Raw genomic sequence first — 107,981 nt, 5'->3', positions numbered from 1 at the left:
AGGAATAATAGTTCAAAGCCAATTCTATGTTTAGACCACAGATTAGATATTCCACTCTGCAGCCAGTGGACGTATCCAATTTTGTGTGCTTTGACCCTAATGAATCTGCCAGTTTCAGATTCATTGAAATGTTTGTGGTGATCTCCCAGCAATGTCTCTGATTGCACATTTCAGGATGAATACAGGATAAGAAAAAGCAGTGCAAGCAATTTGGCCGGTTGCGAGCGGCTGAAATAAAATTTTCCTCTCAATTTATTTTTAAATTTCCCATATTGCATTGTTAACGTCACTGTTCTGCAATGCATTGGCTTAATGAGCAAAAAGGTCAGATCATGTGTTTTGATCATTAACGTTTATATGTATATATTTGTCCAAATGCTGAGGTGTGAGTCAACTTTTGCGTCTCAGAGTGGTTCCCTTCCACATTTCCCATGCCTACCTGTCCAAAATTCCCAAAGAATGGGCATTAAATTATTAGAAAATTGAAATTTATGAGTTGAAATGTTCTGCAAATTTTACAATGCACTGAAGAAAGAAATATGGAAAAACTTACGGTTTATCACATACAAAGGGTCATATCACAAGTCCACGTTGCCATCAAGAAAATTTAGATGAGCGCTACCCACAATTACTGATACAAACATCATGTATCAGCAGCGCAGACCTATAAAATTACCCCTGCAGACTTAAGCACCAAATCATTTAATATATTTATATATATATCTATATAATATATGGATTGTATTAGTTATTTTGGAAATATACACATAGCCTAAACTCTATATATAAACATTAGTTTATATTGATAAATTAATATAAATATAAACTAATAGAAATGGATTGCAATTTTGTTTATTAGATTTGTCTATTAAATAACAAAGGAATTTGAACATTATAAATAAATAACCAATTTGATTAATCAATGTGCAATCCAATACTACGAACTTACTACCAATATTTTTATTCTAGATAAAAAGCGTAGCAATTGTTTTTGACACCTTGTACCCCATAATCATTCACTTTATAAAAAACATAAACAGTAAAGTCAAATAGAGCAGGATATAGTAACAAAGCAATATTAAATAGCCATATAATCCTTTGTGCTAAATGATTGTGTCTAGCATGTCTTCAGTTTCAACTCAGTTACAAGGATTGGCTTTTATCTGCCACATACACAGCTTTATTCTTGGGCCTGTTTTTGAACCCATAACATTAGGCAATATAACAAACTTTAGAGCCACTGGTAGATAGTGTTATCTTAGGTTAACCCATCATTTTCCATTTATGATGCCCAAAGGCTGATGCAACGCTCCTCCAGACTACAGTCGCTTTACCTTTATATTGGCTTCCATTTTGCAGCTTGAAGCTTCTAGACTGAACCTCCTTTTTTGCTGCTTGGTAATATATTTTTCCTTTTCATTTTGCTATTGCTCTTTAAAGTTGCAGGACATTGTGACGTTATTTGATCAGCAGTCTTTGCTCCCGCCATCTCCTTGTCTTTTATAGAAAGCTCTGAAGTTCTTTCTTTGGGTTTTCTTCCTCTCTTCTTCCCAGTTGTGCTTTTCTTCCTCTCAGATTTTGTAACCTTCAGCTCCCTTTTGTTTCTTGCAGGTATTTCTGCAGAGGCCCTAAACCAGTTCTGTTAAAGGACATTTTAATCTTTAAGAGTTGATTGTGTTTTGAAGTTTGGGAAAACTGCACAGCATAATTGTCACTATTTTTAAGATAAAACATGAAGTATTAGCGTAGAATGTGCATTTCTATTGCATATTTTTGTTTTATATAAAGTAAAATTGTGAAAATTCAAATTCCTCTACTTTCTTCCCAACATTCCTTATCTTCCTCCGACTTAGACTAACTACAAATGGGAGCAGGAAGGCAGTCCCCTCTCAAATATTCACTAGTATCCTTCTGGAAAAAGGAAACATGTAGCATTATTCCAGCACCACATTCTCCCCAATTTTCCTGTCTTTTGACGTAAAGTGCTGGGTCTTTACTCAGCATCTCTCCACATGTGCACAATTCAAACTGATACCTCCACACTGTTAGTGCATATGTTGATGCTGCAACAGATTATTTCAGATACTTTAAATCAACCTTTTCAAATGGTATAATACACCTCTAGAGCAGGTGGGACTTGAAAACTATTACTTTGCCTAGTTAAATGCTAAGAAGATAGACATTTTAAATCAATTTCAACAGTGCAGCATGCCTAGAGTAGATGGGATCACAGCATGGACCTACAGAGAGGTACATGGACTCCGACTGCATCACAAGACCACTCAAAGTCCAATTCAAGAATGGAAGATTAATTAGCAAGAACTGCACCAACAATCCATACACAAACAACTCAGAGACTCTACCAAACAAATTTTCATGTATGGAAAATAATAAAATAATAATTTCTCTTTTCAAAGTATTTACCTATCAGTTGGGGTTGGCATGAAAAATTATTTTGCCACGTCCCATTAATTAGAATGGAACATTTCAAGTGTCCGATTATAGCAAACAAACCAGTTGGGTTTTCTGCCTAGAATTATATAGGATTATTTTTAAAATTATATAGCAGTACTTTGGTTGTTTTGGACATTCATCTTCCTAATATTCTGTATGTACTAGCCTATAATTAACTGTTTGGTCAACTTCAAAACCACAGTATTAGAGTGGATAAAAGCAACCGCAGTTGGGTAATTATTCCAACCCATGAGGCTGCACTTTTCCCTTCTCTCTCATATAATTGGATGTACTTTGCAGAATGCCAAAAAAAAAGTCAAGTGTGCTGCAGATTAGCAGCAAATGTGCTGTTGTTTTTACTGTCATACACTTTCATTCAAAATCCTTTTCCTGTAATGGTGACTTTGATATTTTGAAAAGCATACAAAAAAAGCAGGGGCAATTGTTACACCAATAACGAAAGTAATTTAAGACCTTTTGTGAAATGATGTTAGCTTACCTCAGAGTGAGAGTTGTTGATGTGGTATTTAACTCCACTTTCCGAGCTAAATTCCTTCTGACAAATCAAACATCTGTATTTCCCAACTAGATGCTCACCCTGTCATAAAACAGTATATCATTAAATCTCATGAATTCACAACTCAGGAGTGGCTGCATTTATGAGGCAATTTCCTAACTTTGCATTGTTGGCAAATATTGTACATTCAAATTTCTAATCTGTTCTCTCTATTGGCAAGATTCACCACTAGCAACACGAATTAAGAAAATTAACTCCATGTAATTTGCATACAAAACAGCAATATCATATGTTATGCTTCTTTGAGCATTTCAACACAAATTTTTTGTATTGTCTGCTTACACAGGAAATGTTCCAAAGTGACTCAGAGGTGAAAACAGATCCCATAGTAAAAGGCAACAGACAGTTCAGCATTACAATGGCGCAAAAGGACACAGAATTCAGCTCCCAAACTGGCAAGTTTTATTTTCAGTGGTCACCACATAAAAAGCACAATAAAAGTATGCATGTCTCAAACACTGTCACATTAATATGGAATTACCTAATGTAGAATATGTAATTAAATGTACATTCTTTGAAAGGCAAATGATGTAATTGTTTGAAAAAGAGTAATATTAAGAAATGTGGACATGAGTAGACCAGTAAATTTAAACTAGGTGTAGATCATGCACAGAAAATTACTGGTATAGGTTTCTTGGACTAAATGGCCTGTTTCTGTACAATGATACATTGCACAATTTTATGAGTGGCCCGAGACTTTAGGAGCACCAGCTGATCTTAAAGCTAAAAGGTTAACAAGCTATATGAATACTGCCCATGTGTTTGTCAGGGAGATATGACCAGAATGGAACATAGTGCTCACATTATTTGTGAGCAAAAGTTGAAGAAGCTGCTCAGGTTGCACATCACTGCCATCTATTGATTGTCTGCAGAGTGACATGCGGGGATTGATCAGCCAACTAATATTCAGCATGTGAAGTGAGGACGTGAATTAGGGAACAATGGGAAAATAATAGTTTAAATAAATAAGAATACTAATGTCCTTAATAATTGTTAATTTATTTTGAATTCAATTAGATTCAGGATTAGCTACTGAGTTCATAAAATACTGCCATGAGCGGGCGGCACGATGGCACAGTGGTTAGCACTGCTGCCTCACAGCTCAAGAGACCCGGGTTCAATTCCTGACTCAGGCGACTGACTGTGTGGAGTTTGCACATTCTCCCCATGTCGGCGTGGGTTTCCTCCCACAGTCCAAAGATGTGCAGGTGAGGTGAATTGGCCATGCTAAATTGCCCGTAGTGTTAGGTATGGGTGGGTTGCGCTCCGGCAGGTCAGTGTGGACTTGTTGGGCCGAAGGGCCTGTTTCCACACTGTAAGTAATCTAATAACCCTATTGGAAACATTTGCTTTTGGTTAAACCAAGACCCCATATTTCTTCTTAAGAAGAGGTTTGCAATCCGTTGCACTATTCTGAAGAAGTGCTGGTGAATACCAATGATGTCCTGGTCAATATTTATTCCTCGATCATTTGTCTGAACACATATTATTTGATCACTTACACTTTGCTGTTAGAGTGGTGGTTGGGGTATGCATATTAGCTGCCACATATCCTATGCTGTAAGAGTGACTACATTTCACGGAGTACTTCAATAGCTGTGAAGCACTTTGAGATGTCCAGTAGTCATAAAAAGAGCTGTATAAATGGAAATATTTCCGTTTTTATTACAAAACTATAGACAAGAGTTGGAAACTTTGTAAGAGTCAGATCATGCCAGGAGGTGATGGCCTAGTAGTATTATCGCTATTATCTCCTGTTGGTAGAAATCATCACCAATGGAAAGCAACTGGAAACTGTTAAGTTCTCTGCTTATGATATTAGATCAATAGCCTGTAGCTATTAGTAGATTAGATTCCCTACAGTGTGGAAACAGGCCCTTCAGTCCAACTAGTCCACACCAACCGTCCAAAGAATAACTCAACCAGATTAATTTCCCCCTGACGAATGTACCTAACACTACGGGCAATTTTTTAGCATGGCCAATTCACCTGACCTGCACATCTTTTGGAATGTGGGAGAAAAACCAGAGCACCCAGAAGAAATCCATGCAGACACAGGGAGAATGTGCAAACCCCACACAGAATCACCCAAGGCTGGAATTGAACCCAGATCCCTGGCGCTGTGAGGCAGCAGTGCTAACCACTGTGCCACCCCATAGCAGTGGTAATGTAGAATTACAGGAGAACTTCCTTTCCAACAGTACATAGGTTAGATTGATTCCATGATACTGCATATGGCACCCAAGTCTGCAAGAAGGCATGGACAGACTGCAACTTGAAAATACTCCTTGATGTTCTTTGAAATTTTTAAAGTTTTAACTGTAATTTTCCAATTTCTCCAATTTTAAAAGAATCAAAATATGAAAAATAATAAATCAACATGATGCTCTGAAAACAGAAAATGCTGGAAAGAGCAGGTCTGCTAGCAGAAGACAAGAACTAATGTTTCTCATGGGCACCTCGATTGAACTTACCAGCTCTAATCCAGGGCACCCAGTTGCAACAGAACTGCAAAGTATTTTCAACTTTTTCTGGTTTAATTACAGCTATACAGCATTGTCAGCATTTTGCCTTTTTGTCAGTCTGGGAGCTCCCTCACACATAGCCATTTGAACACACGATAATGTGAACTGCCTCTGGAGATTGGCAAGAGTCTCCGAAGTTTAATGAGCGGGAGGGATACTTGTTAAAATTAACTGGAAACTGTATTTTATTCTAAAAGTTCAAAAGTTTATATGGGGAAGTGAAAACAACTTTCCTGAGGTTGACTTCTGCAGAGGTGCTGAAGTAGATGGAATGGCAACTTTGTGCTGAGGGATTGCCAGCCTATTTCCCTCCTCGTGGCTGTTTTGGGGTAGGAAGGGTAGATGGGCCAATTAAAGTGCCCTCTGAAGGCCTTCTGCGACACTATTTAAATATTCTACTGAGATCAAAGCTTGGTTGATATGTGGAGGCAGCTTCATGGCAGCAGAGCAGGGACCCAGCGATTTTTCATTTAACTTTCACACCCTTGTGACCACGATTGCCACACTGTCACAGTGGTTTCTTTCTACAATGCTGACCTAGCAACTGTGGCCACACCTTATTTTTAAAAACTGAAATATTCAAAGGGTGCCTCAGTGTTGAGGTGCTCTCCTGGTTACCCGTCTAGTACAGAGTGCCCACCTCTAAAGGTGAGGTTGCAAATATTCCAGCACTGGTCAACATCCTATTGGTTCACTGCTCTTAAAGGGGGAGGACTACTTAACTGGTTGCCTCCTCCAAAACCACCTTCTTTATTCTGTCAGTGATTTTGTGGTTTCCAATGCACATTTCATCCTGTCAAAGGATCAGAACTGGGGACAAATGTGTATTGAATTGTCAGTCTTTGGGGACCATTCAATAATTTTTGCCACTGTTAGTCTCTTTTGTTTTTTAGGCTAGAAAGTATACAAGTGTATGTGTATGAATATGCTTAAACAACTTGGTTATACAGTAGCCATTGGGTATTTTTGTGGGGGTAAGTTAGCTCAGTTGATTGTCCGACTTGTTTGCAATGCTATGTAACACGAACTGCAATGCAAGACTCAATCTTTTCCCTCACCAGAGGCATGGTGACCCTCAGGTTAAACCTCTACCAGTCATCTCTGTCTAGTGAGAGAGCAGCTCTATGATCCAGTACAACTATGCCAATGTTATTTAACTTTCCAACTTACCTTAGTACATGTTGCTAGATGCGCTTTTAATCCAGAAAAACTTGAGTAGATTGCTTCACAACGCTGTAAGACAAAATATACAAGTGAAAGACATTTATTCACAACACAGCAAGTAGAGGCAAAACACAGGATAGCAGAGTGAAGCAGTAAGTAGGTGAGGCAGTAGGCAAAAGGACTGATTAGGGATAGTCTACATGGCTTTGTGCATGGGAAATCATGTCTCACAAACTTGATTGAGTTTTTTGAAGAAATAACAAAGAGGCTTGATGAGGACAGAGCAGTAGTCATGATCTATGCGGACTTCAGTAAGGCATTTGACTAAGTTCCTCATGGGAGACTGGTTGGCAAGGTTAGATCTCACTGTATACAGAGAGAATTAATTGGATTTGGATGCAGAACTGTCTCAAAGGTAGAAGACAGAGGGTGCTTTTCAGACTGCAGGGCTGGGACCAGTGTTGTGTGGCAAGGATTGGTGCTGGATCCACTAATTTTCGTCATTTATATAAATGATTTGGATGTGAGCATAAGAGGTATAGTGAGTAAGTTTGCAGATGACCCCAAAATAGTGGACAGCAAAGGAGGTTACCTCAGAGTACAACGGGATCTTGATCACATAAGCCAATGGGCTGAGATGTGCCAGATGTAGTTTAATTTAGATAAATGTGAGGTGCTGCATTTTGGGAAAGCTAATCTTAGCAGGACTTATACACTTAATGGTAAGGTGCTAGGGAGTGTTGCTGAACAAAGGGACCTTGAAGTGCAGGTTCATAGCTCCTTGAAAGTGGAGTCACAGGTAGATAGGATAGTGAAGAAGGCGTTTGGCATGCTTTCCTTTATTGGTCAGAGCATTGAGTATAGGGGTTGGGAGGTCATGTTGCGATTCTACAGGACATTGGTTCAGCTACTTTTGGAATATTGCGTGCAGTTCCAATCTCTTTCCTATCTGAAGGATGTTGTGAAACTTTTAAGGGTTCAGAAAACATTTACAATGATGTTGCTTAGGATGGAGAGTTTGAGCTATAGGGAGAGTCTGAATAGGCTGGGGCTGTTTTCCCTGGAGCATCGGAGTCTGAGGACTGACCTTATAGAGGTTTAGAAAATCATGAGCAGCATGGATAGGATGAATAGCTATGGTTATTTCCCCAAGGTAGGGGATTCCAAACTAAAGGGCATAGGTTTAAGGTGAAAGGGGAAAGATTTAAAAGGGACCTAAGGGGCAACTTTTTCAGAGGGTGGTGCGTGTATGGGGTGAGTTTCCAGAAGAAGTAGTGAAGGCTGGTACAATTACAGGCATCTGGACGGGTTTATGAATAGGAAGGGTTTAGAGAGATATGGGCCAAGGAATGGTAAATGATACTAAATTAGGTTAGGATATCTGGTCGGCATGAACAAGTTGGACCGAAGGGTCTGCTTACATGCTGTATATCTCTATGACTCTCTGACTGCAAAATCATTTCTAATAGGGAAGGAGAAAATGTTTTTTTCCTATCTGGTAGTACAATATCCCTCATAATTTTGTACACTTCAATCAGGTGCCCCTTCAGCCACCTTTGGTCCAAGGGGAAAAAAACACAGTCAATCTACCTTCTCTTCATAGCTGATTCACTCCAGCTCAGGCAGCATCCTGCTGAATCTCCTCTGCACTGACTCTAGTACAAACCCATCCTTTAGTGATCAGAACTGCACACAGTACCTCAGCTGTGTTCTAACTAATGTCATGTACAGCTCCATCATAAACTCTGCACTCTCATATTCAAAGTATGGCCAATCCACCCTAACCTGCACATCTTTGGACTGTCAGAGGAAACCGGAGCACCCGTAGGAAACCCCACACAAGTAAAGGCAAGTATTCTAAACACTTTCGTAACCTCCTTATCCGCCTGTCCTGTTGCCTTCAAGGATCTGTGAATTTGCATACCAATGTCCCTCTGATCCTCCATACTTCCTAAGGTCCACCTTTCATTATGTACTCATTCACCTTGTTAGTCCCTCAAAATGTATCACCTCACAATTTACAAGATTTCATTCCATGAAATTCCTTAGCTCTGCCCACAACTACACTTGGAACCCTGCCAGCCAGACCTTTGATCAGCCCTGATTTATGCTGCCTGTTACCCCCCAACCTGACTCTGCCAGAAATAATTCGCCCCTCACAACCCCAGCTGCCATCTGACTGCTCCCAAGCACAAAACCCTTCAGAAGCCAGCCTGACAAGTGTGTGTGTGTGTGTGTGTGTGTGTGTGTGTGTGTTGTGGGAGGGGGGTAAGGAAAACAGGATGATCATGTTAGTGGTATTGGAATGAGTAATGGGTCATTATTATTGGGGGCATGAGGATGTGTGAGGGTTATGACATTTATGTGGTGGTGAGGTGGCTGTTCATATTGAACAAAAAAATGCCGGCAATGGGATAATGAATAATCATAGAATATGGAACAAAGGTGTGGTTTGATTCCCCTGATTATCCTGCACCATGAAGGAAGTGATGGATCTCAGGTGGGCTCTGTATTTGGGAATCAATTGGGATTGAACCAGCGGTTGAGATATATGGAGCTCAATCCTCACATAAAAAAACAGGGAGGAACTAAGAGTCAACTTGACAATGACAGTCTGACAGTGATTGCCACTCCTCAAACCTAACATTTTCATAATTATGAAAGATTTTTGGAGACTAACGCTGTGAAAGATTGTTTGAATTGGTTAGCAAATCATTAAGAATATGGAGCTCAAGATCATTAAGAGAAAAATTAAAGTTGAAGAGTTGTTAGAAACGAACACGATTTAATGTGATGTGTGGCATGCATCTTTTAAGAAGCACATCTCAAACTTCTGTTAATCATTACAACCACTGACATCACAATTATGTCATGACTTGCTGTCAGTCTATGAACAGCTGGACTTGGAGTAAGATGGACATGTTTGTTCTGATATAATGCGATAATTGCACTCCCGTGCGATCCTGCGTTATAAGAAAATTGCGTAATAGAAGCACCATTTAAATCAATGTATTATTGAGTGCACCAAGGGGTGTTTGCTGGGTTTGGGAGATGTGACTGTCAAGAAAGCTTTACGCTGTGGTAGCTCAGTGGTTAGCACTGCTGCTTCACAGATCCACCGACCCGGGTTCAATTCCAGCCTCGGACGACTGTCTGTGTGGAGTTTGCACATTCTCCCCGTGTCTGTGTGGGGTTTCCTACGGGTGCTCCGGTTTCCTCCGACAGTCCAAAGATGTGCAGGTTAGGGTGGATTGGCCATGCTAAATTGCCCGTAGTGTTAGGTGCATTAGTCAGAGGGAAATGGGTCTGGGTAGGTTAAAAGGTTTGGAGAGATATGGGCCAGTTACTGGCAGGTGGGACTAGATTGGGTTGGGATATCTGGTCAGTATGGACTTGTTGGGCCGAAGGCCCTGTTCCACACTGTAAGGAATCAAATCTAATCTAATCTAATCAATGGGACCGGAATCACATTAATGCCAATACAGGTAAGAAAGTTTGCATTCTAGAAATAATGATCTAAATTCTTGATTTGTGTTATAGCCAATTCATATTGAAGAAATACACGTTAAAGTAGAACTGACTGTAATAGTCTCCTGGTGAATAATGTACTTACCTTCTATACTTAATATATTGTTTCACCAATTCTTGCATATGATTGGTGTGTTTATGTTGAATGAAGAAGAACGTAGCACAAGTGACTAATAAGGTCGCAGCTATTGGAGAATTTTAATCTTCTAAGTGAATGTGAACGGTACAGGCAGGGAGTTCCAATTTCAGTTGAGGGATTTGCATCAAATTGTCAAAATATTCAAATGCACATCCATTTTAACTAGTTTGAAATCAGGCATGGCAAGTCCAAATAACAAAGAGAAATAGGGGCTTAATTTAAATGGCAAAATCTTGTCCCTGCTCTGTACTGAAGTTAAACCTGTCATTTTGACTCCGGCTAATTAAAGTTGTCCAGTCTCAGACATGGAAAAGAGAGGGTGTTGAATCTTACCAGAAATCAGCCAAGTGTAATTTTTGGTAAGTTTCGTGGAGGCTTTCTTTCTAGTTGTGGTTCTGTTCGCCGAGTTGGGAATTTGTGTTGCAGACATTTCGTCCCCTGTCTAGGTGACATCCTCAGTGCTTGGGTGCTTCCTGTGAAGCGCTTCTGTGATGTTTCCTCCGGCATTTATAGTGATTTGTATCTGCCGCTTCCGGTTGTCAGTTCCAGCTGTCCGCTGCAGTGGCCGGTCCAGGTCGATGTGCTTGTTGATTGAATCGGTGGATGAGTACCATGCCTCTAGGAATTCCCTGGCTGTTCTCTGTTTGGCTTGTCCTATAATAGTAGTGTTGTCCCAGTCGAACTCATGTTGCTTGTCATCTGCGTGTGTGGCTACTAAGGATAGCTGGTATTGTCATTTCGTGGCTAGTTGGTGTTCATGGATACGGATCGTTAGCTGATTTCCTGTTTGTCCTATCTGCAACACAAATTCCCAGCTCGGCGAACAGAACCACAACAACGAGCACCCAAGCTACAAATCTTCTCCCAAACTTTGGGCTTTCTTTCTGTGAGTTCTGACAGGGTTTCTCATGCTAACTTTACTAACCCAACTCATTTCCTACACACACAATCATGTGTGGCCCACTCATCACATTTTCCCATTCACCATAGGAAAAAATACTGGCCATTGTTCGGATCTCCCAGTTGTCTGGGTGCAGGTACCCTTCTTTAAGGCTCAATCATGCATGTGGTCAAACACTGGCAGTAAACTGTTCATTTTATTTGCTCAAAAATTTCAGACAGAGAGCAATTGGCACTTGCTTTATGCTGGAGACCTGGATGCCCTCTTGGACAGAGCTGTATACAGTCACTACCCACAGAGTCGAGAATATGGTGCTGGGAAAGTACAGCAGGTCGGGCAGCATCTAAGGAGCAGGAGAATTGGCGTTTCAGGCATAAGCCCTTCATCAGGATGCCCGAAATGTCGATTCTCCTGCTCCTTGGATGCTGCCTGACCTGCTTTGCTTATCCAGCACCACACTCTCAACTCTGATCTCCAGCATCTGCAGTCCACACTTTTTGCCCACAGAGTGTATGCTGCTGAGATGTTGGTGACTGGTGGAGATCCAAAGAGGCAAGCTGGAGTTGCCAGTTTACTATTCTGACTTCCATGTTGGGAATGTTACTGTCAAGTATCTATCCAATATGGGGGACAGTGGGAAACTGCACATAAATGAGGTGAGATGATATAATATATCAAGATGTTAATACATGCTAATAGACTCCTCGCCATTCACAAGTGAGAATCTCATCTTCCAGTTAAACACCTGTTGTAAAATGAAACATTATGCTCTCGACAATAGCAAGATCTTCAATGCTGATCTCAAGTCATCTTCCCAACTTTTTTCACCAATGCTCACATTATTGAGTGCTTAGGAAAACTGAGTGCCTGGAGTCAGCAGTTTAGCTCAGGATTAAGTACAATGTATATGCTGAACATAGGTTGTTGAAGCCTCAGAAAGTGTTCATGGAAGAAGCTGAAGATTGTGATAATGACACAGAGTTTCCAGTACTGTTAAGCTACAGGAAATTGATGATTATCCAAGACTGGATATCAGAGAAGCTGTCTAAAAGAACAAATCAATGGAGGAGTCAAGGGAGGTGATGGAGTGATATCGCTGATGTCACTGGTATTCATGACATGATTTGAACAACTTGCTCATACAGAGGGTATATGTGACATGGATAATTTGAGCCAAGGTTTCATGTGTAACTTCAACATATTTCAATGTATTGTTGGGGACACTGACCCTATGCTCACTAATGATTCAACTAAGTGTCAACATTTTTGTAAGGCAGAGCCATGGAAGACTATTGAGATGATTATTGTGAAGTGGAGGGATGCTGTGTTAGTAATAGTCAAATAAGATTGTAACAAAGTGAAGGCAATCTCAGCAAGAAAATAATGTAGTCACATGCTGCTTGACTGAGGTTGATGAGGCAGGATAATAGAGTCATAGAGTCATAGAGATGTACAGCATGGAAACATCCAACCTGTCCATGTCGACCAGATATCCCAAACCAATCTAGTCCCACCTGCCAGCACCTGGCCCATATCCCTCCAAACCCTTCCTATTCATATACCCATCCAAAAGCCTCTTAAATGTTCCAATTGTATCAGCCACCACCACATCCTCTGGCAGCTCATTCCATACACATACCACCCTCTGCATGAAAAAGTTGCCCCCTAGGTCTTTTTTATATCTTTCCCCTCTTGCGCTAAACATACGCCCTCTAGGTCTGGACTCCCTGATCCCAGGGAAAAGACTTTGTGTATTTATCCTATCCATGCCCCTTATAATTTTGTAAACCTCTATAAGGTCACCCCTCAGTGATTTTGGTTAGGATCATTTTACAAATTCAGAAAGTATAGGAAGTCAAAGAAAGATTTGTACTGGCAGGTTCAAGAGAACTGGACAAGTATCTGGGAAGTGACAGTGCAGACAAGTGCATTAGGACAGGAAATGAGATTTGGTAGTTTTTTACAGGCATGGAGTGGGGGTCAGGGTGTGTATTTTGAGCAGTAGGTTCACGTGAACAGTATTGAAAGGGAGGAGATGAGTGCCTGGGAAAAGAAAACTATTCACATTGTCAACCAGCATGCAAGTCAGGGTTGGGTGGTCAGAAGTTTAACAAAAAGGAATCAAGGCAGAAGGACATGGGCCCTTGTTAGAAGTCAAGCTTGGAAATAGCATGAGTTTGGACAAGAATTTAATCTTTCACAATACTACATAAAATAAGTACTTTGGTGAAGATCTAAAACAAAATTCACAGCTGTGTTAACTTACATTGTTAGGACAGCAAATCTGACCATTTTCTTTGACTTCATTTTTCCAGCTTTCAAGCTGTTTAGGGTTGAATGATGGTAGCCCAGGACGAGTGTATTTAAGCTACAAGAGAGAGACCTAGTAAGAGTCAGCTTCATAATTGGGTTCGCAAACAAACATGTCTTGCCTATTTACTATACACATAAATTGTGACACTGTGATTAGGATTGTACCAATTCTTAGCTGTTATTCTCTTGGATACCTTGCCAATGATACTTTATGTTCAATATTCTGATGTCACTTTTATTTGAAATGGGGAAATCAAAACCGCACAAAGCAGAGCTCAGTCTATGAATTAAAACATTTTGTACAAAGGACAGTTTAAACTGTGTATAATCAGATAGCCCTCTATGTAAGAACTATTTCTTTAAATATTTTCATTGCATGATAACTTTCATACAAGGTTAAAGACTTCTGCAGGAGTTACTGTAAAATTACTGAGAAATCCTGCCCTCCAGATCACAATTTAAAATGACAAAAACAAATGTCAACACAATTTCAGCAAAATATCTTCAATTTTCTTCAAGTCACTTACATTGAAATAAATATTCCCTCACCCTCTTAATATCAGGGACTAAATCATCTTTATTTCTTCTTCTGGTCCAAAGTTTTGAAAGCTCATCCTCTGCAATTTCCTGGAGATGGAAAACTGCTACTTGTGCAGATCTTCGACGGATGCGGCCACTCGGAGTTTTCTCAAACAAATTCTCAAAGTCTTCTTCAGGTGATTTCTGATCAGAATCTTCAGTTGCCTAAACAATATTTTGTTGGAATTGTTATTATCAAAATGATGGTTAAAATATGTAAATTGTCCTTTTTTCCTTTCTGACAACCCATGAATTGGTGCATTACAACAAATGTTAATGAGTTCAATGTAATATTTAGAAACATGATTATTCCTTTGAATCAGGCAGTTGGGAATGAAGAAAAATGATGCAAATAATATCTTCAGAAAACTTTCTGATGTGTCATCAGGGACTGAAGTGAGAAATAATTTATAAATGAAAGAAGTGGAATTAAAACTGTGTTACCATACAAATAGTACTTTTTCAATTGATTTTGTTGATTTTGTTAATCTGCATATGTAGCTTTTTATGAGTTAAAGGGTTCCTACTCTTGCTTGCTTAGATTTTGGAGAAGAGGCTTAAATGATAGAACTATTTATAGATAGTCAGGTTATTAATAAAAAAACTTCACAATAATTTATGACTGAAATTTTTTGTCAAGTTAGATGTTCAAATTCACTCTTTTGCAGCCAAAGCTAGAATGTTAACATAAATGATATAATCGTATCCTGAGGTGTGGTTAGAGCCAATATATTCCTGATTCAAAAACAAGTGTATTACTAATTCAGTTAAGATGTAATAAACATGCATTGATGATTCTGACACAAGAACAAGACTTTAACAATGTAAATTTAATACTGCCAACTTGATTGAGATTTTTGAAGAAATGACGAAGAAGATTAATCAAAGCAGAGCGGTGAACGTTGTCTATATGGACTTTAGTTCAGGCATTTGGCAAGGTTCCATATCATGGACCATATGGAATACAGGGAGAGCTAGCCACTTGGATACAAAATTTGCTTGAAGGTGGGGGACAAAGGGATGGCGGTGAAGGGTTGCTCTTTGGACTGGAAGCCTGTGACTAGTGGTGTGCCACAAGGGTAAGTGCTGGGTCCCCTGGTTTTAATAATTTATATAAATGATTTGGATGTGAATATAGGAAGTATTGTTAGTAAGTTTGTAGTTGACACCAAAATTGATAGCGAAGAAGGTTACCTCAGAATAAAAAAGCACATTGATCAGATGGGCAAATCAGCTGAGTAGTGACAGATGGAGTTTAATTTAGATACATGCGAGGTGCTGCATTTTAATAGGACAGGTACTAGAGAGTGTTGCCAAGTGTTGGGGTGCAGGTTCATAGTTCCTTGAAAATGGAGTTTCAGGTAAACAGGGTGGTGAAGAAGGCGTTTAGTATGCTTGCCTTTATTGGTCAGTGCATTGAGTGTGGGATTTGGGAGGTCATGCTGTGGCCGTACACAACAATTGTTAGGCCGCTTTTGGAATACTGCATTCAATTCTGGTCAATTCCGGTCTCGCTGCTATTGGAAAGATGTTGTGAAACTTGTACGGGTTCAGAAAACATTTACAGTGATGTTGCTTAGCTTGGAGGGTTTGAGCTATAGGGAGAGTTTAATAGGCTGGGGTCGTTTTCCCTGGAGCATCGGAGGCTGAGGACTGACCTTGTAGAGGTTTAGAAAATCATGAGCAGCATGGATAGGATGAATAGCTATGGTTATTTCCCCAAGGTAGAGGATTCCAAAACTAGAGGGCATAGGTTTAAGGTGAAAGAGGATAGATTTAAAAGGGACCTAAAGGGCAATGTTTTCATGCTGAGAGTGATGTGTGTATGAAATGAGCTGCCAGAGGAAGTGGTGGAGAATGATACAATTACAACATTTAAAAGGCATCTGGATGTGTATATGAATAGAAGGGGTTTAGAGGGATATGGGCCAAGTGCTGACAAATGGAACTAGATTAATTTATGTTATCTGGTCAGCATGGATCAGTTGGACAGAAGGGTCTGTTTCTGTGCTGTACATTTCTATGATTCTATGATAAATATAAAAGCTCCTTCATATTCTCGACATTGTTAGCTATAGTTGTGATAGTATCCTACTCCCTGAATGAAAAGATGGCATGTTCAAGCCCTTCTTAAGCACATCTAGACCTGCCTAATTTCAGCTTACACTCCACTGTAGCACCGAAGGAGTGCCATATTATTGAGAATACCACCTTTTAGATAAATTTTTAATTTTTGCAATTCACGGTGCACTATTCAAAAAAGAGCAGGCAAGTTGACCAGCATTTATTACTTAAGTAAATCAATAAAACAGATTATTCAGTTATTTATTTTATTCCTGTTTGTAATACCATATTGTGAGTAAATTGGCTAATGTAATTCCTGACAATACTTACAGAGTATTTAATTGACTGTGATCCACTTGAGCATATCTTAAATATCACATAAATGCAAATTTTTATTCCTGTGATGAAGTAGCCTTAATCATAATCACGTTATTCACAAGAAACAGCTCATAAACACTTTGGTATACTAAGAATACATTTAAAGAAATGTTTGCACACTTCCCATAAAACAGCAAGAGAGAAATTAAATGTTTTAAAATTACACTTGAAAATCAAGAAATCTTACCACTGAGTGTTCAGATTTTACATGATAGTCATGACCAGCCTTTGATTTATACTCCTTTTCACAATGCTCACAAATGAAAACAGCTTTTTCAATATCTGTAGGCTCTTTCCCACATCTTTTTAAATGATACTGGTAGCCCATTAGGCTAGCAAATGTAGCTGTGCAGTCCTAGGAAAATAATAATTACAGATGTAATGCACCAATCAAGCAATAGGGAGATTTCCAGTTTTGAAAATCACTCTGACATACAGCTGCACAATATGTTTCCATAGCTATCTAATTGGGAGCTACCAAATGCTGAAAGACTGCACAACTCTATCTGGTAAAAATTATCCATGTAGATTCTTAGCACAGACTGCATGCACATTGAGAAATCATGCATGAACTTCATAATTTTCTGTTATATATTTCCACAAGCAAAACACTGTTCCAGGAATGCATAGTTGTAAAACTGATCCTAATAACTTTAAAAACAAGTAAGTAAAATTCAGCTTTAACCTTCTGATATTAATATTTAGAATGTATTTAACCTCATTGGGACACCTCAATTTTCCCATTTGTTTAAGTACTCTTCGCAGTCTTTCACGCTCCTGCTGTTCATCCAGCAGCTTCTCTGCATTCATCAAAGGCTGTAAGATACGAGGCAAGAAAATACTGTTACTTAAGAAGGTCAGAAACATCATGAGATAACATATGTATGCATAACAACTGGCCTTGTCTACTAGAAGCTCATGTTTGGAAAATTCCACACAGTTTTAATTTCCTAATATGCATTCCCAGCAGGTAATATTTCTCATTAGATGCCAACGTTCATGAAATTAAATCTCAGCTGTCAAACTGGGTGGAAGCTTTAATTAGTGTAATCAAAAGTTGAGGTTATTCACTAACCTTATTATTGTGCTCTGCCATAGTGTGATACTTTAGGCCAGCTTTAGATTTAAACTGCTTAGCACAATGTTGACACTTCAAAGCATTCTGCAGCTGTAAGTATTAGAGAGGAGTAAATCTTTCTGGATTGATAACACAGCCTTTTGCCACATAATCTTAGCTAGTCATCTCAAAGGTTTAAATTTTATGTAAATAAAGTTTTGGAGAAAAAACATTGCTTTAAAATAACAAACAACTAATGTATCAAGTTATTTATAAAAACATTTTGTTCTGATATATTGAGAAAAGATTAGTGAAATTCTTATGTATAAAGTAATGCAGAAATCCCTGATGGCTCAGTGGCATTATACCACTGAATAGGTGAACCATGATTAATTATTTTGATCATTATCCTCCTCAGTTTCCACAGAGGAAATGGATTTTTAGATCAGAAAATCACAGAAGATGGATGCATACAATTATTGATTGCTTTCTGTGGTGAGTAAAATAGTAAAAGGACAACACAAATTGATGATAATCTCAAAAAGGAGATATTGAAAAAAAGTGTATTCATGCAGTTGGCTTTTGAGAACCAGATAGTTAAAAACAAAAATATTCAAGGATATGGTAGCAAAGAGGAGATAAGGGTTGGATAAGGAAATGTATGTAGAAAAAGCACCTGAACAGACCTAATAAATCCAAGACCTCGACTGGTGTAAAACTTATACTAGGCTCATAAGCATGCAAGAGTGAACATCAGCTGAGGGGAACAGTGAGAACTGCTGAAATAATTTATTAGATAAACACAAACCTAAGTGCCCCTGACTGGCACAAGAGAACTGGCATTTCAGTGAAGTAAAGAAATTCTCTGGTGTTGAATAGAAGGCATTGTCAAAGCTTACAAAAGCAATTGAATATGGGACCAGAGGATCAGGGGATGACAAAAACCTCTGATATCCCATCTCAATGAGGAATGAAAACTCTCAGGGAAGGAGAAGGTGGGAATATGTGACAAATAATAAGTGTGACAAATATATAATGTTGTAAACTTGAAGAAACATTTTCAAAAGTGGCTGAGATAACTGGAATCTTTTTTGAGGACATCATCTAGCTTTGTAAATTGTGCCAGCTTAAGTAACCATAAATAATCTTAGTGTTGCAGCACTATGAAAAGTTTAAAAATGTACAAATAGGCACTGGGATGAAGATATTAGTAGAAAGAATCATTTATCATAACTATGTAAAAGCAAAATAAAGTCACTTTGTGATTTGATGTCCAGTGACCAAGATATGCCTGTTCCTTGTTCCTCGTTTTTATGCTTTGAGGATGTTTGCAATGAGACAAATAGCTCCTTTTACTCAAAATAACATATGCCTCCTTAAGAAGATTACTTAAAGGGAGTTGCATGATATACATAAAAACTCCTTTTCTTTTAGAATAAAGAAAACAGAAATTGTTGGAGAAACTCAACAGGTCTGATAGCATCTGTGTAGACAGAAATGAATGTAACTGTTTGAAGTCTAATAATTCTTTTTCGGAAGCATCTTTTGCCTTTAGTTAACTCTGTTCTCTTACAGCGTTATCCACTTTTCCTCTGATTTCTTCCTTCTCTTGTCCTGTGTACATGAATATCCATAATGGACTCCATGAAAAGGACTTCATAACAGAGGAATGAAAATAAAAGATTTCCCTGTTGAAACTACAGCAATATACCTTGCAAGTCCGCTTCTTAGTTTGCCAGCTGAGAAAAAAAGTTTTGCAATCACTTGAGTGAAAGTTGAATGTTTCAAAGTTTATCAACAGTGAGCTCGGCCACTTTCTGCTTTGACAAAACAAATGGGTAACTTTATCCCTCATCTACATATTTAATTCAAATCAGGTGTAATTCTTGTGTCAATTTCTGAGCTTGGAAATTTTACCTTCATTATTATACCATTTACAGACATGCACCATGTGGAAAGGTATGTTTTGGCTGACATTGAATTCAACTGGAAAGTGATATCCCTCTTGAAACTGGTGTAAATGGTGTAAAAGACCTGTACTAGAAGTGACAGAACAATTAGCTTTCTGCATTCTTCCACTACCATGCACATCTGCTTTAAAATTACCGAATTTCAAGTTCCATGTTTTTTTTAATATTAGCAGAATTAAATCTTACATACCTCTTTGCAGATTTCTAGGTGTTTCTTCAAGCCTGCTATAGTCTTCCGGTGTACAGTTATACAGTTTGGACAGACAACTTCTCCTCTATCTGAAATCTCCTGCTGCCACTTTTCTTCTTGGCTTCCTGTTGTCAATGGTATATAAGTATAACATTAAAAGCAACAGTTTGTGATCTATTTCCACAATATTAATTGTTTAACACATACTTAATGTCACACTATTTATACAATGCAATATTGTTTGGTAATTCACATGATGTTGGGGTTGGGGGGGGGTGCTCTACTCTAGTGCATTACTATTTTTGCCACAAACACTCTTTACTGTCTCTGTTGCAACTGTTTAAAGCTGTTTATTTCTCTGGCCTTTGGGAAATCAGTCTGTAAATTGCCAATAAAAAAACAGTTCTTCTCAGCAGCCAGACTTAGCAAGGTTGTAATGTCACTGCTGTTGATTGAGTTCAGACTATTAGGGAGCAGTGACATTAAGCCCTGTGCAAAAGCATTATTACATTGCGAAAATACAAACTATATCCAGATTTATAAATCCAATAAATGACAGCATCCCTTTTGTAATATCTGGTAGCATACCTAATTTTGGAAGGATGACTTTAAACTGATTTGCTCAGTAGAATCCAGGAATATAGTTAAAATAGGTGACTTCATATTGGTTGCAAATTTAATCTATAGTTTTGGCCAGGCAAATGATAGGAGACTCAGCAATGGGGAATCGATTCCTTCTTTAAACACAGAAATATTTTTTCATTGGGATCATTAAGGCTTGGCAGCAATTCTGATGCCACTGTAAGGTCGTCATTGTGGCCTCAGAGCCAGATCGATCTGGTGACAACAGCTCTGGGGCTTGAAGAGTCCCAGAAAGGCAGATTATTTCAACTTTTTGTTTCCTGCCACATTGTGTCATAGAGTCATGCAGTACGGAAATAGACCCTTCAGTCCAACATGTTTGAACCAATGAAATTTCCCAAATTCAACTAGTCCTACTTGCCTGCGGTTGGCCCATATCCCTCTAAACCTTTCCTATTCATTTACCTATCCAAATGTCTTTTAAATGTTGCATGTTTACTTGCATTAACCACTTCCTCTGGCAGTTCATTCCACATATGAACCACCCTCTGGGTGAAAATGTTGCACTTCAGATTCCTTTTAATCTTACTCCTCTCACCTTAAAAACATGCACCCTAGTTTTGAACTCATCCACCTAGGGAAAAGACCTTTGCTATTCACCTTATCTAGGCCCATTGTGGTTTTGTAAACTTCTATAAGGTCACCCATCAACCTATGCTCCACATCTGTTTTCCTGAATCTTTACAGCAGGATCTCCAGAGAGAACCTGGAGCTTTGCCTTTCACTCAGGCTGATTTCTTGCTCCAACACTCCAACAGTGAAAATTTACAGAAGAAAATACATTCTTGCTTCAAATTGACCTCTGCTTGAGCCACTTGAAAATGCACTCCAAAAATAAAATATACTCTGGGTGTTTTTGGGCTACAGTCCTAAATTTAACTCTTGTCTGTAGTTTTACGACTGCTGATTAATGTTTTGGTTTTCAAGCTGAAAAGTTATAAAGCAACCCAGCTATTTTTCTCTTGTCCTCCCTACAGATGAAGGCACAATATTGACATTGCATAGCATCAGCAAATAATGATTAACACAGACTAATTCCTCTGTAATGAGCTGTGGATTTTCACTGGTCTCTAATGAAGTTGCTGGAACGTTGGGCTGGATTTTATTAGTAGCTAAGAAGTCACATTGTTAGGACTGAAAGCAGAATTTGACCTTACAATATAATGAGTTAAATTTAGTTGTGCCATACACTAATGAAACAGCTGACATCATCACAGGAAGCGATGTAATATCACACTATCTTGCCATCCCTCACAGTCTTGGGGCAAGATTAAGCCACATGTTTCTGAATAAAGTTAATGATTTCCTTTTTAAAGCAGACTCCTTGAATATTCTCTATTAGCACAATGAGATTCCACTCCATGAGGCAGTGGAATCTGAGGATGGCATTTTGACAGCAGTGGAATGACCAATTCTCCAAGGCTTTCTCCAAGAGCTGCCAACTAAATTAATTAATCAGAGTGCCCACCTAAAGCTTCATTTATGGGATGGCCATCCACAAACTTCCCTGCCTGGAACTTAATTCGTCAAAGCCAGGAAGGTGTAAAGGTGTCTACCCAGCATCATCCTTTCTGATTAAATGCCTTCTTACCTCTAAATTTGTAATGGGGAAAGCATTAAGTTCCACATACAGTTGTTTACTGCAACATCATAGAATTTTAATAATTAAGTTTCACAATGTGACTCAAAATTTTGGGGGTGGATTATAGATTAAACTTTGAAATGTTTTCTTACCTGGTAGATATGTGACTGCTTCTTTTTTAATATGAACTCCCAAAGGTTTTTTTTGCAATTCTTCATTGTATGTGCTGTTATTTTTCTTCTTGCCTTTACCCCTTCCTTTATCATCTGGTTTTGACAGGCCTTTAATTAATCATCACAATGATAATGAATTAGTCCTTTTACTACTTTAAAGGTATTTTAGTCTTTTCTACATCCAATTTTAACTTTGCCACAGATATATTTTGTTACTTTTTTCACAATGAATCTTGCAGAATTATTTGATAATGTAACATTTAATTTCACAGCACATTACTGACACATTTCAACTCAAGGTTGATTGCCTAACCACCAACAAGTGGAGAGGAAAGAAACCATTGGACTAAACTCTCCTTGCTATAAGTTAATGCATCTAAAATATCCCACAACAGGACAGAAATCAAGGAGGCAAGAAGTAATTCTAACTTGATGGTGAAAGTGTCAAGAAAAACTTCCACTTGTTAAAAATAATGAAGAAAGATTTATTTTCATACGGCTTCTTAAATGTAAGGATTCTGAACTGGATTTTAATTACCTGATTGTTGTGTTGGTTTGCCTTTTAATCCAAAGGTTCCTGATATAGATGGCTGCTCCCCTGTAAATTTCTTAGGTGTCTTCTGTTTCCTTCCTGGCTCAAACAAAATATTACATAATATTAGTCTGAATAACTTAATTTTTAGACATAATCTGCATTTGCCCTTAGAAGCATGGAAATGTGATTTGTGAATTAATTATCAAAATACTTTTAAAAATTAGAGCTTGTCAGCAATACATTCTATTTCACTAGATGTGTTAAGTTATTGAAAATAAGTTATATTAAAATACCAGACAAGGGAAAGTCAAATGAATGCCTTGAGTATTTATTTTCTAATATCACCAATTTTCACTGTAGTATTTTATCTTTGGAATTGGTTTTGCAGAATAGTAATTCTTACATACACTCATTTTTCCAGCATGGGTCCTGTTGATTCAAAAACAACAGGACATGATTTCCTGGCATTCTCAACTGAAGAAATTGTGGTCAACTTAATTAGTAGCAGGATTCGTGGGAGAAGAAACTAGGTTAAGTTGCTGGCTTTCTGTCAATGTGGAGAATGAAAAGGCAAGGACAAATATGTTATTTGTATAAGACTCAATAGGACCATAGAAAGAATGAACAGATCATTAATTCAAACAACATTGATCAGGTTGAACCAAAACAATGGACCAGAAAAAAAATATTGAATGTATTTGTACTAACCTATTATTTTATTTCTTACATGGAATCCTACTAGATTAAATCAAAACATAGTGGGGTTTATTATAAATTAAGACTATAAGAAATAAGAGTGGAAGCAAGGCCATTCAGCCCATTGAGTCCACTCCACCATTCAATCATGCTGATGGGCATTTCAATGCCACTTACCCGCACTCTCCCCATATCCCTTAATTCCTTGCGAGATTAAGAATTTATCAATCTCTGCCATGAAGACATTTAATGTCCCGGTCTCGACTGAGCTCCGTGACAATGAATTCCACAGGCTCACCACTCTCTGTCTGAAGAAATGTCTCCTCATTTCCATTCTAAATTGACCCCCTCTAATTCTAAGGCTGTGCCCACAGGTCCTAGTATCCCTGCCTGATGGAAACAATTTCCCAGCATTCACCCTTTCTAAGCCATGGGTTATCTTGTAAGTTTCTATTAGATCTCCCCTCAATCTTCTAAACTCTCATGGACACCATCCCAGGATCCTCAGCCGTTCATTGTATGTTAGGCCTACCGTTCCAGGGATCACCCATGTGAATCTCCACTGGACATGCTCCAGTGCCAGTATGTCCTTCCTGAGGTTTGGGGCCCAAAACTGGACATAGTATTCTAAATGGGACCTAACCAGAGCTTTATAAAGTCTCACCAGCGCATCACTGCTTTTACATTCCAACCCTCTTGAGATAACTGACATTACATTTGCTTTCTTAATCACTGACTCAACCTGCAAGTCAACCTTTAGAGAATCCTGTACTAGCACTCCCAGATCCCTTTATACATTGGTTTTATGAATTTTCTCACCATTTACAAAATAGTCCATGCCTGTGTTCTTGCAGGTAAATTGTACTTTGCTTGTCCACTTATCATTTGTAAAATAAACTTATTATTGGTTTGCACTGAGCTACATTTTTCTGCAATGTTAATCACTTCATTATTTGGGAGACTAGAAGTACACTTGTGCGATTACCGAGGTTGGTTGGTTGGTTGGTTTGCTTTAATTGTTGTTGACCCAAAACATGGTCTCTCACAACTAACTATCAGGCAGCAAAGATAAAATCAAGATAATCAAGAACATAAGTTCTACTTACAAGGAACACAACTTAAATCGAGGTATTATTTTTAACTATATTTTGTAAAGCAAATGTACAGTGTTGTAACAATAATTACATTTCTAAAGTAAATAGAACACATAGGAACTGAAATATCAATTTTGGCTTGAATGTACTTGTCCTCAAAAATGCCATGCTTAAGCTGTACATCAAATACTATAAATGTTGTCATTATCTGTACTTTAGTATGGTGTTTATTACATGCATAATATTTTAAAAATGCCTTTGACATAAAACATACAGGGACTTATTTTTCTGTGGCTTGTACCTCAGGAATACTTATGTTCCAGGATATAAAGCAGCGGCAATAGCAGGAAAGGCTATTATATCAGGACTTTGCCTCCTTGATACTGAACTAAGACTTTCCTCAAATAAAAGGTGGAGAGCATGTTCAGGCACTGGGTAAAGCTGGCCTTTAAATAACCAGGGAGAAACTTTCTCTGCCTTTTTTGACCCCATTTTTGTCAAAGCCTTCCAAGAATATTGTTTAAGCTCCTATTGAGAATGTAGTGCTGGAAAAGCACAGCAGGTCAGGCATTCCTGATGAAGAGCGAATGCCCAAATTGTCGATTCTCCTGCTGTTCTGATGCTGCCTGACCTGCTGTGCTTTTCCAGCATTACACTCTTGACTCTGAGCTCCAGCATCTGCAGTCCTCATTTTCTCCCCCTTTAAGCTCCTATGGAATGCTTCAGAATATTTTACTTCAATAAAGGTGCTAATTAAACAATAAATTGTTGTTGTTGTAGTAAAGCAGCATGCAGTCCATTCCAATGGAGTAAACCATGCTTGCCATCGTGGAAGCATTATGATTGAGTTGACAGAGCTGAAGCTGTCAAACTGCTGACATCCTCATACCTAATTCTCCTTCTCATATCTAACTTCCTTCTCATTCCAAAATAATTTCTAATTTACAAACTACAGACACTCTAAGTATGTACTGCTAGCATTCTCCCCCTCCCTCACACAACTCTACTTTGTGCTTTGCTCCTTTCAGGTGCCGAAAGTGGTAACCTTGCAATGGCAGTGGAATATGAAGTGCAAGGAGAAGAAAAGACTGATGGTCATGAAAACACACCATCACTTGTTCTCACAATCGTATGTATTAATTCAGACAGTGATGCCGCAGAAAATTTAGAGATTGGTTCAGAGGCAGGATCGTATCTGGTGAGTCATCAGGCACAACTGGAATGCAGTCAGGCCAGAGAGAAGAGGTAGCATTGTTGCCAGGACACTGGTGAGTTCGCAAACAAGTTCTGCTGCACAGGACTCGGATAAAGTGATGGGTCCTTAGTTGAAGGCTATGCACAATAACTTTGATTGGCAAGCAAAGCAGAGAGCCTGTCAATATCAAAGAGCATGGTTAAATCCAGCAACAACCTTGTACACAGCTTCACGCAGAACATGAGAGGCCTTGTCAGGATGGAAGTGATGGTCAATTCCACTAGTAGACTTTCAGAAATAACAATGATGCAGATTCAGGTGGTTTTTGCATCAGAAAGTTGCAAGAATGGTATGGCCATCACTTTGGACATGAAACAGTGCCCTTAGTGCTGAAAATATGGGCTATCTGAATTCTGTGGCTGCATTTTCTGAAATACCTGAAAACCTTTCTGGTGTAATAGAACAACCAAGTGTATTAATTTTCATGAAAAGTCTAGGACAACAGGAAACCTTTTTGCCTTTCAAATTGTTACAGTAGAAGAATAGGGACAACATAACTCATATAAATCAATAATTGTTGTAAATTGGTCTATTGGTGCCATGTGAACAAATAAAGGTAATCTGTAAAATTGCCATAGTACTATTGGATCATACAGCTACTCACTTATTATAGAGAAATCAATGACTGAGGTTTTATATACGGATCACCATACCTCAGCCAAGGGGAAATGTTGAAAAAGAGAGTCCTTTGTGGTAACCTCAGCCAGTGTAGGAATTGAACCCACACTGTTAGCGTTACTCTGCAGCTGACTAAGCTAACCAAATCCCTGTCAACAAGCATGCATATGTTGGCAGTTGTGGCAAATTCCTTGCTGAAAATAAAGTATGGAGCTAATTTATGTTTTGGAACATAGACTCCTAAGAAAACTTTGAAATATTTGAATAGAATTTTAGCCAGCCTATTTATCATAATAAAGTCTTAATAGTGATAATGGGTGGCACAGTGGCACAGTGGTTAGCACTGCTGCCTCACAGCACCAGAGACGTGTGTTCAATCCCCGCCTCAGGCGACTGACTGTGTGAAGTATGCACATTCTCCCCGTGTCTGCGCGGGTTCCCTCAGGGTGCTCTGGTTTCCTCCCACAGTCCAAAAAAGGAACGTGCAGGTTAGGTGAATTGGCCATGCTAAATTGCCCGTAGTGTTAGGTGTAGGGGAATGGGTGGGTTGCACTTTGGTGGGTCGGTGTGGACTTGTTTCCACACTGTAAGTAATCTAATCTAAATCAGAGAACATACTCCCAAAGTCAGGAGTAGCATAGATACCAATAACCTTGATAATATTTTAATAATCACTGAGGTAAACATGATGTCATCTTTAATCCACAAAACAAAATATTTAATGTCAAAGATTTTAAGCCAACACTTCATTAATCTTCACGATAATGAATAGATCCAAAACTGAACATAAGTATTTGTGGCTAAAACAGGACCAATGAAAATTTCAAATTCACGTCAATACTATCAAATCTGAGGGCATCAATCCTACCAGAGATACACACACACAAATTATTGTATAAAATCTGCTTGATAAACTGATTAACATTCTTTTTCACTTACTAGGTTAGTTTCAGATCATATTAATTCTTTAAAAATACATATTTTAAATATTTTAGCAAGGACCCTGGAAAATGTCTAAAAAAATCAAATAAAGGAGATTTCACCAGACAAGTAATAGCCATTTATATTCTGATTGTCATTACATGGTTGTCTTAAATGGTAAGTTTGGATTACATAAAATTGCTTCAAACAGAAGCAATATTTTTGCACTTTTATACTGATGGCTGCTTAGATTCGACGCTCTTATCCTAGCAACAAAATTACTGTTAGTACATGTTTTTATAATACAAGTTAACGAGCTTGAAAAACATACAGCATAAATAATTCATTGATATTTTGGTCGTCATGAGGTAAAGTCACTAGAATGAAGGCTTAATAAGAAAAGTTGGGTGAAGGCAAATGAGGATTGGAAATCATGGAAGTGTTGTGGGTCAGGTAATAGTTTGTAATATAGGAAGCAAATATAATTGTTGAGGTACCACAGCATACTTTGTTTTAAACACCACCTTACAAACCGGCATTCCTGATAAGCTTGTAAATATTATACTACTGAAGTACCAGAAGTTTACAGTGTTATTGTGATGTCCAAGTAGTCAGTTGAGGATGGAAACGAGAAGGCTCTCTGCCACTAATCATTATTTAAGGCAAAGATGCATTATTATTTTAATTGATTTACCCTGTAAATAAAGTATAACAGTGATGCACATACGCCTGCATTACATTTCTAGTGTGTGCTTTTACATTGATTGTGTGGAACTCAATCAACTGGAATATTTGATCAATCAATACACTCCTGATCCCATAGGTACCCGTTAATGAACAGTTCGATTTATCTTCAAAGCTAGAACTATACTATTAATCAAAACATTCAGAATGGGCAAAGACAAAGAAGCTACACCTGAGCCCTAAAAGAGGTAATCTTAACTGTTTAATAAACTAACATATTTACTTGGTTAAAAACCTAACATATTACTTCTCTATTTCTGTTAAACAGTGAAATGTTTAATTATTGTATAATTAAAACATAAACTTTTTCACATTTAACTGCAGTGTGACTAAATATAGGTCTATCATTTTGAACTGCTGCAAGCTTACTGTGTTTTGTTCGCTCGGGGTCTTCCTCAGGGAATGATATCTGTTTCTTGCCTTTGCTCAATTCATTAGATGTTGGAGACGCTTGAGCTTCTGGAGTGTTAGTTAATTTGTTTTCTCTGTTCTGTGTTGCACATTCCCCATTCTCAGAATGTCTACTTAATTCTCTCTTTTGTTGCTTAGACTTTTTAGGTGAAGTTTCTGCATTTTCAGCAGCCCTGAAACAGAAGTAAAAATTACAGCTATCGGTCACTGAGTATGCTAATAACAGAGAGCACAAAAAACAATTCTGCCATCCCAATACTTACAAGACATAATATGTTTTATTAAAAAATGGAATCTTTTGTACTACTGCATAAAAGCATCATGACTCAGAAAATTATTCAGGCATGACTCAGAAAAGTATTCAGTTAGAGGGTGGAGGAAATTTGAACCTAGACAAGGGAAAATGAGTAGGTAGATAGGAGAAAAAGAGGATGTCAAATGAAATGAGTGGTAAGGAGAGGGTGAAAGGACAAAAGTGGGCAGTTGCTTGAGAATCATCATCTACGTCTGTCCAAAACTTGCTAGTTCACTAGTGCAAAGAGCTATCAACAACTAAATGTTGTAGTGTGCCACATCTCAAGGTCCAGGACAATGTGATGAGGAATCGATCACAGCTTGGAGCAGCCTATATGAGACTAAATACCACAAGTCCACTGTCTAAGGTTCTCCTGCTATTGTATTCTGAGGAATAGGACAAAAGCTATCCCCTTGAGCTATATGCACCATGAAATATTTGACATGAAATATCATTGTATAGACAGTCCCCAGGATGAAAATGGGTTCCACTCTCAAATTCATTTGCAAGACGATTATTCACAAGTCAAAACACAATTTAAGATAACATAAAATAGCAATTTGTAAGAAAGGAAACGTTTGTATGTCGGATCTTTAAAATTACACCCTTGTACTTTGGTGAGCATTGTGAAGTTCCTTATGTACTATACTAAAACAAACAAAATTAATTTCCATGTGACATTATATAATACACTGCTACAATTTATATGATTGAAGCATATTTCAGCAGGGCCTGAGAGACAGTGGAAAACACAATGTGGAACGAGAGAAGAGGGAGGAATGGGGAGAGGAAAGGGAGACAGTGATGGAACTGAAAAGGGTGAGTCCTCAGGTGAAGGGGATAAGGAGTAGCAAGAGCAAGATGGGAGAAATGGACATGGAGGAGGTAGCAGGAAGGAAAAACAGTTGCTGCAACTAAACTATTTCCCACTGGAGAGGTGGGGATGCAATAAGGTCCAAAATGGTCGTCAGTGAAGGTAGTTTTAAGAAATGTGAGGCCAATCAATATGGAAGTGAGTAAAGACAGGTGGTGTAGAGTAATAGATGGACTGAAATACTCCCCCAGTGCTGGATCACCGAGGCAAGAGTAGAGACCTAATTATTAATTTATGCTACCTGGTTAAGAGTTTTGATGATAACTTATTTCTTAGTAAGGGTGGAATATCTGTTGTGCTAGATATGGCCAGAGTTGGGTTGGGTTTGGGTGTGTGTGCATTGGATGAATTGACCGATAATCGGCAGTGTGGATGGTGTCAGGTCTCAAAACGTTGATTGGTCGGAGAGGCTAGTGACTAGATCTTAGCACCAGTAGCCAACAGAACCTAGAAGTGTCTGAAAGACAACCGTGAAGGTTAAAATATATACATGCAGCAGCTGATTGGGTTAGGGTGGAGAGAGAATTGCCTGAAGTCAAATCATAAAATGAGCTAATGAGCTTCTAATAGGCAATTAGCTGTTGTGGCTGGCTTTTTTTTAGATTAGATTCGTTTTGAAAAAATATTGAGCCAAAGAAAAGGTAGGCATCTTTTATTACCTTTATCAAGATGGCTGCTGTTTCAGATATCCAGGGCTCAAACAGTTAAGAATACTCTACTTGACACTTGATGGTCAGAAGCACCAGTCATGTGCAGATTCGACTTTATTGGTCTTAGCTTTCAACACATTATGTAGGTACTCTGGGGTAACTTTAAATTTAGGTTAAGGTATAAAACTGCAAATATCAACCAACCCACTTATCATATACCCAATGCAATGTTACTTTGACTTCAAGAGAAGTTGATCTGTATCTCCTGTTTTACACAGTCCCATTGTTTTAACTGCTGACATAATGCAACATTTAGCACTGAACAGTTCCATAACAAATATTTTAATTAACTGCTTACAGTTTTATTCTAAGTTTTGCACTGTTAGATGTTTAAGGATATATTGAAATGGAATGTGGTACCCCAGTTAGTTTAACACAATGTATGTCACAATATCACAATACTAAGTCAAAAATATTTTTGTGAAATACATAAAACAGAAATAATGCTATTTCAGGTTGTACAATAGTTCTGTGGTTAGCACTGCTGCCTTATAGCGCTAGGGATCTAGATTTGATTCCAGCCTTGGGTAACTGGCTGTGAGGAGCTTGAACATTCTCTGTGTGTGTGCGAGAGTTTCCACTGGGTGCTCCAGTTACTTTCCACAGTCCAAAGGTGTGCAGGTTAGGTGAATGGCCATGGTAAAAGGCAGTTACTAGGGTAGGGTCACGGGCAGTGCCTTGGCTGTATGCTCTTCACAGGTCAGTGCATGCTAGGTGGGTTGAATGACCTCTTCCCACACTGGAGGGATCCAATTATTCTACTTAAATATACACTTAAATATGTAAATAGAGGTTCAAGATAAAAGTTGTAATTCAGATCATATATTATTAATCACTTTAACCATGAAATGTTTTTCACAATATGTGCTGCCCCTTAAAGTAAGCCCAATGGGTCATTAGGCTACAATTACATTATGCATGATAATCTTAAAGCAAGATAAATATTAAACAAAAAAAAATAATTTCTAAACTACTGAAACATCATGGAAGGCAATGAGTATATTACTCTATTTTCACCAAAACGAACATACCTTTTTCTACCTCTACCTCGACCAATTGCTTTTTTAACTTTTTCATCCACCTCTGTTGTTTGGGTTCTTTTTTCTTCATGTTTCCATTGTTTATGCTTTTCCAGTTGGGACTTAGATGCAAAAGAAGCTTCACATAGAAGACACTGATGATTATACTTCTTCGAATCAATGCCCTACAGTAAAACAATCTTGTTATAAATTCTGCGGGTATTATAAATCCTTATCAAACAGGTCACTACCAACGGGAATATTCCTTAAATAGAGCAGTTACATTATTATAAATGCAAATTATACTGATCAAGAACATGAAATACTGAGTAGTTATGCAGATATGTACATCTATATGTTAACATTAAATTCTCCCAACCATTTCAACAATGCAAAAATAAGTTCCTTTCAAATTTACTTACATTAAATGAAATTATGTTTAGCAATGAAAAAGCTTGCCTCTTGGAGCCTGAATCTATCTAGGTTTTGCCAGTGAAAATAATAGTGGCACACAATTTACCTCCCACAGAATCATTTCAGGAGCAACAGACAAAGTGGCTGCAATTTTAAGTGACAGGATTCTGTGGGTGCAGAGGGTTAATAGACAAGACACAAAGTTTCACACTTGCACTCTTCCAGAATCCAGCAAACTGTGGGAACAGAGGACAGTTGCACCCTTAAGCTTAAAAATCACACTCCTTTGTCAGGCGGTTGTGAAGGAGCATCGCTCCGAAAGCTAGTGTGCTTCCAATTAAACCTTTTGGACTTTAACCTGGCGTTGTGTGATTTTTAACTTTGTACACCCCAGTCCAACACCAGCTTCTCATGCCCCTTAAGCTTCACTTTGTAGGCAATACTCTGTATGACATGAAGCGTGTGAATGCTTGGAGCCAAGGATGCTGTTATGAATTGAATTGAATTGAACTTATGGTCACATGTACCGAGGCACAGTGAAAAGCTTTGTCTTGTGAGCAATACAGGCAAATCACAGAGTTAAGTACCACAGATAAGTAAATAATAGGTAAACAGTAACAAAAACAAAAAAACACAGGTACAGGCGAATGTTAAGAGATTGAGTCCATTCAGTATTCTATCAACAGTAGGGTAGAAAATGTTTTGAAACCAGCTGATGTGTGTGTTCAGGCTTCTGTACCTTCTCCCCGATGGTAAAGGTTGTAGAAAAACATTGCCAGGGTGGGATGGATCTTTGAGAATGCTGGCAGCCTTTCCTTGACAGCGGGCCTGGTAGATGGATTCTATAGATGAGAGGTTGGCCTTTGTGATTGTCCTGGCCAAGTTCACCACGCTCTGTAACCATCTCCAATCTTGAATGGTACAGTTGCCAATCAGGTAGTGATACATCCAGACAGAATGCTCTTGATGGCACACCTATAAAAGTTGGCAAGGGTATTCGCTGTCATGTCAAATTTACTCAGCTGTCTGAGGAAGAAAAGACGTTCTTGGGCCTTTGTAACCAGTGTATTCACATGAAGAGTCCAAGAAAGCTTGTTGTGGATGATCTCTCCCAGGACCTTGACACTCTCCACTCACTCCACCTCTGTGCTGTTAATGTGTAGGGGGTCAGGAGTAACATTCTGCTGAAAGTCAATAATGAGTTCCTTGGTTTTGGTTGTTCTCAATGCACCATTTTTCCAGGTCTTCCACCTCCCATCTGTAGTCTGTTTTGTCGCCATCTGAGATTTGACCGACTATGGTGGTGTCATCAGCGAACTTGTAAATGGAACTAGTCTGGTATTTGGTGACGCAGTCATGGGTATACAGTGAGTACAGTCGGGGGCTGAGTACACACCCCTGGGGGGCTCCAATGTGGAGTGTTAGTGAGGATGAAATATTGTCCCTAATCTTCACTGATTGTGGCCTGTGGGTCAGGAAACTGAGGATCCATTTGCAGAGAGTGGGACTTAGTCTGAGATCACTAAGTTTAGTAATCGGTCTCGAGGGGATAATAATATTGAAAGTTGAGCTGTAGTCAATGAGTAGGATTCTTACGTTGCTTTCAAGATGTTCTCAGGAGGCATGAAGGGTAAGTGATATGATTCATTCATTTTTAAATAATCAAGAACCACAACACAATTCAACCGCACTGTGTTGGATGTCCAGTTGTCTCTACTGTGACAGGAGCTATTTGTGTGATCGGACACACAAAGGAAATATCAGCAGATGAGAGAACGGTGGGAAAGCATCCTGACACCCTTCTGCCTGCAGAAAAACTAAATGTTGGGCGGGAGGGTTCATGTTAGCTTCCAATCCCACTGTCAACTGATACTCTTAAATTGGTAATCAACTACCACTAAGAGCCTCTCCTCTGCTGCTTGTATTGAACACGCGGGAGCAAGCCAAGCAAAACTAGAAAGGATTCTGGGAACGAGGGGGGCAGATAATGGGGGACACTTATTCAAAAACACTCAGTGCCTTATAAGTGGTCCAGCATCATATACAGGGGAGATGATTACTGCCAGCCCCTACCTTTGCTGCTGACCCTCTGGCACATCCTTAGGCAGAATCACAGAATTGGTACAATGTAGAAGAACTTCCTTCAGCCCACTAATCTACAAATCCCTCCTGTAACCACCCCCTAACCTGGGCATTCCACTATCCTGGGCCTCCATTGGTTGACACCATGGCAGCAGCCATCACCTCTCCCAATTGACAACAGCTGCTGGCTTTTGGTTGGTCAGCAGTTCTTGGTAAGCACAACTTTCTGCCACAGTGTTCCTGATACTGGAAATGGTCTCTTCACTGCTGAATGGCTTGTGGTTCAGCAGTCCTACCCCAGAAAAGCAGGCATCTGGCAGGAAGGCAAAACAGCTATTGCTTCCACAAGGTTTGACCTGTCTAAATATGCAGATTGTACTCTTAAACAGGTAAGTATGTCAGTACTGTCTTATTGATCTAAGATACTGTTACCCAGGTATGTAATAATACAAATCTATTGTGATCCTAATTGGATATAGGTTTGCATTTTTCTATTACATGAACACCCAGGCTAATATTACTTGCTATTACAGGGTAAATTGGTGAGTAACTTCTAGAATTCATCACACAGAACAAAATAAATGTGGAATGCAGGCATTGCTGTCAGAGATACCCTGCACCTCCACAGGGTGTGCTGTTGTAGTGTTTACTGATAGACGTGGCACTGAAATCACAACAGTGTAAACTTAGTATTACAACCAGCTGAGGAAGGAAAACAGATTCCTTCTTTGGGTCGTTACGATAAACCTTTTATATACATTTTTTTCCTTTCAGCATGCAGATATCCAACTTCAATTAAAATAAAGGAGCCAAGCACAAAGGTTTTATTGAGTGAAAGAAAGAGGAATTTTTGTATCTAGTAATCCCAATAAACAAAACCAAAAGTAAAATATCGAACACACACACACACACACACACACGTAAAATTTTAAAAGGAACAGTATCTGGTGTAGATAATGAATATAAAGGTTGCAGAGTTAAATAGTCATTATAGTTCTTTAGGTATTAAATTATTAATAAAGATGAGCATTGTTTAATTTTTGGCTTGTATTCTCAGTGTAGTGGAATCTATGGATAGCTTTAAGTTCTTGGTGAATATTTGTTTTCCCATTTTGTTTTCATTGGGTGCTGTATTCTAAAATGATGAGAGAAACAGGACAGAAAAAGATAGCGTTCCGGTTCTTCTTGTCACAAATTTATTTTCCTTTCCTCTGCTTGTCTGCTCAAAAACAGCTGTGGAAATAAAGTTCAGTATATATTTCAGAGTTTAACCCCATTGTCTTTCCAAGATGGCTAATTGGCAGGTGAGCCTTTCATCTCTGAATACGTGAAATTATCAAACAGATGAGAGGTAAATAGGAGATGCAAATCTTTTGATGCTGACTGCCATTGCCTGACCTTAATATGTTTAGATAAAAATAAAAATGTCAATGCAGATGTCTTAATTTATTTCACATGTATGTTGGGGGCTTGCCTCAAGCTGTGGTCAGGTGCACTGCAGCCATTTTCAGTCGATGCTTCTTTCTTTTCAAAAACTATTTCAGTTAAGTCAAAGAAAGGTCTCAGGTCTAACGATCAGATGATAGAAGTTAACGTTTATTTTAATAGTAACACAAGAGTAAAATTCACTAGTCTCACATGAAATACTGATGACAAAAATGGGTCTAATAGATTTTTAAGAGCGTGATAGATAATTACAATTTGATAATTTTGCTTGTGCTGAAAATATATTTTTACAGGTGGAATTTCATTACTTCTGGTATAAAGTAGTGATGCAGACCTTTCTAAAAAATGAAAATTTCAATTTTTACTTTTTCTGTTTTCACTTTTATTCACTTCATTAATCCCATGTGCATACAAGAATCATTATTTTGCTTTCTGTATATTAATTTAAATGCAACATTTATTTCTTGATGTGTAACTTCCATATTTGCAGTCTGCAGCTGTCAGTGAGGTTTCTTCAATCTGATTGGCTTAAGAACCTTCCTGCTGCTTTTCCTACTTGTGGACACTGCAGATCTCCTATAGAAGATGCTGCACCTGATTTGGTTTAGGTGGAATTTGGTAGAAATTATCCCTGACAAGCTCATGCAAAGTGTTTGGCAACTGTACAAGAGGTATAAACTCTTCCAAAATCTGGAACACCCATCTACCTTTTGCACATGCCCTTAAATGCATAGTCAGGAGAATAATTATGGAGTCACAAAAACGTACAACATGTAAACAGATCCTTCAGTCCAACTCATCCACACTGACCAGATAGCCTAAATTAATCTAGTCCCACTTGGCCCATATCCCTGTAAACCCTTCCGTTTCATGTACCTATTCACATGCTTTTTAAATGTTGTAATTGTACCACTTCCTCAGCACCTCATTCCATACACCCACCACCCTCTGCATGAAAAAGTTGCCCCTTAGGTCCATTTTAATTTTTCCCCTCTCACCCTAAACCTATGCCCTCTCATTCCCTACTCCAGGGAAAATACCTTGTTTATTTACCCTATTCATGCCCCTCATGATTTTATAAACCTCAATAAGGTCACCCCTCAGCCTCTGACACTCCAGGGTAAACAGCCCCAGCCTATTCAGCCTCTCCCTAAAGCTCAAACCTTCCAAGCCTGGCAACATCCTTGTAAATCTTTTCTGAACCCTTTCAAATTTCACAACATCTTTCCGATTGGAGGGAGACCAGAACTGCACAAAGTATTCCATAAGTTAATAACCTCCAGCATATTGGATACTGGTAGATAAAATACAATTTTAGCATTGATGCAAATGATCTGGGTGCGGTTATCACAATTTCAGCCAGGTAAAATCTCACTTTCTGCAACTTTCTGCAGTGGAAGGCCATCGAGAGTGTAGAGGCTGGCAGTGGACTAATACATATTATTGATGTATGAGACATGACATAATTATGATGTGGAAAAACATGAATTGTGCAATTTTGGAACCACCACAGAAGTTAGTGCCAAGCAGGATCAGGTCAGCAGAGGCCTATGTCAGCGTTTATTTTTTAATTCTGGCATGGTTTCTTGAAGCTCTGATTCAGAAAGCTAGATGCTCCCTGATCATCTATCTACCCCATCCACCTCCCCAGAATGATTTGCTCTGCCGATATTATTTCTGCAGCTGACTTGATTTCGCGCCCTGACTCTACGTTGGGCCTGCTGGGTTTGCTGGGAATCCCTGAGGTTTACTTTAAAATGAGGCTGTGAGCTAAAATTGTTCAGCTGTCACACTCAAGCACTGAATGGATTGTTTCCAGCTTCTGCCCTACATCAGTGCCATGTTAGATTGAGACTGTAGGATCCCCTCTGTAGTATTGTCTATACATCGAGAAACTAAAGATTGAGGGAGCATGCAAAGTAAGATGGCTACCATCAATCAGACTGCGGAGTTTGAGCAGGCCTATAAAACAAGATTGCCATACCTTGCTGCAATACTAAAGGTGGTGGATTCCCCAGCTTTTTTGTGAAATGCATCAGTCTTCTGGTAAATACATGCCTACACTACAGCATGGCTGATTGCTTACATCTGGCTAAATTGGACTTTGGCTGTGCTTTGCTTCATCAGGTGCTGCTCATTTTTCTCATCCATGACAGCATCAGATAAGGGTATGCCCAAAGGGATGTCAAAACTGCTCCTGACTCTAATTAGGAAAACAGACACTCAAAGATCTGCCAATAGTCTGACTCCTTCAGAAGCAAATCCAAGTCTGTACAGGCAGAATACAGTGTTTACAGGAATTCTGGGGTCACAGATGCTTCTGGAATTTTTAATACTTCAGAATTGTTGACAATTCAGGTTTAGGAAGTTCTCACTTCTATTTTACTTAGGTAATCCCAGCAGCAAGCATCTGTATTGTTTAATCATCAATTTTAATTAAGCTGAATTTATTGCACGTGTAAAATTATAATGTAGAAGTGCAGCAACACTGCTTTGCATGTCAACACAGAAATACAGAGATTGCACAGTACAGAACTAAGCCAGCCAGCTCAACCAGTTCATAGCACATTTCTGCTCCCTTCTTACCTCACATATTAATCTGAGCAACCATCTATTCACTTCTTTCTCAGTGGTTATCTAACTGTCCTTGAATCGATTTATTATGGTAGTTTTATTTTTTACACTCTGTAGTTTGCAACATAATGATTAAAACATAGAACAAAGGAAAGTACAGCACAGCAAGAGGCCTTTCAGCCCACCATGTCTGTGCCAACCATGATGCCATTCTAAACTAATCCTATCTGCCTGCCAATGATCCAGTTTCCTCTATTCGCTGGCCTTCTGTTAGGCATTTCCATGTTTTAGTTAGAGTTTTACATGAAGACATCTGGTCAGTTTCAAAAATCTCAGCTCTGCCTGGATACTTTTTATCATTCAATGATTAACACTTACATCTGCTTATTCTGAATATGTGCAGATTGCAAAATATTTTATATTTCAAACTGTGCATTAACATGAGAGTTCAAAAATAAAAAGGTATAACTTCTTATTCTGTCCAGATTTGCGAATTTCTTCACTTTATTTAGAAAATCTTGAAAGGAAGTCAAGGTTAGATTATCATTCATTCACTTCGGACATATTACATGGAATAACATATGTAGCACAGAAATAAGCCATTTGCCCAACTAGTCTATGTTAATATTTATGATCCATTCAAACCTTTTTCCCATCTAATTCTATCAACAAGCTTCTCTCTATTCAGATTCCTCTCATTTGCTTATCCAGCTCCTCCCTTGAAATGGATCAATACTATTAACTGTAACCACTCCCAGTGGCAGAAACTTCCACCTTCTGACTTGTCTTTGGTTAAAAAGGTTTCTTTTGAATTCTCAATTTAATTTCTTATTGATTATCTTTCACTGATTGCTAGTTTTGTTCTTTCACTCAAGTGGAAATCACTCTTTTTTTACTTTATCAAAACCCTTCATAATTTTTAATATTTCCATTATATCATTCCTGAGCCTTCTGTTTTCAGGAGAATAGAGACCCATCCAGTTCATGCTGTCCTGGCTGCCTTAAGTAAACGGGAACAGTCAGGACTTGCTGATTGGATTGCTGCAAAGACCAACTTGCACAAATAGCCTAGGTGAATGACTGTATGGCAGAAAACAAAAAGCAATATTCCTATCAGAAAAGATTTACTTGGTGCAATGCCATGCCACAAAAGCAATGGACAATTCTTTTTACCCACCTCTGTCGGGAGAAAAGAAACGTTTCCTTGAGTTCAGTTAATGAGCAGTAAAAAGCTTCCATTCACAAAAAGCATCCTGCCCATATGGCTATCCTGCTTAGTTCTACGAGGTCCTACTTCTGCCCTACTTTCTGGGTTGGAGAACTACAAACATACTAAGAGAGCAGCTGGAGGGTCAACACCTAAAAACAGATGTTTGGGGTTAAGACTGATATTAAATTTTTTAAAAATTCAAACCAGATCCCAAATTGCTGTAAAACCACCATCACACTTCCCATCTGGGTTTAACAGAAGCAGCACAAAGAGCAGGTAGCCAATTCATTCCTAGGAAATAGATTCGTAATTTAAATATTTGAGTTAGGCTGACAATCTTTGATTTGTTCTGTTTTACTTGCATACCAGGAGCCTACCAAATTCCTGAGGCCTCAGGAAACCGAACAGCGGACAATTAGAGATGAGGAGAAAGTGAGGATTGCAGATGCTGGAGATCAGAGTTGAAAATGTGTTGCTGGAAAAGCGCAGCAGGTCAGGCAGCATCCAAGGAACAGGAGATTCGACGTTTCGGGCATAAGCCCTGAAGAAGGGCTTATGCCCTAAACGTCGAATCTCCTGTTCCTTGGATGCTGCCTGACCTGCTGCGCTTTTCCAGCAACACATTTTCAGTGAATAAGAGATGAGAGCAGCTTTGAGGAAATATTTGTTTTTAAGCACTTCTGTGGACCAGGAGTGGAAGGAAGTCTTTCAGTTATCCAATCTTCATCACACAAGGAATGTTACCAAAACCTTCTCATATCAAACTCCTAGAATTGTACATGTCCCTCCTGGATCAGGGATTGGATCACCACAACAGGATTAATCCCTCTTTCATTTTGGTGAGATTCAGATGTCCCCAATGAGGATTGGAACCCATCTTAAGGAAACACATTAGACCATCCACCTTAAATTCCTCTGCTCCGCCCGTATGCATCATGTTCAGACACTCCAGTCCCCCGACAGCACTGAGGTTCCAACTCACTCCTCCTACCTCAAGGCTGAGCAATCTTCCTGATGATTTAGTTATGATTTGGGCTGAACTAGTCCCACAGGATTCACCAGGGTCAGGCTGAATTCCAGGCAGAAAGTTTTCAAGAAAAAAATGGCACAAAAAGTTTCTATCTGAAATTTCACCCACCTCGCCCCGTGCATGCACCCACAAAAATTGCTGATATAACCTGTCCCTGTACTTTCTAAGTCAATGACTCTGACATAACTGAAAAGAAAGTACCACACACAGAACTCATAATAAAGACCTCCATCCCATTTCAATATATGCTCACTATAAATTGCTGCTAAAAAAGAAATAAGTCATTTCTGGGCTAGCCCATGCCCATTAAACACAATGGCAATGCCTTGAAGCAAACACAAGGTGTTTCTTCATGCAAAACCAATATGCTGTCTAATGAAGAAAAGGCAGTTGATCGACTTGAAATCAAATTCCTCTTGGCAACAGTAAAGTCTTTGTTCAACATTAAGGAGGTCAATAACTATTCACACTTTGCATCCAGGGTCACACAACACTGGGGAACCAGGTAAGAATGCTCTTTTTCATTGTCCTAACTACATATTCTTCAGATATGTGCATCAGAGTGAACATGGATATCCAGAAAACACAGGCAGGAAGAATAAAAACAAAATATGCTGATGACATAACGCAACAGATGTAATTGTACGACAATACTGTGTGTGTGTTAAGTGCCAAGCATTACCCACTTTTAAAATAAATGCTGCTTTGGAATAAAAATGAAAGGAATGTGATATCAATGCATGAAGTATTCCATGGCTAAGTGTGAAGATTTGAAGGTTGCTGGGTCTTTTTTTCTGAATCTCCTACAATCCAACCTATATACTATTCAATACAGACAATATACAATTCATACACATTCAACCTATATGCGACTATGGATGAACTGGATGATCCATACACTACTGAAGTCTAGGTCTGAGGCATTCAAGTGGGTGAAACTGACCTATACAGGAAATCTAGGTACAATCTTTGCAAAACAGCCCAAATAATCAAGAGACAATACCAGTCTAAACTAGAGTCTGAGACAAACCACATGAACACTCATTGACTATGGCAAGGCTTTCATGTTGTCACTGGCTACAAAACAAAGTTGAATAGAATCACTGACAACAATGCATCCCTCCCCAATGCATTCCACTTTGGTTTTGAACAAAAGGTCAGGGAAATGATGTCACCTGCCTCGACAGCCTTGGGTGCACCTGTATCCAAATTCACCACTGCAGACATCAGATCGGGCTTCTTAAGCATGTGTCCACAGTTCCTCAGAGTAAATATCACCACCTATTTATCCTGGTCCATCCACATTGATGCTACAGTCAAGAAAGCACACCAACGCCTCTACTTCCTCAGAAGGAAATTCAGCAAGTCCACAATGACTCTTACCAATTTTTATAGGTGCACTATGGAAAGCATCCTGTCCAGTTGCATCACAGCATAGTATGACAACTGCTGTGCCCAAGAACGCAAGTAATTACAGAGTTATGAACACAATCCAGTCCATTAAGAAAATCAGCCTTTCTTCCATTGATTCTGTCTACATTTCCTGCTGTCTCAAGAAAGTAGTCAACATAATCAAAGACCCCTCCCACACTAGTTATATTTTCTTCCACCCTCTTCCTTCGGACAGAAGATACAAAAGTTTGAAAACACGAATGAACAGATTTAAGAACAGCTTTTTTTCTGCCATTGTCAGACTTATGAATGGACCTCTCATATATTACTATTGGATCATTCTCTGCACCTTTTCTGTAGCTGTAACACTATATTCTGCATTCTGTTCTATTATCCTGATGTACTTAAGGTATGGTTTGTCCAGTTAGCATGCAAAATAATACTTCTCACTGTATCTCGGTACATGTGACAGTAACAAATCAAATCAAGACTGTACATTTCTGGTTCATTATTGTCTAAACACAGAGTAAATTTGTTTTATACAAATTATCTATCATAAGAAAATAGTTCTTACACTCTGACAACGCTGATAATGGTACTTCAATCCGTAAATACTAGGAAATTCCAGCCAGCAACCAGAGCGAGGGCATTTAACACGAGAATGATTCTTGAACTCTTCCTTCCATTTTGCCATCACGCTTCCCTAGAAGTAGAATTGTATCAACAACTCTAAATTTTGTGTGAAATAATCACAGATACAAAAGAGGCCAGCTGAACAGAACTGTTTGAAAACTCGATGATGATAAGGTCAACTTTGGCAAAATATTAGATGGTTTAATTATTATTTTTAATGTAGTCAGCAGTTTTGTATAACTTTTAGATTTATCGGTCTTGAAATTCTATTTTTGTTTTGAGAGGTCTGCAGTATTAAGTCAAGGAAAATGTTTTAATGGACAGCGAAATTAGGCAAAATTTATTTCTATCAGTTTTCCAACTGTGACAAAAGGTGAAATATAAATATAAATATAATTTTTGGAATTTGTATTTCAAAATTTAGCAGGTGGGTGTTGGTTAAGCAGGTGGGTCTATGAAGAATCTGGCATAATAAACTTTTTTAAAAAGTCAGTTCAGAAGTTACTGGTGTTGGGTTTAGAAATACTATAGAAAGATTGAAGGCAGTTCATAAAACAACTCACCTCAGCAAAGGGATTAGTTCATGAAATACAGGTATTTCATAGCTGTACATGTCAAATCACTGTGAAACATTAGGTCTGGACATCTTTTGCCAATTTGTCTGCCCAGCCATCTTTTCAATGAGCAAATATCTTTCAACTTTACAAACACAAATCTCACACAGGAATCATGATTATTCTCTAAGTTATTACCTCTGTTTTGTTTTCTTCACTCTCAGCTTTTCTCTGGCTAAGTCATACTGGCTAATTTCAGAGTTCAAGCTTTCTTTAAAATTATATTTCCTTATTTTGTTCTCTTTCTCTTCCAATTCTCTTTGTCCAAGCCAAATCTTTTCATTTCTTGTCCTCTCTCCTTTGCTTCTAATTCAAATTGTTTTCATTTCCCCTTCTCCCTCTATGTTGTTTTTAGTTGTTGTTTCTAACAATACTTTAGCTAGTTCCAGCTGTGGTGTCTCAATTTCAGTTTCCCTCCTTTTAGTTCTCTAATGTTGGTTAATAACTTTAAGCATCTAATCCTAATGAGATTTTTCTTTTACTTCTATCTTCAATTTATTTGCTGTCTCAGACTAATGTGAGTTAAATATTTCAAATTGTCCTCTATATTTCTTCAACAACATTCTTAGCAACAGGGGCATTTTTCCTTGGAGCGTCGGAGGTTGAGGGGTGACCTTACAGAGGTTTATAAAATCATGAGGAGCACGGATAGGGTGAATAGCCAAGGTCTTTTTCCAAGGGTGGTGGAGTTCAAAACTAGAAGGCATACGTTTAAGGTGAAAACGAAAGGATTTGAAATGGACCTGAGGGGCAATGTTTTCACCCAGATGGTGATGCATTGATGGATCAAGCTGCCAGACGAAGTGGTGAAGAATGGTACAATTAAAAGGCAGCTGGATGGATACACGAACAGGAAGGGTTTGAGGGATTTGCATCAAATGCTGGCAAATGGGACTAAATTAGTGTAGGATATCTGGTCAGCATGGCCAAGTTGGACCAAAAGGTCTGTTACCATGCTGTATAACTCAATGATTCTACATAAGGCCATTTTGAAAATCCAATCTGAGCAATAAACATTAATGTCCAGGGCCACTGTGTACCCATTTCTTTAAAGGAGACACCGATCCATCTTAAACTCAAATAATTTAAATCCTTATTAGGAGCCTGTGCTTGTTAGGATCCTAGCTGATGTTAAAACTTGTCAAGTCAGGTCTCAGAAAGAAATCTGGCAATTTTCAAATCCAGCAATGTAATTGAAGGGTGAGATGATTGTGTTGTTCAAATCAACAACTTGGTTGTGTCCACTTAAATCTGGGAAGAACACATTTCGGGGGAAAGTGAGGACTGCAGATGCTGGAGATCAGAGCCGAAAATGTGTTGCTAGAAAAGCGCAGCAGGTCAGGCAGCATCCAAGGAGCAGGCGAAGGGCTCATGCCCGAAACGTTGATTCTCCTGGTCCTTGGATGCTGCCTGACCTGCTGCGCTTTTCCAGCAACACAAGAACACATATTACATGACTAAACCATTTGGTGGGTTACAATAAGACAATTTGGTATGAATCTAGATGAAAGTAAATTTGTGAATGCAAAAATTACATTTTTGGGCCACACTGTGTGTCAATGCCAAATAACACCTAGAGAACTGAAAATGAGGAAACTTTGCACTTTTCCCTGTCTAAGATGAAATGTAAAATTCTGTGCTATAAAGGGATTTTATTGCAAGCTTATTTTGAACTTCCCTGCTGTAATGGTTCCTTTGACAAATTAATTGAGAAAAGGTGCGAATTCTGAATGAACAGAAGATAGCTGGACGACGCCTGACAACTTGAAAGCTGTTCTGACAACAGCACCGAATTATGAGAAGCCCTTCAAATAGGCTGTTGATGCAAATGAATCTCAGTATGGATGTCTTTTTACAACAACATGATGAAATGGGAATTGAATGGTTTGTCAGTTGTTTTTTTCAAAGAATCTGATTCCATCTCAAAATAAACATTCAACAGTGGAAAAAGACATTGAGTCTATGTTGGCTCCAAATCAATTTAAAAATTCAACAACTCAGAATAAACTATTATTTAGAGAGACTATAATCTGTTTAATTTTGGACAAGATCTTATGGTTGTTTTACTGAAGTTTAATACTCCAGCTGTATCATATAAGAATCATTCATTTATTTAAAATACAATGTTGTAGCAGATTGTTTGTCAAGAGCATGTGAAAGAATTTGTATGCTGTGAATCAAATGGACTTCTGTAAAATAGAGATAAGAAACTTATTGTGTGCTTAATGTACATATATTATTAATGTTAATGTAGCATAGAAATAGTGCAAATAACTTTTGGGTGGGAAATAAAAATGCCTCTTTACGATACATTTTCATTCTTGTTTTGGGGATGAAGTAAGTAAAGTACAATATCTTTAAATCATTTACCCATTTTTGATGTCAAAATAGATGCACATGGGTGTTGTTTACTTCTGTGAAGGGCTTTCTTTGAAATAAATGTTGAAGAATTCTTCTGGGTCAGTGTTTAAATCCAACATTTCATTCTAAAGGAAGTGATTGTGGTGTTCATAGAAAGATGCCTAGACTGTTGTGTTTACAACAGATAGAGTGAACATGTAAGGCATTTGCTTCGTTTTCAGTTCAGAAGAATCTGTTTTTAGTCAGAAGTATCTGGTTTGAGCAAATATTTAAAATTTCAGTTTAGGAGATACTACTGTTGAGTTCAGAAGTACACTTAGCCTCTCAAAAGGATTCAGCATAGTTCAGGGAACAAGTCACCTCAGTAGAAGATTTAGTTTGAGAAGCTTTCAAGCCAGGAGACCTTGGTTAGAAATCTATAGGTTAGTAGAACTGAATAAGTTCAAACTCTCAGATTTGACAAAAGTTTATGTCAGCCAATTTGGAGAGGACTAATTGAATTGTCTCCATACTTCATGGCAAATAAACTGTCAGGTGTCAGTTAAATAGAATTGTCAAGGGCTGAATTATGGGTATAATTTCTCTGGACTTGAGTTTCTGTAACAGGTATTGTTAAGAAAAAGGTTTAGCTTTGTTTAGCTATTAGTTTTGCGATTATTCGAACTTATGTACATGTTTAGATAGCTAAGATTTTTCTAAACTTCTTCTTTATTTAATAAACTTATATTCTGTTGTTAAAATCTGCAGCCTTGTGTGAATATGTCTCTATGACTAATCATCGCTTTAAACAAACAGAAAATAAACACAATATTTAACAAACTAGATTTCATTCTGTAATCTGACTTATCCCAAAGAGTCATCTCTGGCATCTTTACACAACCCAAAATTAATGTCCTTTTTTATGGACAGGTGAAAGATGGTGCGGCAATTCCCTTTCACTCTTGGTTCACCACAGATAGATGTTCCTTAAAGACAAAATGTTTTAACGCCTTGATTGCTGTGTTTCTTAAGAACAGACTAAAGACAGGCCTTCATGTATGCTTAATAAATAGAAGAAACGTTTATTTCTTAATGCCCAAATGCAATTCCTACATTATCTGCTCACATATGCACACAGCCTGGCATATATACAATAAAAGGTGATTACAAAAGAGGGAGTGCGCACTAGGTCTTTGAAAGGATCTAGCATTCACTGTTATACCTGAATATATTCTAGATGGAGGTTTCAAATATTGCAGGCCTGCATTTTGTCTTCATTGGAGAAATGGAGGTTAGACATTTATTGGGATGAAGAATTTGTAGTGGCTTACTAACCTCAGCATCACCTCAAGTCAAGGTGCATTTGAGGTCCTGTCAGAAGATCCAGTGTAGTTTTTCAAATTAGTTAAAAAGTTAACCCCAGTTCTCTGCCTATTTGTGTGGTCCTTCCTTTGCTCCTTCTGAGTTTCTTTTTCTCACAGACTAACTGACCAAGGTTGTTACCAAAATGTGTGTTACTAAATGTATCTTAGCCCTGATTTCTGTCTTGTGACCACAGCATCAATCTTTTCATTGTGCACATAAATGGTCTCTGGCAGCTTGAGCATTGAGACACAATAGGATTTGAATTTCAACCATTTGCCTCTCGTAGTGACTGGATTTGTTTCTTCTCATCACCATTCTGTGAAATTCCCTTCTGCCAGCCAAGAAGCATACACTGTCAGTTTCCCTTCATTCTGCATGCATTTTGACAACAGCAGTTACTAAATAATTGAAAAAGATTTGTTACATGTAATGTCTTAAACAGAGAACTGTGGCTAACTTCTTAACTAATTTGAAAAACCACACAGGATCTGCTGACAGGACCTTAAATGCACCCTGGCTTGAGGTGATGCTGAGGTTAGTAAGCCACTGCAAATTCTTCATCCCAATAAATGTCTAACCTCCATTTCTCCAATGAAGACAAAATGCAGGCCTGCAATATTTGAAACTCCATCTAGAATATATTCAGGTATAACAGTGAATACTAGATCCTTTCAAAGACTGAGTGAGCACTCCCTCTTTTATAATCACCTTTTAACGTACGTATGCCAGGCTGTGTTCATGTGTGAGCAGGTAATGTAGGAATTTAATGTTTTCTTAATGTAATGTCCCATAAGGTCATTTGCATTTTATCCTGTCCAACAATCAAGCTAATTTCTAGCCTAATGGAGTTTCATGTGCATTAGCAGATGAGAAGGGAAGTCATGTGATATTTCAACTCCATAATGTCTCAAATAAGTGCCCATTCTCCATTTTGTTTTTGAAAGTAAAGTGTCCATTTTCTATCAGTCCTTAGGTATAAGTTGCAACACCAGATTTGAGTGTTCTCACAATCTCATCAGCAATGTGCATGGGGAATATACTCCTGCTACTGTTTGTAACCGTTGCTATACGGAGATCTATTATAATGTCATGTTTGTCTATCTTCCAGAATCATCACACATCTGTTGTAGCTCACCTAAAACTGCTCTGATGACTGATATTGATGGGCCTTTTCCTGTGCTGCAGACCTGCATGACAGCTACATCCAACTACACCTAGGTTTGTTCCACTTTCTACTGGCCTCCATTTTACCTCCTTGGCATCAATCTTGGCTTTTTAAAATGTGCAGTTTAATTTCCAAACAAGCCAGCATATTGGTTCTCATGCACCATAAGAATTCACTTCTGCGGAAAATCAGCACACAAACTCCAGATCCACTGCTGGTAATTTGGCATCATATTAATCAATCATTTATGAAGTGAGTTTATTTGGAGCTTGATAGTGGGCATTAACTGGGAATTCACTTGTGCCCTGAAAAATGCACATACACTAGATCAACTTTAATATTCTTATGTAAGGAAGGATATGAATGAATTGGGGGCAGTTGAGAGAAGTTTAACTAGATTGATAACTGAAGTAAGTGGGTTAGTTATGAGGAAAGTCACAACAAAGTGGGCTTGTTTCAACTGGAGTTTAGAAGAATGAGGGATAGTTCAACTGAAGTGTATATGATCTGAATGATCTTGACAATGGGTGTTTACTCTTTTGGAAGAGACAATAGACAATAGGTACAGGAGTAGGCCATTCGGCCCTTTGAGCTTACACCACCATTGATCATCCACAATCAGTATCCTGTTCCTGTCTTATCCCCATAATCCTTGATTCCACTATCTTTAAGAGCTCTCTCCATCTCTTTCTTGAAAGTATCCAGAGACTTGACCTCCACTGCCTTCTGGGGCAGAGCATTCCATATATTCACCACTCTCTGGGTGAAGAAGTTTCTCCTTAACTCTGTTCTAAATGGCCTACCATTTATTTTTAAATTGTGTCCTCTGGTTCTGGACTCACCCATCACCCATCCTGCCTCCAGAGTGTCCAATCCTTTAATATTCTTATACATCTCGATCAGATTGCCTCTCAGCCTTCTAAACTCAAGTGTAGTCCAGTCGCTCCAATCTTTCAACATATGACTGGACCACCATTCTAGGAATTGATGTAGTGAACCTGTGCAATACTCCCTCAATAGCCAGAATGTCCTTCCTCAAATTTGGAGACCAAAACTGCACACAATACTCCAGGTGCGGTCTTACCAGGGCCCCGTACAGCTGCAGAAGGGCCTCTTTGCTCCTTTATTTCTCTTGTTATGAAGGCCAGCATGCCATCAGTGTTCTTCACTGCCTGCTGTACCTGCATGCTTGCTTTCATTGACTAATATACAAAAACACGTAGAGTTAGGGGCACTATTAAAAACAGAGGCCTCCTTTTTAGAACAGAAATGAGAAGTTCATCTTTGTCTTTTCCTCAGAACGTGGTGGTGATAGGATAATTAAATATTTTAAGGCATAGGCAGAGAATCTTGTCATGCAACAAAATCAATGGGCATGAAGGGAGGGTGGGAATGTAGGAATACATCAGCCATGAGCTAATTGAATGGAAGACCAGCCTTGAGAGGCTGAATGGCCTGCTTCAACTCACCATTTGTATGTTCATAGTAGGGGTAACTGGTGCTAGGAGTTGATGGCTTGTAATCTGTAATTGTCTACATAATGCTTGTTAGAGTTTGATAGGGTTGCCTTTAGTTGTATTTTTTGCCATCTAGCTTGCTAGAATGTAACAATTTGCAAAATATTATACATTGTAATTCATTTTCATTCTTTTTGATTGAATTTAGTCTCCTGAGAATTCTCAGGGTCCAGACTAACAAGTTAAATAAGTAGTTGGAGAATTTCTAAACTCAGTCACATCAGTTTTGGATCCAAGCCTATAAACATATGCATTACTTATATATACAAATCACATCCTCAGAGATGAGAACCACATTGCTTAATAATATTCTACGGAATCTCTTTGAAAATGAAAAACATATACTGAAGTTAAATGCATTTGACATGGAATTTCCATCATTGGCTTGTGTAAAATTCAATTAATCGCTCAAAAGGATATTTAGTGCCTATACTCACATTATCCAGCAGTCCACTTATCTGAATGTTGTTCTCCTTTCCTTACATACTATATCATGATTTTGTTACTTTAATTTAGTAATGTTCATTCTTCTCTTGTCCAGGTAATTGTTCTGTTGTTTGTTTAATAGAACATTTTGGGAATTCTTAGTGGTCTGCTTCTTGAAGTGAGTATTAGAGGTTCCATTACTATATGAACATTTGTGAACTTAACAGTCAATTTATTTTGCTTCAATTTGAGCATTATCTTTATTGAGCGATATTTCCTTATGGGTATAAGTTGTTAACATTGTATTACATCATTGCATGACAACATAACCTTATCAAATGCTGCATTATCCAGAATAACAAGCTGAAAAAAAAGGGATCAACTTTGAAAAACCATTTCAAGTTACAAAGTGAACAAAATCCTTTGAAATTATCATTTTCCTTTGATTTATCTGAGTTAGTTCTGTCTGGCCAACCCCTGATGAACTGACAGGTCTTGCTGATGATCTGCTGCTGATGTCCTTGATCCACGGGATTAGCTCACTCGCTGCTGGCCTATCAAGTGTCTGTGTGGCTCAAGACATAGTGGATCATCCCAAAGAGAGGCAATGTGGGGTTATGGCAGCCCATATTCCACCTGAGGTAACGCTTTTATCATTGTCATGATAATTATCATTAATAATATAGCTTCATATATCTGTATTAATATCTACAAAATATTTAGCATGACAATCTCAAATAGCAAAATATTATACGCATAGGTTTACAAGTGTAGCTCAAACTACCTACTGGGATTTCCTGAAGTGCATGGTCCTCTGATTTGTGTCTTCCTTTTTGTCTGTTTTCTACTTTATCACTTGCAGCACGTCCTAGACAATCAAAAAACAATGTTCATACAGTTATTTTCATTAACCTCAAACATTGCACAACAAATATTTATTGGCATCCCAGGGGACATTTGCTGACAGACTCAGTCTGCTGATTCAGTGAATGAGTCACTGACCCTTTCAGATTGTTGGACCATAAGACTGTTATTCACTTCTTGGCTTAAATAAATGGAAGTATGACAAGATGGTTTTCAATGTCCTAAAATATGCATTAATTAGATAGTACAAAGATAGCAGTTTGTTTGATCATTAAAGAACTGCATACGACACTGACAGAGTAAGTAAGCATTTAAAAATGTTTGTATAATTGTTGTTTATGACCAGTTTCTGAAATTTCCCATAACACCAAATAATCATTTAATTGATTAATGTACTTCCCACACACATGCACGTGTTCCCAGCTTTGATCCTGGCCTGTGTTGTGTTCACTGATCTCAGTCAAGATGGGCAGTTGTACGAATGGTACAAGTGACACTGCTGCAGCATTTTGTGAGTAAAGAGAAAATAACCTTAGCTATGTATGAGTGTTGTCCAGTGACACATTTGGTAAAATGCATAAGTATTTAAACTGGATGGAACCAAGGTCGGCCTTTGTGATGTAACTGCCTGCTACCACTAAGCCCCTTGAATGTTCGGGGATGAACACAGGATTTTTTTTAGACCAACAAAATATTCTATATGAGGAAATGATTTTAAGTGTCAAAACATTTATGTTTAGGATGAACCAGTTGCAAGTGAAAATGATTGGCAATCCAACTGAAATTTTTGAGATATATTTTTCGTAAACATGGATACCAGTATGAAAGATATGTCACAAAGCTAGTCCATTTTGTTTCTAAAAGCTGTTCCTTGGCCCAAGGATACTCTGTCCTTGATGTTTTTCAAAGGGGTAATAAACCGGGCTGGGCTCTGATCAGTCTGGCTTGGTACAGAGATAAAAGGATTTTAAGAGGCCTTTTGTTCATATGTAAACAGATGAGACTTCAGGCCAAAGTGGTCATGTCTTAGAAGTGACCTGTATAAAGAAAGGAGAGTGGTCAGCTCTCTAGCTGAGCTGAGCAGTTTTAGTTCAGGCTTGAACTGGTTGGAAGTTCAATGGGGAGCTGTGTAGAAACTCTCTCTCTTTTTCTGTCCTTCAACTTCAACCTGTAAGCATGTGTTCCATTTATACTGTTTTTTAAAGGGAGTTTGTTTATTGGGACTGTTGTGTATATTTGCACAGCATAATTAGGTCGAGTTGGATAGGCTGAGTTCTGTAGGGGTTCTTTATTCTGTTCTTTGTGTTTCATTGTGATTTTGTGGATAAATTTTTGTCTGTTTTAAAATCTAGTAATCAAACAGGCTAACTTAATCTGGGTAATTTTTCACTGTACACTTACCGAAACAAATTATAAAGTTATGGTCTGAGCTGCCTGCTTAAGAATGTTTTGAGTAGTCTGGCTTAGTCCATAACAGATATAACAATCAAATTCAAATAGTTGGCATCACGATACAAAGAACAAACAATCTTATTCTACATGCTAAGAAATGTTAAGTGTCTCGTTGGTAGAAGGAGGTCACATGTAACCAATCATGTAATGTTGGGTGGAATCCCACTGAAGTTATTGAGTCACATACATTATGGCTGCAGCTTTGGATAGATATAATAGATACACATAAAAATAATTGAAACTGAATTTCAGCATCTCTACTAATACTAATACAACTCCCCTTTATGAATTTGATCTATAATTCATTTCAAACCTTTCTCTTAATGTCATCAGCACTTGAGTTAATGTATACCTCGGAAGGTTGTTTAATTTTTCAGAAACAAAACTGACATTGATGTAATTCTTCTTTCACTAAAGCTTCTTATCTTTCAAGACGAGGAATGTTAATATCAAATAAATCAACAGTACTCCATGTTTTGGATTAGGGTGCTGGCAGAGCACAGCAGTTCAGGCAGCATCCAAGGAGCAGCGAAATCGACGTTTCGGGCAAAAGCCCTTCATCAGGAATGAGGGCAGAGAGCCTGAAGCATGGAGAGATAAGCTAGTGGAGGGTGGGGGTGGGGAGAAAGTAGCATAGAGTACAATAGGTGAGTGGGGGAGGGGATGAAGGTGATAGGTCAGAGAGGAGAGGGTGGAGTGGATAGGTGGAAAAGGAGGTAGGCAGGTAGGACAAGTCCGGACAAGTCATGGGGACAGTGCTGAGCTAGAAGTTTGGAACTAGGGTGAGGTGGGGGAAGGGGAAATGAGGAAACTGTTTTGACATTCTGGGGTATGTATCAATTTGGACCTGACTGAACACTATACCCAGTTCATCCCTTGCCAATTATCTTTCCACTGACTGATCCATAACTTGTTTGCCACACGTGCCTGAAGTGAAAACTAACCCCTTCTGTTATTTCCTAATAAGGCACATAACAGATTTGGAACTCATACCCTCCATCTCAATAAAATGCATTTGAACTAAATCTTAAACAATTCTTTACTTTTATTTGGTGTAAAAAATTGCAGAGCTAAAACAAGGCAATCATATCATAACTTCATGCTGGAATTTGAATCAATGTCCAAAGTCTAAATTGAGATTTCTCAGTGTAGTTTTCAACTTTATACATGGTTCATCCAATATCTGTCTCATTTATTATACCTCATATATAATAAGGCTAGTTGGTCATTAAAATTCAGTATAATACATGTCTAATAAATGTTGCCTAAATTGAGCGGACCAATGTTTGAGCCATTTTTCACCCTTCAGATCTAATTATTTGAATCAACCTGTATGGGAATTTATTTATGACAAACCTTGGGGGGGGGGTGTGGGGAACTTGAACTCTGGCCTACCACTTTGCCACAACAGTCCTAACACTCAGATCTACAATGATGTAAATTGAGAAGTAATGCTCAATCCTATTAATATAAGATGATCATAAAAGGTTCTAACATTAAGGAAACTAGTAAAAGAGCAGGAAATGCTTAATAATGACAATAAATAATTATTTATTTAGAAAGGAAGAATTAAAGGCTTGTGACGGATGCATTTTCAGTGAACATTTGAAGCCACAGCTATCCATAAACAAACTTTTGCTAGAATATCTATCTAGTGCAAATTGTGAAAACAGGGCAATGGGACTCTGAAGGTCATGAGGAAAAAGTCAATGTGTAATGATGTTTGTAATTAAGTGTGACAATTAAAAATGCTAAACGTGCTCAGATTAAGCAACTGGAGACAATGATATATAAAATTGTACATTTTATATTACTGGTTGCCGAGAGTGAATTCCCCTCGAGACAAGTATTTAAGAATATGATTAAATTACCGTTAAGTTCATTTTATGCATAGTTATAATTAATCTGTTCTGACCAGTCACAGGTAACATACTTATCTCAACACCAAAGTAGAACATTCTCAATGGGCAACTTCTATCTGTGTAAACAGTGGGAATATTGCTGACAACAACGATTAGACACAAAGTACAATCCTTTCTTTTCAATAACCATGATTTCTACTTGAATACTGGGTTCAATTTTATATATTGCATGGTTCAATCGCACTTGATTGGAAAAACAACAGTCAAATTTTTGTAGCACGATAATGGATTGTCGTTAATAACATTTCCTACATTCTGACTAAAACCAACATTTTCACTACAATTTGAAGAATAACACTTACTATTTGATTTCACTTATTTTCTTTAGAATTCTACATATATACATATATATACATAAATGTAATCTTTTATTAAATAGTTACATCTTAAAGCTATATAGTAAAACAATTAGTAATAATCACAACTGCATGACACATTACTGAAAAGAGACCAAAAGATGTATTTTACAAGAAATCGGCAAAATGTCAATTTTGTTGTATTTCATGGAGGGTTTCTCTCTCTGTGAGCACTATCAGGTTTTCTCATGTTATTCTCTGCAGCTCACTTCAGTAGAGGTGCAACATGCCTCTATGATATCCAACTTGCACTGGCCTCTGCTTAAATACTCATGTGGATATCCTGGGATTTTCAACACCATATTTGGAATGGAGTTGTGCACATTGTGCAGCTGCCAATCTGGAGCTGCCCCCTGCAAATTGCCAAGAGATGACTGACAGAGTAAAAGAGCTCCATGCTTTGCCTATAGGTAACTTGGGAGATCCTGATGGACAGGTTGGTATAGAGGAGGCTCTCCTCTTTCCTCAGAGCTGGCAAAGACCATGGTACCAGACTCTGGCACCCTGGTCTGAGATTGCCACCTGAATTTGTGCCATTACCACCACTTGGAAGAATGGCCAGTAAGGCTGTGCTCCACAAGGGTACGAGCCCCCATCTTGTTTTCTGCCACCTCACAGTCACTCTAACTTTGCTACTGCATCACCTCCCACCAAGAGGCATGGTGTACCATTGCCACCATTGCATATAGCATCTTCCCTCACTCACTCTGAATTTATGGTCCAAAGTTTAAAATAAGTTGCTCCTGCACTTGTGCAGGCTCTGAGATCTTGGAAGGTAATTGTAACTTTGGAATCTAGAGGAATCATCATCAGCCACAAAACATTGTTTGTCCCTCTCAGCGATTAGTGCAATTGATTCATAATGATGCATGAGTGAGTGTGGCAGTAGGCCATTGCATAAGGTGCATATACACCACCTTACGATCCTAAATGTCTTTCACCTGTATTTTGTGGGCATCTGTTAAAATCCTATTACACTTTGAAAGGCCACACATGACATGGAAGTGGAGCTCCCTCTCTCACTGAAACATTCCAGGTTTGTTTGGCCATTTTCATTTCCATTGCTCACTTGTGAATTCGATGAGGATGGATCGAACAGAGTGAAGCGCATGCTCAGCCACTCAGTGTAGGTGACCCCCAAATCTTCATATTCCCTTCTTGGTTACCTTCCCTGTCAATTCCATCAGCTTTGTTCTTTCCCTATTCCTGCAAACCAATATATTTAACTGTTCACATCATCACTTTACCCCTGGCAGATTGCATTATTATTTCCAAAACAGTAATGCACTACCTCCCTTTAAAGTCAGGTTGCTGACTGTTGATGACATTGGCCCCTGATAGGCTCCCATTAACTTTCAGTGAATGGACCTCCTCAAGACTGACCTACCCAACCAACTTCAACAGACAGCCCCAATTAATTAATATACAGGCCTCTGATTGGTTTCTACAGCTGCCTGACTGACCAACCTCAATTCCCTGGACACGTTGCACTGGACTTGCAGGACTGACCATTGCTCATTCTCCAGCATTTAGAGTTATGGACCCCTGAACCTGACTACCCCAAGTGTTCAACTGACCACATTCAAGTCTCTGGAGTGACTTGGAAGTGTATGGTAAAATAGGGAAAATTCAGCATGGTTTCATCAAGAAGAGGTCATGCCTGACAAAACTGCTAGAATTCTTTAAGGATGTAATGAGCAAGTTAGACCAAGGAGAGCAAATAGCTATTATCTACCTGGACTTCAAGAAGGCCTTTGACAAGGTGCCACATAGGGGGCTGCTAAGTAAGATAAGGGCTCATGGTGTTAGAGGCAAGGTGCTAGCATGGATAGAAGAGTGGCTGCCTGGCAGAAAGCAGAGAGTGGGGATAAAAGGGTCTTTCTCAGGATGGCAGCCTGGCAAGTTGCCTCAGTGTTGGGACCACAACTTTTCACTTTATACATTAATGATGTAGGTGAAGGAACTGAGGGCATTCTGGCTAAGTGTGCAGACAATACAAAGATAGTTAGAGGAACAAGTAGTATTGAGGAGACAAGGAGGTTGCAGGATTTGGACAGGTCAGGAGTGTGGGCAAAAAAGTGGCAAATGGAATACAATGTGAGAAAGTGTGAGGTCATGCACTTTAGTAAGAAGAATAGAAGCAGGGACTATTTGCTAAATGGGGAGAAAAATCAGAATACTGAAGTGCAAAGCGACTTGGGAGTTCTAGTCCAGGATTCCCTCAAGATTGCAGGTTGAGTCAATAGTTCGGAATGCATATGCAATGATGGCATTTATTTTTAGAGGACTTGAAAATAGAAGCAGGGATGTACTTCTGAGGCTCTATAAGTCTCTGATGAGACCACATTTGGAGTACTATGTGCAGTTTTGGGGAAGGATGTACTGGCCCTGGAGCGTGTTCAGAGGAGATCATAAAAATGGTCCCAGGAATGAAAAGCTTAACATATGAGGAGTGTTTGAGGACTCTGGATCTATATTTGATTGAGTTTAAAAGGATAAGGAAGGATCTAATTGAAACTTACATAATAATGAATGGCCTAGGCAGGGTGGATGTTGGGAAGATGTTTCCATTGGTAGGAGAGACTAGGACCTAAGGACACAGCCTGAGAGTAAAAGGAAGACCTTTTAGAAGTGTGATAAGGGGTAACTTCTTCAGCCAGCGAGTGGTAATCTATGGAATTCATTGCCACAGAAGGATGTGGAGACCAGGTCTTTGAATGTATTTAAGACAGAAAGAGATAGGTTCTTGATAGTCAAGGGGATCAAGGGTCACAGGGAGAAAGTGGGAAAATGGGGTTGAGAAACTTAACCATGAAGGGCTAATTTCTGCACCTATGTCTTATGGTCTTATGTCAATAGTGTAGTGCTGATAAAGCACAGCAAGTCAGGGCAGCATCCAAGGAGCAGGAGAATTGATGTTTTGGGCATAAGAACTCCATCATAAGCCGTTCTTACGGTCTTATGGTCCAAAATAGATGATGCCCTTGACTTACTGAGCCGGTACCCTTGACTGAAGGCTGTCTTCCTGGCTAAGGGCTACTCTACTTAAACTCAGAGACACGGCTATTTGGTTGAAGCAAATGCACTGTGTTTGCTGGCACATGTTGTAGGTGTGACAATGATGTAGCATGGTGATGTTCAGTGAAATGCCCACCAAAAGTTTGATGATTGCTGACAACTACAACAAGCTGCCTGTTTTGTGTCTGTACTAAAAAGCAAGGCAAGCCAGCAGTGTTGTTCGTCTTTAAGCTCTGGTTGAGATGGTAAAGCGCAATAGTGGAAGGCAAAGAAGATTTGTTCTGAGAATCCAAAATAGGCACGAAGTGAGTGAGCACTAGAACAGCCCCAAGGTGCATCCTGGTGCAATATTGGCAATAACTGTTCTTGAAGCCTGAGATTTTGGGGACAAGTATCCAATATGGAGGCCTGGAAGATCAAGTGGTGACCTGGAGTCACCAGTTACCTGCTCTGATCTTGATGTTGAGAATTGCTGCTGTCCAGTTTCTCTGTGGCATATTGGAGAATCGGAAAATGCATATCAATGAGGTAAGAGTAAGTACTATTGGAACGGTCCTCGACATTCAGGTTCTCAAAATGTAGATGCTCATTTCTTTGTTAATTTGGAGTGCCTCTAATTTCAAGAGGAAAACAGTAAGGTTAGACATCATAGATTTCTTATCATTGTTGAAAAGAAGTGCAATCTTCATCTGCAAAGGTCTTTGTTCCAGACATCTTGCTGACCTGTTGCTGAAATACGCCTATGCTCAGCATTATAATGGTTCAAGAAGATTATCACCTTCTCAAGGACTGTAACTGATGAGCAATAAATGACCTAGTCAGCAATGCCCACATCCAATGAATGAATGGAAAACAATGAATGAAAAGATCTCATTAAATATACAATGCAATCCCACCAACATTCCTTATATTTTGTCATTTTTCAATATTTGTGATTATTGGATCAAGAATAATTTGAGGATCTTAGAATAAAATATGTTAAATACATATATATTAAAATAATATCTAAACTTATAAAACATACAAGATTTTGATGCTTGTCAACTAGATCAAGAGGAACAGACTGGAGAAATGGTACTTAATACATACAATTTCGTCAAAAAGTGGGAGTCATCAGGACTTTCAATTTGTTGAAATAGCTTCACTCAGGTAAGAACATAAAGGGTTCAGTGCTTAAGAGCCCATAACTGGAACAGGTTCAATTGACAGCTTGACTGGCAAATTCCTTGGCACTGTGTGCAGGGTCAGAGCGCAAATGTTTGGCTCCCTGTTTAGTTGGGACATATGTCATTTTGAATAAAATAAAGCTTGTCAAAAAAGCTCAGCCTGCTAACAAGCAGATGTGATGTGCTTTATTAATTTCTATATTTTGACACATTATTATTTTTCATACATTTTTGTAATAAAATTGGTATCCGTGTTTACTGTTGGCCTTACCTCAATGATTTGCCTTCAGGGATAGAAGAGAAACACTTGGGGACAACTGCATGATTAGAATATTCAGTTCATAAGAAAGGTCAGCGCAGTTTATTTGACTGTGGATTGCACAGTTGTATGAATAAATATGAAGCAATAAAAGTACACTCCTAATTGTAGGGAATAAGAAATTCACTTAGAGATATCCAGGAAGTTGAATATGACAAAATCTAAATCAGACCTGAAACTTGCAGTGCATGTATGCAATAACCGCAGCTGCTGACTCTTGAAGTTAGAGGATTTGTGGCACTGTCATGTTCTGGACCTTTGAAGAAGGTGTTATGATCCCAGTGATGGAACCACTGGACATGTCAGATCACAGAATGACATCTGGCATGAATAATCACATGTTGTTTCTTTAGTTAGTGAACACAGTGGCTAGCCACTGAGACATATTCACATGACTGCACATTTTCTTTAAAAACAGAACAGAAGTTTATTACACAAAAGAGAAAAATAACAAGCTATCCTAATATATATGACAGTTCAAATCATCTCAAAATACAAAACAAAGTTTCAACCTATTTCCTGACACTACCCTTTACAGAGACTCAAACCTAGAGAAATTATGACCACTATCCAACTCCTTAGGGCTCTACTTAACTGAGTCCTGACAGTTTATTTGCAATAAACTGTGAAGGAAGTTTAATGAGACCTTTCCAAATCTGCTGACATAAACTTTTCCACAAATCTGAGAATCTAAGTTTTCTCTGTTCTAATAACCTGCTGATTTTGAATTAAATTCCTCTGGTTTAACAGTTTCACAAACTAACCCTTCTGCTTCAGTAACATGTTCTCTGAACTGTCCTGAATAACTCTACTAGAAGAAAAACTAAACTTAATTCTAAACACAATACTGGTGTCTCTGAGATGAACTGAAAAGCTTGCTTCTTAACTGAATTCAAAAGATTTCTCATTTTAAATATTTCTTAATTGAAAACAAACCTTGTGGCCTTAAGTGTTTACTCTTCTTGCTGTGAAGCCAACAGTATTTCCATTAACACAACAGGAGTTTGCAGTCATCTACTCTCTGAACTATACTGGATTCTGTTTCAGAATGACTTTCTGATCTTGTTTTTTTAAAGAAAATGCTTCACAAAAGTAGCCAATGCCCATATGTCACAGTTTTGAAATCCAAACACAGAAATACTGTATGAATGTTATTTACATATTTGAGGATCTAAATTTTGAATTTAGGCGACAAGTATATATATATATATATATTTTATTTACCACAAAATGGTTTTTCGATTAAAACAAATACTATAAAATGGCCTGTGAACCTGTACCGCTCATTTGCAGAATTAAGCTGAAATTCAAAGATAAGAGGACAATAGAGTTTTCATAAAATGAATACTGACACACTAATTTACCATTCGAACCTTGAACTGATACATGTCATGACAATTTACATAAATAGGATATATTTTCCAAAGAATACCATTGGATTAGCCTGTCTTCAATCATGTCACCATATTACAGTTGATTGGACTTTTCTTGTAATTAAGAACTCTTTCCTAGAAAATACCATTGGATTAACTTGCTGTATATCATGTTACCTTACTATATGTGATTGGTCTTTCTTGTACTATTTCTTTAAAAAACATATAAATAATGTGTAATTTTCAAATGTAATTGTGCAACTTCACCACAGAACACAGAAGCCTTAACCTCTGTGTTGCATCAAGGTACTTTAATTCAATAAACTAATGACCCTTGCTTTTTGAACAGACCGTACTCGTTGATACTTTTGACCGATCTTGAACCAAGAGGCCTCTCTTGAGGGGTCGTAAATTCTTCAAGGCAAATGGAACAAAACAATTCCATGTTTGTATATTTTTATCTGTGCAAAGACTAAAACATTGAGATTTTGAACTAAGATTGATACTGTATTGACAAGTAAGTCTTCTTAATATTTTCATGGTTTTTGTATTGGGTGGTGAAATTCTTTCTCACCACTAACGAGAAAAGCTCATGAAAGAGATGAAACAAATAAAAGAAATTAAAATATTCATTAAAATGTAACTGAATATTATAATTGTGGTGATTTTAATGACAAAAATATTTATATCTTTTTTTAACAAACCATTATTTATATGGTGCCATTTTAATGTACCCATTCCTTCTTTACAAGCTGCTGCAAATAACATGTGCTATTACAAATGGGACTAAATATTTGCATGGTATGCAGCTGCACTTGTACAAATGTGATGTTGTTGAGAAAGATAACCCTTTCTATTATGAAAATACCAACACGTGTAAAGCAGGAACATTTTTGTTGTAAAAACCAACTTTCTACTTAATTTGCTAAGCCATTTGCCTCACCAAACTATCATTAATTAAGGGCATAATCACACATCATCTAAAATCTTTTGGGTTTCTAATAAACCTGACCTAATAAAGGCTGCAAGGAGAAAGGTAGCCACACTGGAGCAAGGCAGAGTGAAAGTGAATGTGCCAATGATACAATGTATTAGAAATTACAACAGACCTGTCTGATTAAAATCAATTTGTTAGCAGATGTTTAGCATGGAGAACGAACAAAAGCAATTGTGCTTCATTTATAAATGTTTCACCACTGACCTTTCCAACAGAAAGCTGTGGGATCAAACTTAAAAAATTAAATCAACAGTTAAAACAAAAACAGAAACTGCAAGTGTGTGCCTAAATCAGAGTACTGTAAATTATCCTGTTTGTGCTCAGACAAGTTCAGACAAAGCCACAATGAAAAAGCATGGTGATATTCTGAATGCTACACAAAATGTCACAAAAAAATACCACGAGTTCACAAGTCCAAAAAACATCAAGTGTGAAAGAAAATGAGAAAGAAAGTGTGACCAATGACGGGGAACAAATCTATTTACGCTGAAATAAACAGTGAAATAAGCAGAAATATAGTCCATATTTTTGATAGCCAGGTAATCATTTCTGCAGTAGAGATGGGAGTTGTGAATGAAAACCTTGCAGAATCTCTGATTTTGCAGATTCCAAGCAGATTGCCTGGGGAATTGAAGATGCCCCTGGGTATTTCCCCTACACGTAGAACCCTATAAAAGTATCCATTTAAATCAGACTACTCAGAGGGTTTCCCGTTACTCAGGAAAACTTAGACTATTAAAAAGCTATCTAACTCCTAAATAACTATTAAGCTGACATCCCAACTTCCCACACACGTGCCCAATTAAAACTTCCCCCTTACACTACCAAAGCCCAACCCATCACTTTCCCCTCACAAGGAACAGAAACCCTAAACCACCAAACCCAGTTCCTACCCCTCGACACTGGACCTAATGTCCATTGCTGGACAATGACCCAAGACCTGACATCTCCTGCTCTCTTCCCCTCCTTAAAGGCATCTACTGTGTTAGTTTACGAATTATTAAAGCAATTTAGCACAGTCAGAGGGAAGTAAACATAACATATATTTGCCTGCAGGGAAAAGACCAAATCCAAATCTGATTTTGATAGTGGAGAGAATAGTAAGAATGATGTTAGGTCATCCAAGGAAAAATAAACTGTACTGGGGTTGTTACAAAGAAAATAAATTATTATATAGAGAAAAAAAGTGATACTATGGGTACAAGATTATTAATGTTTTTAAATGAAAGAATTAATGAAATATTTATTTACACTCCAAAGACAGATACAAAAGCGTCACAGCTATTGGGATTAATCTGCACTAAAACAAAAAGAGAACAGAAGAAGCAATGTCAAATGCATAACAATGGGGCTATGATAATTGGGGTATAAGATCGATCCTCTGACAAAAATGATACACTGGTAAAATTTGTGTCAACCTTTCAGATTGCAGTGTTTACCTTTCCCTAGACAGCCAGCTGTAATTAAAAATTCAATAATAGGAAACATGGCTAACAATAAAATGGTGAATGTCGTTACCATGATGATGAACTCTGAAACAAAAACAAACTCTCAGCATGCAAGAGAATTTGTCAGCTGTAAATTCGCCTAGCAAATTGTTGATTTGACACACAAAATTTATGAGAAGATGCAAAAATTTAATGCATCAAATGAGTAGCTGGAATAAGAACTTATAAGTTTAAAGAAGTTAAAATAACTTGAAAAACAAAACGGGAATTTAAATTGATCAACTATTGAATAAAACGACATTTAACAAAAATACATAAATGTTTAGACTGTTCTTTTACAAGTTAAGCAAACAAGCAAAAGAAGATCATTTTGCATTTGCTGAATAAGCTCATCTGCTGTCTATGATCTTACCTTTCTTGCTGTTAATCTCCAAAGTGAACATAGCCCCATCATTTTAAGTTTAATAAACTCCTAGTTTATTTAAATTGAATTTACTTCAGTGTTGCTTATCAGTTATTTAACCAGATGCCATTTCCTAAAATTCAAACTGTAATTCCTAAAACATATGAATAATGAACTAGTTATTCACAATGATACTTTTCAACATAACAAAATGTAGGGCTGAACCTTTCCTTTTGTAATACATTGAGTTTTTTAGAAAGTTTTTCACTTGAGACCTAGCGTGTTTTCTCACCATGTTATTAAATACATCCTGTTAACTACCTATACTGACCCATGGTGTTCCTCACATCCAATTCTATCTCCATCTTGTCACACATCATTTCTAGAACAATTCGCTACTCAGCGGATATTTGATGAAGTCCAACATCCCTTGAGCTGCACCATTTTAAAGGCTGCTGTGCCCTGACAAGTATCAGCAATCCAGCGTTGCCCTTCAGCGACAACATAATGGCACAGCAAACAAAAACCACACTGCTTGCAGCACTCCTGAAACTCCCTTGCACATACAATCCCATTCTCTCACGCTAGTCATAGTTTAATCACCATGCCATACTGTTTACCTGTCCTTAGCTACATCCCATCTAAACACTCTCTCGAGGTCACTGCTACACTACCCCAATACCAACTGTAGACCCAGATCTTGACATTGTGCAGTAGGGGAACATCACATACAGGCAGTTCCTGAGCTTTTGTTTACAGCCAGTGAAAGCAAACACAAACAAAACCAATAAAAACCGCAGTTCGCCTCAATCTGCAAATCAAATGCTGGCATCGTGACCAATGGGAATTTTACATTTCATGAAAGTAGGCTACACCCTGCTTTTATCCAATGATACTGGATATCAATTAGGCCCTATCTTGCTTGTAGCTCCTAATGCAGCAGAACTCTGTCATGGTCAAGCTGAGCTACCTCCTCTTCAATATTCCTGTCCTCCAACTCAGCAGATTGCTCCTGTTTCCCTTGCTCCTCAGCAACTACCACATTACCTAGTTGCCTGCTGTAATTGTGCACGGTACAGCACACCAGTATGATGTGGCACAATCTGATGAACCGTATTGTAGGCTCCCTATAACAGTCTATGCAATAGAATCGCATCAGCAGCAGCCTCATTGTCTGCTCCACCGCTGCTCTGGTCAAGATAATCGCAGGACTGCACCTGTGCTCTACATCAATTAGGAGATTATGCAATGATGTCAATAACCATGGTCACAGTTGGCCAACTTTGTTCCCCAGTAACGAGCCTTGTAAGGCATCTAGACCCTCAAATGCACCAGGTATATAAAAGAGCTTTAGAATATAGGAGTTTTGGCATCTGCCAGAATAATGGGCACACACTTCCTCCAGGAAGTGGTAATTGTAATCACAGATCACCTGCCAACTAATCAAATGTAACTCTTTCCTGTACATGAATTCTGCAACATTATGTTCAGGCTCTCTCAGTGCCAAGTGTGTTCAGTGTATGGTACCCTTCACCTGGAGGAAGTCAGTTATACTTCTGAATACTACTTGCTGAATTGCAGCATTGAACTCATCAGCAGAAAACAAAATGTATCAGGGTTATGTTGCAAAGATGCATTGGTAACTGCCCTGATGTATTTGTGGGTGCATGACTGACAGATCCCATAAAAGTTACTCATTCCTACCTGGAAAGACCTATGGTATAGAATTTCAAAGCAGCTATAACCGTCACAGCCAGTGGAACAGTCTGACCTCCCACTCCTGAAGCCCTCAGGTCTTGCTGAAACATCCCCACAGTTTCCTCACAGTGTCCCAGGATGTATAGAACTTGTGTCAACGTTGCTCCTTGCTTATCCCTATGAAATGGTGTAAGGGCTGAAAAAGCTCTGGTTCTCCCGTGGATCCCACCTATCATGACAGACCCTATGGTGCTCACCTCTGCTTGAGCTGTGTGTTCCTCAGCCTCAGTGATAGCTTGCTGCGGTTCCTAGGCTTGCTATTGGCTGTCGTTCTCCTGCATCCACCTTCAGGACAGATCTTAGAACAGTAAGTGGTGGCATGTCATGCAGTTGAGACATGTTGCATCCCAATAATAAGGGCCATGTCTCTATCATTTATTCAGCTTCAGCCTCAGCATGTGTACCAACTTGATGAAGGTGCTGTGCTAGCTGAGGGTCCAACACATTACATCAAAGAAGGAGTCCTGCTCTCCTGTCAGTCCCCCCACTAACAGTACATTGTTATTGCTAGTGTTGCAAGTCATACTATTTTCTATTTCCCAAACTGCAGTCGGAAATATCCCCTGACCGTGAACAATCCATGTAGATGACAGACCATGGCAAAGTCTCTGGACAGGGTGTAGACTGTGCCCATGATTGAAAATACAGTCACCTCCCTGACAGACAGTAGCCTTCATTGATTGGATTGATGACTAGCAACCTTCCAGTTTCCAAGATGATCATTTGGCTGAATACATGCACAGGGTGTTCACCACATAGGCAGCTGGCATCTTTTGGAGGTATTTGATTGACATCTTGGTGTGCCATTGATAAAGATGACACCCCTCCCCCCCCAACCCCAAACCCCCACCAACTCCCAGACATGTCTTCAATGACAAGCAGCCTGTCCACATGTTTGCATAAAACAGCACATTAATACTGCAGCACAGACAGCCTTTAGGTTTTGGATGAAATGCCAATATATTAAAAGGCAGGCAACACAAGACAAGGCATGAATTTTGCAAGCATGTAGGTAGATGCTACGTGAGATGTGCTAAGACAGCAAGTGAACAGTCACAAGATGCAGCCTGGTCAAATCCTGAATCCCTGTCCATGCTCAAGATATTTTTGTAGCAGCCTTTCAATGTTAGTCTCCCAGTGCTATGCAATGTAAGTCTGTGCATACCGCCTGCGTGTGGATCACAGAAGTGCGGTGAGGGACTGGCAAATATCAGATGCCAATATCTGTGGCTCGAGTTGCACATTTGGTGTGTGCCCAAGGATCAAATCCTCAGATGTCATTAGGTGTTGAACAACATGGAGGCTCCTCACAGTCAGGTGCACTCTCAAGTACCAGGCACCCACTCTGACTTATATAATGAGAATTCCTGATGTACAGCTTGTTCGGTACATTTGATAAATAGCAAGCTGAATATTAATGAGGTGAGTTGCAGCACTAATAAGGCGTTTAACAAGCTATAATCCCCTTTAACTGACAACATGCCACTGCAACACTGCTCATGCAAATGAATAAAAACACAGCAAGTTAAATCCTGGCATTGAGATAGGCTTCTCAAGTAAAACAAAGAATTGTGGATGCTGGACATTTGAAGCTAAAACTGAAATTGTTGGAGAAACTCTGCAGGTCTGGTAGCACTAGATGTTTTTATTTGAGATAGGCCTTACTGGAATTCATACACAACTCTGCCACAATCTTGCCTTAGCCCACTTCACTCAGACCCTGTTAAGATTCCACACAGCAGCACTGCTATAGCACTACAAATTAAGAATGTGAAATGTTAGACTTTGATCAACAGTGTTATCTGCAAGTAAATAGAGTATCATTTATAGGTAACATACAAAAATATTCAAAGCTCATTAAAAACCTTCTTACAATGGTTTAAGTCAAAAAGGTTATCAAAAATCTGAAACTCAAAGGAGGCTTCACATTTACAGGAATGCCAACCATGTTTTTGTATGATTCTAAATGTTCAATTAGCTGATTCTGTTGTTTAGTAACCAAGTAGTTCAACTGTCTAAATTGCTCTTGTTGCATCTTCTGACCAAGAAATAAAGAATCTGAAATTGATTAATTAAGTTATTTTCATTAATATTTCAGCATACTGGAGCACATTGACCTTAACGCTGCTAATCTGCATAGATCAACAATCCAGGAGAAGTGTGCTTGGTCCTGACCAGTTCAAATGTGCAGTGTTGTTTTACTGTACTGTAATACATTTCCCTCCCTGAAATCAATGAATCAGTTGTTGAACAGGAAGTGGGAATTATTACAGTGGTAAAATACATAAATTTCAGTTGATTTTGCATGGCATGCTTCTTGGTTATTTTGAAATAATATAAACAGAGTAGCCCATAGCAACTGACAAATCTAAGAAGTGTTGCTCATAGGTTGCCTGAATTGATTAAGCCCAGTCTTTCTGTTTAATTAAAAATTCTGTTTTTTTTCAACTTACTTATTTCTGCCTACAATTGGTTTTGAAGTGAGTTATTAGATTTTTTAAAAATGATATCAGTGGTAATATTTACAGTGAAATGAAGGCAAGAGCCATTAAGCAGAACTGAAGGAAGTAGTCTGATGGTGAATGAGAATACTTATTTGTTCTTGTGTGCGATTTAGCAGATGTAAAGATTTATGTGGAATTTACAATCTGTGAACTGGTTAGATGCTTGCTGGTATGACTAACTAAGGGGAGAAACTGTTACATGCAGCTGTGAACTGATGTCATAACTCAAGCATGAGTACATCCGGAACTTGCTCAAACTCAATTCGTCCATGCTGACATTACATTGATTTTATGAGACTACATAAAATTAAAGTAGATTGCCAATGTGCTGAATTACACACAGGGCAACGTAATCTATATACATGTACTAAAGCTAGTTCATTTGTCTGATGTAGTGCATTTTTAAATTGTCAAATGGTATTTTCTGTGCACGTCATTATAGCAGAAAGTCCCAAAGTACTGAACATTTTATATACAGGCCACCAACAACAAAAATCAGTAAATTATTATAAAAACCAGCAGCAAAACAGATTCAATGTCATTACATAAGAACCATCTCTCAGATTAAGAACAAATAAGGCAAACATGCTGCATAATATTTACTTTAAAGGCCATTTTAAAAGTTGCCAATCTAGATCAATATACACACTTTTAATATTTTTTAATTAACAAAGACAAATTGATAAGTATAGTGGGGTAAATTTTAATTACTTGTTACACTCATGCTAGCCAGCTGGTGAAGGCAGAAGCCAAAGCCAATTTTAGCTCAGCAAAGATTTATTCACATATTCTTTTACTTACAAGCATATATCTCCTGACTCTATTCCAATTCTTTTTCAGGATGGGCTGAATCTCCTGGTTAGTCCTAGACTGACTGATTTAAATAAGACTGTCCTGCAGTGATACTATGGTACAGATGGTCTTGAAAAACAGAGAGCGAAACTTCTGTCTCTCACTGGATACACATCCCACACTTTACAGTGGCCACAGGTTTTACAGTTCCTGCAGTGCCAAGGTGAAGACCAATCTCAACTGAATCCACCTAAGTCCCACGTCTTTCAAATGGTGAGGGTAAGGCAACCTGGGGTGGAGGGGAATGTGGTTGATTGTTGATAATGATGGAGGAGATAGATTTTGTAGGCTGAACTGAAAGGCAAGGGGTTATAATCTTAGGTAGGGACCCCCAGAGTGCATTATATCTCTGTAGGATATAGTCCCCTTATTTCCTGCCCATTCATAACCTTCCTTCCACCTTCCACTGTATAGGGCATTATGACAATGGAGGCATATTTGAGTACGATAAATGGCCATTAATGTGCCATTTAAGGGCCTCACCAGAGCTAAGGATGAGCAGCCGAGTAAGTGCCTTACTTCCCCCACCCAATATGGGGATTGGATAAAGAATGGGTGGGTAAGTATTGAACTAGTTACCTACCGTATGTTTTGTACTCCTCCACTGAAAACACACTGCAGGAGGTGTTACAATCCAGCCCCAAAGTGACTCTTTACATGTGCTTCAGTAACCGATCAACACCCTTTCAGTTGTAAGTACTGAATCTTAACTGACAATTTAACATGACTGACTCCTATTTTTAATCTGAAACATCAAGAGATACAGGAACAGTGCAACATAATGGTATCCAAGTAAAGATCACACATGATCTGACTGAATGGTGAAGCGGTGTCAAATGACTAAATAGCTTTTTTCTGCTCCTATTTATTATCTTCTTAAAACAAGCAGCCAGAAAATGTTGACTTTTTTGTATGTTTATCCAGTTTTTAGTATGTTCACCAGTCGTCAAATACTTGTCAGTCCTTATCTGTAAGGAGAAAGTGAGGACAAAGGGCTTATGTCCAAAACGTCGATTCTCCTGCTCCTCGGATGCTGCCTGACCTGCTTTCCTACCAACTCACTCTCAACTCCTATGCCGTAAAGAGCAAGATCTGGAAAATATTCAAGCTTATGCTCAGAAGTGACAAGTAATACTCATGCCACAGAATTTCCAGGTAATAGCTACCTGAAACAAGAAGCTAATCATTTCCCCATGACCTTTAATGGAATTACCATCACTGAATCACCCACTCAACATATTTGAGACTATGATCAACCATAGACTTGTTATTGTACATGAAAAACCATAAAAATTATTTGACCATTCAAGCAGCCCAGAGGCTGGGAGTTCTGAGATGGGTAACGTACCTTCTGATTCATTGAAGCCAGCCTTCCATCTACAAGTCACAATTAGGACAATAATGGGATACTCCCTAACTGTCTGGACGAACATGGCTCCAACGTCACTCAAGAAGTTTGACGCCAACCAGACAAAGTTGTTGTCTTGAATAGCACTCCACTGACCAACTTAAATATTCACTCACTTCACCACTGGTGCACACATAGGCACCACTGTGTACCATCTACAATATGACTTGCAGCAAAAGGAAATTGACAGTTGAAGAAAGTTTGATATTTATTCTGAGGTATCAGGTAAAGGTCAAACAGCTTTGTCACACAGATGGAAAAGTCTTTCTGGATGGTTACATATAAGGATAAAGTGAAGCTAGTTGATACAAGTTTTGAAAAGCAACTGGGTGATAAAATGTTAAAATGGACTCCCCCACAGTTGGAAAAGTAATGATAAAAATCCTTTTAGCTTTTTTGGTCACAGGTTCATGAAGCTGTAGATTAATCAAAATAAACAGCCCATTTTTGAACTGGAAACCTTTAGAAGAGTTCTGAGACCACCCAAAGAGAAATACATACATAAGGAAAATATAGAAATTTGTAAAATACAGCAACAGTTGAATGATATTTCTGTGTTATGATATTTTTGGATAAAATTTGTTCTGCTGAAAACAGGTTGTATTCACCTAAAAGCACGTTTTCTTCTATATGTTATATATCCAATTAAAGAAAAATGCTCAGGCATCTTCATGATGCATGTTGATTATTTCACATGTGTGGTATTATGGAATTTTAAAGATGTTTATTTTATATACTATTTGAAATAATGGGTGGCACAGTGGCTCAGTGCTTCATAGCACCAGAGACCCTCAGGGGACTGTACAGAGTTTACATTTTCTCCCCGTATTTGTGAGGCTTCCTCTGGGTGCTCAGGTTTCCTCCCACATTCCAAAGATATACAGATAGGTGGATTGGCAATGGGAAATGCAGGATTACAGGGATAGGATAGAGTGGGTGGGTCTGGATGGGAATGCTCTTCAGAGGTACGGTGTGGATGCGATGGGCCAAATGGTCCTTCTGCACACTGTCGGGATTCTATGATAATTTAAACTGAATTTAAAATTGGGAATCAGTTTGTTGGCTTTTTACATACATGCTTAAATAGTGAGTAAAGAAGGACTGGAATGACTTTAAATTTAACAGCTCTTCTAACAGAGTATTACTTCATCGCAATTAATCATATCAGCTAACCACAGAATAACAATTGCCCAGTCTCTGAATAGCTGCAGACCAGCTATTTGACCAGAGATACGTCTTGGACTCTGTGGATGACCCAATGCACTTACTCTATAGGATTTGCCCATGAAGTTTGAGTATCTGATGGGCACATTCCTCAATCAGGACCATCCAAAAAAGTCCCCATCTCTGAGTTAGACTCTGAAACTTATTTACTTACCTTGATGGTTACCCAAGAAATGGTAGATTAATTCTAGTCTAACTCCTAGTAACTATACAACTAGATAACTACATACTAAGCCCCCAAACACTGACTACCATTGAGACTCCCTCCTCCTGACCTCACAACCCCTTTGACTCCCTCTTGTCCACCTCAGATACCCTCTTAACCCCTTGAATCCCAACCTGACATTTCAAGTTCACCCTGCTCCTATTTCCCTGACTTCCCACTGACCTCCTGACTCATTCCCCTGACACCCCCAAAAAGATCCACATAGCTGCCAGCTTCCTCAACAACCACCTCACACACCTGCCACCCAAACAAACTGCTATTCTAGCCTTCTGTTTCTCTGCCCATCTACCAGTTCATCCATTTGTCATCCTACCCACTTAATGCCCAACCTACCTACTCCAAACATTAGCCACCCCATAGTGTATCCCTGCAAACCCATGTAGCTGCCACTATTCTACCAGCTACCACTTGAACCACTTTTCATCTTGCCACTCTACCCAGCTGCCACCCTTCCATACCCACTTCCTCAACTAACTTAACTCCTTAGTAACATTCACCCATCCCACCCACTTACAGATTGAATATTGACATATTCACCCACCCACACTCATTCAGTTATATCCGAAAAAGCTGTTTAAATGTCATAAAGCTTTTCAGTGTGTTGAAGTGTGAACACTTACCTGGATATACCAGCTAGTGCTATGAAAATGGGCTGTGGATTGTCTTCCTCTTATTAATTCAGAGCTGTGAAGAAGCTTTTGATGGAACATTTCTGAAGATGCCAGCATCAGAAGTCCACGGCAGAAATGGAAAGCAGGTTGTCACGCAAAGAAGGCTGGAGTGGAAGGGCAATCCAATAGTGGTTGTTATTCCTTAAAAGGTGGAACAGAGCAATTGCAAGGGATGACGGTGCACTTGAACTGATTGTACACATGGGCAAGACCAGGGGCTACTTTTGATGTTCTGGAGTTTAGTATGACAATGAAACACCCTAAAGTAATGATACTTCATACACTAATATTCCTGATTGTTATTCTAATGCAGCTAATTTCATAACATATCTTGAGTATGAGAATAGGAAATGCCATCCCTTCGAGTAGGAAGTTAAGAAAAGCTGAAAAAAAAAGGTTGCTAAACATATGCTGCTGTCAGTGAGGGAAAGGATATTGGGTTTTACTTGTCAAAGATTTTAAATTAGATTTTGCATAGTGGCCAAGCTGAAGGTAGTATGCGCATTGAATGTTGTATAAATAATCATTCATGATGCAGTAATGCACCCGCAACAAAAATTGTAACTGAGAAAATGCTACAAATTGAATTTTTGGACTTGAATAAAATGTTGGTGGAATGGAATCTCTAAAATTAAATAGGTGGACGCAAATCATCAACTGTCTGATTGCTTTGCAAAAAGAAATGTGCACATGAAGAAATTGTTAGGAACAGCTGAGGAGATGTGTCTTACATTGTGAGTTTTTACAGAATATAGAAGCCTGATTTAATTTGTTTTGACATTTTAGTTGTAGCATAAAAGTCTATTTTGTTTTATTTAAAAAGAAATAAGGAAATCTATTAATTATACATTAATTGTCTTTAATTGCAGGCAGATGGTGGGCATTAATCAGGATCCACTTGAGTTTCTATAAAAGGAACAGATTGAATATGTGATTGTTAGGCTAGAAGGTGTTTGTAATGTGTATCTTGGTAAATTAAAGCTAATAAATGCTTGTAAAGATTGGCTCTCACTCTGTTCTTCAATGTTTAGTTTTCTGGATTAGAACATGTGGTATGTGATCCTGGCGTCAAGAACTCGATATTAAATACTGATCTTTGGCTTTTGAGCTGTGAACAAATATTTGGTCAGCATTTATTTGTACTAATGTTTTTCTGCATATTAACATTTATTACTATACACCAAACCACAAAATGCAATAATAAATACTTTATTTTAAAACGGAAATATCATGTTAAGCAAAGCTTACATGTGGAAATAGAAAACTGGAGCAGATACCATAAACCATTTGTCTCCATTGGTTAGAGCCATATCTAGCAGAAAGAAGGTCGGTCATGTTTGTTACAGGCCAATCATTGCTGCTCCATGACTACAGGTGTTCCTCAAGGTGGTTTCCTAAGCCCAACCATCTTCAATTGTTGTATCACTGCCTATTCTTCCAATATTAGGTCAGAAGTGTGGATCCACTGAGTCTTCAGTTTCATTCACAGTCACTCAGTTAATGAAGCAATCCATGCCTTCTGATCAATAATCTGATCTGAACAACAATCAAGCTTGGGACAATAAATGGCAAATTACATTTTGCCATACAAGTGCAAGGTAACAATCATCTCCAACAAAATACTGTCTCAATACATCCTTCTGGCATTACTATTTTCAGCTCTCCAACCATCAGCATCACAGAGCTTACCACTGATCAGCAGTCTACCTGAACTGGTCATATAAATTCTGTGGCTGCAAAAGCAGGTCAGAGTCAGTGTGTTCTTCATAGAATCATAGAATCTCTACAGTGTGGAAACAGGCCCTTTGGCCCAACAAGTCCACACCGACCCTCCGAAGAGTAACCCACCCAGGCCTATTCCCCTACTCTACACGTACCCCTGACTAATGTACCTAACCTATATATCCCTGAACACAATGGACAATTTAGCATAGCCAATTCACCTAACTGCACATCTCTGGACTGTGGGAGGAAGTCGGAGCACCCAGAGGAAACCCATGCAAACATGGGGAGAATGTGCAAACTCCACACAGACTGTCGCCCAAGGCTAGAATCAAACTCAGGTCCCTGGCACTGTGAGGCAACAGTGCTAATCACTGGGCCACCATGCTTCAATGAGTACTTCATGCATTGGCTTCTCAATGTTTTTTACAAGCTGTTATGCAAAGTCAGGAACATGATTGAATACTCTCCATTTGCCAAAAATATTTAAACAGCACAACACTATTCAAAGAAACCAGCATAATCATCACCTCATCCTCCAGTTTTAAAATTCACTCCCCACAATACTAAAACAATGTGGATGCAATGTGTATAAGATGCACTTGAGCAATTCATGAAGACTTCTTCAAGGAAGGACAAGAGTAGCAGGCACATTGAACAACCATCACTCCAAATTCCCTTTCAGATCACAAACCATGACTTGTTCTTTCATTGTTAATCGATCAATTTCCTGGAAATTCTTCCAGAACAGCACCATGAGACTGCACAAACTACAATGGTGAAGAAGGTAGCTTACCTTTCCAAGGTAAATATATGCTGGTCTTACCATTGGCACTCATGTCATGGAGATGGACAAGTTAGGTCAAAGCATTAAAATGTGGAAGTTGTGATTGTAAATTCACAGACACTGATGCATAAATTGACCTACTCTACAATCATTATAGGTGCCTAGGTTATATTTTACTGTTAAACAGTTCATCAGTTACACTGAATAAAATAATCTATTAACATATTAACAACATTGTAAGTGCTTATATAGATGCAGCTAATATTTACTAAGCTTGCTGATTTGCTTTTATCATGTCATGAATGTACATTGTTCAGAACACAGACGCTGAAATTCAAAGCCAAAGGTATCACTGAACATTTGAAGTTTGAAGTGATTATTAATGAAAAATATCTACTTAATAGCTTTGAATTTGCAGATATGCCAGTGAAAAATTGTTCGCTCTTTTACTGTGCTGGAATGTCATGCACAGCTTTGACCAGATTCTATTACAGATTTCTGGAGTCCCACATCAACCTTCATACCATTGTTGTAATCCAAAATTATTTACATGAGAGTTTTATCTTAACGATTTTAGGTTAAAGAAATCTCTACTCTGCTTATCCTACCTAATCATTAATATTGCAACATAGATCTGTGAAATACCATACATAAAATCTCAGACTTTACCATGTCACATTGAATATTGGCTGGATTTTGGTATGAATGAGAACATACCAAAAATATCAGTGTTCCTTATAAATCTAGGGTAAAGCTGAAGTACTTTCCAGCATCTGCACATGCACAGTTGATCGTGGAATTCTAGAGGTTGCTGTCTGTAATACCTTCTTCCCTTAAAGGGTCTACTGCTACATCCCTCAACAATATATTTGGCACTGGAATCACTGTAATGGCATTAACGTAAGGCCTTTACACACTAGTTCTCAATGATAAGGCTAGAAAAATTACTGCAAATTCAAGGGTAGTACGGGGGCTTAGTGGTTAGCGCTGCTGCCTCACAAAGCCAGGGACTTGGGGGAGTGTCTGTGGAGTTTGCACATTCTCCCTGTGTCTGCTTGGGTTTCTGTCCACAGTCCAACCATGTGCAGAGCAGGAGAATTGGCCACACTAAATTGCTCATTGTATCCAAAGATGTATAGGCTAGGTGGGTAAGGTATGGGAAATGCAGGGTTACGGGTGACAGGGTAGGTCTGGGTGGGATGCCCTTCTGAGGATTGATATGGACTCAATGACATGTTTGCATGCTGTAGAGATTCTCTGATTGAGGATTAAGTGAGTGTTATTGTTGTAATAAGTGATGATTAGTATTGAACAACCTCTCTGGTCTGGAAAATGAAATTTACAGGTCTAGAGTCTTCTTCCTATGGAGCAAGTTAATGCTGCATATTTTTTTTTCAAAAATGGTCTGGACTTAGGCTCTGTTGTCAGTAGGTGGGAAAGCATGTAAAATCCAAAAGGATGTTTTCTTGCCTTACCACTGATTTGTCTAAAATTTTACAGGGGCAGATAGGCGTCCGGTGGCCAATTAATCATGGTAGGAGTTGTCCTACACCATGTGGAAGGCCCAGAAGCATCAGCTGCACAGCCTAGTGTCAGGTAAGGGAGGGGAACTTTGTTAATGCTTCCTTGCCTCAGTAGAGGAAGGTCCTTCAAGATCATTCCCCGTTTTAATTTTCCCTCAATCTCTTGAACCTAGCTTCCCACGCTCTTCACTCTCCTCCCAGAACTCACCAGGGGCCATCAGCATGCTGGGCGGACCTGTAGTCCCAACAGTGCCATTACTGTGACTGGCCGTGCCGGTACTAAAAGCTAATGGAAAATTCAATTGGCTAGCAGGTCTCTAAGGTGGGACATCTTTCTGAGAAAAGGGGCATAAGTCTTGCCTCAAAGCAATTAAGGCAATGCTCCAAGCATTCATTTGTCACCTGGCTACCTTCAGAATTGTTGGCAGAAAACCACCTCAACATTTTAGGCCAGCGCAGAGAACTTGAACACCCCATGAAATCCACTCCAGTTGTTTTCTCCATGATACAAATGTAACTAATGTTTGTAATTTTCTCCTTGCTAATTTGCATTCTGCATATCTCAGAGATCTTCAATTTGATTGTTCAAAAATCCTCACAATTGTTTTCCTTGTTCATAAATGTCACTGATCCTCTGTAGACATACCAGAGCAAAACATATGCCTCATTAATCCAAATCTCCATACTCATGCCAGTGAAAAGGCTTTGGCAATTTGTAAGTGAGGTGACCAGCAAAATCTGTTTCTTCCCTGTTGTGAACAAAATTCAAGCTGTTAACATTACCCCCTTCAGTAAATTTTTAAATTGAGTTTCAATTTGGCAGTCTAAAATATTCGAAAAAACAACAAACCAAATTTTGATTTTTTTTCTGTAAAACGTGCTTATAGTTTCTCTATGATTTGTCTTGATTTCTTAACAGTGCAAAATAACAAAAAATTACAAATATGATGAATATATGCAGCCAAACACTAAAGCATAGCAACTCCAGGTATTAACATTGTCTGTTTTGTACAATTTTCGACCTTGCATTACATATTTGGATTGTTATGCTACTTTCTCAGATTCAGCATCACTAACGTTGTTTTGCCTACAAATTATCCTGGGAATTAAACACAAAACTCTCATCACTGAGTTTCTGGAATACATGACATGCTGCTAGATGGGTTCCTTATCTTCATGGTAGAATATACGGGCGATCAGATGCTGACTGAGATCAGAAAGATTTACTGACCATTAAACAGGTAAATGTACATTACAGAGCATAAACAGCATATTTACAGTAATATAAACTTCACTAAACCCGTTTAACTATCAAAATGACAGACGTTCTTTCTTAAGATGATATTCAACATTAAATAAAAACTTTAAACGTGATTCTCTATTTAAACGGCTATTTACTGGCCTCATCACATTGATGGATCCAGACTAACTGCTGCCGTGCAATGTTTCCAAACATGTAGATCCTAGTTCCTTGAAGATTTCCCAAATGAAAAAGACATCAAAAACTATTTATTCTGTAACTAGATTATCATTAGGAGACTTCAAAATCACATTTTCCTATTTATAAACAAATAACAGACATTTGCTGCAAATGGCCCCATGGGATGCTTCTATTTGACATGGAAGTCTTGAACCATTGATCTGTTCCCATCACTTTTAAGTGGCTTGATTGATGGACCCCAATCCCAGTAAAAAAAACTGGCAGTCAATCTTTTGTATCCTTAATTAGCCTGCATCGTGGCTTTGTTTTCACATGTGCATTAGCCAGTCTGAGATGCATATTTTTCTTGCTAGCTACAATTAGTAGTAATCTATTTAATCTTGTGAACGGTGTAGCCAGCAAGAACATAACCAATAGATAATTCACCCATGCTTCATTTTATTGCACTTTGCCATTTTATTCCTTTTGAGTACCTACTCTTTTTCTTCCTCACTGTCAAGCCATTACTTACAAAAATTGTTCACTATTCAGAAACATTAACAATGTTTTAGAGATTGTAGCTCATTAAGTGCCTCGTTTACTGTTCAACAAGTAGTTTTGCATGATTATTGCTGATGCATTTAGATTAAATAAACTGCTATTAGTAATTTATAAAGAAATATATTTTGTCACTAGTGTAGTTCAAAATACTGCTGCAAAGCTTGTTAGAAGAATAGTAATGTTACCAAGTATACATTATTACAAAGCTGAATAACTCACAATAATTCAAAGGAAACAAAATGTACGTACATAGTAGAGCATATAATATGTCTATATTGTGAAATCTTAGCGATCTAATTCATAATAATGTTGAAAGAAGATATATTGTGCCAAAGCTTGAATTACCAAGATCTTTATAGTTCCTTTAACATAACAAAACAAAACTCTAGGTGTTTCACAATGTGTCATAAAACATATGACAATGAATCACATAGGTGATCTTACAGCAGATAACCAAATTTTCTTGACTGCAACTGACTACAGTTCAGCCTGCGACACTATTATTCCCTCGAGACCGATTACTAAACTTAGTGATCTCAGACTAAACCCCACTCTCGGCAACTGGATCCTCAGCTTCCTGACCTACAGGCCACAATCAGTGAAGATTAGGGACAATATTTCATCATCACTAACACTCAACACTGCAGCACCCCAGAGGTGCGTACTCAGCCCCCAACTGTACTCACTGTACATTCATGACTGCGTCACTAAATACCAGACTAATGCCATTTACAAGTTCACTGATGACATCACCATAGTCGGTCAAATCTCAGATGGCGACGAAACAGGCTACAAACGGGAGGTGGAAGACTTGGAAAAATGGTGCACTGAGAACAACCTAGCTCTCAATGTCAGCAAAACTAAGGAACGCATTATTGATTTTCGGTGGGATATTACTCATACCTCCCTCCCCCCCCCCTACACAGCACAGAGTTGGAATGAGTGGACAGTGTCAAGTTCCTGGAAGTGGTCATCAACAACAAGCTTTCTTGGACTCTTCATGTGGATACACTGGTTACAAAGATCCAACATGTGTCTTCTTTCTCAGGCAGCTGAGTAAATTTGGCATGACAGTGAATACCCTTGCCAATTTTTATATGTGCGCCATCGAGAGTATTCTGCCTGGAGATACCAGTTACTGGTATGGCAACTGTACCAGTCAAGATCAGAGATGGTTACAGAGAGTGGCGATCTCAGCCCGGACAATCATAAAGGCCAGCCTCCCATCTATAGAATCCATCTACTAGGCCCGCTATCAAGGAAAGGCCGCCAACATTCTCAAAGATCCATCCCACCCTGGCAATGTTTTTCTACAACCTCTACCATCCGGGAGAAGGTACAGAAGCCTGAATACGTGCACCAGTTGGTTTCATAACAGTATTCTAACAACAGTAGGATAGAAACTGAATGGACTCACAAACTCTTAACATTCGCCTGTACCTGTGTTTTTATTTTTGCCGCTGTTTACCTATTATTTACTATCTATGTGATCTGACTGTATTGCTCGCAAGACAAAGCTTTTCACTGTGCCTCGAGTACACGTGACAATAAATTCAATTCATGCATTCATTCATTCAAAAGCGTGGTCAAAGAAATAGGTTTTAACAAAATAACATCAGGGCAAGAGTAGGCCATTCAGCAAGTTAAGCCTGCTCCTGTCATTCTAAATCTTTCCTGAACATCTATTTCAACACAAGATTGTATTTATATCCCCTTACTTGTTTGTCATTAGTATCAAGAAACCTATCAATCCATATCTTGAACAGACTCAATAACTGTGCTTCCATAGTCTGCTAAGGTAGAGAATTTAAAGATTCTCTTCCCTCTGGAATGAAGGAATTGGCTTGCTCCTTACTCTGAAACTGTTTCCCCTGGTTCTCAAGATCCCAGCCAGGGGAAACATCCTTTCTGCAGCTGTTGTGTCTAGTAGCTACTTCAGAATTTGTAAGTTGCAATTAGATCACTTTCATTCTTCTAAACTCTAGAGAATACAGGCTAATTGTCTTTAGTTCTCTCATTGAAAAGAAGGAAAGAGAAGTACAAAGGCAGAGAGGTTTAGGGAGGAAATTCTACAGCTTAGGTCTCAGGTAGCTCAAAATTATTTCCATCGATGGTAGAGCAATTAAAATTGATTAAGGTAGATTATTTCATCTATAAGGATAAGGATAAGAAGACAGAGCCATAATGGCTTAGGTTAGCTGTGTGGAATCTGGAGGCAGTACTGACGTTGCTGAACCCAACTTAATTATCTAAAATTATGATGAAGATTAGTTGAGCACCCTTTTCAGTGCTGTCCAGGTAAAATGGATACAGACACAGCAATGGGGAAACAGGATGAGAGCATGCTGAAAATGTCATGGAAAACCAATCATTATATATTAGTAACAATGCTCATAAACATGGCCAAACTCTTTTCATTGGATGGTAGGCCTGAAGCTAAGTCATTAGCTCTTGTTGTTTTGGTGGTAAGAGTATCAGTTTAGGAGAAAAATGGCTTTCTCAACTACGTTTAGCATGACCTATGTTGATTGCAGATGGTAGCCATGATATGGAGGTATCGAGGTTGGACTGGGGTGGACAAGGTCAGAGGTCAGACTACACCAAGTTATAGCCCAACGGGTTTATTTGAAATCACAAGCTTTCTGACTGCTGCCTCTTCATCAGGTGAAGAGTCACTTCCCCTGACAAAGGTGCACTGCACCAAAAACTTGTGATTTCCAATAAACCTGTTGGACTATAACCTAGTGTCATCTGACTTCTGACTTTGAACACCGAGGGTGCCGAGTCCAATGTTAAGTCTGTGAAGCAGAAGTACAGAGAGTAATAAATTGTGACAGCATGTAGTGCTGATCAGATGCCTGATCAATCATTTTTTGACCTTACACCTGTCAGTGAGACCCTCATTTAAATATGTACACCTCATCATGTGTTCAGCAGCATGAAAAATCCAATGTCGGAGTTAAATAAAGGCAGCAGCATTTGATTAACAAGTTACTTGTCTATCACTGGCTATATTTTGGAAGGAGTTGTAAGAAGTTGGTAAAGACTGGTAATGGCTGCAGGAGAGGCACCATAATTGATCTTTTGGCCCTAATGTTAGGTTGCTGCATCAAAGGAACATGGAGATCATCAGCAAAATGAAACACTGCTTGCAGAGCTGGCAGGAGGAGCACTCTCTGCAGAAAACAGAAATAAGTATTGAGGGGCTTCAGAGAGCACCTATTCTACTTGTACCAAGTCAAATGGATGAGATTCACTATGGAGGCAGACACAAACTGTTCCACTTCTTGGATTATAAGTAAGTAAGTAACTAAGTCTTAGGGTGCTGTCAGTGGTCCTCAGATTCTTTTTTCATCAATGGATCTATCTGGGCTGGCACAAACATCTGGCTGTTTACCATCCATTATGACATTAAAAATTCAGTCATCCTTGGAGTGGAAACTTCATTGACTACTCCCTAAACAGAGACAAGTAAGAGGAAAGCATACATGGCTTGATCTCACCACCACCTGCTCACATAAGGGTTATGCCCGAAACATCGACTTCTCCACTTCCTGATGCTGTCTGGCCAGCTGTGTTCTTCCAGCCTCCTGTCTGTCTATTTTGGATTCCAGCATCTGCAGGTTTTTTTTTGTCTCTAATCACATGTGGTTTTGTGGGTATTGGATCTCAATAGCAAGATATACTAAAAATCCAAAGGGTACCACTTTCTCAATACATAGTTGCATGAAGCGCACACAATCAGATTTATGAATGCTCTCCATCCTGGCAGCAATCATGATTCATTTATCTTGCACACTTCCATAGTTTCAGCAACCTTGCCACCATCAGATTGAACCAAAGTGTCTGCTTGGCAAAGGGCTATCTGTCTAGATGAGTGATGACTCTCTTCCACATGCCCAGTGCATGTAGCCAGCACGATTATAACAAAAGCAATGATGCAATGAAAAATGTAATGGAGCAGACCATGGGCTGATAAAACAATGGTTTTGATGTTGAGCCATTTGCAGAAAGACCCTGTTGCCAGAACATTTGCCACCTCCAAGCACTTCAGGAATAGAAGTAAGAAAGGAAGATGCAGTCAATGTTCCAGATAGACTGTGAGTATATCTTAAGACTCCAGGTCCTTGAACTAAACCCTAGATTGCTAATGTTTAACATTTCCCCACATTACTATCTCCCTGGCAGACAAGCATTGCATCTGGTGGCTAAAATTGTGAAATAAAAGCCACAATAAAGTGATTATTCCATAACAATTGCGTCCACCAATACATCCAATACCCCACACACTATTTTGCATTCCCTTCATGTCTGATTGCAGGTGCCTTTTACTGGGTCAAATGTTCTTTCACAACGTTCCTAGTAAGTACAGCATGCCTTGTGGATGACTGCTGACTTTCAATGAGGGAAGATGGCAGTTCACCTTGCAAGATGCCCTCAAGGCCCAGTTTCAGCCTGCATCACTTCAGTGTGAATGACAGCAGACTATATCAGCTGGTGAAAAGACAGCTATCCTGGTGGAGTGGCAGCAGTGGGTTCCCAAATGGTGTCATCTTGAGGCAGAATAGAAAGATTGTGCTTCATGGAGACACAGCCATTTCTCCAATCAGTGCTTCAGCATTGTCTGCTGAACTGCTGTGAAATCCCATGTACCTGTAAGCACTGGCACTTGAAGCCTGTGTGGCACTAATTTGGGTATAAATAGCAAGCTGCGACTTCAAGAAATTAGTCTAAGCTTCCACTGCAACACTCAAACATTGGAGGCTTCTGCTTGTGCTGCAATGTAAGCTGAAACATTGGCCATCAGATTGTGCTTCATGTTTGAGTCTGTAAATGTTTTCATGGAGTTGGCCAAAACTTCCACACAGAAAAGAATGGGCTGCAAGCACTGCATTGTAACAGATTGCAGTATGAGAGTGAAATGGGATTTGAGAAGGTGCGTTAGGCAGGAGCATACCGTCATCCTTGATGGCTTCATCTACACCACTGGCCATGGCCTCAGTGATGGTCACTCCAAATATTCCCAGCACTTCTCCTCCATGGGTGTTTGGGCATGCAGCCATGCCTGCTCCCCACTGGTTTGGTGCTGCCACTACCACCCTGTCCTGAAAAAGAGAGGGAAATGTGTCAGTGAGTGCACTTCCATGTTTGGTTGATATGTCTGCCACAGTTAAATGGTTGGCAGCATGTGCAAGTTGTGAAATATATATGCAGTTTCCGCCACTGCTAAAGGTATGAGGGTGAGATGAAATACATGAATTTGAGTTTTGAATTGGGCAAATATAGACTAGTGATTGGCAAATGAAGCAGGTGTTTTGAAAAGAGAGTGTGAAGTTAGTGGTGCAGTGGTAGCATATGGCATGGAAGGATACATTCACTTGATCAGTTGTCTGGGGTCACTTCCTTGCAGCTCTGCATCCAAGTCCTCTGGGCCACTCTGGTGGGATTGGTCACCACAGCCATCTATTCCACTACCTTCTCAGGAGCAGTCTTGGTAGCTTCCAGCACCCTGAGGGAAGGCAATCGGTCTCTCTTCCTGTCAACCTCCTGCGTCAATGCCTCGGATATAGTTTTTGAGAACCTCGCGGTGTCATTTCTGTATCTTTCTCCATGTCGACCCTTCTTCCTCAGGCAGTTTTAGACCTCATTGTAGCCAGAATGCATTGGTGGCTTTAAATAGAGCAAGCTAGCTTTAAATGGTGCTAACTTTGCATGGACATGGGACCTCATGCTGAGGTGCGCAGCCACTCTGCAGTCTGTTCAGGACTACATTCTGCATGCTGCTTGTTCATCACTTTGAACAGGTGTGGAGTTATAATGTACCATGAATCCCTTGTCCAATTTTGGAGCTATCCACTTCTACCCCTATTGAAATCTTTTAGCACAGTAGGTTATCATTCAGCAAACTAATTTGTCCAAAAACACTGTTCTTTCTGCAATGATCTGCAACTTCATGGGGAAACATTTGGAGACAATAATCCAATAATTAAATGGCATTTAGAAAAAATATAGCTAACAAATGAAAGCTAGGATGATATTGTATAAAGCAAGTTGACAAAGTTGATGGAGTTCTTTGATGGAGTAACAGAGAAGTTTGATGAGCTGATGAGAGTAGTACGATTGATATGCGCATGGATTTCAAAAGTCATTTGACATAATACTATGTAACAGACATGTTAGCAAACTGAAGCTCATAGGATTAAAAGAACGCTGGTAGCTTAAACACAAAATTTGCTAAAGGACTGAAAGCAGAGGTAAAGTGCTGCATGTCTTTTTAAGACAAAAAAAAGGTGTTCAAAAGTATTCCCCAGTTTTGGGAGGATTTGTAGCTCAGGTTGACGTTCTGGATGTAGGTTTGCTCGCTGAGCTAGAAGGTTCATTTTCAGACGTTTCGCCACCTAGATAACATCTTCAGTGAACCACAGACGAAGCACTGTTAATAATTCCTGATTTCTATTTATACTTTTGGGTTGGTGATGTCATTTCCTGTTCTTTTTCTCAGGGGGTGGTAAATCGGGTCCAAGTCAGTGTGTTTGTTGATAGAGTACTTGGAAGCATGGCATTCCAACTGGAACTCTATCAATAAACATATTGACTTGGATCTGATTTACCACCCCCTGAGAAAAAGAACAGGAAATAACATCACCACAGCGAATGACATCACCAACCCAAAGAAACCGAAACACAAATAGAAAGCAGGAATCATCAGCAGTGCTTTGTCCAGAGGCTCACTGAAAATGTTACCTAGTATGGTGACGAAACATATGAAAATGAACCTTCCAGCTCAGCGAGCAAACCTACATCCAGAGTTCCCAGGTTGGGTATTAGGATCATGTTCTTGGGTGTTAAGTCATTTTTCTACATCAGTTACCTAGACTTGGGTGTACTGAGCATCATTTTAAGTTTTGCAACTGACATTAAACCCTGTAAGCAGGAAAACTATGGGAGGACAGCAATAGAATTTGAGAAATTATAGGATGAGCTGGTGATATTGGCAGACACTTGACGGATGGCAATTAATGCAAACAAATGTAATGGTGTAATATATTTTGAAGAATGAAGAAATTTAATATAAAATAAATTATACAGTTATAAAAAGAGTGTAGGATCTGGTGGATATGTTTATGCAAATCTTAGCAAGCACAGGACAAATTCAGAAGGCTGTTAAAAAAGCAGGTGAGATGCTCAACATTATTAATAGAGGTATGGAGTACAAAAGTAAGGATATTATATCATACTTTTATGATCACTATAGGCCTTAATTAGAGTACTGTGTTCAATTCTGAGTGCTACACATAAGTTAAGCTAACCAGGCCATTATGAAAGTGAAAAGAGACTTAACAAAATTGTATCAGGATGAAAGACAGTTATTACATGGAAAAACTGGAGAAAATTAAAGTAGGAGAAATTTGTTTGAGATGCTCAAAATTTTTAACTGTTTTGAAAGTGTATGGAAGGAAAACTGTTTCTAATGGCAGAAGAGTCAGTAACCAGAAAACACTGACTTAAGGTAGTGGCAAGAGAACCAGAGATGATATGAGGAAACATGTTGTTTTACAGTGAATAGTCCGGATTTGAAATTAACTGCTTGAAGTAATAGCAGGTTCAATAATAACACTAAAGAGAGAATTTGATGAATACTTGATTGGAAAACTTTATAGGTCTATGATGAAAGAGTGAGGAGAATGGAATAAGTGTTTATTATTACTGAAAAGTTTGTATTGGTACAAACTGTCAAATGGCTTCCTCTTGTGCTCTATGACCATACCATTTCTTTAATTTCCCTCTAAATGACATTTATTAAGTATTCCCACTATACAAGCTTGTGAATAATGTCACAAGTGGACAGAAGAGGGCATCATGAAATTAGCCTAAAGTTTTTGGCAGCAGTTTGGAGTTTGGGAGTTCCTGGGATCAGCCTGGAATACTTATTCAACTCTTCAATACATAATATAAGAGTGGAATTATGCTTCATATACTATGCTTAATATACTTCAGTGAAATTGAGAATCACAAGGAAACGAATTGAAACATTGTTTTGCTGTTTATCTTAAGATCTTTCTAAACTCTCATATATAATTCTCTTGGTTATACTTTCTTTTGTACAATAAAGTGGTATTCTTTTACTAAAGGACATTGACAGCCTTCATACAAATATGGTTAGTGACTAACCATCAAGATAACCATTTGCAAAATTAAACTTACAATCAATGAATCAAGCCAGATTCATTCTGGGATCAGAACTAGGATCATAACAGACAGAATATTATAACAACTTATACTTGTATGGTGCACTTATCATAATAAAATATCCCAAGATGAGTCACGAAACGTTATAAACTAAAATATGACATAAGCAACATGGGAAGATTTCAGATCAAATACCTAGAAAATTGGTCATAGAGGTAGATTTTAAGTAGTGTCATAATGGAGGAAAGTGAGGTAGAGAGACATAGATGTACTTGGAGTATATTCCAGAACTTGACCGTTAGCAATGGAAAGCAGAATCACCAATTCTGGATCAATTAAAATTGGGGAAACACAAGACGCTAGAATGAGAACAGTGCTGATAGCTCAAGGATATGTGAAGCTTGAGGAGAGTATATGGATAGGGAAGGTGTGACTATGGAGGATTCAAATTTTTAAATCAAAACATTTCTTCTCTCGGAGACACACTGGCTCATCAATCATAGGTGTAGCAGGTGAATAGAACTTGATTCAAAATTAAGGCAAGGCAGCAGAGTTTTAGCTGACCTCAAGTTTATGAAGTCAGAATGTGGAAGACCAGCCAGAGGTGCATCCAAATAGTCAAGTTTAGAGTCTTGAATGATTATTTCTGAGCTGCTGAGCTGAGACTGGGGTGGAATAAGCATGCGAGGAAGATGCAATGGTGTGAATTTAAGGTCAGAAGCTCACTTCATAGTCAAATGTAATTAAAGTTTGCAAAAAAATCCGACTTTATCTCAGAGTATTGCATGAAGAGGGATGGAGTTGATTGCTAGGGAATGGAGTGTGGAGCAGGGATCAAAAATAATGGCTTCAGTGTTCCCAATATTTAATTTAAGTTATAAACTGTAAATGTATGACCTCTGATTTCTGGCTCGGCAATGAGTTACTGAAAAAGCATATGATTTTTAATTAAGTCTTTACTATTTTCATCATGTTCAGTCTTTAACTGATAATGGCTCCAACAGTGGAGCTAAGTAAAGAATTTGCTTCTTTGCAGCATTTTGCCACTTTTACTTTGAAATTATAAACTCTGACCTGTTGTTTCTCTATGGATATTTTCTGTTCTACCACAACCAAAATCTAATATGGATTGTTTAAAAGATTGCTTTTTTTCTTTTGGAAAGCAGCGAAAAATAATCTTTCTATATCACATTTTCTTAAAGCTTATTTATGACCACTCTTCACAAGTCTCTTTAAGAACATTTATAACACAGTGTACAAAAATCTATTGCATTCCTGAAATGAGTAAACATACGAATTACTTTTAATTTATTTTGTCTTTAGTGCATTCAGTGGTAGAGTGGTGGGTTGTGGGGTTTTGGAAACGGAGATGGAAGATGCAGGAAAACCGGAAAGTACATACAAAAAGAAAATAAAAACCACAGTTCATACCAAATGTAATTGCGTCAGTAGATGTTTTAACTTTAGTCGCTTTTGCTTTACTCCGATCACCAAGTCCCTTAATATTGTGTCCTTTACTTCCACGAACCTTTCCAGCAGCACTGGAATCTGCCATTTCTGTAAGACAACAAAAATATGTCAGGCATTACCACCTAATATTGCTTCCAGAAACACTTTATTTTTGTTTAACTATTCCACAATGCAAACATACAGAAGTGTACCAAAAACAATGGCTGTCCATCTAGACAGTTACAGTATCTTGAAAATGTCATATGCTTGCTAAATTTCTTTTTTTCTTTGTTTTTTTTAAATTAAGTCTTTTCTCAAACACGTTTGTGAATTTGTGCAATTCCAAGAACTGGATGTGCCAGTTTTGCTTTGAGGGTAACACTCTTCCTCCGAAACCAGAAACTGTGGTTTCAAGCTCCACCACAGAACATAAGATGGATTAACATTTCAATGCAATTCATGGAAAGTACTTCAATTTTGAATGAGAGGTCAAATAGAGGCCTCATTGTTTGTTGCAGCGCTACCGTGAGACATCAGAAATATAATGACTCAATTTGAAGAGCAGGAGCTTGCTTCAAGTCGCTGCCAGTATTATTTCTTTAAGTGACACTATCAAAAACAGATTAACTGGTCATTCATTATTGCTATTTAGGAGATTCTTTTGAATGCAAAATGGCTTCCATGCTTGCCTACATAACACCCACTGCTGTATTATATTTCATGGATTTTAGTGGTTTCAGGTATTTCTGTAGGTCCAAGCAAGTCCCGAATAAACAGAAGCCCCCTTCAATATTTGGATGTTTTGGGTTTTTTTAAAAAAAACCTTGATTTTGCTCTTAGGTAAAATCTTTAATAAAGCATTGGCAACAAGATTTTATTATTGCCTGGAGCACTATAGAGGCTATGTTGTTATGAATTATGTTCAAAAATACAATAGTTATTAGAATAGAACTGTATTTTAGGGTCAGGATTCCCAGAGGATTTCAGGGTCCCTACATGGTCTGTGAAGGAAACATCAACTTGTAGTCAGGAGACATGCTTGCTCTCCCATTAAGGCCAATGAGCAGGCTCCAGAGGCTGGAGAGTCAGTCAAAGGAGCACCAGAACTGTAACATTGGCATGAATATCATCATCCAAGGTGGAAATAAGCTGAAAATGTGTTGCTGGTTAAAGCACGGCAGGTTAGGCAGCATCCAAGGAACAGGAAATTCGACGTTTCGGGCCAGAGCCCTTCATCAGGAATGAGGAGAGTGTGCCATGCAGGCTAAGATAAAAGGTAGGGAGGAGGGACTTGGGGGAGGGGTGATGGAGATGTGATAGGTGGAAGGAGGTCAAGGTGAGGGTGATAGGTTGGAGTGGGGTAGGGGCGGAGAGGTCAGGAAGAAGATTGCAGGTTAGGAGGGCGGTGCTGAGTTGAGGGAACCGACTGAGACAAGGTGGGGGGAGGGGAAATGAGGAAACTGGAGAAATCTGAGTTCATTCCTTGTGGTTGGAGGGTTCCCAGGCGGAAGATGAGGCGCTCCTCCTCCAGCCGTCGTGTTGTTATGTTCTGCCGATGGAGGAGTCCAAGGACCTGCATGTCCTCGGTGGAGTGGGAGGGAGAGTTAAAGTGTTGAGCCACGGGGTGGTTGGGTTGGTTGGTCCGGGCGTCCCAGAGGTGTTCCCTGAAGCGTTCCGCAAGTAGGCGGCCCGTCTCCCCAATATAGAGGAGGCCACATCGGGTGCAGCGGATGCAATAGATGATGTGTGTGGAGGTGTACAGGACATTGGTTAGGCCACTGTTGGAATATTGCGTGCAATTCTGGTCTCCTTCCTATCAGAAAGATGTTGTGAAATGTGAAAGGGTTCAGAAAAGATTTACAAGGGTGTTGCCAGGGTTGGAGGATTTGAGCTATAGGGAGAGGTTGAATAGGCTGGGGCTGTTTTCCCTGGAGCGTCAGAGGTGAGGAGTGACATTATAGAGGTTTATAAAATCATTAGGGCATGGATAGGACAAATGGACAAAGTCTTTTAACTGGATGGGGGAGTCCAGAACTAGAGGGTATAGGTTTAGGGTGAGAAGGGAAAGAGACCTAAGGGGCAACTTTTTCATGCAGAGGGTGGCATGTGTATGGAATGAGCTGCCAGAGGAAGTGGTGGAGGCTAGTACAATTGCAACATTTAAAAGGCATTTGGATGGGTATATAAACAGGAAGGGTTTGGAGGGAGATGGGCCAGGTGCTGGCAGGTGGGGCTACACTGCGTTGGGATATCTGGTCGGTATGGACGGGTCGGACTGAAGGGTCCTGTTTCCATGCTGTACATCTCTATGACTAAATAAAATATGTAAGGTAATTCACTAAATACACTTTTTTTATTATTGTGAACACAACCTTAAAAATACTCATTTTGAATATGAGAAATCTCAATTATTGAGAATAAGTGCACTTTGTGATCTACAATAGAGTTAATGAGGAATGTGAGTACAGAGTTGGGCCAGTTACTTGGCACAGCCCTTATCTCTGAAAGCGCACTTCAGTTCCCACCACAGCCCCTCATGTTGTGCACCTCATTAACATTTTATGTTTCATTAAATAACCCACGCAAATCCTTACATTCCTCACATCCCCACTTACCTCCATGAAACCCAATGCACCATCACCCCCATAAATCCAAAATATCCTTCAGAGTATGCACAATTTAAAGTCCTCAGAAGCCATGCAATAACAATGGGAATTATTTTTAAATCACTGTCAGAGATTTAATTTCTTCAATCAAATAAAACCCTGTATACAAACACACTTATATTTACACTGGAAAGAAAGAAACATAGCCCAGTGAAAAAAATTCCTAATTATTTAAGTACTTATCACATCCATAAACAAATAAGAAACTATATCAAAGGCATATTTTGTTATTACTGCTCTTAAAAGTTTCAATCTTGGATCAAATATGACTGCAGAGGCTAATAGGGCAATTTCAAATATTTTGGAAGCCTTCTCCAATGGAAAAGCTACCATACTGAATGATGACATTTAGGCATTGACGGTAAATGCAATGGTCAACATACCTTTGCAGGAACAGATCCCTGAGATGAATCACAGCATTGGAAATACATTACAATACAGAGTCCCATAATGACATTTCAAAGTGTCAAACAATTTTATCCATACCTTTTAGAACAGTCATGACACTTCAGGAGGGCTCTGACATTGGTCACAAACTCTCCATGGAGGTGTATTATTTTAGGGCTTCAAAAATTCACACTAGCAAATGAAAATTGTGACTGAGAGGAAAAAGGGTTTTCCCGTCATTATCAGAACACTGATCTCAGATTAGGTTTGTGTGCATTTTATACTTCAGGCCTGCCCTGTCCACAAAAAGACCACACAAAAATGGATCAGGAAAGGGAAACGATTCTTTTTTCAGCAAAAAAGCTAATCAGTGTTTCGTAATCCAATTCCAACAGGAGACAAAAATCCAGCCCATGAAATCAAAACAAAGTATAGTTTAACTCAATCCTTGTTGATATAAACCTGCTTCTAACCTGACTATTGTAGTAATTGCAACAAGGTCACCGAGGTGGACCCCAAAGAACATGAGTTCTCTGATTGGGCCTGTTAATCAGGTCCAATCAGGAAGCCCTGGCTGACATAAGAACAGGAGTGTCAGAGGTTCTGCTCACTTTGAGAGCTGGCTCTGAGTGTCACATGTACATAAAGAATGACTTGGTGATGAGATACCAGCCTCTGTGGAGTTATTTCAGTGGCAATGAGAGAAAAGCTCACTTCTGAAGAAAGTTGCACACAACAGTCATTTTTGTGTTGGGGGTAGGAATTTCTGGCATTTTGCTATTATTTTGACTCATCTGACCCTGCCATCAAAGACTGGGCCCAGTATGTGAAAAGAATGCAATATTTTTCAGGGCAGATAACATTGGAGCAGATGAAAAGCAATGTGTAATTCTCCTGACAGCTTGTGGACCCACAGCTTGTTCAGTTATTAGGAGCCTAATGTCTCCTGAGACACCAGATACCTTCCAAAGTTTGACAGAGTTAGTTAAGGAATATTACGAGTCCAAGCCTCCTCTAATTCTGTGACATGATCAGTTTTACGTAGTAACTCGAGAACTGGGGAATCTGTATCAGGATTTTTAACGAGGTTAAGATAATTGCAAGAGGCAAGTGACCTTTTTTCAATCCTTAATGAAATGTGGAGAGACTGTCTGATATGTGGGATTAATGATGTAACCATGATGTAGAGCTTATGATCTGATACTCCACAACCACCTGATGAAGGAGCAGCACTCCGAGAGCTAGTGTGACCAAATAAACTTGTTGGATTATAACCTGGTGTTGTGTGATTTTTAACTGATGTAACCATGCAAAAGCTCCTTTTAGCTGAAGACCAAGTGGATTTCAAAAAGGCACTACAACAGGCTTTGTCATTGGAAAATGCAGCAAGTGGAACATATGAGTTGCAGGGTATTCCAATGGGAGTGAACACCCTCACCAGGCCGACTGAGCTTGAGGAAACACCACTTGAGCGAAGGCAATTGCATAGTCATACTCAGGACATATTCTGCTCACAGGGGCTCTAGGTCAACCCACAGCAAAGCCCCAAAAGAAAGCCCAGTCTCAGCAAAACGGTTAAAATTTTCTGCAGGATCCGGGCCAGCAAGCCATTGTAGTTGCTGCCATTATCTGGACTTGAGACAGCAAAAGAGGCCTCTTGGACTTAAACTGAGTAAGAGAACTCATAGGTCAGTATACAAGAGAATGCACACCCTGAAGAGTCCACTTCCATAACATACAGAGGATTTATATGCAAAACTGGCAGGGAGGCACTCCTTCACGAAGCTAGATGTGAGCCATGCGTACTTGCAACTCAATTAGATGAGGATTTCCAGACGTATGCTACAATTAATGCAAATAAGGGTTTATACCAATATACGACTGTCTATTGGAGCATCATCAGTATGTGCCAATTTTCAGCAGACGATTGAGAACATTTTACAAGGTCGCCATTTATCTGTTTGAAATATGAATAACAGGGAAGACCAATAAGGAGCACTTAGAGACTTTGGGCATAGTGCCTAGATATTTTTCCCAGGCAGGCATATGCCTGATAAAGAGAGAAATGTGTGTTCCAGGCACCCCAAGTGGCCTACTTCAACTACAGAGTCAACAAGACCAGGTTACACCCTTTAGAAGATAAAGCAATGGTGATCAAAGGTGACCTGGCTCCGATGCTTGCATCGGAGATTAGGTCGTTCTTTAAGCTGGTGAATTATTATAGAAAGTTCATACGTAACCTGACTTTTATCCCTGCACCTTTGCATCAACTCTTTGAAAAGGATCAGCCTTGGAAATGGTCACATAACCAAGCCATATCTTTCAGGGAAGTCAAGAAATAACTATCATCCTCTAAGGCGCTGGCACACTATGATCCCAAGCAAGATCTGGCAATGACATGCAATGCCTCCCCATACAGCAACGGGATGGTAATAGCTCATAGCTGGCCCAATGGAGAGAAGCGCCCATTAGCATACACATCCAGGACTTTGGCTAATGCAGGCTGTATATTCACTCAGATCAAGAAGGAAAGTTTGGTGATCATATTTGGAGTATGAATGTTCCACCAATACCTTTACGGACAAAAATCTGAAATAATAATGGACCATAAAATGTTACTAGATCTACTGAAAGAAGAAAAGGGCAACAGCTTCAGGCCGAATTCAGCAATGGCTTCTAATACTAAGTGCATATAATTACACAAGTTGGAACACCATCTGGGAGGCCAAGTACAAAATGTAGACACATTGGACCTCCTCCCGCTGGCAGATATACCAATGGTGGCACCATCACTGGAAGTGTTTGTGATGTTTTAAATTTTCTAGACACACTTGCAGTCACAGTTCACAATATCAGACTTTGGATGCAGAAAGATCCAGTCCTGGCAAAACAAAAACAGCTGGAGGGTGACTGGGGAAACCAAAGTGCTGTCATAACCAGAAATGAAACCTTCCTCGATCCAGAGAGACCAGGTCACGGTAGAGGATGGCATATTATTATGAGGAGCAACAGTGACTGTCCTGAGCAAAGGTCGCTGTGAGATGCTGGCTGAACTCGACCAGGATCAACCCCGGATTTCCAAAAGAAAGATGTCAGCAAGAAGTTATATACAATGGTCAGGATTGCATGCAGACATAGCCAGTGGGGTAGTGCCCAGACTACCAACAAGGACAAAAACTACCACCAGTAGCTCACCAACAGTCATGAGAATGGCTGGGCAAATATGGTGAAGACGATTGAAAAACTATGAGCATTTTCTGTAACACACAGACTCCAAGTAGCGTTGGTCACAGACAACGGGCCATTGTTTATTAGCAGGGCAAGTCAAATGGTATATATGGACAGCTCCATACTATCCATCATCCAATGGTCTGGCAGAAAGAGCAATCCAAACTTTGAAGGCAAGCTTAAGACAAAAAGCCTACAGCTTCATTCGTGATACCAAATGGTCCCAGTTCCTGTTTGATTTTAGGACCATCCCCTCATGCAACTGCAGAAATAGTTCCAGCAGAGTTGCTTTTGGGGAGAAGATTGCACATCAGGTTAAATCAGATCTTCTCAGATTTGGGGGAAGGGTGAAATGGCCTCAGAAACGCCAGTACCACACGCAAGATTCCGCTGAGCAAGGGAGACTGTGTACTTCAGGGCACGAACTTTGGTGTAGGAACTATGGGAATGGCCTTGTCTGGGTCAATACAAGGTTATGTCCGGTGACTTATAAAGTTCAGGTAGGTATGATAGTCCTGAACAAATATGTTGACCAAATGAAAGCTGCAAACTTGTAAATTGTGCAGGAGCAAAACATGCCCAGCTCCTCAAATGCATTTCTGACTGTTCCGGACTCCATGGGTTCTCCCTCTCCATCAAACGTTGAAGAAATCTCGGAATGTGAGATAGGCATGGTGGATGTTGCTGCCTCAATGTCATTTTTTATTTTTTTTAGATTACTTACAGTGTGGAAACAGGCCCTTCGGCCCAACAAGTCCACACCGACCCGCCGAAGCGCAACCCACCCATACCCCTACATTTACCCCTATTACCTAACACTACGGGCAATTTATCCTGGCCAATTCACCTGACCCGCACATCTTTGGACTGTGGGAGGAAACCGGAGCACCCGGAGGAAACCCACGCAGACACGGGGAGAACGTGCAAACTCCACACAGTTAGTCGCCTTAGTCGGGAATTGCTGCCCGAAAAAAAGAAGCTCTGGGTGCAACTGTGCTACTGAGTATTACACACTGCTAGTATCTGAGGCAGAGTTGGAGGAATCTGACCCAGGGATAAAACGTCCAAGAAGAGCTACAAAATTAAAAAAAAGCTTATATCCTCGGACTCAGAGGGGCAGGATTGCAATCATGGTATCAAAGTCAGCCAGATGGACCTCAAAGAATATGAGCTCCCTGATTAGGGTTGTTAATTTTGTCCAATCAGGGAGCCCTGGCTGACAGAGAAGAACAGCGTATCGGGGTTTGGGGTTTGGCTTTGCCGCTCCTCTCCCTTGTAAATTGCTGTTTCTCTGTATACAGCTTTTAATGTTTATTGTCTGTAAACTGTACTTATTAATAAAACAAAAAAGGGGACTTGCTGCCCTTTTTCCCCCATAAAAAAAACAGGAGTGTCAGACATCCTGTTCTCTCTGACTGCTGGCTCTGAGAGACCTGGATCAATGTCAACAACTCTCCACATATAAATAAAGGGTGACTTGGTAACAGGATACTGACCTCTGTGGAGTTATTTCAATTATGATCCTTTGATTATTCAAATTTGCTGACGTCAACCCATTTCTTAAAAAAAATTGCTGTTTCCCTGTTCTTTCCAATCATCATTCCACCTTTACACTTGTATTTCTTTAAAAGCAGAGAACATTTTGATTGCTTTGAATATCTCATTAATTTGATGTATTCCACTTCATTTTTTTACTGAAACTACATCGGTACTGTGACGAACAGCTACCTATGTGATTGTGGCCAATGTTTTCTGTCCTTAGCCAGAGTTTTTTCTGGTTAACACCACGGATCTCATCATCTTCCACAAATATGTCCTCTACCACAGTCCCTCACTCTCACACTGCTCTTCAACGGTTACATTCCTGCCTATCATACCATAGTTACTACACTATCCTTGTGATTAATCCTGTCTTGACCATGCCTCTTCTTTAACTCAGGATTTCATCCTTTTCATTGTTTATTTGTGAGTGCCTTGGCAGAAGCATCTGTAAGCACTGGGCAAGCATTTATACAGTTAGCTAGAGACTTGTGGACTCAAGTAGCATTGCATGATCTTATTGCACAATTAAATAATACAGCAATGATGAATTCCCTATTGTTGGAACTGTTGCTTTCAGATGAAATGTTTGTTTGCATTTAGTAATTTTATGGTAGCATTTGATTAAAAGCTGAATTCAATGTTCTCTCAACCAGGATAACCAAAAATAAATTAAATGGTCATTCATCTCAATGATGCTTATGAGGTCATACTTTGGACCACATTTTTGCAGTACTGGCTCTTGGATACATGATTGTGAGTTATGTCATCGAGCTTATTAATAATTACAATTAATAGTTGTTGCCCAACACAAATCTTTGCACAATGTTACCATCCTGCCCATTATAACTTTTACCCATTTCTTGCTATCAGCTCATCCACTAACCAGGTTATTAATATTTTTAATCAACCTGTTCAGAGATGTTATTGTACATCGTTGGTGCAGGTGGGATTTGTACCCAAGATTAGAGTGGTGCTGGAAATGCACAACAGGTCAAGCAGCATCCAAGGAGCATGATTTTTCCTGCTCCTTGGATGCTGCCTGACGTGCTGTGCATTTCCCACACCACTTAATCTTCAGCATTTGTAGTCCTCACTTTCGCTTAGCGGATTTGAACCCAAGCTTCCGAAGATCAAACAAGGGATACTACCACTGAACCACTAGTGTCTTAACAAGTTTATTGAGATATTTTTTTCCAACCAACCTCTTCAGAGATGTTATTACACATCTCTGAAGTAGGAGAGATTTGAACTTAGGTCTCCTGTTCTAGAGGCAGGTCCATTACCATTGTACCACAAGTGTCTTAATCAGGTAATTGATTTTTTTTTAATCAATCTGTTCAGAGATGTTATTACACACTCCTCTGGAGCAGGTGGGACTTGAACCCAAGTTTTCTGGCTCAGAGGTGGGCATTCTACCACTGCATTACAAGACGTCCTTAACCAGGTCACTGATTTCTCATAATTCTATGCACTTTAGCTGTAACTAATATAGTTTCTTATGAAGGCATTTATTGAATTCCTAGTGGACGTACATGCAAATAACATCCAGAGACAATCCTCTGTGCATCCCTTTAATAACTTATTTGAAATACTCAATTTCATTAGGGGGTTCTTTCACAATTTCTAGGAGGAAAGTGTGTAGTCAGAAGCTTCTCAATGTATCTGTAACTAGGTGGGGTCCAGCTGAAGAGAGTTCATGAGTGTGGTAAGCATTTCAGGATAATACTTGGGTTGTCAAAGAGCTGAGGATGTTAGCTGGAGAGGTGGAGTAATTGAAGATATTCAATAATCACTTCTTTGCAAAGTAACAGTACAAAGTGACAATCAAAGAGTTTTGTGAAATAATGTCACATTTTCTGATAATGTTATAAAATGTCCAACAGTTGGAGATGGTTTTCTTTATTTAGTGTTATTAGGTTTGTTCTTTTATTAAAATAAAATTTAATAATATTGACTAAATATTGATTTAAACAAAAATATATTTCAAATTTTGAAGAGTAGGCAGTTCAGAACATATTCAACTTAATGTGTATAAATTCAAGATTTTCAATGGAATGTAGAAACATCATGATGTTTTTGTGCTTGATGTTCTGTCTACAGATTTCCAAAAGTCGTTTTGCAAAATGCCACATACATTTTGCAAAACGGAAGCCCAAAGAAAAGCAACAATGGCAGCCTTGGATATAGAATTAAATAAGGGACAGGAGTATAGTTTAGTTGTGAACAATTAGTTTTCAAGAGTGCAAGCAGGAATACATCCCTGGGGTCAGTATTAGAAACAGTAATGATCAGGACTTATGCAACACAGTATAATTTCAAAATCTTCAATTAACACTAAATTCACAAATTTAGTAGCAAGTGAGGAGAATAAAAACTTAATTCAGGAGAACATAAGCACACTGGTCAAATGGGTAGACAAGGCAAATGACATATAAAGAACTATGAATTGATATATTTTGTTTGTAAAAGTGAGAAGCAATATTAACTAAATAGCACAATTTAAAAGGTTGTGCAGAAATGGAGAGATCTTTGAAGGTGACAGAATAAGTCAAGACGGCTTTTGCTTCTGAAATATATAACTGAAGCTATATTTTGTCTTGAAGCCATCCTTGACTTGTTAAAGGAAAAGAGTACAAAGCAAGGAAGTTATGCTGAACATTTTTAAAAAGAAAAAAAACACTAGTCAGACCTCATCTGAGTCTGATCACCACACCTCAAGAAAGATACTGAGGTCTGAGTGAGAAGAGACACAGAAATAGAGAAGACATGGAACTGGGGAGGATAATTTTCAATTGTGTGGAAAGACTAGTGAAGGCTTTTGTTTTCTCCTTTGAATAGCAAAGATTGAGAGAATTGATTGAAGTATGCAAATTTATGAATAATTTTGAAAGAGTTAAAAAAGATAAATTGTTCAGAGGTGGTTCAGTACCTACAGGACATAGAGAAAAGTGATTGCCTAAGACCAAGCATGAGGAATCAGTTAATACATAGCAACTTGTTTGATCTGGAATACATGCCTCAAATGGTGGAGTGGTTTCAAGAGTAGCTTTCTAAAGGACATTGGCTAAATAAATGGAGGAGCAAAATTATAGGAGAAGAGCAGAGAACTGGGACTATTTTGGATACCTTTATTATAGGGTCAGCATTGGCAATGATGGGCTGAATTGCTTCCTCTTACAATATTGCTCTATGATTCTGCAGAACAGTAACTTTGCTTTGAGATGTCCTGAGTGCTATGCAAGGCACCAAATAAGCCTTTCATTCTCACTGACAGTCACAGTGTTGCCTCTCAACTCAAATCTGTCATCACCTAGTTGTGATTTTCAGCCACAACTTCTTTGCGAAACTGAAGTCATCAACTTATGTTCCCACAAACACTGAAGAACCTTTAGCTCTTGGACTCAATAAGCTCAGCACCTTCAGTTGTCATTTATCTACCTGTAATAGACTGAGATCCCTCATATTCTTTTACTTTCAAACCTTCTTTACTGTTCTGGACTTTATTCATTCTTTAATACACTGCCTTTTTTTAAAATAACGAACTGTGAGATTTATTGTGGGTACTTGTTTGTCAAAGTTACTAATCATACAAGCTTACAATAGAAGGCCATTCAGTATCTGATGTTTCGTCCAATACTGAGTGTTATCTAATTTGATCGCATCGCTGCCTCTCCCCGCCCTCTCAGTAGCCTGCAAATTAGTCCTCTCTAAATTGATATCCAACTGCCGTCTAAAAGTTTCGACTGAACCTGCGCCCATCATCCCCTCAGTTGGCATAACAACCCTCAGCGTGGAAAAAGTCTCAGCTCTCTCTCTCAATTCTTTGGTTGATTTTAAAACATCACTGATTCACTTGCCAGAGGATTCAGTATTTCCTCCTCCACTCCATCGAGAACCAACCCCCCCATAACTTAATTCTGAACACCTCTATTCAATCTCCGTTTCACCCGAGTGACCAGGTCGCCTTCTGAGAGCAGGGCTGCTCTCGGGGCACTGGTGAGATACAATGTGGACTCTGGCACACCCTGGGAATGACATTCCAGCCAGACCAAAACAAGACCGCAAAACTCCAGTCGGGTTGGCTTTCCCTCCCACCACAGCCCGATGTGTGAAGAACTCCATCCAAGTACAAGACACGGAAGGAAAACCTCATGCCCAGTGACTCGCCTCGAATAGACAGATGCCCATTTGGTGGGGCGTTCCAGCAGCGGTGGTGGTGGTGGTGATGGAGTTGGTGGGGGGGGCAAGACGGGAACGCGCGTCCATGCTCGTGGGCACGAGCGCGCCCCCCCAATCCCACGCCGCGATCGGCGGGCACGCGCCACCCCGCAACATGGAAACCTGGCGTGCACGCGCGCGCGCTCCCAGTTTTTAAAAAAAAGAGAGAGAAAACCCACAAGAAGTTCCGACATTGTCCCCCCGGGCTCGAACCTCTCACCTTCCTTCATTAACATACAAAGCGCCGACTTCCTCCTTCAACTCGCCGACACGCACAATGTAATCATTGCAAACGCTGCAACATTGTTTCTCCAGCTCGGCGGCAAGATGAGCTTGCGGTATCAACTGAGGCAAAATGGCGACATTTTAAAGAAGCAGGAGAACTCAAGAGCTGGCCGCGTAAAAAAGAGGCAGAAAAACATTTTGCATCGCCTGAAGTTGTCCCGATCGATCGACAATCGCAAGAGTAAAAGCAAAGGAAAAGATGGAAAATACGAGGCGGCTGCCAAAGGGAAGGGAGGCCCTGACAGAGTCGGGCGTCTTACCTTAAATTTCTGGTTAGATTATTATCTTCAGGGCCTTACAGTAGACTCTATTCCTGGGTCATGCGCGATTCCACTTGTCCTTTGACAGTTGTACAGTGAGGAGGTAAGTTTCAACTCTCGCGTTACTATTTAATGCTGCACGATTTTCAAGTTCCAGCACAAGCAGCAAATCTGCATTTCCAACGCTGCAAATGTCTGCTTCGTGCCTGCCAAAAACAGACGACAGATTACATACTTCCATCCGAATATCATTGCATAAATAGGACCCGCAGCCCAAGTGGAAACTACAGAAGAACTGCCTCCGCCTTCTTCACAAATGTAACTTCGTGTTTATGCAATACTATCTGCAGCTGCTTTTACATTGTCCAAACTCGACTAAAACTATTTTTTCCCCAAAAAAAACAACACCGTTGCTTGAAGAACATGGCCCCGAGTATCTCAAAATATTTTACAATAAAACTTGCGCTGAGATTCGAAAACGCCTATCGACAACTCATGATCAGCCCAATTTATGTCCAATATAAAGTAGAAAAATCTCTTCGGAGTAGAATGGTCTTTGTAGTTTCATGTTTCCTTGTTTAAGCTGAGCAACTACTTTTGAAAATAATGTTTTGTTTTGAACTGAAAGACAACGTGAAAGACTTTCAGCAGTTTGAAAGTTAACGTGCCATACATAATATGAACCACGAAGTAATATCCTGGCCTGAAAACAGTGCAGTTTGCTCTACATCTAGTCAGTTATTAGCATTCCAATTGTGTTTGAAATGGTCTTGGAATAAATTAATGCGTAACTAATGTATGGTTTATTTTTGTGATCTGTATAAAAGTTTTCCTGTCGAGATAGAGTAAGTATTATTCATTCGCAAAGGTAGAGAACAATCCAGATAGTCATTGGGAAACAAGTTGCAATCTACAAAACGATTTTAACAAAAGTTAAATATCCTAGTTTGGGATGCAGCAAAATTACGTGGAAAAACTGTGCGAAGTTATTTTTAAGTATAAAGATGCATATGCAGGCAAGACAAGAACAGACGAATTAATTGAAAAGTTTCCTAACTGACAGAAGGCAATGATGACAAAAGAAGGAACAAGTTCCTTCACAGCCTAAGTTTTTTTTGGATAGAAGCAAAGTCCAAGGGCACGAAGTTAGGCGTCATTTTGGTGGGATGACAGATCGTTCCTATTACTGGAGCCATTCGCTGCTCACAATATATCCACAAGCACGCAGTTGGATTCAAACACACGTACGGGATGTATTACACAAATGCGGAATGCTTTCTCCCTCGACCTTAAGCATAAGATAATGTGTTGACAAACTGAAGGGTTTTTACTTTGTTGACTGAGGGTTTTACTGTTGTTCAGGAGTGTGGCAGATGAGACTTTTCATCATTTGCGCTTTTCGCTTTAATATAATAAACAACTGTGTAAAAGTGAAATTTAAAATTTTAAAGTGATCCAGAAATGAAAGTGGGCAAATAAGTCATAAAAGGAAAAATAATATTTGTGTTGGAAATCTGAATCAATAATAGATTATGCTGGAAGTATTAATCAGGTCTGACGCATCTGTGGAGAGGAAGAGGGTTTGGTCCGAACTGAGAATGATTAAAACTCAAATCATCACCTATATTTCATCCTACACGTAAAATGAAACGTTAAAACCAAGAGAATGAAGGAAACGAATACAAGATAAATTAAAATAAATAAAGTGTAACTTTGATGAAAAGTCTCCATTACAACAAAACAGGATAAGTAACATTCTTGCAATATTGTGCACATTGTCCTGGATCAAGTTTGGTCTTCAGCTGAAAAGGTGGGAGAGGGGGTGTGCATTTGGACAAGGTCAGACAAAGCAAATCAGGTCTCCCAAATTAAAGTCCTACATTGTAATTTGATTCGATTTATTATTGTCACATAAAGAGACACAGTGAAAAGTATTGGTTTGTATGCTAACCAGACAAATCATACCTTACATAAGTACATCAAAGTAATAGAACAGGATACAGAATATAATGTTACAGATACAGAGAATTTGTAAAGATCAACTCTAATATATGAGAAGACCATTTTTAAATCTAATAACAGCTCTTCTTAAATATGTTGGTATGTGCTTTCAAACTTTTGTATCTTCTGCCAGATGGAAGAGACAATAAGGGGGGGTGGATGGGTCTTTGATTATGTTGGCTGCTTTCCCAAGGCAGAGGTAAGTGTAGACAGAGCCAATAGAAGGAAGGTTGGTTTTCATGTTGGACTAGGCTGTATTCACAACTCTCTAATTTTTTGCAGTCTTGGGCACAGCAGTTGTCATACCAAGTTGTGATACATCCAGGTAGGAAGCTTTCTATGGTGTATTTACAAAAAAAAATTGGTAAGAGCCATTGTGACATGTGAATTTCCTTAGCCTTCTGAAGAAGTAGAGGCATTGGTGTGCTTCCTTGTCTGTAGTGTCATCCTGGATGAACCAGAATAGATCAATTTACTCCTGGGAATTTGAAGTTCTCAACCACCGCTACCTTAGCATTAATGATACAGATAGTGACTTGTCCTCCACTCTGCCTTCTGAAGTCAACAGACAGCTCTTCATTTTGCTGACATTGAGGAAGAGGTTTTTTTTATTGAATAGATATTTTTATTGAAAATTTAACATGTTTTACAAGCTTACAAATAAAAAATACACGAATACAAACACTAATACACAATTAACTCTAAAATAAATAATAGCCAAAATTTGTCAAAGAAAAAGAAGAGATACAGAAAGAAAAAGACAAAACTCAACTAACTACGAATCTAACCTATAACTAACCAAAGTGTATGATCAAATATCTTACATTACTCAAGAGAAAAAAAAGATAGCATAGTAATTAAATTGTCAAGTACATGCTCGGAACGAATTAACATCAAATCATAATAAAACCCGTATTCATGCAGGATTCCTCCCCATTGGGCCCCTGGACCAGCCAGAACCCGTTATCTCAGCTAGATGAAAGCCCCTGACAAAATGGCTGTAATATCTGTATCTATGTAATTCAAGAGGGGCTGCCATATTTTATAGAATAATTCAGTTTTTTGGTGCACCATATTTGTAAGGAGATCAAGGGGAATACATTCCATGATTAATCTGTGCCAATTCGGAAGTCCTAGAGGCCCTCAGCCACCCAGTTTATTAGAATATTTTTCCTTGCACAAAAGGAGAGAATGAAAAATAATTTCCTCCTGTGCACATCCAGAGAAGGTAAGCTCAAGAAGCCCAGGAGAAGAGATATTAGATCTACTCTAAATTCTGTTCCCAAGATTTCTGTCAATGCATTTGCTACTTTGGTCCAGTATTTGCGGATCTTATGGCATGTCCATAAGCAATATGTAAGAGTGCCCACCTCTGTTTTACATTTGGGACACATTGGAGATGCTCCTGCCCTAAATTTTGCCAGTCGTTCTGGTACTATATGAGCACTATGGAGTATCTTTAACTGAATGGCCTGGGTTCTGTTACAAATGGAGTTTTTTTTTTGGCCTTTTCCCAAATATCATCCCACATTCCTGTAGAAATTTCCAGCCCCAATTCCTAATCACATGTTCTATGGTCTATGTCTTCAAACACTTCATTATGTAATAAATGATAAAGAATGCTGACCGAGGGTACACCCATTGGCTACAACACTCTAAGTTCTCTATCTGATTTATAAAGGCTATCTAGTAGTGTAGTCTTCTTCTGTATATAATCTCGAATTTGGAAGTATCGAAAGAGGTCTCTATTAGGTAGTCCAAATTTCTGATGCAGCTGTTCAAAAGACATCAGGACCCCCTCCTCAAACAGATCCCCTAAATAGGAGATACTCCTGGACCCCCAGGATTTGAATGTGGCATCTGTGAGCCCCAGTTGAAAACCCTATTCCCCCACTATAGGAGTATAGGAGGATGTTTTATGTGAATTACCTTCGTTTTGTCGCATTATATTCTAGGCTTTAATAGTGTTTAAAACTATAGGGTTTTTAACGGTGGTCCATAATGATTTTCATCTTATCGAAAAATAAGAGGTTAATAAGAGCGCACTTTACTTGAGATGTCTCGATGTCCAGCAAAATTGATTGCAGGTCAGATGAGACCCAATCAGCTACGTAGCTTAACAGGGAAGTCAGTTGATACTTCCTAAAGTCTGGAAAATCCAACCCTCCCCTTGCTTGTGGAATCTGTAGCTTCCTTAGCTTAATGAGGGACTGTCTATGATTCCAGATGAAAGAACCCAGCCAACCATACCATTTGCGCAGTGCCGGCCTCGGCAGCATCACCAGAAGCATTTTCATAGGGTATAGAAGACGGAAAAGACATTCATTTTAATTAGAGCTATTCTACCTCACCAGGAAATTGGAAGATCCCCCAACGTTGAAGGTCCTGCCTTATCCTTTCCAGTAGATGCACAAAATTGACCTTGTATAACTGGCCAAATACTGGGGTGATAAAGATGCCTAACTATTAAAAAATCCTCCAGAGACCACTGAAAGGAAAAGTGAGATCCATCCAATAAGTGGAACATACTAGCGAGGCTACCCATCGGCATGGCCTCCGATTTTGAGAAATTAAATTTGTAGCCTGAGAATGCACTAAATATATTAATAACTTGGATTAAGCGAGGCACGGACATCAGAGGATTACTAAGAAAAAGGAGAACATTATCTGCATAAATGGTAATTTTATGTTTACTTGTACTAACCCTTGGGGCCATTATGTTAAAGTCAGCCCATATAGATTCCACTAGTGGCTCAATTATTAGTGTGAATAGTAACGGTGAGAGAGGACATCTCTGACGGCACCCTCTACCCACACTGAAACTATCTGAGTCTAATCCATTGGTGATCACAACTGCTTAGGGATCATTATACAATATTGAGACCCATTTAGCAAATACCTTTCCAACGCCAAATCTTTCAAATGTATAGTACAGGTATGATCATTCAACCCTGTTGAATGCCTTCTCCGCGTCCAATGAGACTACTATTCCCAGTATTTTTTCCTGATGACAGACTTGAATTATTAGATGATCTACTGCCCTTGATAAACCCCATCTGATCCTCTTTTATGATATATGGCAATACCCCCTCCAGCCTCAATGCAAATGTTTTAGAAAGAATTTTAAAATCTACATTTAGCAAGGATATTGGTCTGTATGATGCGCAATCTTCTGGGTCCTTTCCTTTTTTGAGAATAAGGGAGATATTCACCTCTTACAGCAAAGGTGGGAGGCATCCCTGACTATATGAGTAATTGTACATGTCCATAAGTGGACCAGCTAATACTCATATAAACTCTTCGTAGAATTCAACCTGAAATCTATCTGGGCCAGGTGCCTTACCGCTCTGAAGCTGCCTGATTGCGTCAAGTATTTCCTGGGTTGTAAAGGGAGCATTCAGGACCGATACCTGTTCCGGGGTTAAGTAGCCTCGGAGGTTGTGGCCTTTAGCTCCGCCCCCTCTGACTCGATGTTCGATTTTCTTATGTCTCGGTCGTGCTTTTGCAGCACGACCAACAATGATTCCCACCTGCTCCTGGACTCTTTTATCAAGGCAACAATCTTCTCTTCAAGCTTAGAAATCACTGCAACAAGGCTCGCCACCATAGGTAAGTCCCCCAGGGTGGCTGTGGATGCCTCTGCTACAGCTGGGAGGGTGGGGGAGGCGTTCCTGTGTGCTGCAAGCTGCGGGTATTCTTTCCCTTAGTCATTTTAACAGAGCACCAAACTACTCAAGTTTGGTGCAAAATGACTAGCTGTATTAAATAAAAGTTATTTAAAATGATTTGGCAGGTGTGGTGGAGGCAGGCAGCCCACTTTGCCTGAGTCTTGGGCAGAGCACTACAGACTCAGACTTGCTGGGTCGCCGCCATCTTGGATCTCCGAAGGAGAGATTGTTGACTTTGCATCATGCCACTAAGGTGTCTGTCTCTTTCCTGTATTCTGTCTTGCTGTTGTTTGAGATACGATCCACTATGGTGGTGTCATCAGCAGATTTGTAAATGGAGTTAGAGTTGAATTTGGCCACATAATCATGAGTGTATAAGGAGTATAGAAATTAGCTCTATTTCTATGATAAATTCTTGATTTAGTTGATAATGGAAACTGTCTTTGCAAATGTTTTGTAACAACAATACCCTTTGCAATTTGTTGGTTCTCTAGATTTGCCACTACAATTACAGCAAGTTTCCTTGTGTAGGTTCTTTTAATAATTTGATCATAGAACTTTATAAAAATGTAATGTCGATATGGAGTGTAAATTAACATTATATTTTAATGTATAAAACACAAATGAGAAAGATGTTACATATTGGCAGTCAGAATCACATTATAGAAATGCTGTTGAGGCTTGACACTGCTAAAGGTCCAATAATGATCATCATTCCATTTTCTTTATTCAGCCACAAGTTGATGATCCCCACATCAATATGAAAACCGTGGTTTCAAATTGGCTGCCTTATTAAGTCTCCCTCTAATTCCACAGTGAGAAGTTGCTGACATTACCAATCAGGCAACAGATTTTTTTTAGTTGTTATCAAATGTTAGATCCACCTGACTTTGGCAGTGAGATGTCCAATAATGCAAGGACCTCAAAGCCAAGAAACATAGCTGCTGTTGAACTTAGCTTATCTCCTTCTCACTTGGGTGGCCTGCCAATCATTCCAGTTAGCTTGGGTAGCTAAAGCTAACAGATGCTGACAAAACCTGCCTCTTAGACTGCTAATGTCAAAACAACAAATTAAAATTCAATCAACCCTCCTGTGCACATCAGGAGTCTGTACTCCAAGCTTCTCCAGGCAGCTGGCAGCAGGCCAGATGCAAACATCAGGTGACTGGTTTGCAAATTAGTAATGATAAATCTCAGATTAATCAAGTTCTTACTGCATTGGCCCACAACTTGGTGCTAAATTAACAATCTTGTTTTTTAAGCCTACAGAATTTCTTCAATGAGACCTAAAAATAACTTATTGTTCTAATGCCGATGTTCAGGTCAGGTTTGCAGTTTGACACTTTGTTGCAACAGGATATAAGAAACATTTTTTTCTGCCGCAAACCATGCTATCATAGTTCAAAGTCAGTTAAAATCAAGTCTTCCATTTCCCAGTAATAACATCTTTCAACTTAATGAGGACTAAAAATTCTAAAAACCTCTTAAACAATGAATCCTTAACTTTTTTATTTTCTTGTGGAGTAGATATTTTTGATGACACAATGAGCAATGCTCACACTGGGGCATCTTGGTTTAGAGAAGGTTTAGGATAGGTGAGTTCACATCAATCACAATTTGGGCTACAAACGTCCAGCTGTGTAGCACTTATATTTTGTTCTTTTTAAAACAATCTTTATTCATAAAATTTATGAAACTTCATTACGAAACTATTTAAGTCTGGCATTGTAAAAAGTGCAACACAGTTTGAATTATAAATATAGTTTGAATTATTTCAACACATGAAATGAAATCTGACTTTCCTCACTACACTAATAATCACAGTCAGGCAACATCCGAGGAGCAGGAGAATCGATGTTATGGGCTTAAGCCCTTCATCATTCCTGATCCATTCCCTTCATCCAGCACCCACTGGATCCCATTTCCATTTGGGCTGTCCATGATTGACTCAGCCAACTTTACTTTGAATGAATACAACAGAAGATTTTCAGTTCAATAATAATCATAGACCTTTCCATTCCTTTGATACTATAATAGTCCTGTTGGCAACAATGCACATATAAAACTCCCCATATAACAAATTAACCAAATCAATAGCTCAATGAATTTAATTTGACTTCAACTCCCAGTCTGCAATATCTAATAGCTCCAGGAAGAAACAATCATACACTTGAGCTTAAATGCCTCCAGCTTTAAAGAACCAGTTTATGGTTTTATCCAAACACTTATTGTCCAGCACAATCGCTAACTTCTTACTCTAAGGTTAATCTAGTTAACAAATTTCATTTGATTTCACTTGGCTTAAACGCCCCAGCTTCAAATAACTCCTTCAGAGTTGTATCCAATCATTTTTGACATGGAAATATTACTAACTCCTCACTCGAAAGTAATCTAGTATTAACACATCTAACTAGATTTTTACCATTTCTCAGGAGCAATGGAACTGAAAGTAAAACTGAATAAATCTGTCTTTCTCTGTCTCTCAGTTATGAGTGAT

General features: G+C 39.0%; 1 protein-coding gene across 3 annotated transcripts; it reads right to left on the bottom strand.

The window, feature by feature from the left end:
• Positions 1 to 983: 983 nt before the first annotated feature.
• Positions 984 to 100,014, bottom strand: znf512b (zinc finger protein 512B). 3 transcript variants are annotated; one of them, XM_060836046.1, is made up of 17 exons: positions 99,816 to 100,014; positions 87,212 to 87,337; positions 50,405 to 50,484; positions 42,131 to 42,259; positions 31,421 to 31,593; positions 28,469 to 28,683; positions 22,775 to 22,867; positions 22,216 to 22,344; positions 19,840 to 19,964; positions 17,698 to 17,790; positions 17,340 to 17,438; positions 16,810 to 16,977; positions 14,151 to 14,345; positions 13,555 to 13,656; positions 6,727 to 6,789; positions 2,954 to 3,052; positions 984 to 1,639 (listed from the first exon to the last, which is right to left on the bottom strand). In XM_060836046.1, the coding sequence occupies exons 2-17, from the start codon at positions 87,333 to 87,335 to the stop codon at positions 1,370 to 1,372; spliced, it is 2,157 nt and encodes a 718-aa protein (XP_060692029.1). In that variant the 5' UTR covers positions 87,336 to 87,337; positions 99,816 to 100,014; the 3' UTR covers positions 984 to 1,369. The 3 variants fall into 3 exon arrangements, with proteins under 3 accessions (XP_060692029.1, XP_060692030.1, XP_060692031.1); XM_060836048.1 differs by lacking the exon at positions 984 to 1,639 and adding an exon at positions 1,671 to 1,714; XM_060836047.1 differs by lacking the exon at positions 17,698 to 17,790.
• Between the last annotated feature and the right edge of the window lie 7,967 nt (positions 100,015 to 107,981).

This window comes from Hemiscyllium ocellatum, chromosome 15, assembly GCF_020745735.1.
Source record: "Hemiscyllium ocellatum isolate sHemOce1 chromosome 15, sHemOce1.pat.X.cur, whole genome shotgun sequence".
Lineage (NCBI taxonomy): Eukaryota > Metazoa > Chordata > Chondrichthyes > Orectolobiformes > Hemiscylliidae > Hemiscyllium > Hemiscyllium ocellatum.
The sequence above is the reverse complement of the archived record's forward strand: the minus strand, read 5'-3'. Positions and strand labels throughout refer to the sequence as shown.

What these genes read in the sequence shown, in the direction of transcription:
- znf512b (XM_060836046.1), bottom strand. Translation starts at nt 87,335, where the DNA reads ATGGCAGATTCCAGTGCTGCTGGAAAGGTTCGTGGAAGTAAAGGACAC. An exon ending in TAGTCCCTGATATTAAGAGG is followed by an intron (nt 13,657 to 14,150) that starts GTGAGGGAATAT and finishes TCTCTCTTGTAG; the next exon opens with CTTAAATACACTCGTCCTGG. An exon ending in TCAACAACTCTCACTCTGAG is followed by an intron (nt 1,640 to 2,953) that starts GTAAGCTAACAT and finishes GTCCTTTAACAG; the next exon opens with AACTGGTTTAGGGCCTCTGC.